This window comes from Culex quinquefasciatus, chromosome 1 (assembly GCF_015732765.1).
Source record: "Culex quinquefasciatus strain JHB chromosome 1, VPISU_Cqui_1.0_pri_paternal, whole genome shotgun sequence".
Taxonomy (NCBI): Eukaryota; Metazoa; Arthropoda; class Insecta; order Diptera; family Culicidae; genus Culex; species Culex quinquefasciatus.
The window spans coordinates 95,070,528-95,192,423 of record NC_051861.1 but is presented as its reverse complement, the minus strand read 5'-3'; the positions used below and the strand labels follow the sequence as shown (position 1 = coordinate 95,192,423).

The following is a 121,896-nucleotide window of genomic DNA, read 5'->3' as shown; positions in this document are numbered from 1 at the left end:
GAAGGCACGTCGCCGGTTTAGTTCGTTTAAGTTATTGTTTTAATTTCATCACAATCGTTTACGCGGTGTCCTGTTTTCTTTTTGTTTGAATTCGTTGATCGTAATAATTTGAGTTGGAAAAGAGTCGCGCGATTGAAAAGTTTTTTTTTGTCGGCTTCGTTTCGGGCGCGTTTTTGGAGGTGAAATGGGATAATTGCGGGAGAGGAAGAATCCCGAATGTTCATGCTGACATTTAGGATACACCTTAAGCGCGCGTTTTTTTGAATTTTTTGATTCGATTACCTCGCGGATACTCTGCAACGTATTTTTTCGGAGCTTTTGTTTTTTGATTTTTTGTCATAAGTCCTTCTTTAATCATCGTTGATTTGAAGGCACGCCGCCTTTTTAGTTCGTTTAAGTAATTTTTTTAATTTCATTACAATCGGTTACGTGGTGTCCTGTTTTCTTTTCTATCGATTTGATGAAGAGTAGCGTCATTCATTACTATTTTTTGAAATTTGCTCGCGTTATCTAAATTGCACAAACAGTAAAAATATACTAATAAGTCCAGCCCATAGCACTACTGCTCGGTTGGCACGCGTTCGACTAAAAAAACTTTTTAAATAATCAATTATTTATCTTTCCGCAGCCGGCTGTCTAAGATTTAAAATTTTCAACCGATAAACAAAATGCTAATGGTCACATCACTGCCACTCGTGAATCCTGACCTCATACCCATCTACTAACCCCCTCAAAACTCATGTGATACTTTGTCGGAGAAGCAGTCGATTGGGCGGTCTCTATCACTCAAGTATCGGACTAACATTCCCATCCACTTCCCCGTGACCCTACCACTGGTCGTGGCCGGCGCCGGTATTGATCAGCATGATAGGGGCCTTTGAGAAGTTGCGAAGCGAGGAAAGATAGCACCCACTTATCTTCCACGGCTCGTGGATGTAACTTCTGGAGGTCCTGGTCAATAACGGAGTAGCAACTGCGGGTGGGCACCTATGCTTATGCTTATGCTTTAGTTTTTAGTTTTTAGTTTTTAGTTTTTAGTTTTTAGTTTTTAGTTTTTAGTTTTTAGTTTTTAGTTTTTAGTTTTTAGTTTTTAGTTTTTAGTTTTTAGTTTTTAGTTTTTAGTTTTTAGTTTTTAGTTTTAGTTTTTAGTTTTTAGTTTTTAGTTTTTAGTTTTTAGTTTTTAGTTTTAGTTTTTAGTTTTTAGTTTTTAGTTTTTAGTTTTTAGTTTTTAGTTTTTAGTTTTTAGTTTTTAGTTTTTAGTTTTTAGTTTTTAGTTTTTAGTTTTTAGTTTTTAGTTTTTAGTTTTTAGTTTTTAGTTTTTAGTTTTTAGTTTTAGTTTTTAGTTTTTAGTTTTTAGTTTTTAGTTTTTAGTTTTTAGTTTTTAGTTTTAGTTTTTAGTTTTTAGTTTTAGTTTTTAGTTTTTAGTTTTTAGTTTTTAGTTTTTAGTTTTTAGTTTTTAGTTTTTAGTTTTTAGTTTTTAGTTTTTAGTTTTTAGTTTTTAGTTTTTAGTTTTTAGTTTTTAGTTTTTAGTTTTTAGTTTTTAGTTTTTAGTTTTTAGTTTTTAGTTTTTAGTTTTTAGTTTTTAGTTTTTAGTTTTTAGTTTTTAGTTTTTAGTTTTTAGTTTTTAGTTTTTAGTTTTTAGTTTTTAGTTTTTAGTTTTTAGTTTTTAGTTTTTAGTTTTTAGTTTTTAGTTTTTAGTTTTTAGTTTTTAGTTCACGAGTGGATTTTTTTCCGTGCATACAAAATGAACGCAAGTTTATTAACAACTTGTCCGCGTTGATCCCTCTTCTCGACGAGCTTCCTGCTTGATGAAACAAAACTCGCTGATGCTAATAAATAACAACTAGGTGAGGAACCTTGTTTTTCGCGCCAAGCTCAAGTTTCAGGGTTCCAGTCCTAAATGCACCGTTCCTCGCAGAGGGAGCACAATGTTTAATTAGGACGAGCTTTCACGGTTAGCTGATTTAATCGAATTGAAGGGGGTACCGCTGACTAGGACGAACTTCTAATTAAAGATAATAGCTGGAGCTTTTTTTGTTTAGTTTTTTTTTCCTTCGGTATCTGGACGACAGTGGAGTCATGGCTCATTTCTATAAAATTCTCAGTGATTCGTAAAATTTTCCAAATATGTGTTACATTTTTGCAATATAAATTAAATTTAAAAATATTGAGTTCACCGTCGTGCAAATCGAGCTTTTAAAAGCATCAACCTGAAACGTAGCAAATTTAATGTGTCAGTAAATTCAATTACGCCATAAACCTTTCAATTCAAACTACGTGCACAAAAGTCGTCCAGGTCCAATGTGACATTCAAATCCACCCCCGGTTTTCAAAGTGTCAAACCCCTCGCACTCAGTGGAAGCAGTTGAACTGAAAGTGCACTTTACCTCCCATTTGGACGAGGGACTTTTGTTAGCAAATTGCTTACTTGTTCCACCTTTGAGTGTGTGTGTGTGCAGCGGGAAGCTGAACGTACCTGGGCGTAAAGCTCGGACTAGACTCTACCGAATACAGGGATGACGACGGTGGTGCGCTTCCGTCCAGGGCTCAATTTTGCTGTTTTTCCTTCGTGAAACACCGACGTGGAACCAGCTGTTGCTCTGCAGGTCGCACAGAAAAAAAAAATCCGGTAAATTTACATCATTTATGATGTACCAAAAGTGCACGTCATTAAAGATGCTAATTTACATTATTTTCATTTGAAATTTACGTTTCATCCAACGTAAATGTGCCTAAGAAAAATGTTTCGCAATCGTGTAAATTTCCGATGAAAATAACGTAAATTTACCCAATCGAAAAAAATTTTTGCCCCGCTGAATCTAGAATCCGATGTAATTTTCAGACGCTTTTGTAGATCGTTGATTTGGAAAGCATACTTTAGGATTGCTTTTTTGATCAAAATTGAGCATTATACAAACATGTTTTAATACTCAAGAATGGTCATCAAACAATTCGCAAAAGTATAACTTTCATCTATCAATACAAAAAAGTGTTTGAAAATAGAATCGAAATCTAGATTCAACGGGGCAAATTTGAATACATAAAAGAAATTTAATTTTTGTAGTGGAAATTAAATCTGATATGGTGATTTTTGCAGTACGGAATGTACTTACTTTATGATGAGTTTTGGGGTTGAGTCTTCTTTAGCATTCCTTCAGCATTTGGGTTGTTTGTGCTGCTAAGTCTACGTTGACCCGCGAAATTCTCAGACCGGTGCTGCACATAACCTAAAAGGAAAGATTAAACACTTTAGCATAATCCTTTGAAGTCTTAACATTTAGGAAATATACTTACGATGGCAGGGAATACATCGTCTTGAGATACCGGCGGATCCCCCTGGCCTCTGGGTGTACCTTGATGGCCTCCAGGACCTCCTTGTCGACGGTCTTTTGGTCCGCCTTGCGCTGCTACGACGGCACGTACCTTTTGAAAATGTCCTTTTCGGTGTGGATGGTTTTCTTGCGTGCCCGGCGAAAGTAACCGTCCTTAATGTGCTTCGGGATATTGAATTTGCGCAGATCGACGTGGGCCGTGGTCGCAATGACGTAGTTCTGCGAGACACGACGAACCAACCAGCTGTTTAGGGCAAAAGGACCGGTCACCAGCAGCAGACCCGACTTCAGGGTCATCAGCAGGACGATGCGCTTTCTCTTATGATAACCGGCCAACATAATGGCACTTTACACTTCTGCTGCAATTGCGGTTGTTGCGCTTGTGGTTCCGGAAGCAACGGTTACCGGAACGCTTACGGACCAGCGACTTGGTCGGTAGATAGCTGTTGTTCTTCTTCACCAGCATCTTATGCTCACAACCGTTCTTCGCACTGCCGATCTTCTTCACCGCCGTTATGTCCACCTTGGGCATCTTCGTGCGGACCATCTTCAGCGAGTAAAGCGCCTTCCGGGCGGCGATCTTGCCCTTCGTAAAACGACGCATTTCATCGGCTAACAGCACGTTCCTGAAGCGCACGCTTCTTCTTCTAGTCACCACCGGTTTTGCAATGTTTGACCACTTTCAGGGCCGCGGCGGCCTTCTCTTCGGTCGGGACCATCTCAAGACACGTGTGATTAAGTGCACAAAACTTGAAGCAAAAAAAAAAAAACATTCCCAGTCCGATCCCGAATCACGAATCACGATAATCCCAAACCGTGAAATTTTATCGTCCCCGCGAAATGTGATGTGTTTATGTGATGGCAAACGGTCTCTACACCCTAACCAAAAATCATGATTTGCTGAGTTCAATATGAAATGGTTATATGGGTTGCACTGAAAAATTCGTATGAAAAAGTGGGATATTGAACTCAGAAAATCATATTTTTTGGTAAGGGTGTAGCCAAACCTTGTTATCCAAGACTCCAACCATAGCACTGAGTTACACGTTTTTGTAAGGATGTCGAAAAAATCAAGAGTTTAGGTTGGTTTAATGACCAACCTCTCCATAACGTGTTTTCTTTTTTGTGCATATTTTCTACGAATTCTCCTGCAGCGTGCAAAATTTGTTTGTTTTCGGTGTTTTTGCTGTCATCCCGTTTGTTTATCTTTTCCGTTCCCTGCCAGAGCAGTTTTTTCCCTTCAAGAATCAGTACGACCAACACTGAAGAACTTAGATTCCGCAACACCGGTAACTAAAGCTGGCGAGACCAATTTCCTAAGTTTTTTGGCCGTTCGTTGACCCCTTACAAGTCCGGAAGCTTGTTCAAAACATCGAACTTTGTCCTAACCTACGCCTCGCTGTCTGGAACATCAAGATGAATCAAAATAGATCCACCAGAAGTTTGACAAGGACTCCTTGTTTGTCCAGCTCGTCTTCGAACTGCCGTCCGGCCTGACCGCCTCCAGCTGGTACAAGAACATCTTTGGAAAGGTGAGCATATACAAGGTTATTCTGAAGAACGACTACCCATCGTCCCCCAGCTTCGGGCATCTTCCCGTTTGGAAACCCATTTCCGCTGCTGACGCTAGAGGCCCTGCCTAAAAATCTGGGTGATGAATAGAGAGAATGCGTAACGTGATTTTCGAATGAGCCCTCTTTGTTTACAAAGTTCAAAATTGAGGCCGTTTTGCGGACCACTATTCAGCACCCAGCTAAAAATCTATATCATGGTCTTAATCTAAACTTTTGTATGTGGCAGAACATCAATTTACCTGTTTTGATGCTGATTGTTGTTGTGTACACCGGCATCTTCCGCACCCAATCATTTTCAACATCTCCACCGCCAAGCCATGCCAAAGACGTCCCCAAATGGTCTTAAATCGTAAACAAACAAGTTCCCTTTGACTTCCGCCTTCCGGCATCAAATGTTGTGACCTTTCCTTCACCATGCACCAGCGGAATCAGCCACAAGCAGTTTTACGAGAAAAGAGTAGACATTAGACTTGTGAAGAAGTTTATATTTACTACTTTTATGTCATATACGATAAAATTGCATTGCATTGCATAAATACTCACCCCATTTTTCAAAGTTGAACCATTTTATAAACAACATCAAACAGATGCCGCCAGCAACTTTTTTGAATGTGCCTCCAAGCGGCATCCATTGTTTTTAAATAATTGCATCCAACATGAAGTTTGTCTTTCGTAAAATCAAGGAAAAGATACAAAAACAGCTTCAGTTTCATGCGCACAAAACAATCATAACATTGCACTGATTTGTTTTCGCCATCCGCTTGAGCTGTCATTCCAAAATAAGGTAGCAGTTTAAATTTAAATGCATGTTTGAGTTTACATTTACCAAATTTTACATCAAAAATGCATTTACATGCTTTTCATACTTTCAATTTTGGCCAATGACAACAAAATCGAGATCATTTACATGGGATTTAAACGTTACATTTAATTTCAATTTACATTTACCCTCTTTAAATGCAATACAACGATTTACAACGATTTTCAAATTTACATTATGCATGTTTACATTCAAAACATCAGTTCAGTGTCCTGTAAAATCACACTTTTTTTTCTGTGCGTCACGGGGGTGGTTGGTGGAGAACTGTTCACAAACTGCGTTACGTGAATTTCTGCAACTTTCGTAAGAGATGGATAAATTTCAACTTCCAAAAGACCACCCTAACATCAGCTGCACAGCTCACGACTCGAATGTGGTTGGCCAAATGAGAGTTCTGCCGTGTTTTCGAGGGTGGCATATTAATTTCCCTCGGTTGGGGATATGTTTTTCGCGCAGCGAAGAACTGCTCCCTGTTACTGTTTTCTGAAGAGTGCACCTCCGGCAGAATCCTCCCGGTTAATATGACCAACTTGCAAAGGTCTGTTGTGCACTTGACGTTATTCAGGTTGAATAAGAGTGCACTTTGATGTAGTATCGAAATTTATAGTTCTTAAAACGTTGCAACGCGTTGTTTGATAAAGTAGAATCACAAACAGGCAGACGTGAACTCACTATCGCATCCGTTACAAATCAAATACCATCACACTATTTTGGACCTATTTTCTTGAATTGAGTTAATTTAGGCTGTTAAAGTAGGATTTTAATGAAAGTGTACCCGGGCAGACGGTAATAACAAAATTCATGCCATTTCAATAACAAATACTGTTAAAATAAAAGATAGTTTAATGGAATCTTCCTGAAAAATCCATTTTTGCTTAAGGGTTCAATTACAGTTTTTGTTATCATAACAAAATTTGCTATTTGTTGAAAGCCAAAACAACTTTGGAATACATTTTTTTGTTATGGAAGAATACCTCCAACTGTTATTGCGATGATCGGATTAGTTGTTATAATAACAAAAAGTAAAAACAAAGATTTGTTCGAAGAATAACTGAAAATGTTATCAGTTTGATATTACAATAACAAATACAATAACAAAAAAAAATCATAACGAAGAATAATAAATCTTGATATAAATAACATCACAGATAGTATTTTCAAATATCAAAAACTGTTATTCCCAAGTTATTTTCGCCTGCTCGGGTAAGCAGGGTGGTAGCGACGGCTCCAATAAGTCCAAAAAGCATCCCGGGCAGACGGTAATAACAAAATTAAAAATATTTCAATAACAAATCCTGTTAAAATAACAAAAAGTGTTATTATTTTATCCTGAACTTCTATTTTGTCCTTAAGCTAAAATTATTCTAAAAAGCTAAAATTTTGAAAGTTGATTTTTTTAATTATTTGATATACCCCCTAAGGAACTTTACTAAAATTGGCTAGAACTATGGGATAATTTTGACCAATTTAAACGTGGTCATTTATTTGACCATGAATTGGGATCCTTAAGCTTAAATTAATCTGATAAAATTAACTTTTGAAAGTTTGTTATATTCTCTAAGGGAATTGATTTATTTATTGAGAATTTTTTAAATGTGAATGACAAAAACTGTTATTATTTTCACATAGCGAGGAAGTCGGAGCTGACGTTGAAGTTCGAGCTGGAGTGAGACCCCGGGAAGACGGTAATAACAAAATTAATAATAATTCAATAACAAATCCTGTTAAAATAACAAAAAGTGTTATTATTTTATCCTGATGTTCAATTTCAAGAAGAAAAAATAATAACAGTTTCTGATCCCGAGCAGACGGAAATAACTTGGGTAGGTCAGTTTTTGATATTGTGAGAAGATCGAAATATGTTATTGGGATGATCGGATTAGTTGTTAAAATAACAAAAATCAATAACAAAGATTTGTTCGAAGAATAACTTAAACTGTTATTATTTTGTTATTGCAATAACAAACCAATAACACAGAAGGAATCATGAAGGAATAACAAAATTTGTTATTTTGTGCGGAGAGGTGGAGCAGCATAATAACTAAAAATGTTATTGAACTGATATGTCTCCATAACAAAAAAAGTTATTGTTTTGGTTTATTTGTAATTTGCAAATAAACCTGCAGTTGCCATAACTCCTCTGTACTAGTAAGGGCTGCAGAGTCGGGTACCTCCAAGCGACTTTGAATCCATACTTTGAAGACAACTCTTACTCTGGATGCAGGATATGACGTCAACGACGACTTCAGCTCTCCAAAAATACCCGACTTCACAGATTCCGACTCCAAGTAAAAGTTGCTGAAAATTTGCTGAATCCGATGCAGAGTCCGGGGTCTCACTCCAGCTCGAACTTCAACGTCAGCTCCGACTTCCTGGCTCTGTGGAAATAATAACAGTTTTTGTTATTCACACTTCAAAAATTCTCATTAAATAAATCAATTCCCTTACGGAATATAATAAAATAAAAAAACATTTTTCAAAAGGTAATTTTATCGGATGAATTTTAAATGACCCCTATAAAATTGGTCAAAATTATTCCTAAGTTTTAGCCAATTTTAGCAAAGTCCCTTAGGGGGTAATCAAATAATTTAAAAAAAATCAACTTTCAAAATTTCAACTTTTTAGAATAATTTTAGCTTAAGAACCCCATTTCATGGCCAAAATAATGACCCTGACGAAATTGGTCAAAATTATCCCATAGTTCTAGTCATTTTTAGCAAATTCCCTTAGGGTGTATATCGAATAATTAAAAAAATCAACATTCAAAATTTCAACTTTTTAGAATAATTTTAGCTCAAGGACCCCATTTCATGGCCAAAATAATGAAAAAAATGAAATTGGTCAAAATTATCCCATAGTTCTAACCATTTTAAACAAAGTCCTTTAGGGGATATATCAAATAATAAAAAAAATCAAATTTCAAAATTTCAACTTTTTAGAATAATTTTAGCTTAAGGACACCATTTCATGGCCAAAATAATGACCCCGACAAAATTGGTCAAAATTATCCCATAGTTCTAGCCAATTAGCAAAGTCCCTTAGGGGGTATATCAAATAATTAAAAAAATCAACTTTCAAAATTTCAACTTTTTAGAATAATTTTAGCTTAAGGACCCCATTTCATGGCCAAAATAATGAAAAAAACGAAATTGGTCAAAATTATCCCATAGTTCTAACCATTTTGAACAAAGTCCTTTAGGGGATATATCAAATAATAAAAAAAATCAAATTTCAAAATTTCAACTTTTTAGAATAATTTTAGCTTAAGGACCCCATTTCATGGCCTAAACAATGACCCCGACGAAATTGGTCAAAATTATCCCATAGTTCTAGTCATTTTTAGCAAATTCCCTTAGGGTGTATATCGAATAATTAAAAAAATCAACATTCAAAATTTCAACTTTTTAGAATAATTTTAGCTTAAGGACCCCATTTCATGGCCAAAATAATGAAAAAAACGAAATTGGTCAAAATTATCCCATAGTTCTAACCATTTTAAACAAAGTCCTTTAGGGGATATATCAAATAATAAAAAAAATCAAATTTCAAAATTTCAACTTTTTAGAATAATTTTAGCTTAAGGACACCATTTCATGGCCAAAATAATGACCCCGACAAAATTGGTCAAAATTATCCCATAGTTCTAGCCAATTAGCAAAGTCCCTTAGGGGGTATATCAAATAATTAAAAAATCAACTTCCAAAATTTCAACTTTTTAGAATAATTTTAGCTTAAGGACCCCATTTCATGGCCAAAATAATGACCCCGACGAAATTAGACATAATTATCTCAAAGATCTAAACATATGTATTTAACAAAAGAAAAAATAATAACAGATTGTGTTATGGACACTTAGAAACTTTTCCATTTGTGCGATTTATGGTACCGTAAACTGGGGTGACTTTGATAGCCCGGGGTGACATTGATAGAAATTTGATTTGGCCACTATTTTTGATACATCCAATGTAACAGTCACATTTTTGCATATATGTTCGATAATAAGCTTTCCCTTAATGCTTACATACTCAAAATTCTCAAAAATGTTTAAATATTAATTTGACGGGGATTTGAAAAACCTATCAAAGTCACCCCGGGCTATCAAAGTCACCCCAGTTTACGGTAATTTTATTTCTAAGTCAAAATACCGAACGAATAACAAATTTTGTTATTAGGAGAGTTTTGAAATGTATAACATTTCCTCTTATCAGCGTGTTATAAATATTTTCAATATAATATCACTTCAATACCAAATTTTGTTATTTTATCAGAAACTGTTATTATTTTTTCTTCTTGAAGTTGAACTTCAGGATAAAATAATAACACTTTTTGTTATTTTAACAGGATTTGTTATTGAAATATTATTAATTTTGTTATTACCGTCTGCCCGGGATAAAATAACAAAATTTGGTATTGAAGTGATATTATATTGAAAATGTTCAATAACACGCTAATAAAAGGAAATGTTATGCATTTCAAAAACTCTCCTAATAACAAAATTTGTTATTCGTTCGGTATACTGACTTAGAACCCGAGCAGACGGAAATAACTTAGGAAGGTTAGTTTTTGATATTGCGCGAAGATAGGAATATGTTATTGGGATGATCGGATTAGTTGTTAAAATAACAAAAATCAATAACAAAGATTTGTTCGAAGAATAACTTAAACTGTTATTATGTTGTTATTGCAATAACAAACCAATAACACAGAAGGAATCATGAAGAAATAACAAGATTTGTTATTTTGTGCGGAGAGGTGGAGCAGCATAATAACAATAAATGTTATTGAACTGGTATGTCTCCATAACAAAAAAAGTTATTGTTTTGGTTTATTCGTAATTTGCAAATAAACCTGCAGTTGCCACTATCTGTACTATTCAAGGCTGCAGAGTCGGGTACCTCCAAGCGACTTTGAATCCATACTTTGAAGACAACTCCGACTCTGGAAGCAGCATACGCCGACTTCAGCTCTCCAAAAATATCCGACTTCACAGATTCCGACTCCAAGTAAAATTTGCTGAAAACTAGCTGAATCCGATGCCATCTCCGAGGTCTCACTCCAGCTCGAACATCAACGTCAGTTCCGACTTCCTGGCTCTGTGAAAATAATAACAGTTTTTGTTAGTCACATTTCAAAAATTCTCAATAAATAAATCATTTCCCTTACGGAATTTAATAAAATTAATAAAAAAAAAACATTTTTCAAAAGGTAATTTTATCGAATGAATTTTTTGTGACCCCGATAAAATTGGTCAAAATTATTCCAAAGTTCTAGTCAATTTTAGCAAAGTCTTTTTGGGGGTATATCAAATAATTTAAAAAATCAACTTTCAAAATTTCAACTCTGGGAATAATTTAAGCTTAAGGACCCCATTTAATGGCCAAAATAATGACCTCGACGAAATTGGTCAAAATTATCCCATAGTTCTAGCCAATTTTAGCAATGTCTCTTAAGGGGGAATATCAAATAAATTAAAAAATCAACTTTCAAAATTTAAACTTTTAAGAATAATTTCAGCTTAACGACCCCATTTTATGGCCAAAACAATGATCCCGACGAAATTGTTCAAAATTATCCCATAGTTCTAGCCAATTTTAGCAGAGTCCCTTAAGGGGTATATCAAATAATTAAAAAAATCAACTTTCAAAATTTCAACTTTTGGGAATAATTTAAGCTTAAGGACCCCATTTTATGGCCAAAATAATGACCCCGTCAAAATTGGTCAAAATTATCCCATAGTTCTTGCCAATTTTAGCTAAGTCCCTAAATAATTAAAAACATCAACTTTCAAAATTTCAACTTTTTTGAATAATTTAAGCTTAAGGACCACATTTTGTGGCCAAAATAATGACCCAGAAGAAATTGGTCAAAATTATCCCAAAGAATTAAACATATTTAACAAAAGAAAAAATAATAACAGATTGTGTTATGGACACTTAGAAACTTTTCCATTTGTGCGATTTATGGTAATTTTATTTCTAAGTCAGTATACCGAACGAATACCAAATTTTGTTATTAGGAGAGTTTTTGAAATGTATAACATTTCCTCTTATCAGCGTGTTATTAAACATTTTCAATATAGAATCACTTCAATACCAAATTTTGTTATTTTATCATAAACTGTTATTATTTTTTCTTCTTGAAGTTGAACTTCAGGATAAAATAATAACACTTTTTGTTATTTTAACAGGATTTGTTATTGAAATATTATTAATTTTGTTATTACCGTCTGCCCGGGAAATAAAATAACCATAAATCGCACAAATGGAAAAGTTTCTAACTGTCCATAACACAATCTGTTATTATTTTTTCTTTTGTTAAATATGTTGAGATCTTTGGGATAATTTTGTCTAATTTCGTCGGGGTCATTATTTTGGCCATGAAATGGGGTCCTTAAGCTAAAATTATTCTAAAAAATTGAAATTTCCGAAGTTGATTTTTTAAATTATTTGATATACCCCCCAAGGGACTTTGCTAAAATTGGCTAAAACTATGGGATAATTTTGTCTAATTTCGTCGGGGTCATTATTTTGGCCATGAAATGGGGTCCTTAAGCTAAAATTATTCTGAAAAGTTGAAATTGTGAAAGTTGATTTTTTAAATTATTTGATATACCCCTTAAGGGACTTTGCTAAAATTGGCTAAAACTATGGGATAATTTTGACCAATTTCGTCGGGGTCATTATTTTGGCCATGAAATGGGGTCCTTAAGCTAAAATTATTCTAAAAAGTTGAAATTTTCAAAGTTGATTCGTTTAATTATTTGATATACCCCCTAAGGGATTTTACTAAAATTGGCTAAAACTATGAAATAATGTTGACCAATTTCATCGGGGCCGTTTATTTCACCATGAAATGGGGTTTCAAGATGAAATTAATCCAATAAAATTAACTTTTGAGAGTTCATTTTTTTTTTAATTTTTGTTATATTCCATAAAGGAATTGATTTATTTATTGAGAATTTTTGAAGTGTGAATAACAAAAACTGTTATTATTTTCACAGAGCCTGGAAGTCGGAGCTTACGTTGAAGTTCGAGCTGGACTGAGCCTCGGAGACGGCATCGGATTCAGCTAATTTTCAGCAATTTTTACTTGTAGTCAGAATCTGTGAATGTGGGTATTGTTGGAGAGCTGAAGTCGGCGTTGACGTCATATCCTGCATCCAGAGTCGGAGTTGTCTTCAAAGTATGGATTCAAAGTCGCTTGAAGGTACCCGACTCTGCAGCCCTGACTAGTACAGAGGAGTTATGGCAACTGCAGGTTTATTTGCAAATTGCAAATAAACCAAAACAATAACATTTTTTGTTATGGAGACATACAGTTTAATAACATGTTTTGTTATTATGCAGCTCCACCTCTCCGCACAAAACAACAAATCTTGTTATTCCTTCATGATTCCTTCTGTGTTATTGGTTTGTTATCGCTATAACAACATAATAACAGATAAAGTTATTCTTCAAACTTTGTTATTGACTTTTGTTATTTTAACAACTAATCCGATCATCCCAATCACATATTTCGATCTTCTCACAAAATCAAAAACTGACCTTCCCAAGTTTTTTCCGTCTACTCGGGATAAGCATAAATTAGAATACAAAACAATCATGGAACGAGCCAAATTAGGCAAACCGTTCCCGAGGACAAGGCGAAATAAATTGATGCTTTGCACTGTAGGCCCAAAATAGGGTCATCTGCCCAGGTTATGCAACTGAGTTGCATTTGGAGCTTAACTGAATCTCATGAAAAGGTTAAATAGTGGTATTTGATATGAAAACAAACAAAGACGGTGATTGGTGATTGTTTGTATAATCCATAATTATTAAAGCTCTAAAAAGAATTATCCCTGGTCTCCCATTTGACGGCCATGTTTGTTTAAAAAAAAAATCAAATCTTGATTTAGAATCAATAAATGGTATTCTTTGTGTTGTTGTTTTTTTCCATTCAATTTACTATTTCTGGACCGTGAATTCATATTGAATATTGACAGTCTTTACCCCAAGAGTGAATGACACCATCTACGCCCTTAATAGGTATGCAAATGCAAATACAAATACAAATATGATTATAATGAATACGGTTACAAAATAAAACAAACGCTGTAGCATTTCTCCCGTAGAATTTTCAATCACTTTTACCCTGGCTGAAGTGCTGGCCAGCTCGTCTTGCAGCTTCTGTTGGCCGCTCTGCAACTCATCTGTACGGGTCTGAAGTTTGCTTTGGCGCTTTTTCAGAAGGGCTCCTTCCTCTGATATGGCCCGATTGAAAGCGCTCTGGTCAAGCTGGTGTCTTTCCGCAACCTCGCGATGATCTACCCGATTAAGCCAACGGGTAGTGGCTGCCATCTTATCGCTTTCTGCTCGATCCTCCAGCCGAGCTATACGGTTTGCCATCTCAAAATTAAAACGCTCTTGTTCGCGGTTTAGCTCGCGTCTTTGTTGAATTTCTTGTTCACCTTCTCCAGTAGTTTTCGTTATGGTATCAAGAAGCCATGGGATTACTTTTTTAGCGACATTAGCCATTTTTAAGACCAAAAACCCTTTTTAAAAGAAAATGAATAATATAAAATAATACCATACATTTTGTCGCAGTAATGTTACCAATTCGAGAAGAGTTGTTTCTGCTCTAATCTTCAATGAGAATCCTTAATCAGTGTCCAATTCAACTTGACGCCCAAAACTGCTCGAGCTATCTGGAAAAAATAATTACCATTTAATAAAAAAAACATACATCAATTAGCTGTTGGTCCGGTCGTTTTTTTCCAAAAATAGAACATTGACATTGTTGCCACATCCTGAGTGACGAGCTAACCTCAAGTTAACTTAAAATTTTTGCTCCAAATCGGCATTATCATGGGGATATAGAAACGCAGTATAAAATGACTCTTTTAAAAACTCCATGGAACCTTCCTTCCCGGGATTTGAACTAACTTCCTTTGGATTGCATGTGTGTTTTCACATGTAACTTACCCTCTTTTAATAAAACTCTTTACCGGCACGCTGCTGATTCGATACTAACGGAGCGTTCGTTAGCTGACAGTTTAAAAAAGCAAATCTTACAGCACGCTACACAGCAAAAAATAATAATAGTAATTTAACTGCGTGTAACAGGCCATTGTGTTAATTTTTTTCCTTAATCCAATAAATTTTACATGGTACTGCTCCAAGAAATATGTAGCCCAAACTCATCTTGACTTTAACGGTCGGGCAGCCGTGCAGGCTAAGGCGCCCGTTCTCTCCGTGAGTGCTTGGGTTTGTATCCCGTCGGTTCTAGCTTTTTTTAAGTGAGGAAAAATGTACATGCAGTGTGTAATTGTAACATTTCTCACAAAGATGATGTACATGCTTTTGAATGCGATTATAGTATCGATTTTTTTTTTTGCTGTGCATCAATCCAGGTTCAACGCTCCAACGGTTATCTTGCCGTTATCGTTCTTTGAAAGGCGTTTGCAGCTGTCTGATTTCATCACACGATACGATTCTCGGAAATTGCGAGCTGCGTAACCCCTAAAAACCAGTTTGCACGCGTGGTCGTTACGGATACATTGTAGTTGGATTCTTTGAAACAACCTTTTTGCGAATCAAATTTCTCAGTTCTCTATTTTTTCAACCAAAATCAATCACATTCAATCAGAGCACGCGTTTAGCGCCATATTTATGCACTGCTAATTGGCCGCGTAAAAAGCTTTTTCAGGAGCTTGTGGTTTTGCCTTCCTCACGTTACTGAGGAAAGGCTATAAAATCACTCGAAAAATGAACTTCTCAATTAGACCTCCTAGACCCACCTTTATGTATACCTATCGACTCAGAATCAAATTCTGAGCAAATGTCTGTTTGTGTGGTGGGATGTTAATCAAAAAATTGTCACTCGATTATCTCGACATTGGCTGGACCGATTTTGTCCGTTTTGGCGTCATTCGATCCGTCTTGAAGTCCCATAAGTCGCTATTAAAAATTATGCAGTTTAGTTAAGTACTTCAAAAGTTATGCTAAAAAAACAATTTTAGCAAAAGTCCGGAAGATTTTAAAAAGGGTGGTTTTTGTAAGAAAACCCGTCATGCTATACATTTTTAGAAAGGTATTTAAAAGACCTTTCCAACGCGTTCAAGACATTGAAGATCTGATAAATCTATCAAAAGTTATAAGCACTTAAGTGTAATTTATGCGCTTTTTGGAGGCCGGATCTCAGATATGTTGATGAAAACGTTGTCCGGATCTCTCATGCGACCTATCGTTGGATAGGTATTCAAAAGTGCTTTCCAATGCATCCAAAACATTGAAGATCTGACAACCCTATCAAAAGTTATAAGCACTTAAGTGTTATTTACGCAATTTTTGCATTTTGGTTAGCACTTGACAGCTAAAATACCCTTGGTTTTAAAGAAGCATGCGATAAAACCGTTTGGCATGACATTGTCAATGGGTTTTCAAGACTCTCTTAAAACTTACATAAATCCTTATTGAAAGCCGTTTAGTTTTTATTGTCACAAGGTTGCTTATTGGTTGCGATAAATGCCCAAATAAAACTTTTAAGCAATCAAGATGCTACCATAAAACCTTAATAAAATTATGTGGTGGCTAGTTGATTTAAAAATGGTACTTGGGATGTAACATTTATTAGGGGAGGTGGGGGTAAGACGACCATGCTCTTGTTTTCAACTGGAATTGATAGAAAGTTTAACAAATACCCCAAATATGTTGTATCTCATGTTTGGGGTTAGCGAATTTTCACGATTTCGCTGACAGCGTGAAATTCGTGAAATGGGATAATTTCTGTGGAATCCCGTGAAATAAGACTATTTTCTTAAATCGATATTGATTTAATCAAATTCAAAAGATATTTCATCCGGGAAGACTTCTTACGTACATTTTATTATTTTAAAAGCCATCCTAATAAACACTAAGGATAACAAAATTTACCCTTAATGACTTGATGAATATAAATCGAACAGAAATAGTAGATAAAAAAAAGATATCCTAAGATCGCAATTTTGGAACATGGATTGTATTTTTGTCATCTTTTCTTCAAAAACTTACTAAATTAAATGATATTTTCATTCCCCGTTTTTCCATAGAATTATGTTGAAGGTAAAGTTACAAAAGAAGAAGGAAGATTTAAACTTGGTTTACTCAAGAGATATTTTTTACAAAGAAAAATGTCCTTTAAAGAATAATTAAGATTTTTCTTAGTTCTGTGAAAATTTCACGAAATATGAAGATTTTGTTAATAAATCCCTGTGGAAATAATAAAATTTAAAGAATTAATTTTTTATTCAACTTTAAAATTTTTTAAATGAAACTTTTTAAGGGGGATAAATTGTTTTGCAGAGCTCATGCTACGTGTGTTTTACCTATTTCACTCTAAATGTTCGCTTTAGTTTTATTTCGTAGATAATCTCATGATTAGAACAAACCTACGCAACATAAAAGAACTAAGAAATTTAAAATTCAAGATAGATTAAAAAAATCTTTTAAAAACTTTCCTGAGCAGAAGAACTAGGGTCTATTATCGACGAATTTCTCTGAACAAAATCGACGACCGCATCGAACTGTGCTAAGTCCATGTAAACAGTGCACTCTTTTCAAACTTCCAAATCGAGTCGGCGTAACACCTAATTCTCAACACGCAAATCCCTTCGTTAACGGCCAAGATTCGATGCCTGATTTTTATGTTACAATCTAATTGGAATACCATTTAAACTATAACGAGACTGGCAAGCACCGGATCCAGACCGAGTCCTTCCACTCTGTGACTCGATTTTTCTGGTTCTCTATCACTACGAAATCAACTCCAAACTTCGCCTTTTCGCTGCCATTGTATTAGATGTGGTACTTGAATGAGGAGTTGACGATGGGATTCACCAGGAAGCTGCGTTCACGTTCAGTCTGTGCAGCTCCCGAGCAAGATGGCCAGCTCGATAGTTCGAACGTACTAAGTACCGAGTTTCTAAACGTTTTCCTAACCTTCCAATGAAAACTACAAAACACTTTTTCAATATCTATTTGTTTTCCGTTGCTCCCCTGATCACGTATTGCTGTTTAAGCTCACCTCTCATCACATGTGACCTACCGACATGATTCCCTAATTTCAACCCTTTCGCAAACACCTGTTTTCACTCCCACTGCGCCCTAATCCTGCAACACGCACCGCATTCTCCTCTGCGTCTAAGCCACCACTTCCCAGCTTTCTTTTCCACTCACCTCACCTGTTTGTTTACAAACAAAAGCCCACGTCGAAAGTCTCTCTCCCGCGCACGCTTCACCTTCTCACGACTTTCTACTCTCTCACTTCACCAATCCTCTCTCACCGAAAAACTCCACGTTCGCTCTCCCTCTCCCATGCCATAAAATCTCCTCGATTGTTGCACCGACCCTTCTTCCAGGGTTGAATCCGCGCGCGCTCGCTCGCTTTCCCCTTTTCTCACTGCTCACTTCTCACCCTAACGCGACGTGTGTTCGTTTCTTCGTCGCGAAGGGTTTCTTGCAGTCGCTTCTCGGCTCAGTCTGCGGGCAGCGTTCGTGCGGGTTAGAACTCTGGTTGGCTCCCAAGGTCTTCTGGTCGCGGAGGTTCGTCGTCGTCGCGTTCGGGGGAAATAATAGGGTCGTCCGCGTCCGTGAGGTTCGGTGAGTTGGGTGCGGGTCCGGAACTCCTGATCCGCCAGTGGCGATAATTGGCCAAATTGGGGATCTGCTTCAGAGGGGGTTTTTTTGGGACCGGGGGGAAAGCCGGATGATTTGGGGGGCTCTCTCTCCGCCGAAGAATAGGGTCGGCCTCCGACGGTGTGTGACTGACACGGGTGGCCGCCGAGGTCTTTTGTGTGATTGTGAGCTCCGATTGTTCCGCCGGGGTTCCGGGAGTGCGCGCGTTCCGTTTTGGGTTATTGTGTGAGGGAGTTGTTTCGTTTTTTTCTGAGGGAGCAAGTTGATTGAATAATTGTATTTCATGTTTGTGATTTTCATTCAGAACTTTTTCTGTAACGCAAATTTGGCATGATTTTCGGGGCCGGTTCATTCAATTTCTTGCTTCTTTTTCGCGAAAGTGTGAGTGTTTTTTGCAGAAGGTGATTGATTCCAAAATAAAACAACAACAAGAGGATACAACAACGCGCAACAGAGTCACAAAGCCAAGAAGAGAGTCAAGTTTTTAAGGTGGTTTGCGTGTGATCTCCCGTACCGGCGATCGTGTGCATCCACACTCAACAGGTGTGTCCAGTGTTTTTAAGTGTATTGGTGGTGTTTTGGTTCGTTGATCCAGTGGTGAAGTGAGAAAGAGTTAAGATCGGCGAGAACATGAAGATCGGATCAAGGTGGTTCTACGCAGGTGGTGGTGGTGGTACCAACGGTGTGCTGGTGCTGCTGATGATGATGATGGTTGCAGCGAGTACGGTTGCGTCCAGAACGCCGATCTCCGTAACGCTGGAGCAGCACATTAGCGATGATCCGGATTTGTCACAGGTATTGTTAAGTTTTTCTTTTTGCAACAATTACCCTTTTTCACTCGTCGATCGAGCGTGGAACCGGTTGAACCTGAACGATGGCTGTATTAGTGATTATTAATACGGTACATCTGGATGGCTGAGGGCCTTTTTGTTGTTATTTATAGAGTAATCACTGGGTTCTCATGAGGGACGTGCGATGGGCAGGTATCAATCGCTGAATGGATTGAAAGGGACTATGACTCACTTGAAGCGAGAAGCGCAACTTGCAGCTAAATCACGAACGATTCGCTTGATCGGGGAGTGTTGAATTGTTGATAATTTAGAACCGGTGTGGGTACGTTAAGAGTGTTGTTTAGTGACGGTGATGCGAGCAAAAAAAATGTAGGTCTGCAAAGGAAATATTATCAACTTGAATGAACGTATGGAACTCGGCGTTGAATTAAAAATAAAATCGGATTATTATAATACTTTTAGAACAAATATGATAATGTCTATTAACAAGTTTTGTTTCAAATTAAGTACAGTCTTTCCCAAATTGGGTTAAGGTTGATCTTTTTAACAAAATATTGCATTTCAAGACTATTTTATCAAGAGCAGCAAAACACTGCCTCTAAATTGCCTGTTCCATCACTGTAGATGTTGTTATACCTCTCACAATTACGAAAAACCTCATCTTTATAAAATATTTCACAAAAAATTTAAGCTATTTACAAAACCATAGTTATCTTTAATTTTTTTTTTGGTTTTTTTTGGCCAAGCAGGCTAAGGCGCCAGTTCTTACTGTTGGTGTTGGGTTTAAAACCCGTCGTTGTAACTTTTTTGTGTTTACAAAAATTGTACACGCGTAATATTAAGTGCCTTTTTGACGAAGGTGATGTGTATGCTTTTGCATGCGATTTAACCATCGGATGTTTTGCTGTGTATTTAGGAAATCATATTATCAGGCATATCAAACGTCATGAAATTGAAAGATATGACATTCCAAGGTCGCGTCGTGGTTCTCGGACTAAACTGGGGGGGGGTACCACGGGAAATCACCTAAATTTCCGAAAAAAAATCAAAGCCGCTGATTCATTAATCTCCAGAATCTGCATCCCAATTGGGTACTAAAGTCCTATGTCAATTTTTATGTACAACGGTAAAAAACACGATTAAAAACCATTTCTGATCACTTTTTTTCATTTTAATGCAAAAATTTTTTTTGACAAGACAACATTTTTTCGATGGATCAACTATGGTCCCTTGGAACGAGCTGTCAAGTAGGAGCTTTTCTGTCAAGAAGGACCGCGAGGTTAATTTTTCAAAATTGATTTAAAAATCCATTTTAAACTCTTTGTGCTCGTACAAAGGGTCATTGTACTCAGAAAAATAAGCTTTATCGCTGTGAACAATAATATCAGCAATCTAAGCTTCATTTTAGGACCCAATTCTCCTTAAAAATTCATTTCATGACATAGTTTTTGTCAAATAAATTCTTTATTTCTGGAGCAACATTTGAAAGGGGCGGTACGACATTGCTCCTGCGGCCTTTCATTACACGCGTTTCAATGGGACGAAAGGCCGTAAGAGCAATGTCGTACCGCCCATTTCAAATGTTGCTCCAGATTTGTAGAAAAAGTGATGCTGTTAAATTATTTGTTAAATTGTTTGCTTTGTTTTCGAATTTTTTTATTTTTTCCGTGTTCAGGAGATCATTTTGAGCAACATTTGTTCTACGAAAAACTTGTTGTATAATTTTTTTTATTTTCAGTATTTTTATTTGTATTTATCTTGTTTAGTTTATGCTTGTTTTTGGTAGTATTTGGTAGTAACTTTTTCAATTTTTTGCTTCTTTTTCACTTTTTCTGCTATAAAATGGCATTATTATCATTTAAATTGTAAAAAATGCTTAGAGGCATAGTCTGGGGCACTAGGAAAATTATAAATACTTCTTTTTACCTATAATATAGAATATGTTAGTAAGAGATACAGCCTAAGTTGACCCCTTAAAAAACACTTTTTTAAAACATTGGTAAAGTCACATAAAACAAGTAAACTTCCAACCCATAAATTTCCTAAAATTTTACGAGTTATTCTTTCCAATACTTTTTTAAGATCAAAAATTTGTTGAAGCCCGTCTAAAGGCGGGGTTGGGTTGTAGAGGGTTAGAGTCGATCTGACGTTTGAAAGCATAGAATGGATCAATACCAAACAATTCATCGAAATTGCATGTATAAGCTTAAGGTGAGACGTTTAAAAAAGATGGGAAAATCAACATTCTGAGACAAATGCTATTCAAATTTCAAAAAAAAATCCAAATATTTTTTGAAATTGTTTTTTTGACAATTTGGATTGCAAAATTTGAATGAATAAAAATTGAAACTACGAGCCATGGTTTCAAAATTTTAATGGAAAAATGCGTTTTTTGCCATCATTGGTTTCCAAAATATCTAGTATTCACAATTTTCTTTTGCGAAAAAAAAATTTGCCGTGCTGTACATTGGAATTTCATAAAAATTCTAAACATTTTTAAACAAGCCCAAACATGATAAATATGATTATCAATGCATAAAAATGCATTTTAGATTATTTTCAGTTGATTAGACTTCTATTTTCATGGAAATTTTTAAGTTTTTTAGAAAAATATTTTATTTGCCCTCTGATTTTTCAGACCAATTTTGAGGGGGGGGGGGACGACATAAACTTTGAAAAATATTTGCAACGGCCTTAGCAGTTAAAAAAACGAGTATCTTAACACTGCCTTGACCAAATCGGATCAAAATTTTGGTAACGACTCGATAAACCGGTCCTGTGTGCATGACGAAGGCCGATTTTCAAAAATCTTTTTATAAAAATGATATTTTTTTTAATTTTTCACATCAAAAAACGACAGTTTTGAATTTTGTATTTTTTGAAAAAGCTAAATTTTATAATTAGGCTTCGTCATGCACACGGGATGTGTCTTGAGAGTCTTCACCCCTTATTTTAGCCAAGTGTTTTGAGAAAAACGCTCAAAAAGTTTGACAGTCCGCTTTGCTCAAGGCAAAATTTTGAGTCTCAAATCGTCAAAACTCAAAACTCAGTTTAATCATTTTATATCTTTATGAAACTTTCAGGAGTGATTGAAAATCTTCTTTTTAGTTGATTTAATCAATTTTCTGTAATGTGAAATTTTGTGATTTTCTACATGTATGTAGGGATTACAAAGTTTTTCTTACGGCATCTTTTGACAATTTACCACAAATTGTTCTGAGTGTGGGATACCTGTTTCTTGAAGTTAAAATATTTTTTAGACATTTGTCATGTTTTTTTTCCAAAATTATGATTTTTCCGAAACACTGACAACACTGTCAAATAAATTGTGCCAACTTGTGCCACAACTCAAATGATGGCATTTTTTGTCATCTGAATATCCAAAAGTTAGATTCTTCAAAAAGGGCATTGTGCGCGTTTTTCAAAAAATGAATCTTGAAATTTGAGCACTTTGTTAGTGGTTCCCAATTTCATGAGCGCTTGTTGACGATTTTAGGAACTGATTTTTCTCAGTGTATTGAATTTACTTGTTAGGAAAAGTCTTTCCAACTAAAAATATACCAAAATCTGTTTCGGTCGGTGCTCCAAGAACCACTCTTCCAAAAGTGAGCTGAAACAACAAGACCCTAGAACATATTCAATGCACCGATGCTTGTAAGCGAAACAACCCTGTCAGGACGAAATTGGACATATCGAAATAGAACCCGAATCCATCCCCTCCGTCCGAAGGGTACGTCCCCCAAAGGAACCTTGACCTTCGCCTCGGGGGGAAAACAACACAACCCCCTTTTCGGAAATAGACCGTGGTAGTACTACCAATATCTGCTCTGGGTTGAACAAATATAACTCTGGCCCCAGAGCAAATAGAAGAACCACGACAGGCTATTTTCTGACTTTCACCCTCGCAAACCCCAAGCTCGAAAAATGAAAAGGGTTGTGTATCGACGCTTGGACGAGCTTTTTGGAGCTTTTTCGGAAGTAGGAGGGGTTGCACAAGTAAGAACAAACAACTGGTAGTCGATTTGGTATCACTGTTTGCCCAAATGACAACGATCCCTTTACAAGTGTCTTTGTAGTAAATGCTAGGTTTTGTGATGATAAAGTTGGAAGAGTATACCTTAGTTCGATAAATAAGGTAGAAGGGAATACATACCATTTATTTTTAAGAACTGAGCCAATGTTCTCCAGTCCAAAATTTCGACTACCTTTTTATTCGTTTGGCGGGGATGAGTAACTTCCCATCGACCTGTTCCTCTTTTTTTCCCATTCACTTCTCCTGAGTCGGCAGAGTTTAGCATGGTAAACAACTGTTTTCTGTTGTGGCTGGCAACAAATTGCCCTGCTTGCGAACACACAAAACATGCGAATATCGATCGGCCCCGGCAGAAAACTAATTGCCACAACAGGGTATCGCTTTAGATTCGTTTGGTCCAATGTAACCCCTACAAGGGGGTAAGTTCGGACCATTTTTAAAATGATTGGCACTTAAGTTAGAGTTCATCAAACTCAATGATTAAAAAAAATAGGTGTTTGAAGACTTGATTATTAAACACGCTTAAAAATCATTTCTGATCACTTTTTTTTATTTTAATGCAAAAAAAATATACAAGACAACATTTTTTCGATGGATCAACTATGGTCCCCTTGGAAAAAAATGTCAACCTTTTCTGTCAAGAAGGACAGCGAGGTTAATGTTTGAAAATTGATGTAAGAATCCATTTTAAACACTTTGTGGTCGTACAAAGGGCCATTGTACTAAGAAAAATAAGCTTAATCGCTGTAAATAGTAATATCAGCAATCTAAGTTTCATTTTAGGACCCAATTGCAAACCACTTTTTACACTTAAGCTTCCATCCAACTCGGGAATCGAACCGATTGTATTGTGAGTCCAACTACCTGCCAGCGAGTCTACCGAGACGGGACCCACGGAGACGACCTGGACTGAGCGAACGACTTAACATCTCGGTTAGACCGTAAAAGCCGTAGACATTTTTATTTTACAAAAAAAAAAAACTATATAAATGTGAGGAAGGAATCGACCACCTTAAGGTGGATTAAGTAACGTTTTTATATAAATATAACAAGACATTTTCTATGAATTTTAAAAATAAAGATACTGTCATCCCTCATATTCGGAACAGTTTACAGATCGGCCAATGTTCAAGGTTTTTTGTTCGAAAAGTACTATTTTTACTAGTGAAATAGCAAGAGAATGTCCAAATAAAGGTCTTAAAACTAGCAAGGACGACAGAAAAGTTGTATTATGCATCCTATTGACAAATTACCACAAAAGTGTTCCGAACATGTGGGATAACTGTATAACATTTCATGTAACTGCATTGTTAAAATTTTGTGAACAGTTATGGCCTAATGATTTTAATATACAATTTCAACTTTCAAAATACTTTTTCAATTCAACAATAAAAAAAAATTGACGAATTCAACAAATACATTAATGCAAAGATCGTAAATTTTCAAGTTTTCTTCGGGGAACAAAAATCTAAAAAACATCACAAAATAAAAGTTGGCATGTTTGGACCTAAATTTTGTTTTATTAAATATATTTCAATCCATGCTGGTCAAACAGTAATTTTTATTTTTGTTATCCCGAGCAGACGGAAATAACTTGGGAAGGTCAGTTTTTGATTTTGTGAGAAGATCAAAATAAGTTATTGGGATGATCGGATTAGTTGTTAAAATAACAAAAATCAATAACAAAGATTTGTTCAAAGAATAACTTAAACTGTTATTATGTTGTTATTGCAATAACAAACCAATAACACAGAAGGAATCATGAAGGAATAACAAGATTTGTTATTTTGTGCGGAGAGGTGGAGCAGCATAATAACAAAAAATGTTATTGAACTGGTATGTCTCCATAACAAAAAAAAGTTATTGTTTTGGTTTATTTGTAATTTGCAAAAAAACCTGCAGTTGCCATAACTCCTCTGTACTAGTCAGGGATGCAGAGTCGGGTACCTCCAAGCGACATTGAATCCATACTTTGAAGACAACTCCGACTCTGGATGCAGGATATGACGTCAACGATGACTTCAGCTTTCCAAAAATACCCGACTTCACAGATTCCCACTCCAAGTAAAAGTTGCTAAAAATTTGCTGAATCTGATGCAGTCTCCGTGGTCTCACTCCAGCTCGAACTTCAACGTCAGCTCCGACTTCCTGGCTCTGTGAAAATAATAACAGTTTTTGTTATTCATACTTCAAAAATTCTCAATAAATAAATCAATTCCGTTAGAAAATATAACAAAATTAAAAAAGGATTCTCAAAAGTTAATTTTATCAGATTTATTTTAGCTTAAGGACCCCATTTCATGGCCAAAATAATGACCCCAACGAAATTGGTCAAAATTATACCAAAAATCTGAACATATTTAACAAATGAAAAAATAATAACTGATTGTGTTATGGACACTTAAAAACATTTACATTTGTGCGATTTATGGTTATTTTATTTCTAAGTCAGAATACCAAACGAATAACATATCTTGTTATTAGGAGAGTTTTTGAAATGTGTAACATTTCCTCTTATTAGCGTGTTATTAAACATTTTCAGTATAATATCACTTCAATACTAAATCTTGTTATTTTATCAGAAACTGTTATTATGTTTTCTTCTTGAAGTTGAAGTTCAGGATAAAATAATAACACTTTTTGTTATTTTAACAGGATTTGTTATTGAAATATTATTAATTTTGTTATTACCGTCTGCCCGGGAATCAAGTATAAAATATTTAATAAGGATCTTACCGGAACTTATTTGAGGCAAAACAAGGATTTTCATTGTGTCATCATTAATTCAGAGCTCGTATCATTATCATCCAATTTTATTGGAAAAAAAATCATTGACTCGCACGGTTCATTGTTCTCCTTCGAAATCGAAATATCCAAAACAATCACACGAGTGAATCCGTAGTAAAGTCAGTCCGCTCCTTTCCTGACTTTTCTTTCTCCGGTGTGGTGTCAAATAGCGCCTTACAGAACAAGAGAGTCAGCGAATGAATGAAGTGAAAATAGAAGGAAATAACAAAAGCCATTCCAGAAGAAGCCAGCCAGTCACTATGCAGTACGTGTGTACGTGTGCGATTGTCTCCTCTCTATTCTTTATCCATTCTTTACCGGCAAAGTCGTCGAGTGACTGTAACTACTCGTAATCACACAAACGAACGAACACACACACCCGCACCAAGGAGGCGGTTGGTTTCCGTTGATCAAGAACCAGCAGAATCAACCACGGCCGCCGTGGCTGTAGTGGCGTGCCTTCACGTATACCTTACCTCTACCTGCTTGACTCACCTGGGTGGCGATGTTGTTGTTGCTGCCTTAAGGGAAGCACCGTAACTCCTCACAGAAGGCATTGTTTCTCTTTGTGAGCTGGAGAACTTTGCCGAAGTGTCTCGTTGAATCCTCGGGATATTTGCGTTTGGCGCTTTCTTCTTTGCTTTTAGAGTTTTTCGCGTAGTTTCTTCGGTCGTTGTATTGTAATCTATGGTTATTGCACTGCAGTAGATATTTGTGTGTGTGTGTGTGTGTGCGTGGGGCTCTGTCCGGAACCATCACAATAGCAAAAGGAACAATGAAGCGTGTTCTCGATAGTAATAATGAAAATTTTGTCTATCTAAAAGACATTTATATTTCTGGTGTTGGTATTGATTGGTATTGAGTCTGTCCCACTCTGAAGAGTAGTCATATTTTCAATACATTTTCAGAAAAGCCATTAAGATCAATATAATAATTGTTTTGATTTTGACTTATTTTGTAATTGAATAACAGATTATTGTGTAAGAAATAAAATGTTCTATCAATAATTGTCAAAAATTTAAGTTTCTGGATTCTGCCAGGCAGTATTACGACGACAAATGCATTTTTCTCGAGCTTTTTGGATGTTCATCATGCAATATTGAACATCGCAATCAAAGTTTTGTTTAATATGCGAGAAAATAAGAAAAATGCCAGTTTTTTTTATTTACTTCAACCACACCTCAGAGAAAAATATAGGGAAAGATATACACTGTATATTTTTTAGACTGGATTATCCGAAGTTTCGATCATTCGAGAGATTGTATGAGACTTTTGACAATCGAATCTTGAACAAAAAATATTTTTCATATCAATTTTCTTACTTTTAAATCACAAAATGCATTTTTCAATATTTCATCACCGCCATTTAAAAGTTAAAATTTTTCTATCACTTAAGAGTAGTTTATAAATCATACTAGGGGAAATATATCCATTTTAATCAGTATAAGCCGTTCGATCAATTCTCATCAGTATTGCCGTTTTCCGCTACTAAATCAACATTTTCAGATGCATCAACAATGGAGAGGTGGTTGGTGCCTCCATCACATTTAGAGGGTAATGCTATAAAAAAGGTACAAAAGGAAGGACCTCTCAGTTTTCTATCAACTTAAGTGCTTATAACTTTTGATGCGTTCGTCAGATCTTCAATCTTTTGCACTCGTTGAAAAGGTCTTTCGAATACCTTTCCAAAAATGTACAACATGATGGGGTTTCTCACAAAATAATACCCTTTTGACAATCTTCCGGACATTTGTTAAAATCGTTTTCTATGCATAACTTTTGAAGTTCTTAACTAAACTTTATATATTTCAATAACGGCTTATGGGGCCCCAAAACGGATCGAATGAGACCAAAACAGACAAAATCGGTTCGGAGATAATCCAGTGCAAATTTTTATGATCAACATCCCACAACACACACAGACATTTGCTCAGATGGTAAGAAAGGCAATAATGCTTATTTTGAAAATTCAACTTTTGATGAAGTGAACTTACGAAAAAAAATAAGACATTTTTTCTCTCGGTAACCCTTTACAACCCAACCCCAGCTTCAATCAATAAATTCGCGAAAAATCAATTTTTCAACTTAATTGTAATCTTTAAAAGCATTGAAAAAAAGAATTCTTACAATCATAGAAAAAATAGGATTTGAGGTTAACTTCACAGAAAAAAAGTGGAATTTTGGAATGTTGAAAATTTGGTAGGTTGGATATTAACTCTATTTTTGAGTAATATTACATAAAAAATGTGTAAAAATGTGAACCTGATGAATATTCTTAAAAAACTGATGAAAATTCATCATTTTCTGGGGTAAAATTAATCTTTTTTTTTGCCACAAAATCTGTCACCATTTCCTGATGAATATTACCATCATTTTTTTCTGTGAACATGATAAAACTAATAAGGCTAAAAAAGTAATAATAACGGGTTGTAGAATAAGCCAAATATTATCAAAAACAAACATAAACATAACATGATCAATGCAAATTAAAATATTCAAAATGAATTAAAAAAAATATTTGAAAAGTAAAAATTTTCGTAGAACCAAAGTTAATCAAATGACTCCCCAAACATGGTAAAAATAAAAACAAAAACGAAAATTAAGTCGGCATTAGAAGATAAGTATTTTTCTGAACAGTAACTTTGCCCAAGAATCCAAATTGATCAAAAAATCTCTTCTATTGATAAAAACTTTGCATGTCAAAAGAAGGCTGAACATAGTTCAAAATGATCAATGATACAAAATGAAGATAACGTTCTTCCCAATTTAAAAAATTGCAAAAAAAAATAATTTCACAAAATATCTAAATTTTAGTCAAACCTATTTTTGAGTACATTTTTTATTCAAAATCGAATTTGCTATCAAAATATTTGACGTCATTTTGACAAAGTTTTTTTTTAAATCAAGACTAACATTTCAAAAGGACGTAATATTTAATGTTTGTCCCTTTTGAAGTGTAAGTCTTGATTTAAAGAAAAAAGAAAATATTGTTTGCGAAAATATCGGGAAATTTTAGCTCTTCAAAAATATTTTTTTCAAAAGTGGACAAACATGTGCACTTATCTTAAAAAATGAATAACTGCTGGTACATTTTTTCAAAAAAAATTACCAAAAAATGGCTTTAACTTGAAAACGGTGCACTTCATCAAAATTTCATTGAAGTACTTTTTGATTGCAAATTCGAATTTACATCGAAAAATTAAGTTGAACAATATTTCAACAATAACTCGATCTAAGATTTTTTGCACATTCTGGAAATTTCTGAAAAGTTGGCATTTGATGTCCCCTAAAACATAAAGACGATTTAAATGACAAAAAATGACCAAAAACATTTTTTACCGTGTATCATTTTTTTCAGTGTAGTCCTTATACATACCGGTATCTTTGCCAAAGATACCAAATCGATCAAAAAAACCTTCAAAATATACATATTTTTGAATATTTATGCATCATTTTTGTATGGACTGCTGCCAAATTTGTATAGAAAATTATATACTAATGACGAAAAATGGCATTTTTGGCCATACTGAAGGCACCAAAAAGTTTCAGGTGGATTTAAAAACTCAACAAAAAAGATCAAGTGATTGAAATCTCAGAAAATTGCTAATGTTGGTAACTATCGGATTTATTTCCGATGCCAAAAAAGTTTTCTGATCCATCCAAGACTTACTTTTCAAAAGGTTTTAACGTCTTAATATGAACCTTTTTGATTTTTTGCTGGACCGCTCAGTTTTCAAAATATTGATTTTTTGTCGCATGTTAAGTTTTTGTAGATTTTCTCAAACTGTGTAATCAAGCAGCAAAACTTAAGATAAGATTTCGTAAACATCATCAAACTAATACTTTCACGCTGAAAATTTAGTGTCAACAATATACAGCAAAGAAACGGCGATTTGCGTTTCAATTTACCGTGGAACTCTGAATAGGTAAAAAGTTATTGTAAGTAAAAACTTCATTATTATTAAATTAAAATTTCAAAGCGAGTTAATCCCCTCTAGCATCTAGTTTGTAGTGTTATAAACTTTCTATCAGAGTTAGTATGTAAATAGTACGTCCAATTAAACTGAATAAATTGAATCCTTAAAACCAACAGTTGAGGCGGAGAAGCTGCTAGAACGTCAGCTTCTCCGCCTCTTTGTCTCACCAAAGCTACCTTTTCACAAAACCTGACCTACGCCAACGCCATGTCCGTGTTCAAGAGTTGTCCATCTGGCCCCACAACCTTGCTCACTTCCTGTGCTGGAATCCCTGTTGCATCAACATGCTAATAGAGTTATCCACGCTCGGTTACCGCCACCACCAGCACCACCAGCATGCCATACATATTAATTCAATACGTAGTCCAACGAAGGGTCGACCCTCCGCCCAAATCATCGCCGGGAAACTTTCATTACTTGGCATTCCATCATCCCGTCAGAGAGCAGAGTAGAGGCGGACCTCTTTTCGGGTCGCAATAATAGATCCCTTGAACACCTAGCCTCACCTTTGTTACGTAACCACATGCAAATTTCAAGACAGTACGGGGTGTCTTATCTCCGAACCGCACACTCACTCACCCCATTACAATCACATTCAGCAGGTATTTGTGTACGTGTGTCTGTGCCTTGAAGACAATTAACAAGTACTACGGTTTTGTGCTGCGTTGTTGGCTTGATGTGTTGGCACAATCGACCTTGCAAGTTTGTAGACTTTTTGAATTGGAGACATTCTAGATTTCCAGACATTTAAGATTTTCCTACTTCAAACATATAATAGGATTCCAAATATATGCATGAATTCACTTTTGAAAGCTTTGTAGAATTGGAGACTCTATAGATTTATGAAATTTAAATTTGTGGAGACTTTAAAAATTTCTGGAAATTCAAGATTTGGAGACTTAAACTATCATAGGATTCTAAATATTAAGATGAGTTCACTTTTGACAAACTTTGGAGACTTTAAAATTTTATGAAATTTAAATTTGTGGAGACTTTTTACGTCTCTTGTAATTCAAGATTTGGAGAGTTAAAATATTTTAGGATGTAAAATAAGTTTATTAAATATTTGATAAACTCGCGTTTGTTGACTTTGTAGATTTTGAGACTGAATATGAATTTGTGGAGACTTCTGGAGACTTATAGATTTATGAGCTTTTTTATATAGAAAAACTATATGTTTCGAAGGTTTCGAGACACTCAATTCTAGGCAATTCTGCCAACAGTGCACCACACCGACAACCTGGCTTTGAGTAGTGGCTTCAACCTACATCGCCCACTTTGCCAAGAGAGAGGTCTACTGACCAAAAGTGTTCTTCTCTGGTACCACTTCCTGCTGCTGCTGCTACTCCATCGGACTCGAGGTTTTCGGTGGATCAAAGTGATTAGAATGCAAATAAATGGGAAATTGCTGAACTCGACAGGTTCTCTCCCTGGCTAGTGTTTCCCGGAACAACTCCTCCTGACTTGGCGAGCTCCGCAAATAGGACTAGCCGTTGCTGTCTGGCAGTGTAAATAGTAAATTATTGTAATATATTACTGCGGTCGAACAAGAAACCCAGGCACATTTAGTATGCAGGTTGGAGGTGGGATGCTGCAGTCTTGCTTTGAAATTAAATTTGTAGACTTTCAAGATTTGTTGACTTGAAGTTTGATTGAAAAACGTACAGAATTTGAAGATTTCCATGAAGTCTTTCGAACAATATTGCTTGTTTTGGAGACTTTATCGATTTTGAGTGGAGACAAACGGCCCTGATTTGGAGACTTTAAAAATTAAAAGACCTATCGAATTAAAAACATTTATGATTTGGAAACTATTCGTCATATGAATCATTCAGTATTATTAGATATTCAGTGTTTGGAGACTTTCTGTTACTGGATACTTCCAATTTTCGAAAACTGCTAGTATGAGGAAACTTCAACAATTTGGAGACTTTCTTTTTCAGGAGACATGCTTTGTTGAGTGACTTTACATATTGGAAGACTTCGTATTTTGAGGCATTTTGTATTCATTAACTTTATGTTTTAAAAGAAGTACCTGGATTTTCTGTTTTTGGAGGATTTACGGTATTTTTATACTCTTCGAAAATTGGAGACTTTTAAGTAGGAGACATTCAATATTAGGAGACTTTCTACAACTATGCCTCTCCCGTAATTTTGCTTTCTGTTTTCAGTTTTGACTTTTCAGTTTATGGAGATTCAGTTTTTTAAGATTGTCAATATTTGGAGACTTTTTGTGGTTGGGAACTTTCAGTATTTTGAAATTCCGTTTTTTGACTGTCGGAAGACTTTCTGTCATTGAGTACTTTAAGTTTTTAGAAATTTGCTGTGTATCATAGTTTTTTTGTGATGACTTGCTGCATTTGGAGACTTTCTGTATTTGGAGATATTCTGTCCTTTGTTTTGGAAATATTCGGCACTAAGATACTTCCAGAATTTAAAAACTTTTAGTATTCAAAAACTTACAGTATGTGGAAACTTTAGATATTTTGAGACTTACTGTACTTGGAAGTTTTCAATTCTTTGAAGACATCCTGTTTTGGAGACTTTTTGTATTTGGTAGATTTTTGTATTTGAAGACTTTATGTACTTTGAAGACTATCACTTAGTGTAGGCTTTATGTTTTCAGAGACATTTAGTATTTAGAGATTTTCTGTACATGAAGTCTCCATTTGTTTTGGAAGATTGCTAGTTTTTGGAGACTTTTAGTATTTCGAGACTTTCAGTATTTTGAGACTTTCTGCGCTTGTAGTCTTTCTCTACTGTGAAGACTTTCAGTTTGTGACTTTTTGAAATTTGAGGTTTTCTCTACTTGGAGACTCTCTGTACTTTGAAGACTTGGAAATACTCGGCATTATGAGCTTTCCAGTATTTGAAGACCTTTAGTTCTTGAAAACTTACCAACTTTCTGTATTTTAAAACTTTCTATACTTGGAGATTTTCTATACTTTGAAGACATCCAGTTTTGGAGACTTTCATTATTTTTACACTTTCAGTTTTTGGAGACTTTTTTAATTGGCGGATTTTTGTATTTGGAGTTTTCTTTACTTTGAAGACATCCAGTTTGTGGAGACTTTAAGTATTTCGAGACATTTTGTATTGAGAGAATTTCTTTACATGAAATATCCATTTGTTTTGGAAGATCGCTAATTTTTAGAGACATTTAGTATTTGGAGACTTTCAGCATATGGAAACTTTCAACATTCTTAAACTTTCAGTATTTTGAGACTCTCTGTGCTTGTAGTCTTTTTCTACTATGAAGATTTTCAGTTTGTGCTAGTATTTGGAGACTTTTTGAAATTTGAGGCTATCTCTGCTTTGATACTCTCTGTTCTTTGAAGACTTGGAATGTATTTGAAGACCTTTAGTTTAAAAAAAACTTACATTGTTTGGAGACTTTCTATATTTTGAGACTTTCTGTATTTGACAATTTAACATACTTTGAGGACATCAAGTTTTGTAGACATTTGGAGACTTTTATTATTTGAAGACTTTCAGTATTTTGAGACATTCTACACTTGGAGATTTTTTGTATTTGTAAACTTTCTGTACTTAAAAGACTTCCAGTTGGTGGAGACTTTAAGTTTGTGGAGACTTTCAGAATTTGGAAACATTTTGTGTTTATATAATTTCTGTACAAGAAGTCTCCATTTGTTTTGGGAGACTGCTAGTTTTAGGAGACTTTTTGTATTTGGAGACTATCAGCATTCGGTGATTTTTGTGCATGTTGAGACCTTCTGGGCTTGTAGTCCTTCTGTTTTATGAAAACTTTCAGCTTGTGGAGAATTGAGTACATGGAGACTTTTAGTGTTTGGAGACTCTTAGTATTCGGAGATTTTTGGTATATGGAGACTATCTGTAATTGGGCACTTTCAGTATTTGAACTTGCTGTTTTTCGAGATTCTACAGAGTTTCGGAGACTTTCAGTTTTTTTGCGGCTATCAATATTTGGAGACGCTTTTTGTCTGGAGACTTTTTGTAATTGGCTTTCTTTTATGGTAACTTTCTGTATTGCGAGAGTTATTGTATTTGGAGACAGAGTATTATAGACTTTCTTTTTGGAAATATTCAGTATTAGAGGACTTCCATTTTTTAGAGATTTTTAGTATTTGGAGACATTTTGTATGTAGAGAATTTAGTTTTGAAAGACTGCTGTTTTTTTTAAGACTTTTAATATGTAAAGACTTTCAGCATTTGGAGACATTCTTCTATTTTAAGACTTTCTGTGCTTGAAGTCTTTCTGTACTAAGAAGACTTTTAGTTTGTGGAGACTTAAGTATAAGGAGACTTTTAGTATTCGGAGACTTCCAGTATTTGTGGACTATCTGTAATTGAGCAATCAGTACCTAAACAACATCAATTTTTGAGCCATTCATATCTGGAGGCTTTCTGTAATTGGACACTTTTGACATTTTGAGACTTCAAGTTTGACTTGCTATGTATAGTGGCTTTTCTTTTATGGCAACTTTCTGTATTGCGAGACTTACTGTATTTGGAGATACTCTGTATTTATAGACTTTCTGTTTTAGACAGTTTCGGTATTCCGAATCTTCCAGTTTTTAGATTTTTAGTATTTGTAGACTTTTAGTATTTGGAGATATTTTGTATTCAGATAATTGTTTTGGAAGACTGCTAGTTTTTGGAGACTTTTAATATTTGTAGACTTACAATATTTGGAGACACCTGTATTTGGAGACATTCTGTACATAGTTGTTTTTGTTTTCGTAGATTATTGCAACATCAACAACTTCAACAACTTCAGCAACCATCTCTACAGCAACACCAACAACAAACATTTCAACACCTACAGCAGCCGCAACAAGCCCACCCCCTCCAGCAACAACAGCAACAACCACAACCCCATCAACAACAGCATCAAAATCTACAGCAACAACTACAAGCCCAGTCCCACCAACAACAGCAACCACAACTTCACCAGCAACACCCACCGGCACAACAGCAACCACAACTTCATCAACAGCAACAGCCCACCCAAGCTCAGCTAATACATAGAAGCGCACAGGTATACAGTGAAACACCTAGCTGGATGTTCCGGCCAGCACAACGTAGCTCTTTTTCGGAAACAGGAAATTTTATGAACTAATGACGCCTTCATGTGAAGCCAGCGATAATATAATTTTGACAAGTCCAACCACTGCGTCTAATAATTTAATTGAAATTTTGACTTACTGTCAAAACTTCAATAGAATGAAAAGTGCCGCAAAAATCGACACTATTAATCAAGCTATCAGCGGATGCCTTTATACTGCTATTCTTGGCACGGAGACCAGTTGGGACGCTAGTATTTTAAGCGAAGAGGTTTTCTCTAGCAACTTTAATGTATTCAGGAATGATAGAAATCTGTTATCATCCGGGAAAAAGTCAGGAGGCGGCGTTTTAGTCGCCATTAAAACCGATTTTGACTCAGAAAAACTTGATTCTGACGTTTTTGTACATTTTGAACACGTATGGGTCAAAGCTCAGATTGCAAAAGAGACTCACATCTTTGCATCTGTGTATTTTCCCCCGTTATCGCCAATCAGCTCTTATGAAGATTTCTTCAGGAACGCTGAAAAAATTATCTCCAGTCTAGATCCCGAATCCAAAATACATTTGTATGGCGATTTCAATCTCAGTGCTGTCGACTTCATGGTTGACGCAGAAAATGAGTCTATTCTTATTCCCATCTTGGGGGGAAAGTGATAGATTACAATTAATTTTTGATAAAATGTACTCTCTCGGCCTAAATCAAATTAATCATGTTAAAAATCAAAATAATCGCTTTCTTGATCTTCTTTTTACTAATATGACTGAAGACTTCTGTGTGACTGAAGCAAATAATCCACTTTGGAAAAATGAAGCTCATCACACAGCAATTGAATTTTCACTTTTCGTGCATAAGGCTATTAACAGACCAGATGGTTCAGATTACGAAGAAATTCCTGATTACAATAATGCCAATTATCCCTTAATCAAACGTAGACTATTAGAAGTTGATTGGAAAGCATTACTAGAGAAAGAAACGAACATCGAGCTAGCAGTTAACACTTTCTATAGCATTATATTCGACATCCTCGATGAAAGCGTCCCAATACGAAGAAAAAGACGCACAATTGACAAACACCCGCCTTGGTTTACAAGAGAGGTTAAAAACCTTAAAAATAGAAAACAAAAAGCTCACAAAGCTTACAAAAGCAATAGCCAAAAACTTGATGAGTATCTACAAATATGCAGTCAGTTAGAAGTCACCATCCAATTTGAATTTGAAAAGTATCATAGAAAGGTAGAATCGGAAATCAAGAGTGATTCCAAGCAGTTTTTCAATTTTGTCAAATCAAAATTAAAAAGTAGTAATTTGCCGTCAAATATGTCTCTCGACAATAAAATTGGCAAAAACAGTGCAGAAATTTGTGAACTATTTGCAAACTTTTTTGAAAGCGTATACACCTCTTTTGATGAAAACGATCGGGACCGAAGCTACTTTTCCTTTATACCCCAAGCGAATAACGAAATAACAGTCGATAGCTTATCCTTAGATGAAATTCAGGCGGCTCTTAAAGCTCTTGACAGTTCGAAAAGTACCGGACCAGATGGAATATCTCCAAAATTTGCGAAAAATGTAGCCTCTGAACTGGCTTCTCCGCTTTATTGGCTATTTAATCTATCATTAAAATCAGGAATATTCCCAAGTGCTTGGAAGAAATCATATTTAGTTCCAATTTTCAAATCCGGTAAAAAATCTGACGTGAAAAACTTCCGTGGAATTGCTCTTATTTCATGTATTCCCAAGCTCTTTGAGGCAATAGTAAACAACAAAATGTTTGCTCAATTAAAAGACTACATAACACAAAAACAGCATGGATTTTTCAAAGGGCGCTCAACAGCAACTAATCTTCTCTCGTTCGTAAACTACACATTGAATGAAATGGATAACAAAAACTCTGTACAGACACTCTATACTGACTTTAGCAAAGCCTTCGACAGAGTGGACATTCCTATGCTTCTTTTCAAATTAGATAAAATCGGAATTGATTCTAATCTACTTTCATGGCTTAAATCTTACTTAACAAAACGCACGCAATGTGTTAAATTTAATGGCCTCATATCTAGGCTCATCAATGTAACTTCCGGGGTACCTCAAGGCTCTCATTTAGGCCCATTACTTTTTATTCTTTACGTAAATGATGTATCCTTTATATTTAAGCATATCAACGTTTCGATTTACGCAGATGACATGAAATTGTTTATGAAAATTAAAGACGAAACTGACGCTTCAAGATTCCAGAACGAAATCAACATATTTTTTGAATGGTGCTGTCGTAGCCTTTTACAACTTAACATTAAAAGTGTACATCGATCTTGTTCAGCAGAAAAATAAATAAGCCAAATATAAACGTAAAACTAGACAACCAGATAGTTGAAACCTGTTCAAATGTTAGAGATTTAGGAGTCATACTTGATTCTAAAATGACTTTCATCGAACATTACAACACGATGGTATTCAAAGCAACTAATATGCTCAACTTCATAAAACGATTCAGTTATAACTTTAAGGACCCCTATACATTGAAAACATTGTTCATAGCTTATGTTCGCTCTATTCTTGAATATTGTAGCGTCGTGTGGAGTCCACACATCAAAACACATGAAACCCGTATTGAATCAGTGCAAAAACAATTTTTACTATTTGCTCTTCGTAAACTAGGGTGGACAGTGTTTCCACTTCCTTCGTATATTGCACGCTGTATGTTAATAAGCTTAGAAACACTTGTAAAGCGTCGTGAATCCGCTTCTCTCTCGTTCGTAAATGATCTTATTGCAAACCGAATTAATTCTCCAGAGTTGTTACAAACATTAAATTTCTATGAACCCACACGCGTATTGAGAGCACGTGAGCCATTCGCATTGCATTTTCACAGAACTGACTACGCTAAACACGGGCCCATGAATAGAATGATGGAAACTTATAACAAATATAATAACATAATCGATTTCACAATGACAAAATCCACCATGAAAAAACAGTTTTACAATCAAAGATAGATGCTCCCCCCTTGTAATTAGAAACTAAGCAACGATCATGTAGTCTACGTATGTTTGACGAATAAATAAATAAATAAAATAAATAAATTTCAGAAGTCTACCAGTTTGTGGAGACTTGCAGTAATTAGATATTTTAAGTATGTAGAGACTTTATTTTTAAAAAAATGTTGGATCTGGGCACTTTTTTGGAGACATTCAGTAATAAAAGATTTTCTGTATTTAGAGACTTCCTTTCAGTAACTTTTGGTATATGGAGACTTAGGATTTGTAGACTGTCAGTATTCGGAGACTTTTTTATGTAAAAAGTCTTCGTGAATAAAAACGCCACCATACTAAGAGGTAACAACTATCGAATCAAATCAAAATTTATCTCACCATAGCTATTCGACATTCTTGGCTGGTGGCTTTCCTCCAAAGCATCTGCTCCAGTTCAACTTTCCCGTTGGAATGTCTAGCGATCCTCGGTTGAAATTCCAAATCCAACCACGTACATACCCCAACATACCGCACATTTCACACGCCGAAATTAATCACAATCGCAAATATCTTGACAAACACCGACGGGACCGACGATTCATTACAACTAATTGGCTTTACATATCGCGCGCCACTAAACCAATTTCCGTCAAGAACAATCCTCGAAAATTGATTAATCCTTGTCACCCGTTCACACCTGTACCTGTAATGACTTCAACTGCTACAACAAAGACAGCAGGTGTAGTGTTGTGTAGAGTTCTTGCTCCAAAGATTATTAATTTCTCCGGTGACGTGTGCCCAACCGAATATCAACAAGCTCATTAGTTTCGAGGCAGCTGAAATAACCGTGCCGAAGGTTTTCATTGAGCTCGTGTGAGCCTCAACATCCAAGCCAAGTACGAGCCAAGTTATGAATGAATTACTGCGGAACCCTTGCCCCCTACTACTTCCTACTCATTGCCGAAGGTTTGCCGTATAATCCGGTTTTTGAGGTATTACAAATTACCATCCTACAGGCTGCGGAACGGGCTCGGGTAAGAACCGGGATCGATAGCAACTAATTCAAGCTGCTTTGAAGGTGGTGCTGCTAACCCTTGATTGAGGGTGTTGGACTTTTTGAAATGTGTGGAGACTTTTAAAACAAATACAGACTTATAAGATTTGGAGACTTTCATGACTTGGAAGTTTTCCGAATTTGTTGGCTCGAAGATTTGTAGACATTCAATTTTATGAGATTTAATTGTTTGAGACATTCAAGATTTGGAGACTTTTCGAAAAAAAAATAATATATGAAAACCAATCTAGAATTCGAAAAAGGGAGATTTATAAGATTTGGGAGACTTTTTATAATAATTTGGAGATTTGTAGACTTTCAAAATTTGAGAATTGATTGATTTGTAGACTTTTAGAAACTTTCGATATTTTAGAATTGAAGATTTTCAAAACGTGTAGACCTTTTTATCATCAAAATTCACTTCAAGGGTTATCCCCCAACGCCGTACACATATGATTCCCCGCGTGCTCAACACGTCCCACGTGGTGGGGGAGGCAGCGTGATGTGCGTCGGTAATAAGGCAGAAATTTTGATTATGTCGAGCGGGAGACGCTCGTGCATGCAAAGATTTGAGCCAGCCAAGAAGGCTGGGTTGGTGTGACCGAGTTCTTAAGAAATGTCAGGATCGAATTTCAAAGGATCGATATTTTCGAGAGCTTTGCCGAAATCTGGCTTTATGACTCGGCTGGTTGCTTCTAAAGGAGTTGTTCAGAGGTTTCAGTCAGCACGTTTTGAGGAATGTTCAAGTTTTGGTAGTTCCTGAATTCCGTTTGCAATTACACGTTTTTCTAAAATTCAAAATCAACAACGCAACGAATCGACAAATCAAGAAATGAACAGATCACGAATCATAAAATCAACAAATCAACAACTCAGCGATTCAACAAAATCAACAAAATAAAAAAAATCAACAAAATCAACAATGTCAACAAAATCAACACAATCAACAAAATCAACAAAATCAACCAAATCTATAAAATCAACAAAATCAACAAAATCAACAAAATCAACAAAATCAACAAAATCAACAAAATCAACAAAATCAACAAAATCAACAAAATCAACAAAATCAACAAAATCAAAAAAATCAAAAAAATCAACAAAATCAACAAAATCAACAAAATCAACAAAATCAACAAAATCAACAAAATCAACAAAATCAACAAAATCAACAAAATCAACAAAATCAACAAAATCTACAAAATCAACAAAATCAACAAAATCAGCAAAATCAACAAAATCAACAAAATCAACAAAATCAACAAAATCAACAAAATCAACAAAATCAACAAAATCAACAAAATCAACAAAATCAACAAAATCAACAAAATCAACAAAATCAACAAAATCAACAAAATCAACAAAATCAACAAAATCTACAAAATCTACAAAATCAACAAAATCAACAAAATCAACAAAATCAACAAAATCAACAAAATCAACAAAATCAACAAAATCAGCAAAATCAACAAAATCAACAAAATCAACAAAATCAACAAAATCAACAAAATCAACAAAATCAACAAAATCAACAAAATCAACAAAATCTACAAAATCAACAAAATCAACAAAATCTACAAAATCAGCAAAATCAACAAAATCAACAAAATCAACAAAATCAACAAAATCAACAAAATCAACAAAATCAACAAAATCAACAAAATCAACAAAATCAACAAAATCAACAAAATCAACAAAATCAACAAAATCAACAAAATCAACAAAATCAACAAAATCAACAAAATCAACAAAATCAACAAAATCAACAAAATGAACAAAATCAACAAAATGAACAAAATAAACAAAATCAATAAAACCAACAAAATCAACAAAATCACAAAAGACACAAAAACTAAATAACTAAACAACTAACTTGTTGATTTGGTTGATTTTGTTGATTTTGTTGATTTGGTGTTGATTTTGTTGATTTTGTTGATTTTGTTGATTTTGTTGATTTTGTTGATTTTGTTGATTTTGTTGATTTTGTTGATTTTGTTGATTTTGTTGATTTTGTTGATTTTGTTGATTTTGTTGATTTTGTTGATTTTGTTGATTTTGTTGATTTTGTTGATTTTGATACTACTCACTGAGTTGTTGAGACTTGATGAATTATTGAAAATTTCACCGAGATTCAAACAAAGTGATTTACAACGACCCCCTCATCGGTGCTGCTACACTTTCTTCAGAAGGCGAAAAACTGCCTTTTTAAGCACATTCCCAAGGTGTGCGGCTCTTGGATCTTTCTGATGTGATACCGGCAAAAGGTGGAGGACTTTTTTTGTTATGTAAACAATTTTCCGCCCAAAAAGAGCCAGGTACACCGGTAGGACTCTTGGAGGTTGGGAGGTTCCATTTTGGTTTGGCAACACGGTATCGCGTGTTTGTTGATAATTTCGGTGGGGCATCAAATTGAATTTATTTGGAATCGATTTGTGCTGTTGATGTTTGGTGAAAATTTTACATAACGAGCGAATGGGCTGGCGAGGTTCAAGGCTACGTCAAAATGATGTAATCGTAATTTCATGCCACTTTCTAACCTTTGTTACACATCTCCTATCTCGTTACAGGTACGAAACTGGAAGTAAACATCAAATAACGACACTCGGAAGAAGGCAAACCGGGGGCTCTTTCTTCGTATAAATAAGGCACTTCCAGGTAGATAACCTACATCCATTATTCAATTTGAAGAAACCCTTAAACGGAGAGCAAGTCAACCTAACTTTATTTTTCTTCGAGAATAAACAGCTTCCCGCATGCATCTTAATTAAATGCAAAAGCAAAGAAGAAGAAAAACAACAGAAAACGTGCCTGTGTTGGCAAAACAGAGTCACACATACACAAATACAATCACACACAATGACAACGAGATAAAGACGCACACACAACCACACATAAAACCTGGAGGAAAAGGAAAAATTGCACAAGAAAAGGGTGAATCTTGCACGAAGCCGACGCAACTCAACCGTGAAAACTCCGCTCTCCGTTCGTCGAGAAAAGCAGAAGATTTTCTTTTCTTTAGTTTCGTTTGGGTGGCTTTTCCAAAGAAATCCAATATAGTTGTATGTGTCGTTATAATACTGTGTCGTTGAAATTTGTTGGACACTGTAAAAAAATCTTTCGATTTTCGCTTTCAAGACATTTTTATAACATTTCTTTTAAACATGTGAAATTACATGAAATTCACGTAAATTCACAACTAAACGTTTTACAGTGCAGAGGATTGCTTGAGCCTCCACACTGCACCGCACTCTTATTGTGTCACAGAGTTTGTTATCTTCCACTCGCCGCAGCATGCAGACAAATTCTCGAGCAGTGCAGACAAAGCTTATTCCCAACGTGACATAGCTGGCGGCTCGGCGGAGCAGGGGGAAAACTTTTGCTTTTCTCCTCCGATTTGCCAATTGTGTTGTGGAAAACTATGCCAAGAGGCAACAAACCAGAGAGAAAGAAAATAAAAAAGAAAGATGTGACAGTACTTGTAAAGTAGCACAGCAGGGGCAGCAGCAAGATGGTATTGCACAGAAAAGTTAAATCAATCTGACAGTAATATGCACAGGGAATGATGAAGGGAAAATATTAACAAAGTTTGCGCAAGTTGAAATTGAATGAAAAATTGAATTTGGAATAGAGATGAATTGAATAATCATGCGGAAATATTTGAAAAGTATTAATGTGAATCTAAAATACAAAAATACAAAAATACAAAAATACAAAAATACAAAAATAAAAAAATACAAAAATACAAAAATACAAAAATACAAAAATACAAAAATACAAAAATACAAAAATACAAAAATACAAAAATACAAAAATACAAAAATACAAAAATACAAAAATACAAAAATACAAAATACAAAAATACAAAATACAAAAATACAAAAATACAAAAATACAAAATACAAAAATACAAAAATACAAAAATACAAAATACAAAAATACAAAAATACAAAAATACAAAAATACAAAATACAAAAATACAAAAATACAAAAATACAAAATACAAAAATACAAAAATACAAAAATAAAAATACAAAAATACAAAAATACAAAAATACAAAAATACAAAAATACAAAAATACAAAAATACAAAAATACAAAAATACAAAAATACAAAAATACAAAAATACAAAAATACAAAAATACAAAAATACAAAAATACAAAAATACAAAAATACAAAAATACAAAAATACAAAAATACAAAAATACAAAAATACAAAAATACAAAAATACAAAAATACAAAAATACAAAAATACAAAAATACAAAAATACAAAAATACAAAAATACAAAAATACAAAAATACAAAAATACAAAAATACAAAAATACAAAAATACAAAAATACAAAATACAAAAATACAAAAATACAAAAATACAAAAATACAAAAATACAAAAATACAAAAATACAAAAATACAAAATACAAAATACAAAAATACAAAAATACAAAAATACAAAAATACAAAAATACAAAATACAAAAATACAAAAATACAAAAATACAAAATACAAAAATACAAAAATAAAAATACAAAAATACAAAATACAAAAATACAAAATACAAAAATACAAAATACAAAAATACAAAATACAAAAATACAAAAATACAAAAATACAAAAATACAAAAATACAAAAATACAAAATACAAAAATACAAAATACAAAAATACAAAATACAAAAATACAAAAATACAAAAATACAAAAATACAAAAATACAAAAATACAAAAATACAAAAATACAAAAATACAAAAATACAAAAATACAAAAATACAAAAATACAAAAATACAAAAATACAAAAATACAAAAATACAAAAATACAAAAATACAAAAATACAAAAATAAAACATAAAAATACAAAAATACAAAAATGCAAAAATACAAAAATACAAAAATACAAAAATACAAAAATACAAAAATACAAAAATACAAAAATACAAAAATACATAAATACAAAAATACAAAAATACAAAAATACATAAATACAAAAATACAAAAATACAAAAATACAAAAATAAAAAAAATACAAAAATACGCAAAATACACAAAATACACAAAATACACAAAATACACAAAACACACAAATTACACAAAATAATAATAAATTTCATAAAAGCTGATTCAACCAAAAATTTAGCTTTTTCAGCAACTAATTTGTACTACATTTCGTCTCTAAACCACCACCAATATCACTTAGTTTGAATACCAAAAACAGTTACCAGGACCTCAAGTAGCGACAATCAAACACCCACCAACTCGCATCATTAAGTGGAGTGTGTTCACCTCACCAAAGTATTCAATTTGTAGCCAAAACCGAGCCCTCCGCAATAGTGCCGTAATTGGTCCTTTCGCGAAACACAAGCAAAAACTCATTTTATTATGAAGCCGCGTGGTTTGCTGTTTGCGTCGCACCGTGTGCTGCCTACATTCGGGGGTTTGAGCGATGCTTTTCCCCGTCGCACGTGTGTGGTTGACCAGATCAAAGGGTACGAATTTCACTACGGAAGCCACGCATGAGTTTCACGCACAAAATGTTCGGTTGACTTGGTGGGGCTTAAATTGGTAATGTGACGTAAGTGACAGTTTGAGACAGGTTTACCCCCAAATGGCGTTTAAGTCACTTTGCAAAATTCGCAAGTTGTTATTTAACACGCACGTGCGACTCATTTGAACAAATTGCACTTTACGGTGGTCAGTTTTGGGTCAACTTAATCACTGCACTGATTTTTGAGGTTCGCCACTTCTTTTTCCGATCCCAGCGGTTGATTCGATATCAGTTACAGTACAGTTGAACGCCGCTGGTTTGACACCTTTGAGATTGTCACTACTTTTTGATCAGAATTGCCACTCTTGTTTGTCACGCTATCGGGGTTCCACTGTAGCGGTTAGTCGCCTACATTTCTCAGTTCCGCACTGGAGACGCCCGGTGCTTCAACAAGTTCGGCTTTTCCAGTAATCTCTTCATGATGAATCTGTTATCTAAGAGCAAAAACCACAGCATGTTCGTCATCGAAAGCCAAAATCGGTTCGTGGCGCTCGAAGACCGCAAAGTCTGGTGGTGGTGGTCCTGTTTTGATGGAACATCAGTCTCATCCAGTGCAGAGCATGTTCGTAGGCAAACCGCAGAACATGGCGCAATCTGGTGCCGTTCGTGATAGCCACAAATCACTATTGCACTGCAGAGCATGATGACAGATCGGGTGCTGGGTTGCGACGAATGTTTGAATTTTCCTAGGACGTGGACGCTGCACTGATTGAAGAATATATATTGCCAAGACGAACATTTTCAAGACGAAAACTTGCTAAAGTTCCAAGGATTTCTTACCATATCTGATCAGGCTCTTCCAGAGTGACCAATAAGATGACCCACAACATTGTGCATCTTTCTAGAGAATTACCACTGAATCGCTGCACCATCTTCTTCCAAATGACTTTTGAAAGACATCTACCTATTCTGGTTGCTTCCGGTGAACTTTCTACCAGAATCAAGTATTTTAAATTGAAAATTGGAACTGGGAACGGTCTTCCGTGGCAGACGGGACTACCCAGAATTTCATGCCAAGAACTTCACGCAACAAAGTCCAGTCTAGTCAGCACGAGTCGTACGAGAAAAGGATCGTTTCCCGCTTTAGTTTGACGTCTTTTTTTGGTCCCCTTTAAATTCAAACAGTGTCGAAAAATATTACTTTTCGAAACGAATGCTGAAAAGTTGAACTATAAACTAGTTTGACGGATTGTTTAAAAATGTGTATCTAAAGCAGGTATTAGACTTTGACAAACGAATTTTTTCGTGTTTGAGTTTATTTCACGAATAATATTAGGAAATGAGTCGCTCAGTAAATTCAAAGATTATTTTTTTTAAATATATTAGAAAACATAAAATTGATTAATAAGCAAATTTATCCTTGCTAAGAAATTTTCCCTTCTTTTTTATCACAATTCGGCCAATGACTCGTTCTATAATTGTTAGAAATTTTCACTTCATTTTCAGTTAAAAAAAAAATATTTTTAGAATCGCTTTAAAGAAGACTATCAAATTTGATTTTAGGTGACAGAATAAAAATTAAATAAAAATATATTTAGAGAACATAAAGTGTTGAAAATTTTAAAAATTTTAGACAGTTAATTTTTTTTAAAATTTTAGAAATTTTTTAAAATTTTGAAAATTTTAGAAATTTTTGAAAATTTTGGAAGTTTTTGAAATTTTGGAAATTTTGGAAATATTGAAAATATTGGAAATATTTAAAATATTAGAAACATTAAAAAATCTTGGGAATTTTAGAAAATTTCAGAAAATTTTAGAAAAATTTAAAAAATTTTAGAAAATTTTAGAAAATTTTAGAAAATTTCAGAAAATTTTAGAAAATTTTAGAAAATTTTAGAAAATTTTAGAAAATTTTAGAAAATTTTAGAAAATTTTAGAAAATTTTAGAAAATTTTAGAAAATTTTTGAAAATTTTAGAAAATTTTTAGAAAATTTTAGAAAATTTTAGAAAATTTTAGAAAATTTCAGAAAATTTTAGAAAATTTTAGAAAATTTCAGAAAATTTTAGAAAATTTTAGAAAATTTTAGAAAATTTTAGAAAATTTTAGAAAATTTTAGAAAATTTTAGAAAACTTCAGAAAATTTTAGAAAATTTTAGAAAATTTTAGAAAATTTTAGAAAATTTTAGAAAATTTTCGAAAATTTTCGAAAATTTTAGAAAATTTTAGAAAATTTTAGAAAATTTTAGAAAATTTTAGAAAATTTTAGAAAACTTTAGAAAATTTTAGAAAATTTTAGAAAATTTTAGAAAACTTTAGAAAATTTTAGAAATTTTTAGAAAATTTTAGAAAATTTTAGAAAATTTTAGAAAATTTTAGAAAATTTTAGAAAATTTTAGAAAATTTTAGAAAATTTTAGAAAATTTTAGAAAATTTTAGAAAATTTTAGAAAATTTTAGAAAATTTTAGAAAATTTTAGAAAATTTTAGAAAATTTTAGAAAATTTTAGAAAATTTTAGAAAATTTTAGAAAATTTTAGAAAATTTTAGAAAATTTTAGAAAATTTTAGAAAATTTTAGAAAATTTTAGAAAATTTTAGAAAATTTTAGAAAATTTTAGAAAATTTTAGAAAATTTTAGAAAATTTTAGAAAATTTTAGAAAATTTTAGAAAATTTTAGAAAATTTTAGAAAATTTTAGAAAATTTTAGAAAATTTTAGAAAATTTTAGAAAATTTTAGAAAATTTTAGAAAATTTTAGAAAATTTAAGAAAATTTAAGAAAATTTAAGAAAATTTAAGAAAATTTAAGAAAATTTAAGAAAATTTAAGAAAATAATAAGAAAATTTAAGAAAATTTAAGAAAATTTAAGAAAATTTAAGAAAATTTAAGGAATTTAAGAAAATTTAAGAAAATTTAAGAAAGTTTTAGAAAATTTAAGAAAGATTTAATTTCTTTCAATTTTAAAATTTTTAGAAATTTTGATTTTAATTATTTAATTATTGAACTTTTGCAATTTTTGAAAATTTGTTTGGTTTGAAAAATTAGCAGATTTGATTTTTTTTTAAATTTTGCAGATTTAAAAAATATTAAAATTTTTTTTTGCAAATTTAGAAAATTTTGAAAATTTTTGGTAATTTATGAAATTTATGGAATTTGGAAATCAACGAAATTTTTAAATTTAGAAACCAGTTTACCGCCTTTAGGACGCAGTTTTCCGTTAGAAATTATAGAAAACAAATTATGCTCCACAAAACATATTAAAACTTTATGTTTTTTCTTTGAAAATTTATTAAATTTATTTTTCAGAGCAGATATGTAGAAAATTATTAATGTTTAAATTTGCAAAATTTTGTAATTTTTTTAAATTTTTTAATTTTTTTAAATTTTTCAAATTTTTTTAAATTTTTGATATTTTTTTAATTTTGGAAATTTTGAAAGTTGTTAAAATATTGGAAATTTCTGAAATTCTTTTTTTCAATTTTGAAAATTTTAAAAATTTTGGAAGTTTTGGAACTTTTGCAATTTTTTTAAGTTTTGAAAATTTGTTCAATTTAAAAAAAAATTGGCAAATTTTGAAAATTTTGATTTTTTTCCAAATATTAAATTTTTTTGGAAATTTGAAAAGTTTTTTCAAATTTAGAAAATTTTAGAAATATTGAAAATAATTGAAAATTTTTGAAATTTAGGAAATTTTGAAAATTTTAATAATTTGAAAATTTTAGAAAGTTTGGAACTTTTGTACATTTTAAAAGTTTAGCAAATTTGGAGGTTTTTTTTTGTTATATTTTGAAAAATTTGCAAATTGTAAAAATTTTGTTTTTTTTTTCATTTATTTATTTATTATGGTGTTGTAATGGTGGTGAAAATGATAAGTGTTATGAAGTTTTCTAAAACAAAGTAGTACCTACTTTTTATTATATCGTTGGGTATATCGATTCGTGATAACTGTGAAAAATGAACTTTTGGTTTAACACTCATGTTATTGAGCCTACAGAATAAGCTGCACAGTCTATGAAGTTTAAAAACAACGTTGCAAAAAAGTTTATTTCTGCTTGGATTGCTGGAAAACCGCTACACTGACATAATTAATAAAAACTATAACAAGCCAAACTCAATTCTGTTCCTGTGTATGTGCGTAAACACACAGACACACAGACACACATACACATCGGAAACAGCAGTTACATGCCATAATTACAGCCCAATTTAGAGGGGGAGGGAGGGACGAGAAATGCACCAATTGGAGTCATGTGCGCCAGTGCTGCCAACTGGGAATAAAGTACTTTTGCGGGCTTGCCGGCTGAAAACTATGGCCAGTACCAGAGTAGTCGTCGGTAATTATGCAGTTTCGGCGGGATGTTAATCCTGTGGGTGGGTTTTGCCTTCCTTTCTGCCGCACCTCTTTTTCCCTTTTAATGATTTAACTTACTCGTTGGCTCGAAATGAGCATACGTTTGCGCCAGAAAGCACGTTATCCTGTGGGGATTTTTCTAATGGAATACTCAGTGTTGCCAGATTGCAATGAAATGATAAACTTTTTTATTTCCTTTCTGGAGGTAATTAGAGTTGTGGTAATTGATTTGAAATCGTTGCATGATTTGCTACTTTGACAGTTGAAATTTAAATATGATGAAACTTTCCAACGATTAGCTCCAACAAGTCCGGTCCAATCTCACTTTTGCTCCCATTTCAAACGGTTTATTTTCCAAACAAACGACTCGCAATGTGATTCTATTCAAATCCGCATTGCAGGGTGACCACTCAAATTCAATTTTCAAATTCCCGACTTTTTCCCGACTTTTTCCAGACTTTTCCAGTATGCTCAAATAATAGGCATTTGTTATCTAAATAATGATTTCAAACAAAAAACTTTCTATAAAAAAGTCAATATTAACCACCGAAAAAAAATTCTCAATGAGTTTAAAAAAAATCCAAATATAGGCATTTTTGTAATTACAGAAATTAAACAACAAATAAAAAAACTTCAAAAATTGAATTTCATTATTATGTTTCAGAGTAGAAACACAAACAATTAGTCTTTGAAAAAATAATCGAAAGTTCAACAATACTTCAAACTTCCATGTTATTTTTTAAATTGGCAAACGTATAGTTTTTGATACTTCATTTCAACTGGAAATGACAAAAAGTTAAAGATAACCTAACTTAAAATCTCGATCCTATTTTTTTTAAACTTCATCATCATTTTAAATCAAAGAATGATTCAAACATAATTGCTGTTATTATTCATTTAAAGGATTTAGAAAAATGTCAAGGTATTCATAACAAAATGTTTTTGCCAAGTTCCCTTTTTAATTTTGTAATTCTGATATTGAATTTTCTAATCAATGCTAATTTATCTAGTATTTAACTGTTTGTTTTTTCAATAAAAATTCAGTTTGATATGATTGTATGTTTTCCCACCTTTTTAAAGCAAAATGTTTGATGAGACTATTTTTTAAAACAATTTGATTGCAAAAAACTAAAAATTTCCTTGATTTTTTTTTGCAATTTCAAAATTTTCTTTATGTTTTAAAAACGTATTTTTTTTTTAATTTTGGATTTTATGCGATAATTAAGTTTTCCGAAAACTGAAAATAAAGCTTTATTTATGGTAGGTAATTTACCCATACTCACAAAAAAAGTTCAAGGGCAACATTTGGAAAAAAAAACATATTTTAAATTACTTAATGAATTTAGTTAAACAATTAATAATATTTACAAAAAAAAAAACATTGCCACATTCAATTTGGAATCTGTTTTCAAATATTCAATTTATGTGACAAAATTAGAAAGAATCTATTAGAATTTATATTTATATTAGATTTTCATTGACTTTACCTTTTGTCTAATGAACAAAAAATAATAGCGATCATTTGATTCATAGAAAAATATTATGAAAATCTGTGTCAAAGACCCCAATATTCATTAAGATTTTGAATGTCTTAAACAGTTTTTCAATACTCAAATATATTGAAATAGTCAAAAGAACCTTAAATTTAAAGAAAGTTACTAAAGCAGAAATGAGTGACTTCAATTTTAAAATTGTTCAAAAGTTGAAAAATGATTTTCAAACAAGTATGCTCAGAATTCCCGACTTTTCCCGACTTTTTGACAAAAAATCACAAATTCCCGACTTTTTCCCGATTTTTTGCGGATTTTGGCGAATTCCCGACTTTTTCCCGACTTTCCCGATTTCCCGACTTGAGTGGCCACCCTGGCATTGATATTCATGTTATTCAAATTGGATTTGTCTACTTTGCTACATCTCTCTATCGAACCCCCGGCCCCACCAAACCACAAACCACACTCGGAATGAAAATTCATTGCATATTTTGCCGTTCATTACAGCGAAACATCACTTTTGCAGTGTATGCGTCACTTTCTTGTGTTCTTTTTCCGCCGATTCATCGATTTGCACCGGTTAGCCAAAACAAACCGGTCCATTGTTTACTAATTGACCGGCGCTGCCACTAACGGTTAAACCGCCCGGATTGCAAAACCAACCAAGTCACATCTCCGATCGTCGTCGTCGCGACCTGTTGCATCGAGAAAAAAAACATCGACGACTTGGCGTTCTGCTCTACTAAGTGAATAGCGGAGGACGAGATTGTTCCGGAGTGAAAACCCTCGAATAGCCAGGATTTACGCTTGAATGTTTGAAAAATCCAAATATTTTGGGCTTTTGAGCTCTTGGGCTCGTTTTCTTACGTGCTCATTTAATCCACTTCAACGAATCATCTCTGCGGTTAACTTTAGGCAGAAGGGCTGGCCGGTTTAAAGTTTGTGATTATTCAATGCCAATGTAACGGAGTTAATTAAACAAAAGCATTCTCAAATGACAGGCTGCGCAAGGATTAGTTGAGTTGAGATTAGAGCTCTTAGGCTCCCAAATATCTTAAGGCTCCTGAAGCTCTTTCGGTCTCTAAATATCTTGGGGCTCATCGAATCTTGGGCTCTTTAACTAGGAGGAGTTTTGAAGTTCTTGAGACTCTTGGAGCTCTTGGTATCTTAAGCACTTGTACTATTGCTCTTCGGGCTCATCGAATTTTGGGCATCTAGACTCGTTGGGCTTATGGAGCTTTCGGGCTCTCAAAGCTCATGTGGCTCTTGGGGCTGTTGGAGCTTAAACTCTTGTGAGTCTTAGAGTTTTTGGGCTCTTAGGCACTCAAACTTTTGATCTCCTGGGGTTCATAGAATTTTGGGCTCTTGGCTTTTGATTGGGCCTATAAGCTCTTAAGAACTCCTAAACCACAGAGCAAGACAGAGGGAACGCTGACATTTTGTTTTTAGTTCCACATCGCAGGCCAAAAAATTAAGTTCCTGACTTTCTCTGGGTAACTCCGACTTGAGGCTTTTGAGGTTAATATAATCTGTGACATTTCAATCCTTGAGTTCATTATGCTCTGGGATCTTGAAGCTCATGATAATCTTTGAGCTCGTTGGTCCTCGGTGCCTTTTGTCTTGAGCTCACGAGTTCAACTACACACTCTCAAGACTTTTGGGTTCTTGGGCTCTTGGAATTTTGCGATCTTGAGATTTGGATACATAGGGCTCTTGGACTCCTTAGGTTTTCTTAGGCTCTAGAAGTTCAGAGACTGTTGGGACTTTTCGGGTTCTTGGGCTCTCAAAGCTCTTGATACTCTCGGAGCTCTTGGTTTCTTAGGAGCTTCAACTCGGAAGCTATAGGGAGCTCCTCACCTATTAGGCACATAAACTTTTGAGCTCTTCGTGCTCATAAACTTTTGAGTCCTTGCTCTTGGACTCTCTAACCTCCTAGACATTTGGAGTACGTTTTGGAGCTCTGGTGCTCTTGTAGAATTTGGTCAAGAGTTTATGGATTCTGGCTTTTGGGAATTATAGACTCTTGGAACTAAAAAAAAACTTGAAAACTTAATCATCCCGGTACCAGAATCGAACTCACGACCGCAGGATTGGAAATCCAGCACGTCGCTAGTCGAAAACCATCCCCTACCTCAATGAACAGATTTACTCTTTGAGCCAGACAGGCATTGTACCCATCACCTTCCGCTTACAAGGCGAAACTCGTAACCTCACGGCCACAGTAGCTCTTTGATTAATTGGAGTTCTTGGGTTCTAAACACTCTTGAAATACTTGAAGCAATTGGGGCTCCTGGGGCTCTTGATCTTTATTTAGCTCTCTAAATTTGTTTTGCTCTTGGACTCTTAGCACTCTTAAACTAACTTGGGTTCACTGAGCTCTTACGATCTCGAAGCTCGTGAGACTTTTGGAGCTCTTTGGCTCTTGGAACATTGGATCATGAGCTCATAGGTTCATGGACTTTTTGAGCTTTTGGGACTCCTTGAGATCTTTTAGCTTTTCACAGCTCTTTGAGCTCTTCAAGGCTCTTGGACAGTTTGTGGTTTTTGGACTCTTGTGGACATTGGACTCTTGAGATTCTTTCACTCTTGCGAAGTTCTTGGTGCCCTGACCACCTGAAAATAAAAAAAAGACTCGCTAGAACTTGTAGCTTCTTAAACAATTTCGAGTCCTCGACTCTAGACTCTTTTGACTTTGTTGGGCTCCTTGGTCACTTTTGGCTCGTGAGGCTCTTAAGACTCTTAAGACTCTCAAACTCTTGAACCATTGGGCTCTCAGAGCTCTACAGTCTTTTTTGCTCATGAGGCTCTTGAAATTATTTGCTGGGCTCTTGAGGCTCTCGAAACCATTCGAATTCTAAGCTCGTGGAGCTAGTTTTTGGAAAAAAAAAATATTTTTTTGGGACTTTTGAGCCAATAATCTTTTGGAGCTTTAGGGACATTTAAACAATAATATTTGGATTCTTAGACTTGTTGTGAGGGCTCCTTGGGCTCTATTGCCTCTTTGACTCTTGGACCCTTTGGGCTCTTGAGGCTATGGGACTCTTGAACGTTTGGGCTCTTAGAGCTCTTATGACTCTTGGACTCTTCAAATTGTTTCAATATCTGATTTATGAACTTTTGGAGCTCTGTATAGATCTTTCGAGTTTTGGGCTAATACATTTTGTCGGTATTTTGAATTATTGTTGGCTCTAGTGGATCTTCATTTTTTAAGATTTTTTTTTTGGTATATTGTACCACTTAAATTCTTTGAACTCTTGTATTATTTGTACTCTTTGGGCTCCTTGAGCTCCTTTTGCTCGATCAGGATCCTTAGGCTCTTTTTGGCTCTCGGACACATTAGGTCAAGAACCCGGATCTTGAAACTCTTAAACAGTTGTACTTTTGAGCTTTTGTTTTTTTAAACTTTTGGTTGTTTAGGCTCTTTGTGCTCTTTTGGCTCTTGAGGCTCTTGAGTCTCTTGGAACTCCTGAGGGCTCTTAAGACTCTTTCACCCTTAAACCGTAAAGGTTTTGGGAATCTTGAGACACTTTGAGACTTGAGCTATTGAAACTTAATTTGTGCTCGAGGCTCTTGGTATTTTTTGAATTTTTTTGAGGATCTTGTATTCTTGGGACTTCTGGGGGAACTTTTGGGGCTCTTGAGACTCTAATACAATTGTACTTTTGATCTCTTGTATTTTGGGTTCTTGGTGCTCTTTTGTTCTTGAAGCTCTTAGGGCTCATGAGGATCTTAAGGCTCTTGGAGCTTTTCAAACTCTTAAACTCTTCAACCCTTGAAGCTCTTGGCATTCTTTCACTCTTGCCTAACAGTCTCTTGGAACTCTTAAAGCATTTTGATTCCTTAGCTCTTGAAACTTTAATGAGTTTTTGGGTATCTGTAGGCTCCCTCCTCCACAGCCTCCACAGCCCTTGATTTTTTTTTTTGAAATTTTTGAGAACTTGGAATTCTTGAACTATTGAGACTCTTGAACAATCATACTTTAGAGCTCTCGATTTTCTTTCCTTTTTCAAGCTCATTGGGATCTTTTTGTTCTTTGACTTTCAGACTCTTTGGACTTATGAGCTTTTAAGAACTTTTGTGATCTGGGCTCTTGAAAATTTTTGGTGTTCTGTTGGATCTTCGAGGATGTTGATAATTTTTTGAAATTATAGAGAATCTTGAATTTTAGAGCCCTTGGGTTCCTCGGGCTCTGGGGCTCATGTGATCTTGAGGCTTGAGCTTTTGAGCACGTGAGACTCTTACACTTTCGAACACTTTGGACTACAGACTGTTGAGACTTATTCACTCTTGGGATTTTCAACACTTTGAGCTATTTGTCTCTTTGAACTCATAGACTCATAGGCACTTGGGCTCTTAGGGCTCTTGAAATTGATTTCTAAGATTTTTTTTTTGTTATTTTGGAAAGTCAAATTGTCAACATGACATGACACAACGAACAGGTGAAGCAGGTGCACGATGCGTGTATACCGCTCCGGACAAAGAGAGGCAGTAAAGTATCAAACGCTTGGTTTACAAATGAGGTTCGGACATCGATGTTGGAGCGTGACTTAGCTTATGGCGACTGGAGGAGAGCGCCGAGCCTTCAAGGACGAAGCACGCCGCCGTTACAACACGCTGAGGAACAGAACAAACGTGATAGTAGCGGCTGCAAAAGCGCAATTCCTTAATCGACACCTGGACAACCGTACACCGTCGAAAATCCTATGGAATCGCCTCAAAAGCATAGGGGTGGGGAAGGAGCGCACATCACCCACGTGTGACTTTCACCCGGACGCTGTAAACCAAACCTTCCTGTCAAGCTACATCGCTGGTGAACCCGTGCGCAGGAGAACAGGACCTGATAATCCGTACAGTTTTGCTTTCCGACCTGTGCAGCAATGGGAAGTGGTGAATGCTGTGTGGGATATTAGTTCTAACGCTACTGGACTTGACGGACTGCCGATTGCCTTCGTCAAGATCATCCTGCCACTGACCATACAGCAAATCACACACATCTTCAACAGCATCATCGAGACTTCTACGTTCCCAGTATGCTGGAAGCATGCAAAAATCTTGCCATTGCGGAAAAAGCCTCATCTGAACGCGTTGACCAACCTCAGACCGATTAGCATCCTGTGCGCACTGTCGAAGGCTTTCGAAAAGCTGATGGAACGTCAGATGTCAACGTTCATCGCTGAAAACAACCTCCTTACGGATCATCAAGCCGGATTTCGAAAGGTCAAAGCATACAAACTGCTGCTGTACGAGTTTACGACGAATTAGCGAAGACGGTGGACAACAGAGGGTCTGCTGTTCTGCTGCTACTCGACTTTTCAAAAGCGTTTGACACGATTCCACATCGCAAGCTGTGTGCCAAACTGGAAGTACAGTTCAACTTCTCTGTTTCTGCGGTCAACCTGGTCAGATCGTACTTGGAAAACCGAACACAGACTGTTTTCTGCGGTGATCAACAGTCTGAAACTGGAGTAGCCACTTCTGGAGTTCCACAAGGATCATTGTGGGGCCCGCTGTTGTTTTGTTGCCACGTCAATGATCTGCCGACGGCCCTCAAGTTCTGTTCAATCCAGATGTATGCAGATGACGTTCAGCTGTACATCGGTCGTCCTGGACCCTGCTCCCGTGAAATCATACGCATGATGAACGATGATCTCGCAAGCATAGTGGAATGGTCGCGTCGAAACCAACTGTATGTCAATCAAGCAAAAAGCAACGCGCTGTTCGTGACTGGTCGCCGTAGAGCAGCTGTTCAAGCCAACATGCTGCCACCTGTGGTAATGGATGGGCAGGTAATCAAGTGGACTGAAAGTGCGAGGAATCTCGGCTTCATCTTTCGGGCAGATCTGCAGTGGGACGACCTGATTAAGCAGCAGTGCGGAAAAATTTATGCTAGTCTCCCCTCCCCCATTTTCTGTTTGGCGAAATCCTACACGTCAATCCGAGTGCAAGTGACATGGACAGACTACGGATATCGCTGAACTGCTGTGTCCGGTTTGTATACGGATTAAACCGTTACGATCACGTAAGTCATCTGCAAGCTAATCTCCTGGGATGCCCGCTGGACCACCTCTACGCCCATCGCTCCTGCATCTTCCTGCACAAGCTGATCAACACGCACTCTCCACCTGCACTGTTCCAGAAGCTGATACCGTTCCGGGGTCGTCGTTTGGCAAACTTGATTATCCCGCGCAACAACACAGCAACCTATGCTAGTTCACTGTTTGTACGAGGCGTGGTAAACTGGAACATGCTGCCAACGGAGGTTAAGCGATCGAGAACGGAAGCAGGTTTTCATGGGAAGTGTCTCGCGTTTTGGAATAGTTTTTAAGTAAAGTTGTATTACTGCGACAAATACGAAAGTAGCAATCAAAAAGGGTTTCCCTTACGCTACTAATAAATAAACAAACAAACAAACAAACTTGAAGGTTCCTCCTCCGCTTTTTCCACCACTCTGGAAGCTCATTAAAATTTCAATTAGTTAATTAACTACGCTAGTATTTTCCCACCTCACACACGTCGTACTCGCGACTTCAAAAACCAGAATCCAATTATCGACTTCGTCATCGCGTAAATCACCCCAGGGAGATCTTCCGCCCTTCCCCCCAGAGCTAAACCAAACCAGGTCGACTCGCTCACTAGGTCGTCGTGGGAGGAGTGTTAATCCAAGAGACCCTGCGCCGGTATTAAATTCCTTAATCATTGCCACTCTCGTTAATGGCTAGAGCGATCGTAAAACTAATATTTTCTCATTTATTAAGCCTAGCGACGACGAAGACGACGACCAAGATGGGAAAGGAAGCGCAGCTTCCCCAGAGGGGATATCACTCGTCACAACGCGGCCCGCGATGATAATGATGATGTCGCGAGTGGTGACGCGTTGACACGCGGAAGATGACGTTAGAGATTGTACCGGAGGAAAACCGTTGCGCAATCTGGTGGGAAGTTAGAGGAAGATGAGAACGGCGAAGAAGACAAGTTCTTTAAAAATTGCAAATTAAATACTGTAGGAGATGTTGAATTTATCTTTAAAGTTTGGACATTGGACATTGGACATTGGACATTGGACATTGGACATTGGACATTGGACATTGGACATTGGACATTGGACATTGGACATTGGACATTGGACATTGGACATGAAATTGAGAACTTTCTCGCCCTTATAAGCGCCCTTTTTTGCGGCCACTAAAAAACTGAGCAGTTCCTGCAATCAACTTGTTCCAACTACTTTAATTTAATTAAATTGCATCCCACTATCAGCAGGAATCGTTCAGGGTGCAAACGATATCCTTGTTAGTGTGATAAGGAAGGATGTGGGTGGTGTCAGGACATCCATTCAAGCAAGGGAACAACGGAAAATGGATTGTGAAAAAAAAACTTTGCAATCTCACCCAGCGCTGCAATCCGGACAGTTTGCGAACCAATCTGTCTCACTACTTCAATTACCATTATTAGCAGTAGCAGAAACGCAGCAAGGCAAGACTTTTCTTGCGTTTTTTTTTCTCGACAGGGATGCTAACTGTCTAGTTAATAGCATGGTCAATAGAACAGAGATGTTGAACAAAAAAATCAATTTCTCAACAAGGTTTATCGAAGTAAATGAATACCAAATTTTAAAGACACAAATAAAAATATACAAAAATACAAAAAAAAAAACAAAAATACAAAAAAAAACAAAAATAAAAAAATACAAAAATACAAAAATACAAAAATACAAAAATACAAAAATACAAAAATACAAAAATACAAAAATACAAAAATACAAAAATACAAAAATACAAAAATACAAAAATACAAAAATACAAAAATACAAAAATACAAAAATACAAAATACAAAAATACAAAAATACAAAAATACAAAAATACAAAAATACAAAAATACAAAAATACAAAAATACAAAAATACAAAAATACAAAAATACAAAAATACAAAAATACAAAAATACAAAAATACAAAAATACAAAATACAAAAATACAAAAATACAAAAATACAAAAATGCAAAAATACAAAAATACAAAAATACAAAAATATAAAAATACAAAAATACAAAAAACAAAAAAAAACAAAAATACAAAAATATAAAAATACAAAAATAGAAAAATACAAAAATACAAAAATACAAAAATACAAAAATACAAAAATACAAAAATACAAAAATACAAAAATACAAAAATACAAAAATACAAAAATACAAAAATACAAAAATACAAAATACAAAAATACAAAAATACAAAAATACAAAAATACAAAAATACAAAAATACAAAAATACAAAAATACAAAAATACAAAAATACAAAAATACAAAAATACAAAAATACAAAAATACAAAAATACAAAAATACAAAAATACAAAAATACAAAAATACAAAAATACAAAAATACAAAAATACAAAAATACAAAAATACAAAAATACAAAAATACACAAAAAAAACAAAATACACAAAATACACAAAATACACAAAATACACAAAATACACAAAATACACAAAATACACAAAATACACTGTTTACACACAAGATTAAGAATATAGTCAGAAACTTCTGTACTGTACTGTTTTCGTGTAGTTTCTACCACAGTTTATGTTGTCTAGTTTTCCCACTCTACGTTACATGTAAACACACACATATTTGTACTCACAGAACACAAACAGAATGAAAAGGGTCAGTGAACTTGTCCTGACCGCTCAGTTTCTTGAGGGAAAACATCCCAAGATCAGTCCCATTCCCTGACAGACCTTAGAACAGGTCAAACACAGTTCGGTTCAGTTCAGACAGCTAAATACAGTTTAACAGCAAATAAACAGCTTTTGCAATAAATAGTTTTGTTTTGTACCGCGAGAACTTTTGTTTGTAATTACCGGGAAAGAAAGTGCGACGGGATCAAACAGACGCTCTTATGTGCGCAAACATACACAAAATACACAAAATACATAAAATACACAAAATACACAAAATACACAAAATACACAAAATACACAAAATACACAAAATACACAAAATACACAAAATACACAAAATACACAAAATACACAAAATACACAAAATACACAAAATACACAAAATACACAAAATACACAAAATACACAAAATACACAAAATACACAAAATACACAAAATACACAAAATACACAAAATACACAAAATACACAAAATACACAAAGTACACAAAATACACAAAACACACAAAAAAAAACAAAATACACAAAATACACAAAATACACAAAATACACAAAATACACAAAATACACAAAATACACAAAATACACAAAATACACAAAATACACAAAATACACAAAATACACAAAATACACAAAATACACAAAATACACAAAATACACAAAATACACAAAATACACAAAATACACAAAATACACAAAATACACAAAATACACAAAATACACAAAATACACAAAATACACAAAATACACAAAATACACAAAATACACAAAATACACAAAATACACAAAATATACAAAATACACAAAGTACACAAAATACACATAATACACAAAATACACATAATACACAAAATACACAAAATACACAAAATACACAAAATACACAAAATACACAAAATACACAAAATACACAAAATACACAAAATACACAAAATACACAAAATACACAAAATACACAAAATACACAAAATACACAAAATACACAAAATATACAAAATACACAAAATACACAAAGTAGTTTCTATTTCTTTGCATCCATAATTGGTTCGGGTGCAGTTTCAATCGGATTTCAAATAATGAACAAAAAGAATTTATCCTGGAAAGTCCTTTGATTGCGCACATAAGAGCGTCTTTTTGATCCTGTCGCACTTTCTTTCCCGGTAATTACAAACAAATGTTCTCGCGGTACAAAACAAAACAATTTATTGCAAAACTGTCTATTTGCTTTTAAAACTATACTGTATTTAGCAGTTACTGTACGGGACTGTTCTGACCTGTTCTAAGGTCTGTCAGGGAATGGGACTGATCTTGGGATATTTTCCATCAAGAAACTGAGCGGTCAGGACAAGTTCACTGACCCTTTTCCATCTGTTTGTGTTCTGTGAGTACAAATATGTGTGTGTTTACAAGTAACGTAGAGTGGGAAAACTATACAACATAAACTGCGGTAAAAACTACACGAAAACAGTACAGTACAAAAGTTTCTGACTAGAATCTTAATCTTGTGTGTAAACATGCCGCCCGCCTTGAAAGACGACGGCTCTGAGCGTGCTTTCAACATTAATCTTCTAGCATAAACTCTCCGGTTAACTTCTGTACTGTCTTGGTCTGAACTGTTACAAAACTAATGTGTGTATGTGTGTGATCAAACGATCAATCGTCTTTTCTTCCTTCTTTCTTCTTCTTGTTCAATCACTGTCCGATGTTGCCAAACATAAAATGCCGCCCGCCATGCTGATACGGGGCTGTGAGCGATGCTTCGCTGAACCTGCTTCTACTGTTGCTCGACTGTAAGCTGTAACTGCAGCTGCTCGAGTCGAACTGCTGCTGCTGACGGGTCCGAACTGCTGTTGCTGGCTTGACCTGCTGCTGCTGCTTCTTGCTTCCTCTCGACCGCTGCTTTTGTGCGCGTGACCAGGGTGTCACCTCACGTACCGATTGTACTGTAACTTGCGCTGCTGTTGTTGTTGAAGTTGTCGTTGTTGCTGTCCTAGTTTGTACTCCTGCCTTCACCGTAACTGTTGGGACTTTCACCCGCTTCTCAACTCATCCTCGCCAACAGTATCTTTGGGACTTGAACCCGCATCAAAAAGCGCCGTAATGTTGAGACCAGTGTGTCTCCTTCCAACTTGAAGTCATGTCGCGAACATGACCCGTACGTACGTGTTGACTGTAGATGGAACCAGTGTTCCCGAAACTGTTTACTGTGGCCGTTGAGGATGGGCTGACTGACTAAGACGACTCTCGACTTCTTCTGTCGAGTTCCAGCAAATGTTGAAGTACCTGTTAAGCAGAGTGATTGAGCGGATGCTCACGAACAGTATTTCAGGTACTTAAATTGGAGAACTGTTGGAGCGGCTGTTCTGACCCGTCCGATCACGAACGCGCCGCCCCTTGGGGCTTGTTTGCTGGAACCTCGACACCAACTGTAGCATGCGGTGATTCTGGATCGGTAGCTGTAGTGCCCAGCAGTCCTTCTGACCGCCGAACCGATGACGTGCAGACAGTTCTTGCAGCTGTCCGTCCAAACGTTGATTGCAGTGCTGCATCCGACAGTCCGTTGCACTGTGGACTGCAGCTTCGTTGCCTTCGCTGAACTGTTGCTGTGCAGATCCCTTTTCCAGTAGTCGTAGACCACCAGGTTGTTGTTGAAGATCTGCTCCTGAACAGTGATGCCTCCGACAGTCCGTCCTGAGTGTGAGAGCGCTGAGCGACTGATCGCAACCAAAGTTGACAGAAAATACTCAACTCATGACGGTGATGGGGGGCTGTTCTGGCCCGTCCAAACGAACTTGCCACCCCTCATGCCTCCGGTGCTGGAACCTGCTGTCAGCGTTAGACGTGCTAACCTCCGATGACTTGCCGGCTTCGGCCGCAAGCTTAAGTTGACTGCTGCACCTTGTTGTGGAACATCGACGACTTCCGTTCCACCGAGGATGTACTACGGGACTTCTCGACCGTAGTTTGTGTGCGCTCACTGTAGAGCTGAACTCGAATTTGCGCTCGCTGCGCTTGCTGTGCTCGTCCATCTCGTAAAGATTCCAAAAGGGGTGCATCTTTTAGAACACGACTTATGCACACAGACATACAAACACAAAACTTCCAAATTGACGAGCACGAACATTCCTGACTCCAGGACAGTTTAACGGACCAACACACAGGTTACCTTACATTAAATTGCGACGACTGCAGATACAGTAGAATGGACTAAGACCGTTGGCAGTCCAGTACCAGTGATGTCCGAGGGAAGTTCCGCTGTGAAAAACATTTCATTAGCTTTTTGAAATTCGAACAATAAATTAACTTCCCTGGTGTGCGGAGGCCTCCCAGCCTCCGCCGATGGAGGAGTCTGAGTTCTCCCCGTAGTACGGTAGATGTTGTGTTTCTTACTGTCGCTGCTGTTGGTCTGTTGCTGGCCGTACTGTACTGTGGACGACTGTAGACGTCTGCGACGCTGACACTGTTCTGTGCTGAGCTGGACAGATTCTTCTTCCTGTGCTGCGTCCCAGAGCTGCCACTGGAACCGACGTTTTCTCTTCCGATCTCGTACAATTCAACTGCCGCAGATTGATCCTCGCCCGTAGCCTATGGTGCTGGACTGTACGCACTGCTGCCGGTTACAGCTCCGATTCACCTTCGCACAACACCAAGGCGCGAAACACAGCGGAATTGTGCTGTTCGGAACGCTCGTAACTTCTTGATCTCGACGCACTGCTTGCGTTTCTTCCGTCTCGGGTCATCACCGCAGAAAGTCGCACAACCAAACGTCGCAATCTGCTGGCACAGAACATCGCGAAATTTCCCGTACTTTTCTTCAGCAGCAAAAGTTAGCACTTTTCGCGGAACGATTTTCTTCCTCCCGAGTCGACCGAGGTAAACAAACTCAATTTCGTTTGACGTTTTTCCTCTTCGTCAGATCTGTCACCTCCAGTTTCGCCGTTCCACTTTCGCCGGTGGCAGAGCTGCGCGGTATTACACCGGCGCACACAACTTTTCACAATTTTGGATTTTGCTCATTTTTTGGTCTCGTCTGGCAAAATGACAAGACAAAATGGCGACACAGAACAAAATGGTGGATACAGTACGACGTTTTGGCACAATTAACACGGATTTTCGACACGGGCAACTTAATTTTCAGGTTGTAACTGACGGCGTGCAGACTTCTGCAGTACTTTTCTGCAGACTTTTCTTCAGTGCGGCGAAATAGCTCCCAGCTCTTCACGGCGCTGACAGTTGGTGGAGCTCACAGTGACAACCGCAGTTGTCAGACATCAAAACAAAAACAAGTCCGAAATTTCACACACGAAAACTGCGAATTTCTTCGACGGAGCAGATTTTCGTCACAGAAACCGGTCTTAGAAGCACCGGACGGAAACTGACCGCGGATCGGGATGCGATTGAGGCGCGCGCGGAACGTCGGCACGATTACCGAAGATGGCGGATCGTCGAGTGTTCTTTTTCAGCACTTCTTCACTTCAACGGAATGGCTGCCGGCGCCATCTTCGGCGACGATTGTTTACGGCACAAATTCAGTGGCCCGACGGACACGATCCATCGGCTTCGGAACCAGGATTTACGGCGCGACATGATCCGGCTCGAAGGACCATTTTATGATTGCGCACATAAGAGCGTCTTTTTGATCCTGTCGCACTTTCTTTCCCGGTAATTACAAACAAATGTTCTCGCGGTACAAAACAAAACAATTTATTGCAAAACTGTCTATTTGCTTTTAAAACTATACTGTATTTAGCAGTTACTGTACGGGACTGTTCTGACCTGTTCTAAGGTCTGTCAGGGAATGGGACTGATCTTGGGATATTTTCCATCAAGAAACTGAGCGGTCAGGACAAGTTCACTGACCCTTTTCCATCTGTTTGTGTTCTGTGAGTACAAATATGTGTGTGTTTACAAGTAACGTAGAGTGGGAAAACTATACAACATAAACTGCGGTAAAAACTACACGAAAACAGTACAGTACAAAAGTTTCTGACTAGAATCTTAATCTTGTGTGTAAACATCCTTAATTGTAAGCTACAGACCATTCCAACCTGCTGCTTCAATCAAAGGGTTAGCTCCTCCCCCACATCCCAAACCAGCAGGCAAACCTTGTTCCAGCGCGGAAGTCACGTTCCGGAAACTGATTAATACCTTCTCCCCTACCTGCTCTGCTATCGTCCTGCAAAACTAGCTTATTGTTGGCCAACCCGCAAGAACCCCCCGGGTAGGGTGGAGCAACTTCTGCTAGCTAGCTCAATTAGGGTCAAACTTGGTTACCGGCGGGGGCAAATCCACGACCGTGTTCGACGTGTTCAGCGGTCCGGAACTCCGGAAGTGGGGATCCCTCGCGTGGGCACGTGTGTGTTTTGGAGCAAAAGTTTAGCCCAAGTTGGCTAATCGATAGCGAAATCGACGTCGTCGTCGCCGCTCTTCGGAGCTGCCACCGTGGATGAAAGTTCTGGATTTGTGGGGGAGTCCACTCTGAAGGTGCGGGGAAAACATACGCTCGCACAAACAAACGAGTGGAAAATTCCTGGCTGGAAATTCAATTGGAACGTGCCGGACGAGCGTTGGAAAAGTGCTGATGAGATTTAGTCCAAGTCGAGTTTGTGTTTTGGGTTTGGAAATGCTGTCTCTAATTGATAAATCAGATCGATAGCAAGCGATTCTCTGAGGATTTAAAGTTGTTTTTTTATTTGTTGTAGGATTCCCTGGTATTCTACATAATATTGGAAAAGTCAACAAAAAACCATAATAAACCATAAACACAAGCTTAATAATTAGAATTTTAAATTTTCCAGAGATCTACACAATTCTTCATAATATTTTACCCTGGTAATGAATTCCAATCGGAGTCCATCAATCCAGGTGAAAGTAATATTTTAGTCGTCCCCTGGAGCGAAAATTACGAGCATGTGTGGCTCCAAATGGAAAGCTTTTTGAATCACAGGAAATTTATTCACTTTTATAGATCAGAGGGAGAAAAGCCACAAATATATGGAGCAAATCTGGTCTGGTTTGGTGCATTTTCCGATGCTGCAACAAAAATGCACATGTATTTACATTCATATTCGTGCATGTTTTGCTCGCTAGGGTGGTTCACTAGAAAAAAATCTCTAAAAAATAAAAAAATAAATCACTTTGACACTCAATTGACTCCTTGAAAATTGAGAAAAAAAATTAAAATTGATCCACCCTAATTGTTGTCAATTTTGCATTCAAAAAAAAAACAAGTGATTTGTTTCTTTTGCTCTTCTTTTTTCCGGTGATGTTTTCAGCTTTTCCGATTTTGCAACACACTCACTGTCACAATCACACACGAGTATGAATTTTACATCAAACACAGGAGCCATCATCATTGTTTGGGGCCAAACACGTGGGCTGAGCTGATTTTAATGTTGTTGTGTGTGTCACTGTGGTATACTGTTTGTCGGTTGTTTGCCGTTGGGATGAGCGGAACGATGAATTTGAATTGATTTTTGTTGAAAGTTTCATGAACGTCAATATTGGCTGCAAGGTGGGGGCAACAAATCGAGCGGAAGGGAGGGGTTTGTGTTTTTTTGGTTTGGAAAGAGGTAGAAGTTCTTTTCACTTTGTTGAAACGGAATCAACATGGAACACTGGCTTTTCCAATAGAATATTTGTGTGGTGGTTTTTAGAATTTTGTGGATTTTAGCATCAATTAGTTGAGAGCATCGAGGAGTTCTTTACGAAATCGGTCTCTTTTTTTCTTAAATTCATTTTTTGTATTTTTTAATCCGGCTGAAACGTTTTTGGTGCCTTCGGTATGCCCAAAGAAGCCATTTTGCATCATTAGTTTGTCCATATTTCCCATACAAATTTGGCAGCTGTCCATACAAAAATGATTTATGAAAATTCTAAAATCTGTATCTTTTGAAGGATTTTTTTGTCTTTGGCAATGTTGTAGGTATGGATAAGGACTCACTCAAAAAAATTACACACGGTAAAAAATGGTATTTTTTGATTTTTAATTTCACTTTTTGTTATTAAAACTTGATTTGCAAAAATACACTGTTTATATATGTTTTCGAGGACATCAAATGCCAACTTTTCAAAAATTTCCAGGTTGTGCAAAAAATCTTCGACCGAGTTTTGATTTTTGAATCAATACTGATTTTTTTTTCAAAAAATCGAAATATTGGTAGCAAAAATGTTTCAACTTCATTTTTCGATGTAATATCGAATTTGTAATCAAAACGTACTTTTATGAAATATTGATAATGTGCACCGTTTTCTAGTTAAAGCCTTTTTAAGTATCTTCTTTGAAAATATTCGCGGTTATTCATTTTTTTAAATAAGTGCCCATGTTTGCTCACTTTAGAAAAAAATATTTTTGAAAAGCTGAGATAAATTTCTATTTTTAACTTTGTTGATACGGCCCTTACTTACTAAAATATTGCCATGCAAGGATTTAAAAACAGGAAAATTGAAGTTTATTTAATCTCTTCCATAAAAGTCCCTTTTTCTAGTACCAATATCTCGGCAACTAATGGTATTTTTTTAATGTAAGGAAATGAAACATTTGTGAAATTTTCTGATCTTTTTGACATTTTTAAAAGGTCAAATATTCATAATTAGGCCCTATTGAAATGTAAGAGTTGATTTCGTTATTTAAGTAATATTTTTTCGCAGAAACCAGAATATTTAACAAATGAGAAATTCTGTACAAAAATAAATTTGGTGATTTCTTATTTAACTTTTTGTCACTAAAACTTGATTTGCAAAAAAACACTTTTTTTTTATTTTTCGATATGTTTTATAGGACAAAAAATGCCAACTTTTCTGAAATTTCCAGATTGTGCAATAAATGTTTGAGCGAGTTATGAATTTTTGAATTAATACTGATTTTTTCAAAAAATCGAAAAATTGGTCGCAAAAAATTTTCAACTTCATTTTTCGATGTAAAATCAAATTTGCAATCCAAAAGTACTGCAGTGAAATTTTGATAAAGTGCACCGTTTTCATGTTAAATCCATTTTTAGGTGACTTTTTTTTAAATAGTCGCAGTTTTTCATTTTTTAAAATTAGTGCACATGTTTGCCCACTTTTGAAAAAATATTTTTGAAAAGCTGAGAAAATCCTCTATATTTTGCATTTTTTGAACTTTGTTGATACGACCCTTAGTTGCTGAGAAATTGCCATGCAAAGGTTAACAAACAGGAAAATTGATGTTTTCTAAGTCCCACCCAAACAACACACCATTTTCTAATGTCGATATCTCAGCAGCTAATGGTCCGATTTTCAATGTTTAACTTTGAACCATTCGTGAAATTTTCCGATCTTTTCAAAAAAAAACATAAAATTTATAAAATTTTTAAACCAAGACTAACAATTTAAAAGGGCGTAATATTGAATGTTTGGCCCTTTTGAAATGTTAGTCTTGGTTTAAAAAAATTGAAAATATTTTTTTCGAAAAGATCGGAAAATTTCACGAATGTTTCATATTTTATTATTGAAAATCGGACTATTAGTTGCTGAGATATCGTCATTAGAAAATGGTGTGTTGTTTGGGTGGGACTTAGAAAACATCAATTTTCCTGTTTTTAAACCTTTGCATGGCAATATCTCAGCAACTAAAGGTCGTATCAACAAAGTTCAAAAATGCAAAATATAGAGAATTTTCTCAGCTTTTCAAAAATATTTTTTTCAAAAGTGGGCAAACATGGGCACTTATTTAAAAAAAAAAAAACTGCGACTATTTTCAAAAAAAGTCACCTAAAAATGGATTTAACTTGAAAACGGTGCACTTTATCAAAATTTCACTGCAGTACTTTTGGATTGCAAATTTGATTTTACATCGAAAAATTAAGTTGAAAAATTTTTGCGACCAATTTTTCGATTTTTTGAAAAAATCAGTATTGATTCAAAAATTCATAACTCGCTCAAACATTTTTTGCACAATCTGGAAATTTCTGAAAAGTTGGCTTTTGATGTCCTTTAAAACATATCGAAAAATAAAAAAAAATAAAAAAAAGTGTTTTTTTGCAGATCAAGTTATAGTGACAAAAAGTTAAATAAAAAATCACCAAATTTATTTTTATAGTGCATCATTTTTTTTCAGTGTGGTCCATATCCATACCTACAACTTTGCCGAAGGCACCAAATCGATCAAAAAATTCCTTCAAAAGATACAGATTTTTGAATTTTCATACATCATTTTTGTATGGCCAGCTGTCAAATTTGTATGGAAAATTATATAGACAAACTAATGATGCAAAATGGCTTCTTTGGGCATACCGAAGGCACCAAAAAAGTTTCAGTCGGATTAAAAAATATAAAAAAAAAAAAATAGAATGACCGAAATCTGAGAGAATTGCTCAAATATTTCATGTCTTAACATTGCACAGTGGTCCAGATCGAGTCCAGATGAAGTTTTGGAGCTTTGGTGTCTTCAGAAGAGTTGTTGCATATGGAAAGGGGCAACTTTTGGTTTGGTTGGAAATTAGGGTGGTTCACTATTAGGGTGATTTTGAAAATATAACTCTTTAAAGGAATATTTTTGGAATTATTTTTGTCTTCTAGAAAGTTGTTGTGCTTGCCAATCCAAGCAACTTTGTCGAAGACACCAAAGTTTTATCTCGTAATCTACGCCTTCTACGACCAAATTTATAGAAAGCATCTGAGCAAACCTTCAAAAATCATTTTTTTGAACGTGGCAATTCAGGGTTAAGTTTTAGAGAAAAGTGGTATTCGGGGAACTTTTAGAGCTCTAAAAAACAAACATTTTTATTTCTTGACAAGTCAATTTGGACTTAAGGGTCAAAAGTTTCAGCGATTTTAAGGTAAAAAATCTTGAAAAGGCGCAAACCAAATTTTAAACGCCAGGTTGCATTTGAAAGAGGAGATCCAGCACTACAAACGCTGAAAAAATCTCAGGTTTTTTTTCTTTAAACTCGAGATAAAAAGTCTAAGGGAAAACCTTATGGGACCACCCTAACGAATGTCGAAAATAGTCCAAATATATGTTTTTCCATGTAATTTTGGCCGCTGATTCCATATGCAACAACTCTTCTGAAGACACCAAAGCTCCAAAACTTCATCTTTTTACGGAAAATCCACCAAATTTTGCGATCTGGACCACTGTGCATTGGAAATAGGACAATAAGTTTCCGAGATATTGGTATTTTGAATAAAAGGCAATTTGCATGCGACTCAAAAAACCTAAATTTTGACGTTGCTTTTTCTTTTATTCGCTGTATTTCACCAATCAGAGGTTCAATCTTTAATGTCGCTTCAGCAATTTTTATTGATTTTTTTGAACTTAAAAAAAACATATTTTAAGGGATGGGCAATCAGTTTATACTGTTTAACATAATAATAATAATAATTAATATAATAATAATCAAAAAACGGAAATTATTCAATTAATAAAAACTTGCGGAAAAAAGGTGAACTTTATCAAGAAATATGTGAAGTTCTTTTCGATTTTGTATTTGTTTTTTACATTTAATACTAAGGTTATAATTTTTTTTTTCACTTAAATTTCTATTTCCTCCAAAAATCACATTTTTTTAAATCGTAACCTGGCGGCAACAGTTTTCTCTATGGCTCGAAAGTTGCGGTTTTATGTCCCCTAAAACATATCATGTTATTAAATCAAAAATAAGCAACAAATTTAAAAAATTACCTTTGCCCACAAAATCGCATTCCATCCCCCTATTCCGATCTTGAAAATATTCATGACCACCAAAACCACTACAAATCGGTTAAGGCTCCTGAAAATGTCCCGGATCGAATCCAATCAAGCCATCCGCCGTCATCGATCTTGCGTGGCCGCCAGTCGAATCTGTCAAAGCGTTATTAATTACCGGGAGCAGCTGGCAGCAGCTTCAGCTCTATTTATAAACTATTCCGCCCCCCACTTTCCACAACTTGAAACCCTGAGCGAGGGGGAAAGAGGGGGATGTCAATTCGATGCGATTTCTAGTGAAATTTAGTCGCAGTTTTGCACGGAAAAAACAAGTTGAACTCTGGTTCATGATATCGTGAATGTTCGCAGGCGTTACGCTTTGTTTTTTTTTTTAATTTTCCGAGTCACAACAATATTTTTGCAATCATATAAAATCAAAGTAATGTCCGGACTTACAAATAGATTTAAAAAATTACTGAAAAGTCACGAAAGTTGAAAAACGTAACGCTTTACCACTTTGCGAGGCTTGGTTCGTCATTTTTGGTGCGTAACGCTTTGCCATAATGTTTTGTTCACGATTACGATTATGCTTATTTAAGTATTTGATAGTTTTTAAATTCCGAAACCATAATTTGAACCATACTCTTGTTTTCAAAAGAAGGGAGTTACCATTCCCTCCGTTCAATTTTCGCTCCAACCAGTTGCCATCGGCAGAGTGTTTTCCAGGGCGGCTGAGGCACGGCTGATTGGCCATTATTTCGAGAGGATCGCTGCTCTGGAATGCACCACCACCATCGGCAAGCAGGATATCTCCCAGGGCAAAACCCGAGGATAGCAGCAGCACCATCAGGATATTCTATTAGCAATTATTCGGTGAATCAGCTGACGTCGATGGCGTCGATGGCCACGGAACTGTTCCGGCGTGGTCGAATTCCGATGACGTTCGCACAATTTTAGAGCCGGACCGAGGCACATAAACCAATTATCGGAAATCGCCACCACTGCCGACTGGAGGGAGGATCGAAACTACCAGCCCCTTAGGATAGATGGGGAGTGCCTGAAGGGTGGCAGTAGAGCTTGGCTGATGAACCTTCAGGCAGTTTTGGGCACCATATCAGGCCAAAAATGTAGGCCGGAACAGGAAGTGAGTTAACCCACTTGATGCTGAGCGTTGAAAGTGACAAACCCTTTAAAGTTTTTGAACATCTGTACTTTAACTCCACTTTTTCACATAATTTTTTAACAACATTATATATTTGAAATTTACACAAAATTGCAAGAAAAGAACAAAAAATCAACAATAATTAACAAAAATGAAGAAAAATGAACAAAAATTAACAAAAATTTACAAAAATTTACAAAAATTAACAAAAATGAACAAAAATTAACAAAAATTAACAAAAATTAAAAAAAATTAAAAAAAATTATCAAAAATTAACAAAAAATAACAAAAATTAACAAACAGAATCAAAAATTAACAAAAATTAACAAAAATGAATAAAAATTGACAAAAATTACCAAAAATTACCAAAAATTACCAAAAATTATCAAAAATTAACAAAAATTAACAAAAAATAATAAAAACTAACAAAAATTAACAAAAATTAACACAAATGAACAAAAATGAACAAAACTGAACAAAAATGAACAAAAATGAACAAAAATAAACAAAACAAAACAAAAATGAACAAAACTGAACAAAAATGAACAAATATGAACAAAAATGACAAAATTACAAAAATGAACAAAAATGAACAAAAATAAACAAAAATGAACAAAAATGAACAAAAATTAACAAAAATTAACAAAAATTAACAAAAATTTACAAAAATGAACAAAAATGAACAAAAATGAACAAAAATTAACAAAAATAAACAAAAATTAACAAAAATTAACAAAAATTAACAAAAATTTACAAAAATGAACAAAAATGAACAAAAATGAACAAAAATGAACAAAAATGAACAAAAATGACCAAAAATGAACAAAAACTACAAAAATTACAAAAATTACAAAAATTACAAAAATTACAAAAATGAACAAAAATTACAAAAATTACAAAAATTACAAAAATTACAAAAATTACAAAAATTACAAAAATTACAAAAATTACAAAAATTACAAAAATTACAAAAATTACAAAAATTACAAAATTACAAAAATTACAAAATTTCAAAATTACAAAAATTACAAAATTACAAAATTACAAAATTACAAAATTACAAAATTACAAAATTACAAAATTACAAAATTACAAAAATTACAAAATTACAAAATTACAAAATTACAAAATTACAAAAATTACAAAATTGCAAAAATACAAAATTACAAATATTACAAAAATTACAAAATTACAAAAATTACAACAATTACAAAATTACAAAATTACAAAATTACAAATATTACAAAATTACAAAAATTACAAAATTACAAAAATTACAAAATTACAAAATTACAAAAATTACAAAATTACAAAAATTACAAAATTACAAAATTACAAAATTACAAAAATTACAAAATTACAAAAATTACAAAATTACAAAATTACAAAATTACAAAAATTACAAAATTACAAAATTACAAAATTACAAAAATTACAAAAATTAAAAATTACAAAAATTACAAAAATTACAAAATTACAAAATTACAAAAATTACAAAATTACAAAATTACAAAATTACAAAATTACAAAATTACAAAATTACAAAATTACAAAAATTACAAAATTACAAAAATTACAAAAATTACAAAATTACAAAAATACAAAAATTACAAAAATTACAAAAATTACAAAAATTACAAAAATTACAAAAATTACAAAAATTACAAAAATTACAAAAATTACAAAAATTACAAAAATTACAAAAATTACAAAAATTACAAAAATTACAAAAATTACAAAAATTACAAAAATTACAAAAATTACAGAAATTACAAAAATTACAAAAATTACAAAAATTACAAAAATTACAAAAATTACAAAAATTACAAAAATTACAAAAATTACAAAAATTACAAAAATTACAAAAATTACAAAATTACAAAATTACAAAATTACAAAATTACAAAATTACAAAAATACAAAATTACAAAATTACAAAATTACAAAATTACAAAATTACAAAATTACAAAAATTACAAAAATTACAAAATTACAAAATTACAAAATTACAAAATTACAAAAATTACAAAAATTACAAAACTACAAAATTACAAAAATTACAAAAATTACAAAATTACAAAATTACAAAATTACAAAATTACAAAATTACAAATATTACAAAATTACAAAATTACAAAAATTACAAAATTACAAAATTACAAAATTACAAAATTACAAAATTACAAAATAACAAAATTACAAAATTACAAAAATTACAAAATAACAAAATTACAAAAATTACAAAAATAACAAAAATTACAAAAATTACAAAATTACAAAATTACAAAATTACAAAATTACAAAAATTACAAAATTACAAAATTACAAAATTACAAAAATTACAAAATTACAAAAATTACAAAATTACAAAATTACAAAATTACAAAAATTACAAAATTACAAAATTACAAAAATTACAAAATTACAAAATTACAAAAATTACAAAATTACAAAATTACAAAAATACAAAATTACAAAAATTACAAAATTACAAAATTACAAAATTACAAAATTACAAAAATTACAAAAATTACAAAATTACAAAAATAACAAAAATTACAAAATTACAAAATTACAAAATTACAAAATTACAAAAATTACAAAATTACAAAATTACAAAATTACAAAATTACAAAAATTACAAAATTACAAAATTACAAAATTACAAAATTACAAAAATTACAAAAATTACAAAATTACAAAAATTACAAAATTACAAAAATTACAAAATTACAAAATTACAAAATTACAAAATTACAAAAATTACAAAATTACAAAATTACAAAAATTACAAAATTACAAAATTACAAAATTACAAAATTACAAAATTACAAAATTACAAAATTACAAAATTACAAAATTACAAAATTACAAAAATTACAAAAATTACAAAATTACAAAAATTACAAAATTACAAAATTACAAAAATTACAAAATTACAAAAATTACAAAATTACAAAATTACAAAATTACAAAATTACAAAATTACAAAATTACAAAATTACAAAATTACAAAATTACAAAAATTACAAAAATTACAAAAATTACAAAAATTACAAAAATTACAAAAATTACAAAAATTACAAAAATTACAAAAATTACAAAAATTACAAAAATTACAAAAATTACAAAAATTACAAAAATTACAAAAATTACAAAAATTACAAAAATTACAAAAATTACAAAAATTACAAAAATTACAAAAATTAAATCCCAGCTTTTTGATTCCACAGTGAATTCCCAGTTTCGAGTGGGTTCCGCGTCGAATTGATTCTCGCTGAAGCTTCCAGCGCTCCAGAACTACGTGGTGGACTGCACGTGTCCTAAAAAGGCCTCTAACGTGCAGCAATGGAGAGTAGTCGTTGGTCGAACTTTTACCCCGCGAAAGATGAATTAATTCCGGACGTTGCACTGCACTGCACTGCTGCGTGGGTGGACGGATAATTCGTGTTTTATTAGTGCGCCTAATGTTCGGACCTTCGGCCATGATGGCTCCTCCCGGGGAAGCTAGGTTTTCCGGCAGCATACTTTTCCACCGCAGGATAGAAACGGGGAAACTTTTTGGGTGAGTAATTTTGCGGGCGATTGTGGAACGTGCGGTACCTGGGATGGTGAGTAGTTCCACGTGGATTATGTAGTGTTATTTAACTCAGTGTAATTCAGAGAGAAGTTTGTTCAAAGAACGGAGTGATTCCTAACTATCTCCAAGATTCACTAGGCAAAACTACATCAAAAGCAGCTTCCTCCTTAAGAACTTCACCATCTTACAAACATAACCCCCAAAAAAATCAATCCCAATCTCGGCCATTCCCGCTGGGAAAGCATGAACCATAAAACGCAATCTCTTTTCATCCCAAACCGAACGGAAATATGGTTCTTCCAAAAAGGCCACACGGAACCGGATCAATCCTAAGTGAATTACGCTGAATGCCGGCTTGGCGGTGGTGACTCCCCGTGGTTTCGTCGTAGTTCCCCGGAATGACACTTTTTTTATGACAAGATGCAACATTATTTCACTCGTGGTCACTCTTTTGAAGGGGGAGGAGGAGAAATCGTTCAACTCAATTTGGAGGGGGAGTCTCTCTTCTGGCCGTGAATGGTAGCAATGGTCTTAATGGATCATGGTTATGGGCAGTGTGCGGCCAAGACGACGATGTCGTTGTCATTATGGGTTTTTATTATTCATTCACTTGATCTTTATGGTGACTTGTTGTGTGGAGGTTCGTTTTTGGACGGGGGTCGTGTAACATTTTAAGTGGAAGCACTAAAGTGGAAACGATAAGATGAAAACACACATGGAAATTGAATTTATGTCAAAACCAAAGTTTTAAATGCGATTTGGTACGACATGCGGTGTTAAGTGCCCATTTAATTGATAATTCTCAAATGTTTGACATATTTTGATTGCTTTCAAGATTAGATAGAACCACTTTTGTTCTTCGGTAAACTTTCCTTCTAATCTTTTAATTGTGCTTCTTATCCAGTCTGAATAAAGCATTCTGGAATATCTTATGCTTCTACTACGCCCCATATTCTTTCCTGACAATATCAATTAAAAGTGCCTTAACCGCAGAGAAGATTCCGTGAGCGGATCACATTTTTCAAAATCCACCGGGGAGGAAGGATGCGTGGACATACCGTAACAAACGCTCTGGATTTCTAATCTGGCCCAAACATTAGGGGACAAAATAAATTTAAAAAAAAAACTTCAGAATTTTTATTGAAATAAGAGTGTAATCAACTAAAAACTAATTTGAAATGTTTTTTTTTCCTTCGTTGAAATTATGTTTAGCATTTTTGGAACCGATAATATTTAGGTTTTCTGTAAAATTCCAAATTCCGAATGTTAGTTTTTTTGTCGATAAAAAATCGTCAATGCTTAGACGTTTTGAAGAAAGTAAACAAAAAATATATTTTTGACATGCAAATATAAGAAGTTTGCTTGCATTCTTCGAGAATTATCAGAATTTTAAGAAATTGTTTTTCGAAATAGAGATGGTTTATTTAGTTTATTTTTATTAGTATTTCTGCTCTATTTATAGAAAAAATCCTAGCATTTTGAAATCTTCGACATTAAGAAAAACCTTTGAAAACTCTATTACAAAAGTTGATGTCCCCTAAAAATAAAGAATAAAGTTATCAAATAAGCATTTAAAGAGTTTTCTAGTAATAAAATAATCTGATTTTTTCCGTGTACCTCATTTTTTCCTATAAAGTTCTAAACATAATCTATAATTTTGCTGAAAACACCAAATCGATCAGAATATTCCCTCTGAAGATACAGATTTGTGGCTAGTCAGCAAAGTTGTATGAAGACTTTTATGGAAAAAAAAAAAACTTGTATTGGCTTTTTATTTTTTTTATAAAATTTTCATCCAAAACAAAAAAAAATCAAATTAAATTAGTGGAAAAAGGCAAAATTCAACAAATTGACAATTCTGAAAAAATCGAAAAAAAAATTTGCCAGAATTATTGTCAAAATATTTCAGAACATTTCATTTAATTTATTTTATAAAGTTCTACTGGCAAATTTAAACAAGATTTCGGGTCTGTTGACAACGAAAGCAATTCGTTAAACTCAATAGATTTCATCAGATCTCCCCCCCCCATAAATAAGTTTCAGTTTGCTCCACAAACACAATTATCAAAAATCTTAACATTTCACTGGTGACACTCACAACTTTCCATCTGAAGACCTCTTCACAATCTTTTGCTTCCAGCTCATTGCAGAAACTTTTCCGCCAGATTGCCTCTGATCGCTCTCCTCCTACCAATTGACACATGGCCAACACTGGGTGGGAAATCAATGATCTACTTCTATCTCCCTTGAGAGAGGACAGAGCCATTCCCAGTGAGCCCTTCTTTATCTTCAATTTATAAAACATTTTTAACCTCCCCCTCATCCTACTTCTCCTCCTCCAAACAAGATGACAGAAACTTTTTTTCTCTACACGCTCATTTAAAACTACTCAACTCAAGCTATATTTGAGATTTCCACTCAAAATTCGCATGAAATTGTATGAAATTCACCAAGTTTTGAGATCAAATAACTCCATCAAATCACATTTCTAGAGGTAAAGAAAGCCTCGAATTGAGTGGTTTTGCAATGAGAGTGTAGCTCACAACAGTCAGTGAGTGTGGTGGAATGACCTTCCCCTTGTGTTCGCCCTCTTTTTCACCCGTTTTGACTTTTCAGCGTCGTTATCCAATAGATTGCTCCGAGCTCAGCTGTTGACAGTGGAGACGCCGAGATAGGGCCTTGAGAAGCGTTCTACTTAGGCGATCTCTCTAAGCAATCAATTTATCCGCTTTGTTCTGGCTTTCTCGCTTTATGTGCTGTTGTTGTTGTTGTTTAGACTGTCTCTTTCGATCCTATTACGCTAATGGCTGAATTTTTCATGACTGTTTACGGCCTCGCTGTTTGTGTTTTTTTTCTGGAAATTTTTGTTTTTGTTGTTGTTTATTTTTTTTTCCAACTTTCAAGTTGTGCTCGCGTTCTTACTGTGGCTTTGTTCTCCAAGTTGTTGACTACTTGGTCAACGTACTTGAGTTTTGATTTGATAGATTGAGGTTTTGCAGCGCGACTGTGTTTCAAATGTAGGTGGCGCCAAAATGAGGTTATTTGCCAAAAATCGCATTCCTTTCTGCTGGATTGAAGAACAAAATCGCTTATTTCTCATGATTCCCTGCATCAATCATAATGAAACTGGTTGCAAAAGACGAGAAAATTTTTTTGCTTTAGAATAATGAACATCATTTTTTGGGCGCGCAAAAATTTGTGACCTTTTCTTTAAAAAACATGTTTTGGAACACGAAAAAAATAGTTTCCCCGTATATATCAATGAAACAAACAGTTATATAGTTCATAACAGATGTGTTTACGTATATTCAACAATTTTTATTGATTTTTGACAGACTTTCTTGGCAAATAGTCGAAATTACTACTTCTAAATATACAGTTTTATCATAGAAAAATTAAACAAATATTGGAATGTAGTACACCAAATTGTTGGAAATAATTTTTCTCATCCGAATACAGCATAAGTTTTATAAAAATGTTGATTTTGAAGGTAAAAACACATTTTTACAAAAAATCATAGGTTTACGCTACTTGCTCATAGGTGGAGACTTGTGTCTTTTAGCTTTGCTGTAAATTCTCTATATTGAAGGAGAAAAAGTGTTGTTTGCAATCTGATCTTGATTTAAAAAAATATAAGACTGTGAAATACCTTAGAATTTTATTATAATTACAGTCATCCCACATATTCGGAATACCCACAAATTTGGAACACTTTTGTAATAATTTGTGAATAGCAAACAAAATGCATCTTTTCTGGTGACCCTACTATTTTTAGGTCTATTATTTGGACATACTCTTGCTATTTCACTAGTAAAAATAGTACTTGTAAAACAAAAACCTGCATTTCGAGACCATTTTATCTAGAGCAGCAAATCACTGCCTCCAAATTGCCAGTTCCATAATTGTGGGATGTTATTGTATCTTCCACAATTGTGGAACACCTGAATTTAACTTATATTTTCACAAAAAAGTTATCAGACCACCCATAAAATATTACTAAACTTGCGTTTCAATGGTTTCAGTGTGTGAAGTCATTATTTTATATAAAAAAAATACTCCTGGAGTGAACCAAAGTTGGTTTATATCCATAAGAAAAAAGTGTTCCAAATTTGTGGATTTGATGGGTCAATGTTTTTCTTTGAAAAATTTACATAAAACGTAAAAAAAAAAAGTCGGTCAATACATCAATCGAAAGATCTAAAAAAATGCTTTCATATGAAGGTAAAAGCAAATCATTATGCTCAATTATCGATTTCCTATGATTTTTGAACGTTGGCCGATCTGTAAACTCTTCCGAATATGAGGGATGACTGTATATAAATATTAAAAAAAAAACAATTTTGCATGATTTAAAAATCGTTTGTTTTTATTACTGAATCACAGCTGAATTTTGAATTTGAGCAAAAATTCTCAGCTTTTTCTGTTTTTTTTTGCCTCCAATTTTGAAAAGATCTTTCTTATGACTAAAAAAGCCATTTCACGTCATTGGTTCGCCCATACAAGTTTACTTACAAATTTGACAGCTGTCCATATGAAAAATGATAACTTAATGTTCTAGAATCTGTAACTCTAGAATAGAATTTCTAATGATTTGGGGCTATTCGAAAACTGGAAAATGCACTCTAAATAAAAATTATTGTTTTTTTTTTATTTCACTTCTTTACATTAAATATTATTTGCTCAAAACATTTTTCTCGTTTTTTTTTCTATTGAATGTTTAAGAGAATCAAACAAGAGAAATTTTGAGCTATGACCCAGCAGGGGTAAATATTTCTGGCAGTGTTGCCAACATTTTTAGGAAAAAAAATTTATAAAAATTTTGAAAACATGAAAAAAAAACAGTCCAGACTCTGTTATGCGAAGGATCTAGAAAATTCCACTTTGATGTCTGATATTTTTTACTTTTGAGCATAAGTATTACCTCTAAACTACATTGAAATTGTTTAGAATTTTTAAATCCAAGATGGCAGCCAAAATAACGGTAAAAAATATTGAGCAAAGCATTTGGAAATTAAGCTGACAATAAACCATTATCTATTGGACTAATGTAAATCTAATGGGGTCGCAAAATTCGCTTTTTTGTTTGAAAAAAAAAAAAAAATCAACGAAGGAATACGAAAACAATTTTTTATTCACGATTCGATTAATTTTCAAATGTTAAATTGGACTTGAATTAAAAATACTTTAAAGAAATTTTGATAAAGTGCACAGATTCGTAATAAATCCATCTAATGTTTAATTTTCGCAACAGCAAAAAAAAAGAAAAATGAAAAGCCTGAAACATTTGTCCTCAAAATGTTTGTTAAGTTTGATAAAAAACAAATTAATAGTTGCAAAAAGAAATAAAAAAAGGAAAACTAAGGGTTTAACTAATTAATTCCCAAAAAGCCCTAAATTTTCAAATGCAGGTATCATACAACATTATTTGATATTTTCAATAGAAGTATTATCTGAATTTTAAATTTGAGGACTCAGGTATTGACAAAAGCCCTTCACAAATGTCAGTCTTGATTTTTTTTAATTTTGAATATATCTTTTCAAGTCAATTAAGAACAATTGTTGCATAAATTTGAGTTTAAAATAATTTTAAATAAATCAAACTGTCTGTGTTTTTTTAACAATACATTTGTAAACAATAGAAACAGAACAAACATGTTATTCATACAAGTAAAATTCCTGAAAATAAATGATGATTATACTTAAAGTGTAACAATTATTTGATCATGAATGCAAAATATAAGTCATGCAAAGCATCCAATTGATTTACAATCGGTTGAACAAGATTTTGTTCAATATAATTTAATTTTTTTGAACCCTGATTTATTTTTGGAAATTTTGAAAGTGATAAAAGACAAAAACTTAAAAAAATGCATTGAACTTTTTAAAAGAAACATCATCAGATTTTTGAACATTTGTTCTTTCTTAAGCCATTTTGCTAATTGATAAAAATATGAAAAAATATCATTCACACTGAAGTATATATAATTGTTTGATAAAAAATGCAGTTGGAGGCAAGTAAAAGTAAATAAATGCATCAGTTTTTCTACAAAATTTTACGAATAAGTATACTTTATCTTTAGAAATTAGCATTAGCATTAGCATTGGTGTCTATCCGTAGATGCTACTTCGTTATTGGCCAGGACCTCAAAAAATTGCTCCCTCGACCACAGATGAAAAGTAGGAATCAGTCATCACCACTTCGCAATTTTCAAATGCCCCTATCGTGCTGATCAATACCGACGCCGGCCACGACCAGTGGTAAGACACGGGGAAGTGGATGGGAATGTTAGTCCGATACTTGAGTGATGGGACCGCTAAATCGACTGCGTCTCCGACAAAGTATCACATGAGTTTTGAGGGGGTTAGTAGATGGGTATGAGGTCAGGATTCACGAGTGGCAGTGATGTGACCATGAGCATTTTGTTTATCGGTTGAAAATTTAAAAATCTTAGGCAGCCAGCTGCGGAAAGATTAATTATTGATCATTTAAAAAGTTTTTTTTTTAATCAAACGCGTGCCAACCGAGCGGCTGCAAAAGCGCAAAAAGGGCTGGACTTATTAGTGTATTTGTACTGTAATGCGATAACGCGAGCAAATTTTAAAAATAGTAATTTAAAGACGCTTTACTCTTCGTAAAATGGATAGTTTGATGAGTTAATACTAAAACTGCCAGTTGGAATAAATTATTACGATCAACAAATTTGAACAAAAAAGAAAAGAGGACAACGTGTAAACAATTGTGATGAAATTAAAACAATAACTTAAACGAACTGAACCGGCGGCGTGCCTTCCGATCAACGATGATAAAAGAAGGACTTATTTTAAATAAAATATCACATAATAGACTCCAAAAAAAACACAATGCAGAGTAACCGCGTGGTTCCGCTTCTCACAATCGAATCTTAACAGCGATAAAACGAAAATGGAAGAGATGGAAATGCAAAAATGTGGCCAGCGCACTTTTTTTCTATCCTAAATGTCAGCGTGTTTTTCGATTAACGATTCTATAGAAATGACTTTTTCGTCGTGAAAATATAACACATCATTTGAAAATTAATGCATAATTTATCCGAAGGCGGCCACGCGGCCTTCTGATCAACGATGATATAGGAAGGGCTTTTAAAATCACAAAACAATTAATGTAATCTTAATTAAAGCACACAAAAAAACACCAATCACTGAAAAAAATGACGCCCAAAACACGAATAATCCTGCAGAGCTAGCGCGATGTTCAACCGTCCAAAATCGACTAAGCATACGTTATCTTTAGAAATCTATGAAAAGATAACAAAAAGAAAATTGTGACCATGAGTGGCGCCGAACCAGTCAGATTGCAGGTCTCGATTCTAAGAGAAGAAAAAGTTCAAAACTGGCTGCTATCTAGGGTGGGTTCTATTTGGATTCGATAGCTTAAACCTCAATCTTTGAAATATTGTTGCAACTGAGCAATTCTCTACCAAAACCGGAAATGGATTTTATTTGTATTTTTTGATTTGGCTCAAACTTTGTGGGGGCCTTCCCTATGACCAAATATGCTATTTTGTGTCATTGGTTCACATTCCATATTTGCAGTTGTCCATACAAAATGGTATTTAAAAATTCAAACAGCTGTAACTGAAATCAATTTGGTGTCTTCGGCAAAGTTGTAGGTATTGTTGAGGACTTTTGAAAAATAGGTACACGGAAAAACTTACAGATTTTTATCAACTTTTTCACTAAACCAATTTCAAAATACGATTTTCGAGATTTTTGATGTTTTAGGACAAAACAACTTTTGAGCCATAGAAACATGGTCAAAATTGCCGCCGAGTTATGATTTTGAAAAATAGTGATTTTGAAAATCGAAGTTTCATGTTTGACATTATTTTTTATGCAAAATGAATTTGCAATCGAAAAACTGTACAGATTTTTGATTAAGGGCTCCGTTTTCAAGATATACCGAAAGTTTGATTTTAGCGAAATATTTGCAGTTTTTCAATTTTTAAAATAGTGACCATGAGTGACCATTTCTAAAAATATTTTTTGAAAAGTTCAGAAAATCTGTTATAAAATTGAATCTGAAGATTGACCTTTTTTTTAAATCAAGACTAACATTTGAAAAGGGCCAAATATTGAATATTACGCCCATTTAAAATGCTAGTCTAGATTTAAAAATTTTCAAAGTATTTTTTTCGAAAAGATCGAAAAATTTCACGAATGTTTTATGTATAAACATTGAAAATCGGACCATTAATTGCTGAGATATCGTCATTAGAAAATGGTGGGCTGTTTGGGTGAGACTTAGAAAACTTCAATTTTCGTGTTTCTTTTTCTTTAAGCCGCTGTATCTCAGCAATCAGAGGTCCAATCTTCAATGTCTCTTAGACAATTTTATAGAAAATTTTCTGAACTTTTCAAAAAAAATATTTTTAGAAATGGTCACTCATGGTCACTATTTTTAAAAATTGAAAAACTGCAAATATTTCGCTAAAATCAAGCTTTCGGTGGCTATATCTTGAAAACGGAGCCCTTAATCAAAAAATCTGTGTAGTACTTTTCGATTGCAAATTTAATTTTGCATTAAAAAATAATGTCAAATTTGTTTTTGCATGAAACTTCGATTTTTTCCAAAAATCACTATTTTTTCAAAAATTCATAACTCGGCGGCAGATTTTTTGACCATGTTTCTCTATGGCTCAAAAGTTGCGGATTTTTGTCCCCTAAAACATATCAAAAATCTCGAAAATCAAAAATACGTATTTTGGGAAATTGAGTTTTAGTGAAAAAGTTGATAAAAAATCTGTAAGTTTTTTCCGTGTACCTATTTTTTCTCAAAAGTCCTCAACAATACCTACAACTTTGCCGAAGACACCAAATTGATCAGAAAATTCACTCAAAAGTTACAGCTGTTTGAATATTTACATACCATTTTTGTATGGACAGCTGCCAAAATTGTATGGAGACTTGTATGGGTGAACCAATGACACAAAATAGCATATTTGGGTATAGGGAAGGCCCCCACAAAGTTTGAGCCAAATAAAAAAATACAAAAAATAAAAATGGTCGAAATCGGCCGATTTCGTAGAGAGTTGCTCAACTTTGAAATAATATTGCAGCATTCTTAGTTTTTTTTTTGTTATTCTCAATTTATGTTTAGAAAATTGTAGCACCTTAAATCCATGCAGGGGTTTCTTATTTACTTTTTTCAACTATTTCACATTGCTGATCTTAAAAAGCAATCAATTACAAAATAAAAGTAATTTCCTTGTATGCCCTTGAAAACTCCTCTCTATCCAACTTATTACCAAGCAAACTTCCAGAGAAGCTATTGCTAAACCTGCCACAAAACATGGTAATCATTACGAAACACTCTTGCGAAAAAAAATATCGATTTGCAAAGCAGAAACACTGCGCAAAAAAACGAGAGAGAGAACCAAAACTGTGTTACTAAGCAGTAAACGCAAAAAGTAAAAGAAAATCAATCCCCCCCTCAAAGGAAAAAGGTAAGGTCAGACTCTCTCTCTTTCTCTCGCTTTTCGCTAAGAAGAAAAATTGCCTTCATTAAAGCTGTGCAAAATTGAGTTTCCCTCCCTCACTCTTGAAAGAAGCCAAGTAGGAAGTTTTGGTAGCAAATCGAAACCGATTAGAACTCGTTTATCAAATCACTTTCCCCTCTGTGTCTGGGCAATGGTTGGCGAAATGGGTCCAAATTGAAATTCATCCCCCAAAATTGGATCGTGGGATAGTCGGAGGAAAAAAACGGTCATGGGTAATCCATTTCTGAAGCTGGATTTTCACAGTAGATTAGATTTTTTCTCAACTCGATCCCAAACTTCACATATCCTCGTGTGGTCGGAATTCCTTCGCCGAAAAAAAAAGCGGATCCCCAAATATTAATTTGTTTACATATTTCAACGACTCGTTGGCATGTCCATAATTATCGAGCTTTTCCCCCCTCAAGGGGAAAGTCACTCTCCGAAATTGGATAATGTTTCGTGTTTGCGTGGGCAAAAAGGTCACCGCGGAGAATGGTCCCTTAAGGATCCGCCATGTATTGTAATCGTCCTTGGAAGGACACCTCCTCCCCCCCGCTCATTCCCGGTAATCTTCTTAAAACCAAACAAATTAATTAACTGCCCATAAATCAGCTCGTGAACGTGCTCCGGGCGGATCGTGAGCGGAGAATTTTCCCCTCCCGCGGCCACGGAATGGAAAGAAAGTCATAATCGTTAATCGACATCTGGAAGTGGCCACCTCGGTGATCCTTCCTCCCGTTCCTAATTTTCTTGGAGGACTGGAGGACGTGGTTCCATGGGGAACGTTTTGGTTGAGAGAAGGACCTTTGGCTAGTCGGGAGGGGGGAATATTTGTAATGGAATAATTGACATTGGCGTTGGGAAATCAACTGACTGTATATTTTTTTTTTTATTTGTTCGCGGAAATTACACCGTTTTTTCAGACTGAATACTAAATTGCAAAGAACAAACGCAGATTTATTGAACAAAATAAAGTGAAACGTTTGATCACAGTTGTTTTTTTTGCAAAAATAAATAAAAGAATTAATTTGACAACATTTTGATTTCAGACTTTTTTCATATTTTGTTTAGTAAATTACCTTGTATGATAAAATAAAAATCTTACAAAAAGTTTTACAGAAACAAAAATAAATTATTTTGACTTGAAATACGCAACTTTTGGTACCCTAACATGTGACCTATACGAAAATATCGCTGAAATTTTCAAGTTATCGCAGTTTTAGTGAAAAAAGTCGATTTTTTCCCGTTTTCGTAAATTTTGCATTTTTGCACGTGGCGCGTCGAAAAACCCAGTTTTTATTTTCAAAAAATTGTATCTCGGAGTATCGGCAACATAACATCATCATTTTTTGATATGTTATGTGAAATTTTCCGAGAAATCCGATAAAAATATTTCTGATATAGGCTCTTTGGTCCCGAGACCTTCAAAACAGCATTTTAAGTTTTCATACGACCTTTTCAAATGTTAAGCTAGATTTTTTGAAACTTCTTACTATTTTTCCTAAATAGCCAAACTAATCACCTTTCCTTTGCGTCTAAGACAGTTAAAATCGGATAAAATAGCGTGGAGATATGATTTTTTGGAAAAAGTGGTTTTTGCGAAAATCGACGAAAATTGCCATTTTTCGGACCACCCAAACACGGCGTAGTTCACCCTAATGGCCAAACAAAAAAATACGGGTCTAATTATTTCGGCCAAGAAAACCCCAGAAAATTTTGAGCCCGATAGGAGAACTTCTTTTTCGAATCATGCTGTTTTCGTGGGGAATTTCTGTTAATTATGTTTATATTATGACATTTTATAAAACTCAGAAAAATATAACCGAAACATGTGTAAATTATTATAGATTGCGAAAATTCACATAAATACAACAGAACCAAGAAAAAAATAAATAAAACGAAATATTTTCAAAAAAATGTATGAGTTTGAACCGTTCTTAAAAAATTTAAACAAACAAAACAAAAATAGGTTTGAAAAAATCTTAAATTCGTTTGAATAAGGACCTATTTTTAAATCGATCTTTTGTTCACTTTGGACCTTCTGCCCTTCTAACCATTATTTTTTTGATCTTATGTCTTTTGTTAAGGACAAAATGAATATTATTCAGAATTTTATTAGCTGTCCAAAAATAAAACATTGTTAGAAATTTAATTATATTTACCAGAAATAATCTATTAAACATGAAATAGCTAAAATCGAAAAGGGGTAATTTTATCAAAGATAAACTAACTTAGCTTCGATTACAAATTTGATTATGTTTTTTTTTTGTTTTGTTAGAGTGCATTTTCATAACATTTAAACAATCATGATGATAATGCATACTTTTTTGCGGCTCAAATTTATTTTTTTTCTTATTTTTAAAGTCTTTTTTGGTCTGTGGTTCAAAAAGGCAAAAGTTTTGGTACAAGTCCAACTTAATAAAAAAAAAATGTTAATACCACGTCAGAGATTAAAAAAAAAGCTTAAAACCTTTCAAAAGAAAAAACCAAAATCGAATCGGATTTTTTAAATTGGTTAAAACTACTCCAGCTTCTCCGGCTGCTCATCCCGCTATCCGATCCAAGAGCTCCTTCGACTCCGGCCTCATACACACACATTATATGTCCGGAAATCTGCCTTAGATATACAGGACCACTCGCCTGACAAGGGGTTGGAAACTCTTAGAGCTATAATTATTATGTCAACCAGTATATCAAAATATATGTTAGTATACTTATTATTTCCTTTACATATCGCCAGTATACTTACCAATATACTGAGAGTATCTTAATATACTAACAGTTTATTGCTTTTCGGTTAGTATACTAACAAGTATACTGGAATATCGTTAATATACTCAGTATTTTTAAAAAAATATTAGAGTTTCCAGCCCCTTGTCGCCTGACCATTTAAACCGAATTTTGTAATAAATTAACACCAAAATCTTATTTTCTTTCGCGTTCGCCATTTCCCTTTTTTTAATGCAAACAATCTGGTGTCTTCTGATTCATCCAATGCATTGTTTTTGGTGGGCTCTTCATACATACCAATGCCTGGGCTCTTCGAGGTTTTGGTGACTGTCCAACGTTCTAGACATTTACAGTGGTGCCAGAGGGCTGGAAAACCCCTTTTTAAAAGCAATACAGTGGACTCTCTGGCTGTCGATCTTCTCGATATCAATATTGTTCCAGCTGTCAATAAAATTTTCAGTCCCTTTAAGAAGATTATTTTGATTTAACATTCTATAATTTGGTAACTCCCTCTCTCACTGTCCCTTCAATATCGACAACGAGAGATTCTACTGTATTTCGAAAAATATCCGCTAGAGGTCGAAAGGTTTAATTTACGACATCCGAGCCAGACCTGTTCAATTCATTGTTCCATTTCCTAAAATGTATTTTTGTGTATAACTTTTGAAGTTCTTTATCAAACTTGAAAATTTTTAACGTGGACTTATGGAACCTTTAACCAGACCGATTGGATCAAATTTGTAAAAAAAAAACCTTCAGTCAGTTTTAAGATATCTGTGGGACATGTTTTTTTGTCATCCTCAACCACAGACATTTGATCAGAATTTGATCAGGTTTTACTGTGTGCAGATGGATATTTGAGGCACATTTTTAGTAGTTTTTTCTTTCCTTTTCTTTAAGTGCTTTTCGATCTTTGCTTTTCTATCTGGTTATTTTTCGAGTTTTCTTTTTAGGCCAACGCAAATATTTTTCAAAGTTTTTCTTGTATCTCTAGCCGAGGTCGAGGCGTAAAAAACAAAAAAAAAAATAATACCATGCCGGAATTTTCGATATTTCAAGGCATAATTCATAAAAAAATGTGTTATACAGCAGTATAGTTGGATTGCGATCATAAGTTTTCAATAATTCTTAATTATTGAAAAAAATATTTTGCGAAAAAAACACTAAGATTAATAAACACTTTAAATATTTTTGAATCAACTCAAACATTCTAAAGATTATTATAAATGCCGTTAAAAATTGTTTTAAGTGCATTCAAGTTTAGAAGTTTTCTAAAAATGGTTTTTTACTCCTCATTTTTCGGACTGTTTCTGAGACCGTTCTTAAAACAAATTTCAAGCATAGCATTTGGATAATTTTTTAAAAATTTATAATCTAATTTGAAATCGAAATGTAATAAACATTTAATTTTGAAAGATTGCACCGTTTTAGAGCTTTTGACACTTTAAGTTCGATTTTGTAAAAAATCATTAGATTTTTTAAAAATTGTGCCGATGAGTGCTCATATTTGATCAAATTTTTAAGCTGAGAAAATTTGCTATAAAGTCAGCTCAGAAATATTGAAGATTGGTATTTTTATCCCTGAGATAAAACTTTTCAAATATTAAAAAATATCTAAGAAAATTATTATCCAATTTGGATGTCAAAATATGATTATTAATGATATTATCTCTCTATTTTTTTTTTTTTGAAATCACAATAAAATTTTAAAAAAAGCGTAAAATTGTATTTTCGGCTTATTTAGAAAAAAGTATCAAAAATGTGTACTCATGGGCTATAATATAAAAAAAAATATGATTTTCTACAAAATCGAACCTAAACTGGCTTTAACTAAAAAATGGTGCATTAATCAACACTTATTTAAAGCTCTTTTCGATTGCAAAGTCATATCACAAAATTATCCTAAATGGATTGGATTTTAGGAATTATATTTGATCAAGAGAAAAAAATATTAAAAAAAAAATTTTTTCGGATTGCAATTTCAATTGTTGAACCTAGAACACTGTGCACTGTACTGAACTTTAAATCAATTCGTTTGTTAGTCGAAAATGTCATTTGATTATAAAATAGTAGTTTATGCAATAAGTTGTAAAAAGAGGATTTTGCGAGGGCTGAAAAAATCAAGTTTTGCAACGAGTTCCATACAACATTTTTTGCAATTTCAAAAAACACCTATTGAGTGAAATTTTTAGTCGAATTTTCATGTATTTTGTCAATAAATCGTTTAAATCAATAAAATGTTGAAAAGTGTTACTTTTCGAAACAAGTGCTGAAAAGTTCAACTTTTCGGCACCCATTTCGGTGGTAAAAAGTAGAACTTTTCAGCATTTATATTGCTATTCGATTCTGTTATTTTTGGTACAGAAAAGTAGGCTATTTCGTCGTTCAAGAATGACAGGAAAAGTAAGTAGTTTCACGACGGAATTGCAAAAATTACATTTGTAACTAAATAACAGCTTGGAATGTTGCCAGATTTTGTGTTGTGTTGTCACTATCTTCTTTTAATATGGTTTTTCACATATTCCACAAGTTTTCTGGAAAAAATACAACTGAAGCCATAAAAAGTATCAACCTCACTCATATTTATTTTTATTTGGCAAGTTAAAAAAAAAAGATTCTGATATCAAAGAATCGGCTACCACATCAAAAACTATCATTACTTTACTGATATTTCTTTACTTTTTAAATTTGAATGTCGTGAATTTTGATAAAAATTTACTATCTTCTTGTTATAAAAGTTTAGAAAGGTTATCAAAATACACGCCAAGAGATTTTTTTCAAAGTTAAGAAGACATCAATAATGTCGAAAAATATTAGATTTTCATGATTCGAAATTTTGTATCGTTAATTTTTTCAAAAATAATAAATTTCCAAATAAAATCCCCACCCAAAATGTCTTTAAAGCACTCCCTTGCTCAAGGACCTCCCACTTATGGAACGCATTCCAGAGAGCGGTCAACCAAAGTGGCCAAAAACCGCGAACCATTTCCCTCCTCCTCCACCTCCTCCTAACATCACCCGTCTGACCAAGAATTAAAAGTTATGATTACGACGATGACGCCAACGGCGTCGAAGAAGAATTTAATGAAAATAATCGTTTTTCCTCGAGAGAGCAAGAGGTGGCACGTGGTCGCTCGTTTTCCCTAAAGCATGCTCCAAATTTTCCTCACCCCCACCCCCCGAAAAGAAAAAAAAATGGTGGGAGGAAATATGATTGGAGCTAATGACTTTACGACACAGCACGTGCTGCTCTCCACAGCAACGCTGGATTAGGGAAGGGACGTGTTGTCTAGTCCAGCACGGGGTGGACGACGACTCGTGGGGAAGGACCAATTAAGGTGGATTGCGGTCGTAACTTGGACGCACCAAGTCAAGTGTTAGGTAATTGAACCGGTTTTTAAATTTTTACGAGGCCCATTGTAAACTGAATGAGTGTCAATAAATTGGGAGTAAAATTTGATTTCACGGTTGCGTCTAATAAAATCTCTCTTTCCGTTTCGTTCCAGGTACTTGCGAGCAAATTGTCCCTCAAGTTCTTCAGTACTAGTAACCCAGCAATCTTAACGATTTGGTGACAACCGCGACTGAGAGAGCGTAAGCGTTGAAAGTGATTAAATTCGTTTAAATTTAGTACACTCACTGAAGTTGGACGAGCAGCCCCCAGCCATAGTGGTTAAGTTTCTCTTCAATTAAAAGGAAACCATTAATTAAAGACGACGCTTCGTTTGTGCTCACTCCGCTCTGTCTGGCTGGCTGACTTGGCTGGTGACAACAACAACTTGAAGTAAGCGCAAGCAAGGCGCGAAAATAAGAATAAAATCCACTCTCAGTGTGGTGTTTTCAATTGTCTTCATCAAGGTTAGGGTGGTTCTTCAATATAAGAGTTCTCAACATTTTTTTTCTTTCCATTTCTTATCTTATTACAATAATTAGAGTGTCATAAGTCCTTGGTTAGTTTTAAATTACAATAAAAAAAAATTCAAAAAAATAAATGTCTATGGCAAAGATGCATATTTGATTTGGCTACGATTTTTTTTTGTAATTTACGAAATTTTTGTTATAAATTTATAATCGTTTCGAGATGCACTTTTTTATTTTCTATCGAAATAGATTCAATAAAAAATATAGATAACTTTTTTAGGATAGATCATTTAAGAAATGTTTTTTTTAATTGTTTGGAGTTTGTTTTAAAAATATACACAGAAAAAAATGATGGTAATATGCATCAGGAAATGGTGACAGATTTTGTGTCAAAAAAATGTGCGATGTTGCATCAGAAACTTATGAATATTCATCAGTTTCTGGTGAATATTCATCAGGTTTTGATTTTTACACATTTTTAGGTAATATTGCATAAAAAAGAGGTAATATTCAACCTACCAAATTTTCAACTATCCAAAATTCAACTTTTTTTTTGCCTTGTATATATATTTTCTATACTAAAATGACTTCTTCGCATCGTTTAAAACAATATTTCAGGCTTATCTCAGATCGCTTTGGGGAATTCGACAAAGTTGTAGAGCTTCAAATTTCATACTAGAATCTCACACTTGACAAAGCTTTAGTTCAATTGACACTAATTTTTGACATAAAAAAACGGAAAATATAAATAGCCGATAATGTTACTGTCCTCAAACTCAAAAAATATTGACTTAAAACATTGAGCATGAGCATGAGCATGGTTGACTGCCAATGAGCTGCTACTCCGTTATTAACAGATCAGCTGAAGTTAAACAATGAATCAAAAATGATCAGTGGGAGCCAACCATCCGTTCACTGTTTAACCTCTGAAGATCCCTACTTTATTAGTCAATACCGGCGCCCTCCCAAGAAGCCTGCAGTTCAACGAAAGGGAGGAATGTTAGTCCGATAGTTGAAGTTGCAGACTAATCGAGCACATAGTCATATCGCTATATACTTGTTGATACCGCTTGAGACCGTTGAATCCACAGCATCTCCTTCAAGCATCACGTGATTATTTTTTTTTTGGGTTAGTAGGATAAGGTATTGGCTTTTCGATGCCTCCCGAGCTACGACGCTAAGGGGAGAACTTTCATAACAGACCCGTCGACGAACCTTCCGAGCAACGATGCTATGGGAAGGTCTTTCTGGTTAACAAAAAAAAATCACTCACACACAGTTATTTTGCTCCATTATTAACTCAACGATACAAATTATCAGTGCGTCTTTCGTTCATTATATAGAAATTGCTTTTTCACCGCAAAAAAATTAAACCTTATTCGAAAAATTTAAACAAAATCAACCCGATGCCGTGCCTTCCGATCAACGATGATATAGGAAGGGTTTTGAAAATCACAAAAGAAATCATTTTTCACTCCGAATATTTTTTACGACCAAGCGCTCTTTTTGCCAATTTTGCACTGATGACGCTGCATTTTCAGAGGGCAATCTTCTCTTCGCAGCACACAATTCACGACAAAAATGCGAAACAAAAGGCACACACAAAAAAAAACACTTTTCACTCCGAATATTTTTTACGACCACGCGCTCCCTTTGTCAATTATGCACTCTCTATTTTCCAGCACTGAAATGGATGCTGAAAACTTGAACTTGTTTTGAAAATTAATATTTTTCAACGTGGTTTTGATGTAAAAGGCGGATTGACTAAATATATGAACATTTGACTTACAGTTCTATTCCAATAGCCGATAATGTTACTGTCCTCAAACTCAAAAAATATTGACTTAAAACATTGCTGATAGTAGTTTGTTTGAAAGTGTAAGTACTCAAAACCGTTTTCAAAATAGAAAATCCACCAAATTTAGTTTTTTTTACTTAAATCAACTTGCAAATATTCTTCGATTTTATTTCCAATTTTTTCCACTACATTAGAGTTTTTAGTGTTAAATACCGTTTTTTTTACAAAATACTGAATTAAAAAAATCAAACTTGCATGATTTTCAACAAGAGTCAATTAGGGGAACTATACCCTTTCTCAGCCTATTTCTATTATCGGCCTATCAGCACTTTGATCATGAATTACAGCTTATGTAAAGTGTTTTTGACTGTTCCAAAGTAATAAATAGCTCAAATAAAAGTGAGCAAGCAACTCTCCATTGTTGAAACATCTGAAAATGTTGATTTAATAGCAGAAATGGCAAAAGTGATGAGAATTGGTCGAACGGCTTAGTGTGATTAAAATGGGTATATTTCCCCTAGCATGAAATTTTAGTCACATTTTAATGTGAAAATAGAAATACAGTCCAGACTCGATAGTCCGAGGGCATTGGAAAAATTTCACTTCGGATAATAGAACAAAAAAAAATTTTTTTTCTTTACCTTATTTTTGATTGTAGAGCTTAAGTATGACACCTAAAGCTAAAGTGTTTTAGAATTTTTGAATCCAAAATGGCGGTGACGAAATATTGAAAAAATGCATTTTATCATTAAACAGGCAATCAACCATTAATTATATTTTTTAATTTGACTGAAATAGGGTCGTATAACTCGAATTTGATGTTTAAACAAAAGAAAACGAAAAAAAAAATTTTCTTTCATATCATTAAATCTATACTATTTATACTATATTTTTAATCATGAAAATTTTAGAATTTTCAAAACAAAAATGATTCATGAAAATTCAAAAATCTGTATCTGTTGAAGGATTTTTTTTATCGTTATGGTGTCTTCGGTAAAGTTGTAGGTATAAATAAGGACTACGCTGAAAAAAAAATGATGCAAGGTAATTTTTTTTTGTGATTTTTAATTTCACTTAGGCCGTTGCACATATTTTTTAAAGTATATGTCGCCTCCCCTTCAAAATTGGTCCGAAAAATCAGGGGACAAAAAAATATTGTTTTAAAAAAATATCAAAATTTCAATGGAAATAGATGTCTAATCAACTAAGAACAATCTTTAATGCATTTCTCTGCATTGTTAATCATATTGAACATGTTTGGACTCGTTTAAAAATATTTTGAACTTTTATTAAATCACAATGTACAGCACCTCAAAAACTTTTTTTTTATCTTGCAAAAATAAAATTTTCGTCAGTAGGTATTTAGAAATTTTGGAAATCAATGATTGCAAAACAACTGGACAGGTGTATGATGCATTTTAAAACACTTTTTTCATTCAAATGGTGACACCGTGGCCTATAATTTAAATTTTTTGCTTTTTTATTTTTTACTCCACCCCCGCTCCTCGACTTTGATCAGAGTCGACATAAACTAAAAAAAATATTTGCAACGGCCTTATTGTCACTTAAAATTAATTTGCAAAAAACACAATTTTTCATTTTTTCATTTTTTTAATGTTTTATCATCAAATACCAACTTTCAAGAAATTTCCAGAATGAGTAAACATTTTTCACCGAGTTAAAAATTTTGAATCAGTACTGACAAAAAAAAAGAAATATTGGCCGCAAAAAAAATTAACAATAATTTCCGATGTAAAATCAAATTTGCAATCAATAAGTTCTTTAGTGAAATTTTGATAAAGTGCACCATTTTCATGTTATAGCTATTATCAGGTAATTTTTTCGAAAATAGTCGCAGTTATTTATTTTTTTTTTTAATAAATGTTTGCCCACTTTTTAAAGGAATATTTTTGAAAAGCTGAGAAAATTCTCTATGTTTTGCTTTTTTGAACTTTGTTGATACGACCCTTAGTTGCTTATTTTAGTTAAATAAGTTAGGATTAGTTTTTAAAGTAATTTTTCTTTTTTACCCAAATGTATTCAACTCAATGCAAAAATGTAAAACAATTTGAAGTTAATAAACATATGTAATCAGTTAATAATAAAACGAAAAATATATCAAAGATGAAGAGCATTTAGTTGCAACCTACCAATGTCGATATCTCAGCAACTAATGATCCAATTTTCAATGTTAAAATATTCGTAAAAATTTTCGATCTCTTAGAAAACATTTTTTTTAAATCAAGACTAACATTTCAAAAGGGATAACCATACAATATTACGCTGTCTACGGTGTCTACGTGGTTTATGGATGGCTTCTATAAGGTTATGTCAAAATAATAGAAATTACACCAAAAAAATCAGTATTGATCAATTCAATCAGATGCAACTTTTGATAAGTTTCCAAAGGCTTCCTAGATAAGACTCAAAGACTCAACTCTTCGACATTATTTTTTCAATCAGTTAAACATCAGTTAAATTCTGTTATGTTGGGAATACATAAGTTTAGGTAATTTTAATTTATTTGCACAAAATAACTTCTTAGTTTCAACGCCAAATCTACCTCTGCCATGCCTACCAATTTAAGCTTCACCAAATACCTCACATTATCCGTCCCAATCCCGAACACTCAGGAAACCTTCAATAATATATTTTCACTAGCTCTATTCCTCCGCGAAGAACCCAACTTTGTCGTCCACCATCCGGCCACCAACCACCATTTCCCAAAGGACGACGAACCCTCCCTCCTGCAGCTACCCCACACAGTTTGGACGGGGAACTCTCACCCATCAACGACGACAGACATTATCCCGAGATGACGAAACGAAACTGCACGCGCGTTGGCGGAGCCAAAAATAGTTTTCCTGTTGGCGTTTTACTATTGTACTGGCACATTTAGGTGAATACGACACGGAAAAATATCGGTTTTAGACAACTAGCATGAACATTCGTTCATGACACCGTGAATAAGTAAGATTCTTTCAAAAATATTGCGTTGATGTAAAGAAATCGAAGAATTGAATTTCTCTCCGTGTTCTCAAATTCACAGAACGAAAGCAACGTCGACGATCCTTTTCAGCGCCGAAGAACAGTATTGTCAGGGAATATGGCAAGTTCTGGGAATTCTCGTACTGAGTAGGATGATAATGACGAACTTCTGGCGGGGGTTTGGGGAATTTCGGAACTCTGGAAGAAGCCAGGAAGCGCGAATTTTAAGCGGATTCGTCAAGTGGAAAATCTTGAAATAGCTGCTGATGTGTTGGTATAATGCTCCGGAAAGGGAGATGAGCTTTATGGGTTGGATTCTTGGAAGTATTTTGGGATTCATCGCGTAACGTCAAGAAGGTATCACTGTGGGTAGTCACACATCTGCTGCGCTGTGTGCAAATTGCCACTGTAACATCTCCTCCATCTGCCTCCAACAAGTTGTTGAAGATGATGATTTCCAAGAAATAGTCAACTCTTCCAACTCTTGTACACGACACGGAGAGGCCCTTCAGCGTTCCGAGCTCCAAATTGAATCCGGTTCAGGAAAAACGAAGCGAACAACCAAATTGAATGAGCGACCCAATCTGTCAGAGAACACTCACTTCCTCAACCGTTCGCGCGGTTCAAATTCCCAGAAGCCACACAGCAGAGACAAGAATCGCTTCAGCTCTTGATAGAAAACACATATGACCTCTCGGGATTGACCTGTGCGCTTCATTTTTTAAATTAAATTCTTCCTCTCATCGCAAGTCTCCCCGCCAACCGACTTCACGACTTGAAACCCTATACTCCCACTACAATTCAACGTATACACTTGTACTGGCGGTTGACTCTTCACCTCCCTTTACCTCTGCTCCCTCCCCAATCGCAATCGGACAGAAGTCTTACAAGTGATCTTCCGCGTCGTGTCGTCCGAAAGTGTCCAGGCGACCCGTTGTCGACCGAGCTCTCCTGTCAAACGGCGTCATAGGGTACACTCAGTATCATGAAATGAGACAAATTTGACAATGTTATCAAAAGATGCCGAAACTGACAGCAGTGACACTGAGCAAGAGAAGGAATTTGATCGAAAGAGAGAGTTGCTCTCTTGCTCACTGTCTTGCATTAACTAGACGCCGATAATGCAAGACAGTGAGCAAGAGAGCAACTCTCTCTCTCTCTTTCGTTGAAATTCCTTCTCTTGCTTGAGAAACGAGAAACAATAACGAATTTAACTCATTAAAATTAAAATCATTTAAACTCAAACTTTTTAACAACAAATCAGTCGAAGTTTTCGTTCAAACAACTGAGTGTGACCGCTCACATGATTATTGGGTTTGGGTTTGCTGTTCTTGCAAGAAGTTGTCGCACTGACGTCGTTTGGTCGCCGTAGCTGTCTCATGGCTTTGGAATGGATGATGAATCAACGCGAGTGCTCCCATTCTAGCCACAGTCAGTGCGCGGCTTCTGGCGATTCTATCGTTTAGTTGAGTGAATTTGGAGCTGGGGTGGTTCGGGCTTGATTGGACGTTAAATATTTGAGCGCAAGAATCATCCAAAAACGAATTGTTCTAATTTATTTCAATGTTTTTAGATATTATTATTTTTCTGTTAAAAAATTTAAAGAAAATTAAAATTTATTAGTTTTTTTTTTGTTCTCGAATCTTTATCTATACTGTTATTTGTAACTTTCAAAGTGTTTAACATAAAAAATCAAAATGTATGCCGAAAACTTGTCCGTACACCTTAACAATCCACCTTAAAAATCTGATGTATTTTTGATGATGTTTTCATCAAGTTTGTTAACGATAAAATGATCGAGGTAACGATAATCTATTGTTATTGTTATCGTTATTCCGACAATTCTATCGGACGATTACTTATATTTAATATTTTTCTAAAATTGACTAAAACCAAACAAATTATGTTTTTTTTTTGATAATATGGTAAGTTTCAAAGTATAAATACTAAAAAAAATCACAAAATACCGTATTTTTTTTAAAGTTCTTAAATTTATATAATTTAAAATATGAGTTTTAAACGATTCGTAATTTGGCATGCATTTTTGAAATTTTGAATGAAATACTAAAATTTTCACAAAATACCGTATTTTCTCGAAAATACTCAATTTTTTATGATTCGCAATATGGGTATCAAACAATTCGAAATTTTAAATGTGTTTTAACTGTTTTAAATATTTTCGAATGAAATACAACCCAGACTCGATTATCTGAAGGCCTTGGCAAAATTTCACTTCGGATAATCGAAACTTTGTAATTAACCCTCTACTGCCCATTTTTTTTCGAAAATATGTATTTTTCCCGTGTTCAGGAGGTCATTTTGAGCAACTTTTGTTCTGCGAAAATCTTTACGTCTCTTGTTTTATATTTTTCTTGTTTTATTTTTAAGTATTTTAATTTGCATTCATCTTGTTTAGTTTATGTTTGTTTTTGGTAGTATTTGGCCTATTCTACCACTTCATATAATAACATTTTGCCTATCTAATTTTTTCACGTTTTTAAGTCGCTTTTTCAATTTTTTGCATGTTTTTCACATTTTCTGCTAAAGAATGGCACCATCATCATTTAAATTGCAAAAAAAATGCGTAGAGGCATAGTCTGGGACACTACAAAAATTACTGCATACTTCATTTTACTGAAAATAAAGAAAATGTTAGTAAAAAACACAGCCAAAGTTGACCCCTAAAATAATAACTTTTTTTAAAACATTGGAAAAGTCACATAAAACAAGTTAAACTTCCAATCCTGAAATTTTCTAAAATTTTAAGAGTTCTTCTTTCCAATGCTTTTTAAGATCAAAAATCGGTTTGAAAATTGATTTTTGGCGATTTTATAGATCGAAGCCCGTCTAAAGGCTGGGTTAGGTTGAAGAGGGTTAACAAAAAAAATGTCGTTGTCTTATTTTTGATTGTTGAGCTAAAGTATGACCCCTAAACTACTCTTAACTGATTTATATTTTTTAAATCCAAGATGGCGGCCAAAATGGCGGTGATGAAATAAAAAAAATGCATTTTTTTAACTTTATAGACAATCAACAATTCAAATTTCACTAAAATGGGGTAGCAGAACTCGAATTTGACGTTAAAAGTACGAATGTAAAAAATATGAAAAAAAAATTGCTCGTGTTTCGATGATCCGAAGGTTTTTATGGGAAAAACCTTCGGATAATCGAGTCTGGATTGTACTCAAATTAAACAAAATATCGAAAAAACTCAAATTTTTATTATTTGCAATATGGTTACTAAACGATTCGCAAATTTTGTATGTATTTTAACTGTTATAGACTATTTTTAAATAAAAAGCAGGTAAAATTTCGCTTCCCATAATGCAAATCATGAAAATTTGAGTTGATTAAAAAAAATACGTTATTTTGTGATAATTTTTGTGTTTCATTTGAAAAACTCTAAAAACAGCGAAAATACATGCAACATTTCAAATATTTTGAAACCCATACTGTAAATTATACAATTTTCAATATTTTCTAGAAAATATGATATTTTGTGAAAATTTTTAGTATTTCCCGATCAGACGGTAATAACTAAATTCATGCCAATTCAATAACAAATACTGTTTAAATAAATAAAAATGTTATGGATTCTTCTTGAAAACTCAATTTTTGAATAAGAGTTCAATATCAGTTTATGTTATCATAACAAAATTTGTTATTGGTCTGATATTGATTCAAAGCCAAAACAACTTTGGAATGAAATTTTTTGTTATGGGACCATCCATAAACCACGTGGACACTTTAGGGGGTATGACGATTGTTCACGATCCATACAAAAAATATTTTTTTTGTATGAACAATTGTCCACGAAGGGGGGGGGGGATTGTAACAGATTCCCAAGAAAGTGTCCACGTGGCTTATGGATGGTCCCTATGGAACCATACCGCCAACTGTTATTGGGATGATCGGATTAGTTGTTAAAATAACAAGAAATAATAACAAAGATTTGTTCGAAGAATAACTTATCGTTATCGTCCCGGCGATAATATTATCGACGATAATTCAATCGATTAACAACCTTGGTTTTCATATAAATTTTGATAGTTGCAAAATTTTGAGTTGATTTTGTCAACTTCTGATAGCTTTATTTGATACAGTTATTTAAAACCTTGTATAAAATACTTTTTTAAACTTATTCAAAAAATTTACTTTGGGGTGATTTTTCGACGTAAACAATTGGTATTCGGTATTTTATTTCACATTTTTTTTGTAATTTTCTCTCTTAAAAATGTGTAAATTTAACAATTTTCCGTTGGAATGCCACTTATTCAGTCTAAATTGAGGTAATATCACATCATTAAGGTGTAACGTGCCATCATCAAATATGGCGAAAAAACATGGTTGAAAAACTGTCCCGTTCCACCTTGAAAATGACGTTTTTTTGTTCCACCCTAAACAGTAGAAATTTACAACGTTTTCGTAATATTGTAAATTCTTGCCATAATAGACACGCATCTTGCAACACAAAATAATCACTATGCACAAAACATTTCCGAGAATCCAAACATATAATTTAACAGGCCAAAAAATTAAAATTTTCCATAACTTTTGCCTCTTTGCCAGCACTTTGTTTTCACCATACAAAAATTTCACCACCGAAAATCAGCTTCAAAATGCTGTTTAATTGGCCTTACCTCAATAAAAAGGTAATCCCTAGATGTGCTGCAGCCAGGAGAATCTGCTGATTACCACCAATGTCACAACACCCGCGAAATTCGCGAAAATCGTCGTTCAAAACTTGCGAATCGAGTTTTTTCGCGATAAAATTTTCTTTTAATTTCACACGTACCAACACCAGCATCAGTGACATTAGTATTGGTAATCATCAAGATTTGATTCGTTGGTGTTGCCAGAAATTTCGTTCATGTACTTAGGCATTTCTTATTTTAATGTGAGAATTTTCGTCCTAAATATCGTTAAAAAGTATTTAAATCGTTCAACTGTTGTTATTATTTATTAAAAATAATATAAACAGGAATAAAACTATGATAATCGATTGAAAAAAAAATCATAACAAAAGATTTTTCTCAAAATTCCACCGTTTTTGGCAACACTTTTCTTTGACACACCACGCAAAGCATCTGACAGTTCGATTTGTTTTTCTTCTGTCAGCCGTGCTGAAAAATATCTCGCGGAAGAAACCGGGCCAGCGCGTATTTCTGGTATCTTGCAAAATTTGCAAACGGGACAGCACTGAGACACGTTCCGGCTGCTGAATGATAACGCCGACGATCTATAAGGGAAGGTGGGCGACTCCACCCAAGGAACAACCTGCTGAAGAGGCGCGGAAGAGAAGGAGGAGGACATTTCGGTGCAGGTACAAAAGCAAGCCGAAGCGGCCAAAACGGAGAAGAAAAAATGTCAGGTTCGAGTCGGAAAAAGTTCCGGTTCGAGTCAGAACATCTGCTTGATCACGACGATACTGGAAGATCCGACCAAATTGGGGCTCAAGATCCTGCGGGACGCGGCCGAAACCAAGAAGCAAAAGAACCAGTGCCGATCGTAGTGGTCACCAAGGCCAACCTGAAGGACATCATGGACGGCGCCAGCAAGCTCCCGATATTTTCTGAAGGAACCGAAAACGTTCGCGATCGTCTTCAACCGGCGGTTCAACAACGGACTGGAGCGCGAGAGCACGATCAACGCGCTCGACGAAATAATCAGCGCCAAGATCCGGGGCAACAAGACCCAACCTGAAGCATCCGGAGCTGGCGGTGATCGTCGAAGTAATCAAAGGGCTAACGAAGGAAGGAACGAGGACGCCAAATCGCAGGAATCGACCGAGTCGGCGGAGCAGAACGGGAAGGAGTCTGGCAAGAAGGTGGCTGCTGAAAAAGGGAAGGCAAAGGATGGAGAGAAGAGAGATACAGCAAAGTACGAGGACGGTTCGCAGAAGGAACCGGAACCGGCTGCGTCAGCGGAAGATGAGGCTGCTCCGAAAGAAAAAGATTCAAATTCTGAGCAGTATGTTTTAGTTTAGATCAAACATTTTCGACTGTTTTTTAGTACGGTAAAGATTTGCATAATAAATAACTGAATTTGTTGACAAAAAAGGCGAAACTTGCTCGTTACGGCCAGCCTCTGCGTACCAAGTGCTAGCTCATCTGGTCCAGTTTGGCTACGGAGGGCGCCTTCTCGATGACATCGGTGACAACCTTCATCGCCTTCAACGAAATCGCTTTTTCCGCCTCAAAATCTCGCGAGAATTTAGAGCAACACAACAGTAACAGAGAAAATTATTCCGGGACACTTCAAAAATGGTCAAATGAAGTCAGCTTTAAATATTTATAAAATAAAATCTTGGTGGCCACTTTAGTCGCTAAATTGGACGGTAAGCGATTCTATTCATGAATAATGTTATATATATTTCAGAACAAACTATATATTTAGCAAACAGTTTAAATGTCAGGGGTTTTATGATGAAAATATATATTTAAATGCCCTCAATACAGATTGAAAAAAAGTTTAAGTGTGTGCTCAAATCAACCTCTGAAATATTTGCCGGTTTACGTGTATGTAACCCCTTAATTTTAGACACGAAGTAAGCTCATAAATACTACTTTTGATTGTTTTTATCTGAGGTAAAATCATTTTACATAGCGATTGGTTCAAATTATTTTTGGGATGATGAACTCACTAGCGAAAAAATCTCTTGTTCTGACTTTAAATTGGACAAAGTAGATCTATTTCTTTGGCATGGCGTTTTTCATTTCAACAGATTTGAGAGAGACAGAAAATTTAAAATATTGAAGAGATACCTTGTTTTCAAATGATAATTAAGGATTAGATAGGCATTTTTCAAATGTTTGGCAAGGATGGCTGTCAATACCACTACTACTACACTATGTCACTAATACATGTACATCGATGACGTCAACAATGATGGTCATCAAACTAACACCACTGCATCGCACTAATACATTAGCACTCAAATTGCCTTCACGTTTCACCTTAAAGATGTATTTTTTTAACATCCCAGTTCCAGTTCGAGATTTTTTTAACTATGTAGAATTTTTAAATTTTAAATCATTTATGTGAATTTTATTAGTAAATCCATCGAAAAAAATATGATAAATTATTATCTAAAGTCTAAAATATCAATGAATTTATTTTTCTTGACAAAAACTTTCATTATAATTTTTTTAAAGTTTTTTTTAATATTATAATACAGAAAACCAATTTGAAAAGAGCCTACACCAGGGGTGCCCAACCTTTTGGCCATGCGGGCCAGGTCTGATTTTTCTGAAGCAGTCGCGGGCCGTAACTGATATTTGATAAAAGTTGAAAAAGTAATCACATTTTTTATGAAATTTTTTTTTAATAATTTTAAAAATATTTGCAGCGATCTATTTTTAGTATAAATAATTTTCTTTTTTAAGATTTAAAAAAAAACTTGATCACTAAAAAGATGTTCTGGAAAAAATCATTAGTTTTTGACTGCTTATTTATTTCAAAAAATAGAAAATAGGAAAAACTTCAATTTTTAGTAAACAAAGTAAAAACTGAATGAAATTTAAATATAGTGACTTTTTGTACATTTTTAGACAACAATCCAGGTTTTTTTTTCATAAATTTCACTACTTTACGAAATTGATAACATTGTTTTGTTGCATTTTTAGTTTAAAAATATCGATTTAGAATTTAAAAGAATTAAATTCAAACCCGAAGCATGTTGTTATAATATGATAAAATATGATCTCAAGCTTGTTTTTTTAATGAAGACAATCAATTTATTTATTCCATATTCCATGAACAGCCCTAATGGCCGGTCATAGAACTATTTTGAAAAACCGTCGCGGGCCGGATGAAATGGCCTCACGGGCCGGATCCGGCCCGCGGGCCGTACGTTGGGCAGGCCTGGCCTACACGGAAAAAAGGTCTCTGAAAAATGAATTATAAAAAATATTGAAAATAGTCCTTTTTGAAATTGATTTGAAGCAAATTTCTGATTTCAAACCCTACCTTCTTCGCCGTCGAACAGTTTCCCCGAAAACCTTTCCGGAAGTGCAAGTGCAAAGACCACCACCACGCGGGGGAGTATTAGGTTTGGTATTTTAAGTGCTAAAGTTGGTCTCCGGTTTGGTTTGCTGGCACTGGAAATAGTACTCCAAGAATTAAATTCACTCCTGCAAAGGGGTGGTGGCACAGATAACGCCATCGTCGTTGAACATCCTTCCCGAAGACAGCGCCGAATTATGCAGACGGTTTGCAGGAATTCACGTCATTCTTGATGGTTTTGTAGGAATGAACTCACGAATTAATGTAGTAATGTTTTCTTTTTCTGATGAAAAGCCACTTTGCAAACTGGAACTATTTGTGGTTTTCCCTGTTTCATTCCTGGACACTCCAGAAACCGCACCGAGTTCCTTCCGGTTTCCGCACCAAAACAACCTCCGAGTTCGCCTTTTTTTGTGTTCTGTGTTGTGACTTTCTGCAAATTTCGGGGAAAATGTCACCCCAAACATATGTTTCGCTCTATTTACCCGGAGGCTTCCACCAATTTGTTCCGCAGCTTGTTGCGGTCATTATGGAGCAATTTTCCCTCTTGCGAGGACTCCTCGAAATTAATTCAAAACGGTCATTCGCCGTAAGAGCTTTGAGGTGGTGGGACGGCCCAAAATCATCCTCCCCCAAACACGTGTACCAATTACGCAAGGGCTGAGCGGGTTTTTTTTTCGAGCATTTTTGCGAAAAAGTGCTCACTCAGTAGACAGGAAAGCAGCGCTCAGCCAAATTGGAAAAAAGTGAAGAAAAAAAAGTACACGACAACTTTAAATTCACATGACCAAGCTTTTTGGTTGGGGAATTAAAACAGGGTGGTGGGACGGGACGGGACTGTTGACAACACGTGGGTTAGTGAGATGGTTCCGGTTGCGACCGGGGAACATGCCATGCAATCCGCTAGCACAGTAGATGACTAAATAATTTCTGGACACGGAAAGGGTGAAATTTTAATTTATAAAAAAAATATTATTTGTCCAAACGGCACATTTTGTCCCACCAAATTTCATCAATTTTATTCCGTTTAACCTTTCGTAATTTTTTTTTTTGTGAAACTAGAGTCAATTTTGTCTCATTTATCAACTTTTTAGCTAAGATGGCCACTCCTTGTCTCAAAACATTTTTTAACATTGATGACAAAGAGTACAGTTTTGTCTCACAATATCTAAAAAAAAACTTTTTTTTCTAGATTTTTCTCCAACTTTACCACTTTATAAGTAAAATTGTTGTCCAAATGGGATGTTTTGTCTCAAATGAAATCTTTTGTACCGTGTCCAATGGAACATATTTGTCTTAAACCTTTATTATCAAACACAAAGCATTTATATTTCATGTCTCAAGCTAAAAAAAAGTTTGTGCTACCTTGTCCAAATGTAATATTTTGTCTCAAATTGACATTTTTTGGACTGTGTCCAACGGAACGGATTTGTCTTAAACCTATACTGCCAATGACACAACATTTAAATTGTTTGTCTCAAGTGGCTAAATTGTGTTTGTGCTGCCTTGTCCAAATGTAAAATTTTGTCTCAAATTTACATCTTTTGGACTGTGTCCATCGGAACCGATTTGTCTCAAACCATTATTATCAAACACAAAGCATTCATATTGCTTGTTTCAAGTGGCTGAAATGTGTTTGGGCTACCATGTCCAAATGGGATGTTTTGTCTCAAGTGGACATCTTTTAGCCCATGCCCAACGGATCGGATTTGTCTCAAAAATTTACTGCCAATGACACAAAATTCATATCTCAGAGATTATATTGCTTGTCTCAAGCGGCTGAAATGTGTTCGAGCTATCATGTCCAAATGGGATATATTGTCTCAAGTGGACATCTTTTGGACCTTGTCCAACGAATCGGATCTGTCTCAAACCTGCCATTCACGCCAAATTCATATCTTATTGATCATATTGCTTGTCTCAAGTGGCTAAAATGTGTTTCAGCTATCATGTCCAAATGGGATGTTTTGTCTCAAGCGGACATATTTTGGACTGTGTCCAACGGAAGGGATTTGTCCCAAACTTTACTTTTAATCACACAACACTCTCGGTGGAACTTGTCAAAAAGTGAAACTTGTCTCACTTGGAATTTGAATTGAAACCGATGATTGCAGCTTGTCTCATTTTTTTTCTTTTTGAACATTGTTTCCCAATTATTTCAAGATTCCGACCATCGTTGGTTGCGCTTTTTGGTCATGTCAAACGGAACAAACTTTTAGATTAGTTTTTTGGTTAGTTTGTCCAAGACAACTCAGATTTTGTTTAAACGTGTTTGTCCAAACGGCATGTTTTGTCTCAAAATGACATTTTGAAGTTTGTCATGGTTTGGCCAAACAAGGAAGATTTATTTTATATGCCAAAACGATATTGCTCAAAAAGGAAAAGTTTGTCCCAGTTTGTCTCACAAAGGAAAGGTTTGTCTCAATAATTGAAATGGTCATGACCAAAGGTAACTTTTTGTCTCACAGCTCAATTTCATAAGGTTTAACCTGTCTAAATCGTTTAACTTGTCTCAAAGACTTAGATTCTCGTGCCCATCGGTACGTATTTGTCTCAAATGCTCACAAATCAAACCCCAACATCTATTTTCACGACTTTTCCACTTTTCCGTTGATCCCGCCCGGAATCCCTGCCCGACAGATACCGCAACCAAAACGCAACATCTAGTCCAGAGCCACGAATGTCGTCGCAGTTAGAGATTTGCCGGGATTCCTGGTCCCGTTTGTTTTTTGTTGGTTTCCCCTCCACACAAAAAAAATGGAACCATGCACTCTACTTTATCATACCCGCCGGATGGTGTTCGGGGATGTACTCTGTGGGCAGATTCTTTTTTTTTTTTTGGACTCGACAACGACTAGAAACCCGGGAGATTTTTCCCGGTTTTTGACAGGCCTGGCCGGCCCGTTTAGCTAGCCTTTTCAGTGCGGTTTTGTCTCACATTTAACGGGTTGCGGGAACCAGAAACGGAGCCCCCTTTGGGGCTCGTATAAATATAACAACTATTTTTAATAACTTGTCGCGCGCTGGACCAGATGGGAAAGGGAGTGCGGTTTCGGGAAATTTTGCTGCGTCGAGGATGTTCTTTTTTGTTGGTGCTTTTTCGATGGACAATTCATGGGGCTTTTCGAGAGGCTCTCTTGCGTCAGCTGAAGTGCCTCATATGGGTTCATATTGCGGATGGTTTGTGGCGTTTTGATTAGGATGAGCTCTGGGAAATTGAAATATTGCAGTTTCAGCTGTGCTCCCTTTTTCATTGCAATTTTTTTTTGTTCATTGGTCATTGGTCATTGGACATTGGACTTTGGACATTGGACATTGGACATTGGACATTGGACATTGGACATTGGACATTGGACATTGGACATTGGACATTGGACATTGGACATTGGACATTGGACATTGGACATTGGACATTGGACATTGGACATTGGACATTGGACATTGGACAATGGACATTGGACATTGGACATTGGACATTGGTCAAAATTAAGCTTTCATTATCACTTTTTCAGTGTTCAGTGTTCAATATTCACGTTCTTACAGAAATGTTCACGAACCTTGAATCACTGTAACATGCATCCTAAAATTTGTCAAAACAATAACCTTTTTGTACACTTTGGATTAAACCAGAACAAAACAATCCTCACAGCCCAAGGCCAGCTCCTTTGAGTCGTCATAAAACCTCGACCTCATCGTAACTTTTTCGGGGACAGAAGCCGATCCCTAAGGTCAGCAACGGAACAAAAAGTGTAACAAGGTGTCAAAAGCCGTCCCTGCCGCGCCCTGGAGATTAGATTTAACGATTTATGGGGTTGGGCCCCCAAGCCGGGAGGGAAAGCCCGGCGTGACCCGCGGCCACCTTTCCGCGCGTGAAAAGGATATTGTTATTTTTTTTCGAGGAAGCTTTGCCCGCGCGGAAAAGTGGTTCTTTTCTTCTTGGTTTGCGAAAGGAGTTGGGGTTGATGAGGAAAAAAAAAAAGCTGCTGCTCGTAAAATGATAAACCCAACTTGGGTTGTTTTGTGGCGGTTTTTGGAGGTAGGGAAAAAAGAGGAGGGTTCCAAAGTGCACACGTGGGGTCGAAGGGCAGGGATAATGGGCAAACTTTGGGCCAATTCCCACAAGTGTGTCTGGGTCCCCGGGTTGGGTGAACGAAATTGTTATCACACAATAAAAGCGTCCGAGAAGGCTCAATTTAACAGTCTTGTTTGTGAGCTTTTCAAACTTTGTTTTGTGTGAATTTGAATACCACAGACCTCCATAAGTACAACATAAGAAACTTCATTTTTTAATTCAATTTTAATGTTAAAAAAGTCAATATTAAGAAAGCTTGAAAAAAAAGTCAAAAACGGTTTATAATTTTTTTGAGTCAAGTTATAATAGTTTATGCAACAAGTTGCAAAAATAGGATTTTTTCAGCACGAGTCGTACATTTATCCAACGAGGTTCACCGAGTTGGATAAATACGAAGAGTGCTGAAAAAATCAAGTTTTGCAACGAGTTCCATACAACATTTTTTGCAATTCCGAAAAACATCCATTGAGTGAAATTTTAAGTAAAATTTTCTTGTATTTTGTCAATAAATCGTTTAAATCTAAAAAATGTTGAAAAGTGTTGCTTTTTGAAACATGTGCTGAAAAGTTCAACTTTTCAGCACCCATTTCAGTGCTGAAAAGTAGAACTTTTCAGCATTTATTTTGAAAAGTGTTGCTATTCGATTCTGTTATTTTTGGTACAGAAAAGAAGGCTTTTTCGTCGTTCAAGGTTGACAGGAAAGGTAAGTAGTTTCACGACGGAATTGCAAAAAAAAAAATTTAAACATTCTAAAAAGTCTCAAAAGTCTAAAAAGGCCTAACATTTTAAAGAGTCTAAAAAGTCAAAACGGAATAAAAAGTCTAAATAGTGTAAAAAGTATAAAAAAATTTAAAAGCTTGAAAAGTTAAAATAAAAACAGGTTAAAAAAAGTCTAAAAAGTTAAAATAAATCTTAAAAGTCAATAGTCTAAAAAAATAGTCTTAATAGTAAAAAAATCCAAAAATTATAAAATTTCTACAAATATTAAAAGTTTAAAATGTCTAAAAATCATAAAAGTAAAAAAAGTTAAAATAAAGTAAAAAAAAATCATAATAGTCGGAAAGTAAAAAACAAAAGTCTTAAATGTCTAATTAGTCAAAAAATTCTGCTGAAAAGTCAAAAGAGTCAAAAATCAAAAAAAGTCAGGTATAAAAAATGCAAACAGTCTAAAAAAATATAAATCCTAAAAATTCTAGAAACGTCCTAAAAGTCTAAAATGTCAAAAATGTCAAAAAAGTCAAAGAAGTCTAAAAAGTCGAAAAGTTTAAAAAAAAAATCATGAATAAAAAGAGTTAAAAGAGTAAAAATGTCAAAAAAGTCTAAAATATCTAAAAAGTCTGAAAAGCCCAAAATGTCTAAAACGTCTAAAAAGTCTATAAAGTCTAAAAAGTATAAATAGCTTAAAATGCTTAAAAAGTCTTAAAAGTCTTAAAGGTCAAAAGAGTCTAAAAAGCTAAACAAGTTAAAAAGCTTGAAAAAAAGTCATAAACGATAAAAAAGTTAAAATAATGTCTTAAAAATCTCAAAAGTCTAAATAGACCTAAAATTTTAAAGAGTCTTAAAAGTCAAAAAGGAATAAAAAACCTAAAAAGATTAAAATGCTTGAAAAGTCTAAAAAGTCAAAAAATAAAAAAAGTCTAAAAAGACTTCATAGTTTCAATAGTAAAACTTAATCGAAAAAGTAAAATTAAATCTAAAAAGTCAAGAGTATAAAAAGTGTAAATAATCTAAAAAAGTCTAAAAAGTCTTAAATGATGTCAAAGTTAAAAAAAAATCAAAAAAGTAAAAAAATCTAAATAGTCAAAAAAGTCACAAAAGTAAAAAAAGTCAAATAAGTCTTAAAAGTCTTAAAGTGTAAAAAATCTTAAAAATCTTGAAAGTCGAAAAAGTCTTGAAAAGTCAAAATAAAAAAAAAACAAAAAAGCAAATATCAATAAACAGTCAAATAGTCCAAAAAAACTAAAAATTCTTAAAAGTCTGAAAAATATAAAAAGTCATAAAAATAAAAATAAAGGTAAAAAAGTCTACAATTTCTAAAACGGCATAAAAGTTTAAAAAGTCAAAATAAATCTAAAAGGTCAAATAATCTTTAAAAAAAAACTAAAAATTCTTAAAAGTCTGAAAAGTCCAAAAGTATAAAAAGTCAAAAAGATAAAAAAGGTAAAAAATCAAATAGTATTAAGTCTAACAAGTCGTAAAAGCTTAAAATGTCTAAAAAGTTTAAAAAGTCTAACAAGTACAAAAAAGTCAAAAACCCCTAAAAAGTCAAAAAATTAAAAAAAAACAAAAAGTGTAAAAAGTCTAAAGTCTAAAAAGTCTAAAATGTCAAAAAAGAAAAAAAAAACAAAAAAGTCAAAAAAGTCTATAATGTCTTAAAAAACCTCAAAAAATCTAAAAAGCTTAAAAAGTCGAAATAGTCTAAAAAAGTAAAAAAAGTAAAAAAAACATCAATAATGTCTAAAAGTCGAAAAAGTCTTAAAAATCTAAAAAGTCTGAGTAAGTCTAAAAACAGTCATAAAAGTATAAAAATTCAAGAAAGTCAAGATTTCAACAAAGTAAAAAAGACAAGAAAGTCAAAAAAGTAAAAAAAAGTCAAGAAAGGCAAAAAAGTCAAGAAAGTCAAGAAAGTCGAGAAAGTCAAGAAATGCAAGTTAATCAAGAAAGTCAAAAAAGTCACGAAAGTCAAAAAAGTCACGAAAGTAAAGAAAGAAAAAAAAGTTAAAAAATCAAGTCGAAAAAGTAAAAAAAATCTAAATAGTCTAAAATGTCTAAAAAGTCTAACAAGTACAAAAAAGTCAAAAACCCCTAAAAAGTCAAAAAATTAAAAAAAAAAAAACAAAAAGTGTAAAAAGTCTTAAGTCTAAAAAGTCTAAAATGTCAAAAAAGTAAAAAAAAAAACAAAAAAGTCAAAAAAGTCTATAATGTCTTAAAAAACCTCAAAAAATCTAAAAAGCTTAAAAAGTCGAAATAGTCTAAAAAAGTAAAAAAAGTAAAAAAAAAATCAATAATGTCTAAAAGTCGAAAAAGTCTTAAAAATCTAAAAAGTCTGAGTAAGTCTAAAAACAGTCATAAAAGTATAAAAATTCAAGAAAGTCAAGATTTCAACAAAGTAAAAAAGACAAGAAAGTCAAAAAAGTAAAAAAAAAGTCAAGAAAGGCAAAACAGTCAAGAAAGTCAAGAAAGTCGAGAAAGTCAAGAAATGCAAGTAAATTAAGAAAGTCAAAAAAGTCACGAAAGTCAAAAAAGTCACGAAAGTAAAGAAAGAAAAAAAAGTAAAAAAATCAAGAATGTCTAATAGTCGAAAATGTCTTGAAAATCTAAAAAGTCTAAATAAGTCTTAAAACAGCCAAAAAAGTATAAAAAGTCAAGAAAGTCAAGAAAGTCAAGAATGTCAAGAAAGTCAAGAAAGTCAAGAAAGTCAAGAAAGTCAAGAAAGTAAAAAAAGTCAAGAAAGTCGAGAAAGTGAAGAAAGTCAAGAAAGTCAAGAAAGTCAAGAAAGTCAAGAAAATCAGGAAAGTCAAAAAAGTTAAGAAAGTCGAGAAAGTCAAGAAAGTCAAGAAAGTCAAGAAATTAAAAAAAGTCAGGAAAGTCAAGAACGTCAAAAAAATCAAGAAAGTCAAAAAAGTGAAAAAAAAGTCAAAAATAGTCGAAATAGTAAAAAAAAGTCGAAAAAGTAAAAAAAAGTAAAAACAGTAATAAAGTTAAAAAGTTGAAAAATAAAAAAAATCATAAGATTGAAATAGTCGAAAAAGTCAAAAAATAAAGAAATTAAAAAAAGTCATAAGGTCAAAAAAGTCAAAAGAGTTAAAACTGTTAAAAAGTCAAAAAAGTCATAAGATTGAAATTGTCAAAAAGTCAAAAGAATAAAAAAGTAAAAAAAGTAAAAAACGTCAAAACATAAAAAAGTTCTAAAAGTAAAAAAAGTCGAATGTCCAAACCCGAACCCAAATCCAAGTCCAAGTCCGAGTTCAAAACGTGTCAGGTCCAAAATTAAAGAGACTACCTCCCGATAATCAATTTAGATAACGTTATTCCAAACTTCGTCATTCAATTACACCTGCAATTGCAGCAGCAAAAAAAAAATACAACTCCATTAAAATGCCCCATCCCTTCGCCCTACGGGCAATCGATTCGACGTCTACTTCCAGGAGACACTTCTAGTTTCGATGTCCTGTGGCATTTTCCCGGTGATCAACAATAAAGGTCACTTATTTTTAGTTTACTTTATCCAGCGCGGTGGCGCCACCGTCGTCCGTGGATCGATGGTCGCTCCTGGGACGTCGGCAGGGATGTTTATTGGGCTGAATGGTGGACCTATTTTGGTTCTAGTGAAATGAGTTTTGGGTCCAACGAATAGGTCATTTGACCAAATGGTCATTTCTCCAAATAACTATTTGAAAAAAACGATCATTTTATGAAACAAAAGATTACATTTTGTTCGAAAATCCGTTTAACCATATGAATTTTTTAGGACCTTCACAAGTCTAAAAATGATGTCAGTGCAATAACCTACGCCAAAATCGATCAAATTTTTAGCTGGTCAAACACAAGACCCTCTACCCTTCAGCCCAAAATCGGGTACCGCTCCCGACTGTCCTCGCCGATTATTGTCGACCCAAAGCCGGTCGCCGCTGTCACACTCGGGTGAACCTTGGGCCACGTGGAGCTTTTATCTCGGTCACAAAGCATAAAACAAAAGAAGGATGCGCCAACCGTAAACCGTCGTCCGGACAGGTACGACGACGGATGACCAAAAAAAAAAGAAGTCACCGAGGGTCCGATTCAATTATCGTTTTGGCCACCCCGAAAACCACCCACCTTCTCGAACCGAATGAATGGCCATCAAATTCAGTTAGGCATGCCCTCCAGGTGGGCTCTTGGGTCCGTGGAAGAGCGAGCAGAGTTGTGTGGATTAAGTGTGGAGTTGCCGAAATTTATGGATTTGACGTTTTGCGGAGTGCGGTGGCGGCGAGTCCGCATCCGGTTCCGGGTGGTTTGAAAATTTGTGGCGGGAAAGTTCGCCCCACCCACTTTTTATCGTTGCGGGTGGATTGAAAAAGAGAGATGGTTTTTTTAGGGTTTGTATTTATTTTAGCTGAAAAAGGAAAGCGGATCTATTTAAACACTTGTGGAACGGTGAAAACGAGTATTTTTTTTCGAAATTGATGAAAATTGTAAACTGAGCGAAGGTATCCCGCGAAGAGGTTAATCGAATGGGGTTTTCACATTTGAATGGGTTCGATAACGCCGGTGAATTGAGATGGAATTGGAGAAGCAATTTTCGGGCTGCCGGAATTTGAATGGGAATTTTCGCGGAAAAAAATAACCAAGCTGAAGCACTTTAGATCAGCAGTCAGTTGCAAGGAATTTACAAACTGTTAAACTGAATGTTCGTTTTCGTTCAAAACATCAAACATTAAACATTAAACATTAAACATTAAACATTAAACATTAAACATTAAACATTAAACATTAAACATTAAACATTAAACATTAAACATTAAACATTAAACATTAAACATTAAACATTAAACATTAAACATTAAACATTAAACATTAAACATTAAACATTAAACATTAAACATTAAACATTAAACATTAAACATTAAACATTAAACATTAAACATTAAACATTAAACATTAAACATTAAACATTAAACATTAAACATTAAACATTAAACATTAAACATTAAACATTAAACATTAAACATTAAACATTAAACATTAAACATTAAACATTAAACATTAAACATTAAACATTAAACATTAAACATTAAACATTAAACATTAAACATTAAACATTAAACATTAAACATTAAACATTAAACATTAAACATTAAACATTAAACATTAAACATTAAACATTAAACATTAAACATTAAACATTAAACATTAAACATTAAACATTAAACATTATGTTTGCGCACATAAGAACGTCTGTTGATCCTGTCGCACTTTCTTTCCCGGTAAATACAAATTACAACACTCAGATTACAAAGAACAAAACTGTTTAATACAAAAAGATTTTATTCGCGTAAACTAGGCTGTATTTGGCAGTAAATTAACTGTTCTGACCTGCTCTGAGGTCTGTCAAGGAATGAGACTGTTCTGAGGTGGTTTTCCTACAAGAAAATGTACGGTCAGGACAAGTTCACTGACCTTTTCGTCCTGTGTGTGTTCTGTTATTTACAAATATGTGTGTGTTTACATGTAACGTAGAGTGCGAAAACTAGACAACATAAACTGTGGCAAAAACTACACGAAAACAGTACAGTACAGAAGTTTCTGACTAGAATCATCGTCTTGTGTGTAAACATGCCGCCCGCCTTGAAAGACGGCGGCTCTGAGCGTGCTTTCAACATAATATCTTCCTACTTGGCTCTTCCTGTTTACTTCTGTACTGACTTTGACAAAACTGTTTGTAAACAAATACTACATCTACTGTGTATGGCTGTGTGTGATCATACGATCAGTGGTTCGAACGTTTTCTTCCTCTTTCTTCAGGTACTGCGTGTTGTTGTCAAACATAAAATGCCGCCCGCCATGCTGATACGGGGCTGTTGATGTGCTGTTGTCCGACCTGCTGCTGCTTTTGACTGCCTCTCGACCGCTGCTTACGTACGCGTGACCAGGGTGTCACCTCACGTACCGTTTGTACTGTTGCTGCTGCAGTTGCGGTGTTCTTGGCTGCGGCGATTCTCCGTTGAATCTTCCTCCCGTTGCTGTTGCACTAGCCGTGCTTCGTCGTTGCCAGAGTTTCCAACCGTTTGTACCTGCTGAAATTGTGTGCTAAATTTTCTGTTTCGTGTCACAAATCAGAGGGTACTTAGCTTGAGGCTGTGGTGGGGGGCAATTCTGACCCGTCCGATCACAAGAACGCGCCACCCCTGTTGCTTTGTGCTGGAACCTGCATTCAGCTTTTGGCTTGCTGATCTGTGTTGATGTTGCTGTTGACGTGTGGTTCCTGAGCGACCGTGATGCCGCCCGCCGTTGTCTGCTCTGCCTCGGAAATCGCCCGCTTCTTGTCGCTCACTGTGTCGACCGCGTGTGTGTGCGTGCGACAGTTGTGCCGCCTGCCATAATCTCCTTCTTTGTCCTCCGTAAGTTGCCCGTTGTTGTTTGTCGAACTGTTGCTGATTGTTTCTTCCACTTGCGCTTGCTGTACTGTTTGTTGTTGTTGTCTCCCAGGTTGGGCAGACCTTTCTCCTTCTCATCCTGCTTGCTGACGTGTGTTGACTCACTGGTACTGCAGTTACAGTGACGTCCTTCCTCGAACGACTTGTTGTTGTTGTTGCCTGTTCCCACAGGCCATCCATAACCGACGAAACAATCTGCTGCTAACTTGTCCAACTTCTGCTCTCCTCCGTCCGTCCGTCTGTTCCCCACATCTGAACTGTAGTCCAACTGCTGTTGGGTTCTTCTTCTTCTTCGCCTTCAACTTCTGCTAGACCATTCCAGTTTGTAGGCACCTCGTGGTGCCGGTGTCAGCGGATCAGCGTCCGCTAACCAAAGAGAACTGCGTCTCTACTGGAATGGAAGTTGGGACCAGTGTGTCCCTTCCATGCTTGACGTCATCTTTGCGCCTGTAGTTGCGTCTCCACCACTGTACGTGGAGATTGTTCCCCAAAGCTGGGCGAACTTCACTGAAACTTCCAGTCGGCGCACCGAAAGCTTCTGCCGCTGGCCTAGCGACCTGTACGGATCACGCTGCTGTACACGACAACACGGCATGACCGTCCACACTCGGTTGAGTGGTCAGTAGAACTCCACACTGCTGTTGGAGTTGACGTCAGATGGATGCAGTACTGTTGTGGGCGTTGAAGTCTGGGGACAGATTGAGTACGGCTGATTGTCTGAACAAATAGTCAGTAATTAGGGCTACTTAACTCGGAGCCGTTTTGGAGTGGCTGGTCTGGCCCGTCCGACCACAACCGTGCCACCCCATTAGGCTTTTGCTGGAACCACGAACATCTGCATACTTGAGCGACTGCTGCCGCTGCTCGTAGGCGATGAATCTCCGACAAGTTGACTTGCCGGACCGGGTATGATGTTCTGGTTTCCAGGTTGCGGCTGCTCGTGAGGTCTACCATCCCGGTAGAATTCCTCCGCGACCGCGTTCGAAGATGCTGCTGCGGTTCACTGCTGTACGTGGCTCTGCGGATCTGCGTCTTCGCTGCGCGTGCTGCTGGTACAGTTCCGTCCAGGCGAAGAACGATGAATGGGCAACTGCATCGCCGATCTCCACGGCAATCGACTCCTGCCGCTCGTCAGCAGGTGCAACGCTAAACCGAAGGTTTCTGCTCCACTCGAGTGATCCAGCGACGTCACACCTAAGTTGTAGAGCACTTAACAACTGGTCGTTGAACGAAATGAAATGTGTACTTAACTTGGGTTGGCGGTGGGGGGCTGTTCTGGTCCGTCCGACCCCGAACGCGCCACCCCTTAGGCCTTTACGCTGGATCCTGCTATCAGCTTGGGACGTGCTGATCATTCTGCTGGTTTGTAGCGACGCGTCGATCAGAACTCCGACGACGCCTCTGCTGTTTGTTGTTATTCGCAAGGCAGATAATAATCTGCAGCTGCGTGTGCTGTGCGTGCGCTCCGAGCACACCGGCGATTGCAGTCTCGGATCGTTTCTGAGAGCGTTGACACTTTGCGGTCCTCTTCTTGCTCAGCAAACGGACAGGAATCTTCACTGGGTTCCAGTGAACTTCTGCTCCACCTGATTCATCCCGTGCATCTTTCTTCACCGTAGTCGTTTCACAGTTTGCGCGACGGTTTCGTCCGTCTCGTCGTTTACCGGTGGTCTTTCTGCGACTTCGCGAATCGCATCGCAGCGACGACCGAGCTGCACTCTCATCGACCGAATCGAAATTTTTTACCGTCCTCTCACCCGTGTCGTAAACAAACCGATCCGTTTGACGTTTCTTTTTTCCGATTAGAACTGTCACCGCAGAGCAGCGATGCCAGTTCGCCATTCAATTTTCGCCCGACGGCAGAGCTGCGCGGTAGTACACCGGCGCACACAATTTTGTAACTTGACCGAATTTTGCTCACTTTCGATCACATTTTTTTTCGCGTGGACAAAATGGCGACACAACACAAAATAGAGGATGCAGTACACATTTACACGGGATTTTGAACACGGGATTTATCACGACTTAACTTTTTAGTCCGATACTTCTGGTGTGCAGACTTCTGCAGTCGTTTCTACAGACTTTTCCCTGATGCGGCGAAAAAGCTCCCAGCTCTTCTCTTCACTGACAGCTGGTGGAGCTCGCAGTGACAACCCAGGGGGATGCTAAAGGCCGCCATCTTGGGTGATTGAGATTGATAACGCGCGCAAACTGCGCACAGTGAAAACAAAAATATTTCTTTTATTAATAATTCAATTTTTGTTATAAGAATTACTGTAGTAAAAGTCACAGTTTACACAGTAGTTAAGTTAAACGTTTCATGTGATAAAAGTACAACTTTAAATGAGGTCATCGGCCCGATGTGTGTTTAATGATCCCTACTTTAGTAGTTTATTTTGCAAATAAATTGATAAAAATCAACTCACAAATATACACTAACTTTAAAACTTACATTGCGGTAAAATTTTACATAAAAACAATAATTACTTTATTTCCATTTTATGCCTGTAGTTTTTGTACTGTTTTTACAGTGCGCAGTTGCTTTGTTTTGATTCCGTAACGAACAGCTGTTCTTTTGTGCTGGAGCCGAAGTTGACATTTCCCTTTTGTTCTGGTGCCGAAGTTGACAGCTTGTGTTGGCTACGGGCGAGCTGCCTGTAGTGAGATATAGATGTCACCCCCCTGTGACAACCGCAGTTGTCAAACATCAAAACAAAAACACTTAACACGAAATCTGCGAATTTCTTCGACGAGGCAGATTTTCCCGAAATAAACCGGTTTCTGTTGTCCCTGACGGAATCCCTGGCGGAATCTGACCACGCATCGGGATGCAATCGAGACGCGCGCGGACTGCGGTAACGGTTATGGAAGATGGCGGATCTTCTAGTGTTTTTTTTTTCAGCACATCACAACAGAATGGCTCCCGGCGCCATCTTCATCCGACGATTTTTCACGGCACAGATACTGTGCGTCGACAGACTTGGTCCACCGACTTCGAAACCAGGAATTTACGGTGCGACATGATCCGGTTCGAAGGACCATTTATGTTTGCGCACATAAGAACGTCTGTTGATCCTGTCGCACTTTCTTTCCCGGTAAATACAAATTACAACACTCAGATTACAAAGAACAAAACTGTTTAATACAAAAAGATTTTATTCGCGTAAACTAGGCTGTATTTGGCAGTAAATTAACTGTTCTGACCTGCTCTGAGGTCTGTCAAGGAATGAGACTGTTCTGAGGTGGTTTTCCTACAAGAAAATGTACGGTCAGGACAAGTTCACTGACCTTTTCGTCCTGTGTGTGTTCTGTTATTTACAAATATGTGTGTGTTTACATGTAACGTAGAGTGCGAAAACTAGACAACATAAACTGTGGCAAAAACTACACGAAAACAGTACAGTACAGAAGTTTCTGACTAGAATCATCGTCTTGTGTGTAAACACATTAAACATTAAACATTAAACATTAAACATTAAACATTAAACATTAAACATTAAACATTAAACATTAAACATTAAACATTAAACATTAAACATTAAACATTAAACATTAAACATTAAACATTAAACATTAAACATTAAACATTAAACATTAAACATTAAACATTAAACATTAAACATTAAACATTAAACATTAAACATTAAACATTAAACATTAAACATTAAACATTAAACATTAAACATTAAACATTAAACATTAAACATTAAACATTAAACATTAAACATTAAACATTAAACATTAAACATTAAACATTAAACATTAAACATTAAACATTAAACATTAAACATTAAACATTAAATATTAAACATTAAACATTAAACATTAAACATTAAACATTAAACATTAAACATTAAACATTAAACATTAAACATTAAACATTAAACATTAAACATTAAACATTAAACATTAAACATTAAACATTAAACATTAAACATTAAACATTAAACATTAAACATTAAACATTAAACATTAAACATTAAACATTAAACATTAAACATTAAACATACAACATTAAACATTAAACATTAAACATTAAACGTAAACATTAAACATTAAACATTAAACATTAAACATTAAACATTAAACATTAAACATTAAACAATAAACATTAAACATTAAACATTAAACATTAAACATTAAACATTAAACATTAAACATTAAACATTAAACATTAAACATTAAACATTAAACATTAAACATTAAACATTAAACATTAAACATTAAACATTAAACATTAAACATTAAACATTAAACATTAAATATTAAACATTAAACATTAAACATTAAACATTAAACATTAAACATAAACATTAAACATTAAACATTAAACATTAAACATTAAACATTAAACATTAAACATTAAACATTAAACATTAAACATTAAACATTAAACATTAAACATTAAACATTAAACATTAAACATTAAACATTAAACATTAAACATTAAACATTAAACATTAAACATTAAACATTAAACATTAAACATTAAACATTAAACATTAAACATTAAACATTAAACATTAAACATTAAACATTAAACATTAAACATGAAACATGAAACATGAAACATTAAACATTAAACATTAAACATTAAACATTAAACATTAAACATTAAACATTAAACATTAAACATTAAACATTAAACATTAAACATTAAACATTAAACATTAAACATTAAACATTAAACATTAAACATTAAACATTAAACATTAAACATTAAACATTAAACATTAAACATTAAACATTAAACATTAAACATTAAACATTAAACATTAAACATTAAACATTAAACATTAAACATTAAACATTAAACATTAAACATTAAACATTAAACATTAAACATTAAACATTAAACATTAAACATTAAACATTAAACATTAAACATTAAACATTAAACATTAAACATTAAACATTAAACATTAAACATTAAACATTAAACATTAAACATTAAACATTAAACATTAAACATTAAACATTAAACATTAAACATTAAACATTAAACATTAAACATTAAACATTAAACATTAAACATTAAACATTAAACATTAAACATTAAACATTAAACATTAAACATTAAACATTAAACATTAAACATTAAACATTAAACATTAAACATTAAACATTAAACATTAAACATTAAACATTAAACATTAAACATTAAACATTAAACGTTAAACATTAAACATTATACAATTTTCTTTTAGGTTAAATAAAAAATATTAAAATTCCATTCTGTTATTCATTTTTAAAACGAAATTCAACAAATTGCAGCTGCTAACTGTTCATCATTCCACGTGCACCAAACTTCTGAAAAAAAAACCTTTCATCAAAGCAGAAGTGACTTTTTTTTCCTTTTTTGCTCGTTAAGAATTGAGAGCACGAAAAAAAACCTGGAAATCCTAGCAAGTAGAAACCAGCATATTTCCAAGGTTCACTCACATTCAAAGAAAAATAGTTTTCCAAAAAACTTATTTCATTGCGTTTGCTTCGTCGCTTTCAGAACAAAAAAAAAGTTCACAAAATGATTTTTTCAAATGTATGCAACTAGTTTTTTTTTTGTTCTTTCCGAAAGTTGGAACAAACGAGGCACATGAAAGGAACGAAACCCGGAAGGAAAATTTTAATTTTACAAACGCATTTCTAAGGTAAGGTGGGCGACTGAAAAAACGAGAGAGAGAGAGAGTTCTTCGTAATTTGTGTGTTTCAAAGTTCTTTTTCCCCAGTTCAAACTTTCGTCAAACCAGCATGCTGCCTTCATGATGCGAGGAAAAAGCAATTAAATTCGCCCACTTTTGCTAACGAATTGCTGCTGCTGCTGGTTGAGAGGACACTCGCTCGAGTGTCGTCGAGTCCGAAAAAGGGGTTGATTTCTTATTAAAATTTCAATCAAATCGAGCAGCTTGTGAGGATGGATTTGGCCCAAGGATGGTAGAACTCACGCATCTGTTGTTCACAGTCGAGATCGATCGTGTTTTGCTGACTGACTAACGAGATGAGGGTTCGAGAAGGACTTTTCGAGGAGGAGGTTTGTTGTTTCGTTGCTCCTCTTATATTTTATTCAGCTTCGCCTCATTTGCATATATCAATCGTTAGGATGGGCTCGGGGTCTCTGAAGTGGAAATCTGAAAGTGAATTTTGTGAAAGTTTTGAAGCATGATAGTTTTGCAACGCATCAAAACTTGAAATAGACTTGAATAGACTTGAACATACAGTGTGTCAAAATAACATAAATTGATATGTTTTATGAACAGAACAAAACTCTATTAGTAAAAGTATTTGCATTGATACTACATAACTCACAAATTTACGTCACGTCACTTTCGAAGAAAAAAAAAATACAAATTTCGTGCCTTCCAATTCATTAGGGATCATAACTTTTGTTAACAAGAGTGTTAAGTGATTCCTCTCACAATTTATGTAAACTGTCACTCTTATTTACAAAAGTTATATGAGAGCAATTCCTGCTCAAATCAGCAATTTTTCTGGTACTTTTGTTCCCGACCCTCTCCGATTTCAATGAAACTTTGCAGACATGTTATCCTAGGCCTATATAAGCCATTTTTGTGTATATGGAGCCAATTGTACTCGAAAATAACATTTGAAGGGCGTATGTTATTTATATATTTTTGTATTTTGCAATTTAAAAATTACTGAATCTCGAAGCCGTTGCATCGTATCAAAAATTGGTGAAAGACAAACTTGTAGGAAATTGGACGGGCTTTCTGAAAAAAAATGCACTGAAATAAAAATACACGCCACTTCTATGAGATTTTCAGATTCTTAAGTTTAAAAGACACATTTTATGGTGATGTCACGATTTTTTTTCGTTCGAAATTTTTGAGGAAATAGGCTAAGATATAACAAAAAGACTTACGAAAAATGCAGAATGGTATGTCTCTCCTAAAAAAAATACAAACATAATTTACTAAAACTGTTTTTTTTTTGAAAAGTGGTCTAAACGTCACTTTTTTTTTAAACCGATAGTGGGAATCGATCTTCCAGACGATTTTACATGAAAGTCTCCATATTGACCATTGCCCTATGTTCAATCCTTGTGAAGATTAAAAAATTAATACGTCGAAAAAATAGTTTTTTTACGTTTTTTATGATTTAAGCTTATTTACTATCCAGGTTACTATCATCCACCGAACTACACTGAAAAAATATTATGTTTTCAATTATGAGCAATATTATTAGCTTATATCTGTAAGCCCATACATCAAATTGAAATGTTGTCAAAGACAAACATATGGAAAATTAGACGAGCTTTCCAGTATAAATATTTTCGAGACTGAAAAATCAAGTCTGCCATATACAAATTGTCAAAAACCATCAAAAAACCTATTTTTCAACATTTTTAT

At 34.4% G+C, this 121,896-nt stretch overlaps 1 protein-coding gene, 1 long non-coding RNA gene and 2 pseudogenes across 7 annotated transcripts; 2 read left to right on the top strand and 2 right to left on the bottom strand.

Moving 5' to 3' along the window:
• Window positions 1–3,031: 3,031 nt before the first annotated feature.
• Window positions 3,032–4,123, bottom strand: LOC6054351 (annotated as a pseudogene).
• A 9,547-nt stretch (window positions 4,124–13,670) lies between these two features.
• LOC119765164 lies at window positions 13,671–14,732 on the bottom strand. Its single transcript, XR_005276534.1, has 3 exons — window positions 14,690–14,732; window positions 14,321–14,412; window positions 13,671–14,259 (listed from the first exon to the last, which is right to left on the bottom strand). It is a non-coding gene; the product is annotated as an uncharacterized LOC119765164 (long non-coding RNA).
• Window positions 14,733–18,190: 3,458 nt separating this feature from the next.
• On the top strand, window positions 18,191–90,334 carry LOC119768342 (putative cyclin-dependent serine/threonine-protein kinase DDB_G0272797/DDB_G0274007). 6 transcript variants are annotated; one of them, XM_038258558.1, is made up of 4 exons: window positions 18,199–18,343; window positions 18,760–19,174; window positions 34,693–34,987; window positions 90,180–90,334. In XM_038258558.1, exons 2-4 carry the CDS (start codon window positions 19,155–19,157, stop codon window positions 90,246–90,248), a joined length of 384 nt encoding a protein of 127 aa, XP_038114486.1. In that variant the 5' UTR covers window positions 18,199–18,343; window positions 18,760–19,154; the 3' UTR covers window positions 90,249–90,334. The 6 variants fall into 6 exon arrangements, with proteins under 6 accessions (XP_038114483.1, XP_038114484.1, XP_038114486.1 ...); XM_038258559.1 differs by lacking the exon at window positions 90,180–90,334 and adding an exon at window positions 41,605–42,763; XM_038258555.1 differs by lacking the exon at window positions 90,180–90,334 and having other exon boundaries at window positions 18,191–18,343; window positions 18,778–19,174; window positions 34,693–35,590.
• Window positions 90,335–100,472: 10,138 nt separating this feature from the next.
• Window positions 100,473–101,453, top strand: LOC6045791 (annotated as a pseudogene).
• The last annotated feature ends 20,443 nt before the right edge of the window (window positions 101,454–121,896 follow it).

Coding starts and splice junctions, on each gene's coding strand:
- LOC119768342 (XM_038258555.1), top strand. CDS start 19,155: ATGATCCGGATTTGTCACAG. Junction 19,175..34,692: donor ATGATCCGGATTTGTCACAG/GTATTGTTAAGT, acceptor TTGTTTTCGTAG/ATTATTGCAACATCAACAAC.